The sequence below is a fragment of the Ammospiza nelsoni genome, chromosome 16, assembly GCF_027579445.1.
Source record: "Ammospiza nelsoni isolate bAmmNel1 chromosome 16, bAmmNel1.pri, whole genome shotgun sequence".
Taxonomy (NCBI): domain Eukaryota; kingdom Metazoa; phylum Chordata; class Aves; order Passeriformes; family Passerellidae; genus Ammospiza; species Ammospiza nelsoni.
This window is the reverse complement of record NC_080648.1, coordinates 4,470,258-4,609,371: the sequence shown is the minus strand read 5'-3', so window position 1 is coordinate 4,609,371 and position 139,114 is coordinate 4,470,258. Positions and strand designations below refer to the sequence as shown.

At 47.7% G+C, this 139,114-nt stretch overlaps 10 protein-coding genes across 10 annotated transcripts; 3 read left to right on the top strand and 7 right to left on the bottom strand.

The window, feature by feature from the left end:
• Positions 1-42,122: 42,122 nt before the first annotated feature.
• Positions 42,123-68,864, bottom strand: LCP2 (lymphocyte cytosolic protein 2). Its single transcript, XM_059483631.1, has 21 exons — positions 68,568-68,864; positions 66,043-66,105; positions 63,472-63,518; positions 57,967-58,032; positions 57,096-57,127; positions 56,042-56,076; positions 54,597-54,801; positions 53,801-53,901; positions 52,873-52,942; positions 52,522-52,605; positions 51,734-51,759; positions 51,630-51,649; positions 51,420-51,524; positions 50,242-50,272; positions 49,640-49,652; positions 48,522-48,642; positions 46,136-46,185; positions 45,107-45,204; positions 44,162-44,245; positions 43,033-43,188; positions 42,123-42,369 (listed from the first exon to the last, which is right to left on the bottom strand). The coding sequence occupies exons 1-21, from the start codon at positions 68,643-68,645 to the stop codon at positions 42,247-42,249; spliced, it is 1,608 nt and encodes a 535-aa protein (XP_059339614.1). The 5' UTR covers positions 68,646-68,864; the 3' UTR covers positions 42,123-42,246.
• Positions 68,865-76,124: 7,260 nt separating this feature from the next.
• On the top strand, positions 76,125-82,782 carry DND1 (DND microRNA-mediated repression inhibitor 1). The gene is made up of 5 exons (XM_059483793.1): positions 76,125-76,161; positions 79,848-79,965; positions 80,874-81,335; positions 81,875-82,272; positions 82,493-82,782. Exons 1-5 carry the CDS (start codon positions 76,150-76,152, stop codon positions 82,502-82,504), a joined length of 1,002 nt encoding a protein of 333 aa, XP_059339776.1. The 5' UTR covers positions 76,125-76,149; the 3' UTR covers positions 82,505-82,782.
• A 1,833-nt stretch (positions 82,783-84,615) lies between these two features.
• On the bottom strand, positions 84,616-86,763 carry WDR55 (WD repeat domain 55). The gene is made up of 8 exons (XM_059483728.1): positions 86,740-86,763; positions 86,520-86,671; positions 86,335-86,435; positions 86,180-86,267; positions 85,853-86,032; positions 85,661-85,760; positions 85,398-85,567; positions 84,616-85,077 (listed from the first exon to the last, which is right to left on the bottom strand). Exons 1-8 carry the CDS (start codon positions 86,758-86,760, stop codon positions 84,756-84,758), a joined length of 1,134 nt encoding a protein of 377 aa, XP_059339711.1. The 5' UTR covers positions 86,761-86,763; the 3' UTR covers positions 84,616-84,755.
• Positions 86,764-87,678: 915 nt separating this feature from the next.
• Positions 87,679-96,229, bottom strand: IK (IK cytokine). The gene is made up of 20 exons (XM_059483424.1): positions 96,147-96,229; positions 95,500-95,566; positions 95,207-95,299; positions 94,738-94,797; positions 93,895-94,062; positions 93,698-93,812; positions 93,435-93,505; positions 93,279-93,325; positions 92,891-93,054; positions 92,676-92,784; positions 92,223-92,262; positions 91,655-91,868; positions 91,328-91,346; positions 90,779-90,856; positions 90,454-90,535; positions 89,907-89,964; positions 89,446-89,534; positions 88,634-88,742; positions 88,048-88,082; positions 87,679-87,906 (listed from the first exon to the last, which is right to left on the bottom strand). The coding sequence occupies exons 1-20, from the start codon at positions 96,160-96,162 to the stop codon at positions 87,879-87,881; spliced, it is 1,662 nt and encodes a 553-aa protein (XP_059339407.1). The 5' UTR covers positions 96,163-96,229; the 3' UTR covers positions 87,679-87,878.
• Positions 96,230-96,358: 129 nt separating this feature from the next.
• NDUFA2 (NADH:ubiquinone oxidoreductase subunit A2) lies at positions 96,359-98,439 on the top strand. Its single transcript, XM_059483633.1, has 3 exons — positions 96,359-96,485; positions 96,592-96,698; positions 98,244-98,439. The coding sequence occupies exons 1-3, from the start codon at positions 96,382-96,384 to the stop codon at positions 98,333-98,335; spliced, it is 303 nt and encodes a 100-aa protein (XP_059339616.1). The 5' UTR covers positions 96,359-96,381; the 3' UTR covers positions 98,336-98,439.
• A 200-nt stretch (positions 98,440-98,639) lies between these two features.
• On the bottom strand, positions 98,640-105,499 carry TMCO6 (transmembrane and coiled-coil domains 6). The gene is made up of 12 exons (XM_059483632.1): positions 105,421-105,499; positions 104,327-104,451; positions 104,012-104,121; positions 103,738-103,921; positions 102,834-102,938; positions 102,214-102,299; positions 101,581-101,697; positions 100,817-100,928; positions 100,569-100,734; positions 100,393-100,487; positions 99,474-99,641; positions 98,640-98,859 (listed from the first exon to the last, which is right to left on the bottom strand). Exons 1-12 carry the CDS (start codon positions 105,497-105,499, stop codon positions 98,701-98,703), a joined length of 1,506 nt encoding a protein of 501 aa, XP_059339615.1. The 3' UTR covers positions 98,640-98,700.
• Positions 105,500-107,366: 1,867 nt separating this feature from the next.
• CD14 (CD14 molecule) lies at positions 107,367-110,616 on the top strand. Its single transcript, XM_059483751.1, has 2 exons — positions 107,367-107,674; positions 109,067-110,616. Exons 1-2 carry the CDS (start codon positions 107,662-107,664, stop codon positions 110,446-110,448), a joined length of 1,395 nt encoding a protein of 464 aa, XP_059339734.1. The 5' UTR covers positions 107,367-107,661; the 3' UTR covers positions 110,449-110,616.
• An 8,795-nt stretch (positions 110,617-119,411) lies between these two features.
• On the bottom strand, positions 119,412-121,221 carry LOC132080687 (probable UDP-sugar transporter protein SLC35A4). Its single transcript, XM_059483935.1, has one exon. It carries the CDS (start codon positions 121,172-121,174, stop codon positions 120,227-120,229), a length of 948 nt encoding a protein of 315 aa, XP_059339918.1. The 5' UTR covers positions 121,175-121,221; the 3' UTR covers positions 119,412-120,226.
• Positions 121,222-121,245: 24 nt separating this feature from the next.
• SLC35A4 (solute carrier family 35 member A4) lies at positions 121,246-122,287 on the bottom strand. The gene is made up of 3 exons (XM_059483936.1): positions 122,242-122,287; positions 122,033-122,131; positions 121,246-121,889 (listed from the first exon to the last, which is right to left on the bottom strand). Exons 1-3 carry the CDS (start codon positions 122,254-122,256, stop codon positions 121,692-121,694), a joined length of 312 nt encoding a protein of 103 aa, XP_059339919.1. The 5' UTR covers positions 122,257-122,287; the 3' UTR covers positions 121,246-121,691.
• A 4,956-nt stretch (positions 122,288-127,243) lies between these two features.
• On the bottom strand, positions 127,244-134,080 carry STING1 (stimulator of interferon response cGAMP interactor 1). Its single transcript, XM_059483749.1, has 6 exons — positions 133,842-134,080; positions 133,104-133,281; positions 131,777-131,885; positions 131,382-131,620; positions 129,033-129,219; positions 127,244-127,662 (listed from the first exon to the last, which is right to left on the bottom strand). Exons 1-6 carry the CDS (start codon positions 134,078-134,080, stop codon positions 127,469-127,471), a joined length of 1,146 nt encoding a protein of 381 aa, XP_059339732.1. The 3' UTR covers positions 127,244-127,468.
• Between the last annotated feature and the right edge of the window lie 5,034 nt (positions 134,081-139,114).

Genomic DNA, 139,114 nt, shown 5'->3' with positions numbered 1-139,114 from the left:
TTTCACTGTCACTGCCTTCTGGAAGTGTTTTGTTCTGGCTGCTGATTAACTTCTTCAGTGGTTATTTGAAAGTCAGCAAACAAGGATTGTTTTTGAAGCTGAAAACAATTATCAATAATATAGGACTGGAACATTTGAACAGCAGCTCCCATCTCCAAGAGCACACATTTAATCCTCCCCAATGTTTTTAACATTAGAAACATGGTGACTTTCCACAGTTTTGTTGATATTACCTGGATATAAATCTCCTTCCTAAACTCTGGATGTGTTTTGACAAAGTTTCTCTTTGGTAGGACAGACTCAAGTTTCACAGGAGAGAAAAGTAAGATCATAAGGAAACAGGATACAGCAGGGCAATAAATGAGTGGTTTGCCAAGAAAATATACATAAAGTTTTAAAGGCTGAAAATAGCACATTCTCCTTTTTCCCTCCCTGAGACCCTTGTGAAGGATCCTATTCATGATGCCATTTAGTCTGTGACTATTGGTGAAGTCTGTGCCATCATCACCAAGAATAACCAAGATGTTGGGCGAGTTTTAATTAAATCTATGTGGCAGATAATGAAGTATGGGATAATTGGGATGCTGTTTGTCAAGCAGAATTGGGTAAATCTGACAACACCCAACTAAGCTTTGTATAGGAATGTAAATCCTGTTGTCTGCATGGGATGGCGCTGTGATTTGTGGAAAGAGGAACCCTGGTACAAAAAGGGCATCTGGGTGGTGCCTTTACCATGAGCTCAGGAGGGGTTGGTTTTTCCAGCCTCCTGCAAAAGTCCCGTCTCTGCACCAATTTCAACTACTAGGTCTTTATTCAAAAATATTAGTGGAACAAATAATAGCTAAGTTCCACTCTTGAAGTCAAATCTGAGATGCTAAATATGTCTGTCAGAACCTTCCTGGAAGAATGGAAATTTACAGTAAATGCAAAACTGAAAGCAGAAGTATTATTCTCTATTACTGTTCTGCACAGCTCAGCAGATAAAGCAGATACTTTGTGCAAGCCTGGCAGCAGAGATAGACTGTCTCAGAGGCATTTTATTAATTTTTCAAGAGTATAAATCAAGACAATTTCATGTTGAATAAAGAATTAAATACTTTTTGCTCTCATTTCCGGACTCTCAGTAATCATTAAGGAGACAGTAAAAGGACTGCAAGGGAATTAGCTTTTTGACCCAGTATTCACCAACAGTAGATTCTGCTAACAGTGGGAATAGCCTTAATGAGAAGTTTGTAAGTGGAAGATTTATATACTTTCATTATAGGCAGATTTTGTGAGATTTTAAACTTTGTGGCCTGAATGGAAGCTTTGAGGCAATTACTAAGAAAATAGTAAGAGTGGCTATGGTGCATGAGAAGATATCCTGCCTTGGGAAAAAGGAGATGTGATTAACTTCCAGGTCCTGGTGCTGAGATTCTGCTGAATGGCAAACAGTTCTGCACTTCCATGCATTTCACAGGATCCCTTCTCCTCCTGTGAGGTCAGTGCAGAGGAGATAAGCAGCAGCCTTTCAGAGTAGAGACAGGAGGCAGATGGAAATGTAGGTTATCATATATATTCAACACATTCTAACTCCTCTTCATAGTTCCTCAGTTCCAGACTACTGAGTCTTCAGAGCACACATTTGCTGTACAATTGTTGGATTTGTTACCTTGCTGTGGGTACCAGCAGGAAATAATCTGTTTAGCTTGATCCCTGATCTGTCTTTGTGTGGGAAAAGTAGGAAGGTAAAATACTCTGCTGCTGTTCTGCAGTGTGCCTCTGGCAGGGGCCTAATCCCAAGGGTCAAAAGCTGAGAACATCAAGCTACTTTAAGCTAATAAAATAAATGCTTGGCAGTCCTTCTCCATCAGGAGCCAGAAGCCTCAAGATTTAACACATTGATGTGCCTCTTCTGCATAATCTTGTGTCATCCACCACTGAGTGAAAATGTCCCATTCTGGAAAAATTCTCTGTTCTGCTTCAGCAGGGGCTTCTCCTTGTCCTGGCTAGTGGGAGGAACAACTGGGTTTATTTGCTTGAGCAGGTGCCCATGGAGCCATCCCATGCCCCATATGCTGTGTTACCTCAGTGTTGATCATGTTTCCTATGGGACTATTCCTGTGAGATTTTGGTAAGGCCAGACATGTGCCACTTAGAAGTAGATAAATTGATCTTCAATAAGGGATTTTTTTTTAATCTACTAGAGTAATACTGGTTTGCAAAGGTAAAATATATTCTGTTGAAGAATCTTCAGCCTACTTCACTGAAATTCCAAGCTGTGTCCATTTTACAAAACCTACCTTATAGCAGTGCTTTCTTTATCAGGATACTCTGTTAACATTGCCAGCATGGGCTCAATAAGTTAATAGGAAATTAATTTCATTCAGATTAAAAAAGCCATGAAATCTAAAGGTGAGCTTTATAAAGGCCATGTTGCCATTGAGCCCTGGGAAGATGGCTGCATCTGCTTGACCTGATGGGAAATGGGAAATGTAGGAGTTTCTCCTGAGACTTAGCAAATTCCTGAATTTGAAGGATACTGCAAGAGAAAATGCAGGAAATGACAGGAGCCGAATCAAGGACATGACTAAATCACTTCACCAACATTCCTCTTTCATGTTAGAGCAAAACAATGTTGCAGCCTGACTTATAATAAATTGCTGCTTAATAAGGCCACAAGTAAGTCATCTCTTCTCAGCTAATTCCTGTTCAGCTTCCCCAGCTATAAAACCCTTATTAAAGAAGATTTAGCAGCTGTACTGTTCTCTGAGGCATGAAAAATCTTGATTAAAGCCACTATACTGGAGTCAATGAAGCTTAAACCTTGATATAGTGGGACACAGGGAGGGCCCAAGCCACCTTTATGCTCCCCAGTGTCCTGCTGGCCAATCCACAGTGGACTGCTTGTTTTTGAGTCTGCCCAGCACCTTGCCAGACCTCCTGCCTGTCAGATAAGCATCGTGTTATCTGTGCCTATCTGCAAGGTTAAGAGCAGCCAGCAGAAAGCCGTGGTCACCAAAGAAAAGATGTTTAAGCAGCTTGGAGGCTGAGCTACTGGCATTCCTGCTTTTGACAAAGTGGAGGGTTTGGGGGAAAAGATCATGGCTTTTACACTTCAGGTGTTGGGTTTGAGGAGTAAAATTGAACTGGTAGTGCAGTTTTCTTAATAGCTCTAAGGAAAGCTGTGCCTCACAGTGTTATTTAAATCACCACATGACTGTAACTTCATTAACAGTGTTAATGTATGGTGATTAGTGATTGATACAACTCAATTATGTTAATAAGTCAGGTTCTGCTCTGAATGATATCATGTGACTGCAAGGAATGAAACCTAGCTCAGAATTGGAATGGTGGCTACTGATACAATAGTACTGCAGTCACAGGATTAACATTGAATCAATCAGTTTTGATTCCTGCATTTTTAATATTTTTAATATTAATATTTTTTCAGTTTATTCTGGCTGTGATGTAAATTACTTTGAATTAGGTCTGAAAAGTAGAGAAACAGCTTTATGTAGAAATTGGTTTTTGGTTTTGTTCAGTTTTGGTTTTCAGTCCTTGCAACAAATGAAATATATTTATTTAGTTTTACATTTGTTTTCATTTTGTATTTGCCCCAGAGAATATTATAAGATATACTTCCCCAGGTAATGAACTGCTGAAATATTCTGATGGTAAGTATATAAAAGACATTTTGATTTCTTTATTAGTAAATGAAAAATTTTCTCATAAAGTTTAAAAAGCTCTAGAAACATCGAGATTGTACTGCAAGAGATTTCATCTGTAAACTAAGCTGGAACCTCCAACTCATCAGTTGCTATTGCAAAATATCTTAGCCAGAAAAGAAGGGATAGTAGCTGGACCAAGGCCACCCGAGCAAAACTCTGATTGGGACATTGCAGTTATAGAATCAAGAATCGTATAAAACCATTTTTTATGATTAATGAAGATTGGTTAACGAGTAACTGGCAAAGAACAGATCGCACCTCTCTATCTGGTTATTTAGGTGTCATTGGCTTTAGTGATATCACAGAGCTATTGTGTTCTATTTGGATAACCTTGTCTGATACACTAAAAATCACGGTTTTTACAAGTTTGTTTCTTTTTGAGTTAAAGCAGAAAGGCTGAGTCATTGCTCTTAACCCATCTGCACTCAGGCAGCCTCTGAAGTCCATGCTTGGGGAAAGGCTCAGGAAAAGTGAGAATGTATGGTTCTGTATGTGCAATGGCAGAAATTCAGGCCTTTGGTATCATCCTGTGCATAAAAAATAACTCTATCTATGTTCTAATTGCAAATTGAGAGATGTTTCAATTTGTTTTCTTGGGGTTATGGTACAGAAGGTTCAAGGTACTATTGCTTCTAAATATCACTCAGAAGTTGGGTGTTACTGCTGAGGCAACATCACAGAGTGATATTACAGAATTAAAGACTGAGGATAAATTCTGTTGGCTAGAATAGATTTATTTGTTCCCTCTGTGTAAAATATATCTTCTGTGCTCACAGGCTCACAAACGTGTCATGGTAGGTCATTAAATACATCGCAGATAATTTCATTTTCCTTTTTCCATTTCATCTTCTTTCTTTGTAGTCTGCTATTTCTTCTCTGTCAAGAGTTTGTATCTATTTAGGTGAGAAAAAAAAAGGTTATTGCTTCAAAAAATGTTATTCTTAATCCTTTTCTACTAGTATAGTTGAGTATTTTAGCTAACAATTTAGGCAAATAATGACAGATTTTTTGGTGATCTGATTTGAAGGAATTTCTTTAGTACAGTAAACCATGAACAGCTTGGTTTCTGTGGGAAATGAGACAAAATGAGTTTAACAATTGTTAAGAAAATGGTTTCTAGCTATTCTAACTATTTTCTTGTGCTAGAAACCAGAGGAACTAAAAAAAAGAGAATCAGTATTCTGTCAATATCAATCAGGGATATTTTCTTTGCAGTCAGACAAATCATAAAACACTCATGTCAAAAGGAGAAATAAAGCAAAATAATTCTTATTCTAAGGGCTTCAACTGTTACTATCTTTCATATTATAAATACAGTTCATAATAAACTTACACCTTTAGGGTGAACCTGCAGGACAGAGGAAAACTAAAAGATAAACTTGAAGGATAATGAACTTGGAGATTGCACACAAATTCAGGGAAACATCAAGCTGGATTAGTCTAGCTCTTACTAGGAAACACCAGTTTCATGCTGAAAAATGCAGTGTCTGCTGAAGAGATAATGACCAAGTACATAATTAACAAGCACTGCATTTTCCATCTGTCAGGAACTCTATTGCCAAGGTGTCCAAACTGAGGAACTGAAATCTGTGCAGGTACTGTAGGAAGTGCAATGTTCCCTCTGGCCCTGCTCTGTCCTGTGCTGCTCTGGGACAGCCCACTGCCCTTTTGCAGCCCAGGATATTCTCTGCTACTGTACTCAAGTGGGCAAAGACCAAATTGGGAATAAATGTGAATAAAACTGCTCCCAAGTAGGCCAGAGTAAAATTCATTTACCTGTTATAATTATAATTTGCACTAAATTCATTCCAGAGACTAATGAAGATGTGCAATCAAACTATTTCTCCTAGGACTGATTTAAGGGAGCAATTTGAAAGTGAGGCTTAGAGGGGCAAAAAAAAGTTATACATAATTCAAGAGACTAAAATATTCTGTATTATAGACACTTTGGTGGTACTTTGTTGTTTGCAGTCTAGTACATGCAAAGGACTGCCTTTCCCCTCTTTTGTTATGCTCAACTGTTAACAGTAATTGTCCATAATTCTGCAGCACATTTGATTTGGTCACCAAGCAGGTATATCCTTCTGTGTAAGCTGGAGTGTAAATAATAGAAATAAGAGGATGATTACAGTCATCATCAATGTCTCCACTGCACTTAATCGACCTCAGGGATTTTTTCCATCACAGGAGATAAAGTAACTATATGTGAATAGTGGGTTATTTGAACAGTGAAGTGGTTTTTAAATAGCCTGTACTTGATTACTCCCTCAGCCTTGGATTGGTGCCTCCACAGGTGCATGAACTGCATTTCTCTGATTTCCTCTTTGTGCTTGGAAACCTGGTCAAAGCCTTGAATGTGGGGATATGACAGTACAAATGTTGTGATTATCATCTGCAATAATGCAGCTTTGCTGTAGAGGATAGATGATTTATTAATGCTGGATTAAGACCCATTGCCTCACTGAAACAGGTCCATCCTCCCTTCTGGGGAGGTCCCCACAAGCAGAGTGCCATGTGCTGCATGGCACAAATTAGTACTGCAATGAAACTAAATTTCTGGAGCTTTCAGGTCCAGTATTGAGCTGTAAGCAGTTTCTCTCAGGGCAATGTGTGCAGGGTACCTTGTTTTCAAGGGAGAAAGTTGCCTCAAGAGAACCATTAGGAACAAAACCCATAAACTAGGGGTAAGGAGAAGAAAAGGCCTGTTTGAGAGCTAATTCTGTCTCTGGTAGGCTCTGCTCTTAGACCCCTCTCATGTTACCCTACAACAAAATGAAAAGTGACAGTGCTAGAGCCTATGAAGGGCATTTGTGGCATGAGGAATTCCCTGGTGCCTTACAGGCATTCAGCACACACTGGGAGTGCTGGAGGTAGCTGTAAATGACAGGAATCAGTTGTGTTGAGCTGATGTTTCTCTTTCTCTGTTCTGAGAAAATGAGCAGCTGCACCAGAATTGCATTCTTATTTCTCAAAAGCATCCAAGCACCAGGCACACAGTGTTTGTGCTTTTTGCCACAAGTGGAGTTCTGAATCAGGAGCCACGTGGATGTTTTCAGATCTTAATAGACTCCACAGCAGGCATCCAGGCTTAGAGCAGAAATCCACCACTGCAAAGAAACCAAATGCTTTAGGGGATCCTACATTGTGTACAGGGTTAACAGGGAAGCAGGAGGCCTTATTTATGTGGAGTACAGGAATTGCCAAAGCTGAAGAAATACTGTTTTCTTTCAATGATTAATATGCTCAGTAGAAGTGTAGCATTTGCTGCCAGCTTTCATTAGCAAATCAATGGAAAACAAACCCGTGTGGTAGGGAGTGTGTCAGGGAACAGCTTAAACAGGACTGAGCTGCTTTAGATTTCAGCTGTTTTCTTTAGCACAACAGTGTAGAGCACTTTCTTGTTTATAGGATAAACACAAGTTATTGAGGCGATCTGTGTAGCACGCAGGAGAGGTTGCCAACCCATAACATTCTGCAGAATGCAAAAATTCCATAGCTGCTCCCTTGGGAGTCATAGGCTGCAATCTTCTTGCATGCTGGTTTCAGTGTAAATAGCAGTTAAATCATCAGGACAGACAACCTGCCAGGAAAACTTTGAATAAAGTATTAGTTCATTTTCCTTCTTTCAAAACACAGGTTCAGCAGACTCAGAGCTCAGCCAGCTATTGGTTCAGAAGTGGCATTTCACACCAAATTAATATAAGTAATGCATAAAAGTGAGGCTGTAAATGTGTGCTTTTTTAGCTCACTCACAACAAAGAAGACTGAAATACAATAGATACCTTTATTTTTAATCTTATTTTCACTTGAGAGGGATCACACAAAGAGATCTCAGATTGGACATGAGTTTGATCTGTGACAAGAATTTCACTGAATCAGCCTCAGGATGGGCAGTGATTGGAGTATTACTTTCAGCATTTTCAGTTGCTTGAGGCTTTTTTTATTTTTTATGTAGAAATTAGAGTCTTTTAAACAAATGAGCAGAGACTATTCTAAGCACTAATGTGACTGTCCTTCAGACACATTGAAGCATAATGATCTTCAGAGCCATCTGTTTGAATATTTTTGCAAAATTATACATTCATGGTGAAAATACCTCACAGAGCGGCAAAAATATTTCAGGAGTAAAAATAATATATACAAGCTCATCAAATAATTCAGGAGTAAAACCAATAGATACAAAACATGAGGGAGGTAAGGCAGCCATCCCTGCAGTTACAGATTTAGGACAAGGATGGCTTTGGGAATCCAAGGTATTTGTTCTAAAGCCAAGTACTCTAAGCTGAATGACAGTACTGAGAAATAAGCTGTACCTTCAACTGTATCTGTGAGCTGTGCTGAAACCAGGGAAACCTTTCCTGTAAATGTAAGATAGGAGACCAGTCCACGTGCCCTGCTGTTTCCATAAAATCAGCCTCTCGCAATTATCTTCTCTGAAAAGTACAAAATCCCTCCAGACAGAAGAGAATAAGATAGATCCCAACAGCTTAGAATAGAATAAACCCAGATTTCACAAAGGCTAAGCTAACATGCATCAAAAAAAGGTTTCTATTTATCAAATAGATGCAATTAGATTTACAGTTTTCCTGCACAGGATTTTGGTGTTTAATTCAGACTTGGTGCTCATGTGGCTGACATGGTCATGCACTGAAGAGAACTTTATATTTCCAAGAACAGAACCTGGTCTTCAGTCACAACACACTGTAACTATTTTCAGCATGCAAATGTGATTATTTGCTAATGATCACACACATCCCTCTGTATGTAATTGCATCACACTTTTCAGATTTGTGCTCTCTCTATAGAGATTATGTTCTCTCTGTCTCCTGTGAGTCATCAGACTCCTCAGGTGTATCCAGAGTTGCTGTGCAGATTGATGCACTCAGCAGGTGTGGCAAAGGACAGGGCGGTTCAAGTAAAAGGAAATTGAAATGTATTTTCAAAGAGAATGTACAAATAGCTTAGTGTTTGATTTCCAGGGTGGTGATTAATTGCAAACTGTGAGATAAGAACATCCAGGACAAATAACAGTGATAGCAGTGTGTTGTATCATGAAGTAGATTCACCTCTGGTTTGAGCTTGCTTTTGGTGGTATGAACTAGAAAGCAGGGACTCTGGCAGGGTAAAGATAAGCAAAAGTGATTTCCCTCTCTGTGGTGAATTCTGGGGGCTGGAAAGCTGCACTCAGAGGACACTGACCCCATGGGCTGGGATTTTCTGGCACCCTGTGAGGACTCTTATCAGATATGATAGTGAAAATTAAAATATGGCCTGTCCACACAATCACACTGCTCATGCCCATGATGCCTTAAGTTTTAGATTCCATATTTTTCAGATTCTGTACTGCATTGGTATATAACTCGGAACTGTGAGAAGAACTTGCTAACATAAAGTGTTAGCAAGTTCTCCTCACAGTTCAGTCAGACAAAACAATCCTTTTCCAGCCCCAGGACCAAGGACACCGTTGCAGCTTCAGGCCCAAAAAGTGCAAACAACAGCAAACCTGAACAGAGCAATCTGGGAGGATGGGACTTCATAACCTGGAGCTGTAATTGGACAATTAACCCCAATATTTAAATGGACCAAAACTTATAAAAGTGGGAAAACTCATGACCCATCATCCATCTTGGGTGTAGTCACAGCCAGGCTCTTGTACTGCCCAAGGTGCATCCTTTGAAGGCCTTTTGATAAATCCCTACTTTATTCCTTTTGCACTGCCTATCCTCTGTTCCAGGGAGCCTCTCAAGGCATCACCCATGCTCAGGATGATCCCAGTCATTTATTTGTACTTGCTTGTGCTAGAAAGCTCATCTTGGCCTCCATATACATTCTGAGCTCAGAAAATATGCAGTGACTGTATTTAAACCCTGAACTCAGATAGCAGCAGTGTGATCTGCAGAGTCTGGAGGTGCAGTGTGTCATCATAATGTGTCCAGCTTATACTTGAGCTAGGTGAAGGAGCAAAAGGAATTTGGAGCTTTTATCTCTTTCCCTTGTATTTATAAAATCATTTTATGCTTTTGGTACAACTTGCAGTTCCAGCTAAAAGCTGTAAAAGTTGCTGTGTTCCAGATCATAAATTGGGGTGAGATGGCAGTGCTGTGTGATGAGGCTTGCACAATACCCATGCAGCTTATATCTGACTTAAGGCTTTGCTATTAATTCCTCACTTTCATGAACACAAAATTAACTTCCTGTTCTTTGTAGTCCTCTGAAGAACACATCCTGTTGCATGACACAAACAGGAATCTTTTTCTAGACAGAAGAAAGTTCCTCAAAGTTTAATTCAGTGAAGATCATCTCTGACATGGTTGTGCATTTCCCCATTACCCAGTGCCTCACACCACTGGAAAATGAAAATAGTCCTGGCCTGAACGTTCCTGCTGTTATCTAACTCCCACTGTACTTCATGTCAATTATTAACATCAGTGATGATAGAAATCTTAACACATGTTAAGAAACAGGACTCCTACAGAATTTTTGTTAATCTGTATTTTTTTTCCCCTATGATCTTTCTTTCAGAGCCTACTTTTCTCCATCTCCTTTTCCAATGTGCTCTCCCAATTGGAATATTTTGGGCTGACATATTCCTTTCAGTATTTGGAGGACAGAGTGCAAAAACCATTGATTATCTCTTTCACACTCCAGCCTGAGGTCTTTTTCATCATATAGAAACCTTCTGTTTTTATTTTATCCAATAATAATACCAGAAGACTTTAACAAAAGTCAGTAGGCACCACTAAACTACTTAGCTGAGCTCTCATATCAGAATATATATATATATAAAGGAAGTCATATCTGCTTTAAGTGTAGAAATTTTTTTTTTTTTTTTTTGCTGTTTGTTTCTGGCTTACTTAATGTTTTTCAATGAAGATCCTTTGACTTTTCTCAAGGTAATAAATAATGCAGTGTAAAACCTACTAACTGCCAGGGAAGATTCCAGTCATGTAGAACTTGGGGTTGGGAGCAGGATGGGGGCAGCTGGATGTAGAGTCCAGGCACTTGGATTGAAGCATGAAAACAAGGGGCTGGTCTGGCTTTGCTCAACCTCCAGTGCAGGTTTGGGGCAGCACATACTGAGGAGAAGGAGCTTTGTGTTCTGCAGCTGGGAAGGCTGAGAGTGTCTCCAGTCAGGAAATAGTGACCTCACTACAGCACATGTTTGGGGATGGAGGGAAAGATGACTGAGCCGTACCTTTCTGCCATTTCTTTCCAGAGGACACTGTTTTAAACTTTGCCACCTGGCAAGTGGCAAAACAAAAAATTGGCTCCACGCTGAATCTGACTCAGGAGGAGTTTGGGGAGTGAGGAGTGTAGGACTAAGCTCGTGGTGTGCAGCTTCTCAACAGGATAAATGATGACAGTGCCTGGTACTGAGTAATGCCACCCTCATGGTTTTTCATTGCCATAACCTAACTGCGCATATGCAAATGGCACAATTTTTACCTCCCTTGTGTAACTGAATAATGCTGTGTACAAGGGACAATGAAACACAGAGATCAGCTAAAACGAGAATCTTTTCCAGCTGAAATTTCCCCACCTGCACGGAGCCATATCAAAAGAACTGTTCTAGTGTTGCAGGTCAGAGTTAGGGATTTATTCTGAAGAGTCACAGTCTGTCACTTTTTCTCTTTTCGTTTCTCAAATAGATAAAAAAGCTGTGAGAACTAATCCATAGATGGGAGTGTGCTCATCCTTCCCTGGAAGGAAACTGATCTCTGAATCAGAATCTGAGAGGAGCCAGCTAAATGTCAACAAGGCTCTTGACATCTGCACAGTCCATACCTTACAAGAAGCAGGAGCATTAAACAGTACCAGAATGAATGAATGATCCAGGCATGTAGAAGGGCTACCTATAAATTCCCAGAATTGCAGAGCCCAGTTGTGTAGGTCAGTCATGAAAACATTGTTCCTTTTTTAAGTCAGGTGTCTTTTATCTTTTTTCAGCTCTAAAGTGATTCATTCTTAAAGCTTTTTAGTATTCGCTTTATTTCTCATCAAATCACTCATTAAATGTAGAAACCTTATAAAATAAAGAGTATCTAATTGGATTATTATTTGAAATGCAGAAGTTTTACAACAGCTTTCTGCAATAAACTTCAGGAGAGCAGGACAAATTCCTACTTAGAGAAGAAGTAATGATAGATTCTGAGATTAAATGATTCTGCAAACCGTCTGGTGAACAAGGAACAGGAGAAAGGAACTTGTTATTGCATTTTCCTTTGTGTTAACTATGTTAGCTGCTGAACTGCACCACATGCACAAAATAGAATGTCTTTCACCTTGAGTCCTTGCTCAAATTCTGTGTTTTCTCGAGCTCTCTGTGTGTCAAGATAGCTGGAATTGGTATCCAGCCTCACTGTGCTCCTGAGCCAAGGACCTGATGAAATGTTCCCTGTTTAGGCTGCTGTGCAATGCCAGATGCTGTGGATGTTGTGTTGTTTCACAGGGTGTTATTTCATGTTCTCAGGGAGAGGGAAAATTGATTGCTAGATGTGAGCACAAGACCAATGAGTGTGGAGTCAGCTCCTCTTCCCCTGTAGCACTGCTCATCTCCCCCAGACCACAAAAATGTTGTGTGTAGCAGGATTGAGGCTGGCAGGGCAGCAAGCCCAGCTCACCCCGGGCTGGGGATGCACACAGGAGCAGGCATTGCTCTCTGCGAGGGGTTTAGCCCCTGCCCAGGCACTGCAGGGGTTTGATGCCATCTCAATGTCCCCCATCTGGGGTGGCTTGGTCAGCCCACAGATAATCCCCTGCCTATAGATAATTCCCTGCTCACCATGCTGAGCACAAATAATCTGGGAAGATTTGATGCATTTGGGATGGGTGTCATGTATAATATCCTGACTATATGAAAAATGTTGCTGATTACTCCATTGTGCAATCACTGGGCACTTGACTGATGACAGGAGTAGTTCTTTGTGTTTTAGGTCAAATGCTTTTTCAGAAACTAACCCAAAAATAACAACAAAAAAAACACTGCAGAAAATCAGGAAGAAATTAATTTTTATTTTGCAATGCACTACATTTGGGTGGTAGAAGGGTGTTAAGTAGCAGTAGTTATAGAAATGCTGTTAGAAATTTCCTCCTTAGTACACAGGATTTATGATGAAATTAATCACACCAATTTAAGGAATATTCAAGTAAGGATTCTTCTGGAATGAGAGAAGTTTTGTTTTGGAAAATTCAATTGGGTAAAGAAATTCTCCTAATACATGACATGCTATGGGTTATATAGTGATATACGAGTATCAAAGCACTTAAGAAACAGGACTCCTACAGAATCTTTGTTAATAATCTGTATTATTAGAGATAATAATATGGGTTATATGATAATATGATAATAACTATGGGTTATATAGTGACACACCAGTATCAAAGCACTTATCTGACCTTGGACATTACTGAGGGAATTACAGCAGAGGCACTAATTTAGTGAGCTGAAAAGTATCCAGTTAAGATATATGGTATTATGTTTCTATATAATTTTATAGCTGTGGTACTAGTTAGTAATAGCATGGTAGATATTATCATCACTCCACATGAGGTATGGGAGATACAATCTTGTTTGTCTTGGCCTGTGATGGCAAAATCTGAGCCTGGACCTGCAGTTAATTCCCAAGTTTGTTCCTTCTCCAAGCCTTCCAAATACATGCAACCATTACCATCCCTAAGCCATCCATGCTCAAAAAAGCACATATGGTGACATGATGAATTTCCAATAGAAATACTTGAAGAAATATTAAGGACAGTGACAGGGATTGTTCAACTGGAATGCAGTTATTATCTTTGCTCAGGCAAGATTTACATGGGAACAGGCACAGAGAATTTTTACTAAAATGGTCAAGGAATTGGAAGATTTTTTCATAGTATGAATGGCAGAAACACATTTAATTAAACAAAACAGAAGCAGTGTAAGAGCTAACTGATAGTTGATGCAAGAATCAGACGATATAAATTGGTGAAGAATAGATCCACCCTGGAATTTTTATATAAGGAGAGAGGGGGAAAAGGTCTTCTGTGATGAAACAATGCTTTTATGGAAGGATAAAATGATGCAGTGCCATGAAACTCAACCATACTCAGTTACTCATGGGATCACCTTGTAGTCAACATTCCGTTAATCCTTAATTTCTCTGTACTGTTGGAAAACATGAACAGAGTTATTACCAGTCACAGACACAAATGTCATTATCACAGAGCTTGGCTGTTCCTTGCCCTGCACACAATGCCACCACAGCTTTGAACTGGCTGCTCACAGTTGGGATTGGTTAAGCAAGAACTGGCCTGGAAACTGCAGTGCTGCATCAGCTGCTGCTGTAATCCCTGTGGTGCTACATGAACAGCAGCAATGGACAGGTGAGCTAATGGCCCTGCCACAGACTTACCTTCTTTTTTGCCTAATTTTTCTATAATTAATGTTTATAACAACATTAATTTCATGCTCTCATTAAAGCCTGCTCTTATGCCAAGGCATTATTCCCTTTGTAAGGTGAATTTTCAAATACCATGCTGCCCTCTTTGAGGGTATGTAACATGCTTGGGGGGTTTATGCAGTTACTGGAGAGAAAATAACATTTTAATGAAAATTAATTTCTTATGGAAATAAACAGCTTAGACACGAGCATTTCAAAGCCATCTTCGTGTTTTGAATGTTCCAAAAGAAATTGGAACATCCTGCAAGTCCTTGCAAATGACTTAATTACTTAACCCTAACTTCACAAAAGATTTAGAGGATCATGTGCAGAAGAGCCAATGGCTGGGAGTAGAATAGAGTAGCTTACTTACAAACATTGTTCTGTTTAGATATGAGCAGAGCTTTGATTTTCAGAATGGGAAGAATCCTGTTTCCAGTTTTGCTCTGGTATTGACCAGCTGTCTTGCATGACACAGTCGTGGTCCTTCTGCTGCAGAGTGGTGAGTACACAGTGACTGAGCCAACCTGTACTGCAGAGCTCTGCCTGCCTCGTGATTTCTCCCATCTGCAGTGTCTCATTTGAAATGTTTGCTTTAAGAGAACTAAGTGTGTCTGTGTTGGCAAGGTAGGAATGCAGGTGGTTAGAACAAGTGCTGTGAAGGACATGCAAAGTATAAGCACAGAGGAGGGAGACAGTGACAGAAATTGCCTCTGATAGCTGGGGAGGGAGGTAACATCAAAAAGGAAAGTTACTGGAGTGGCTGTGTGCAAGAGTCCCTCTTAAATGGATTGTTTAGCATGAGACCAGATGGACAGTGGTGGGAATACAGCTAGGTGAAGTAGGTTGCCTAATTGCTCATTTTTTATTCATTGTTCTGGGAATCAGTTTAAAGTACAGTGTGTTCATCAGAGACAAATAGAGTGGAACAAAAGAAGAGGGAGCTGGTTAGGCCTCATGTGATGTTGTGCCACTGTAAGGCTCGGATTGACAGGATACGAGAAGACACTTTAGCCATCTGTCCTCTCTCCTTCTGTTCCCCATGCCTGTGCTATTCCAAGGGGATCCTAGAGAAGCAGAGATATGCTGGGAGTGATTTCTGGTGCTGGAAAGTTTAACAGAGCTTCTACTGCCTGCACCAGAGGCAAAGGTTTCCATTTTTTCATGTAGTTTTAGAATATTTGCTGCCTGTCCTCAAGGGTCTGTTTCAAGCCCCAGCTGTACAGTCAGGAGTGGCTCCAGAGCCAGTGGCTGGTGAAGCTTCTGTCCCACTGGTGCTGAGGCTGGCAGAGAGCTCCTGGCTGGCACTGAGGTGGGAGCCACTGGCACATGGCATAGCAAGGCCACAGTCAAGGCTCCCTTTGCAGGAGAACTTGAGGACTTCCATTCCAGCTGCTCCAACAGGAGTCATGGGCCCCTGAAGTGATCTCCAGTCTGCCTGCCTTAACTGGACACTGGGACTTGTACTGCACTGAGCTAATGTCCATGGAGTGGCTAATGCCAATGAACCTCCAAACCATCTCCATTGCAGGGAGTAGTGTTACTAAATACAGAAGAAAAATGTATTCTTAATATATATAAAAAGGAAACTGTGGCTGCAGCTCCCTTCACAGAGAGCAGCACGCACAGCCTCCCAAGGATATTTCCTGGGAAGGCAGTGAGAAGCACAGAGAGAAGAAGAGAAAAAATTCCTATCTCTATTCACTGCTCCTATTTTTGCACACGTGGAATGTGTTATAAAGATTGTTAACCAAAAGTAATTTGGTTAATTGGACACTGCTGAAAGTTGTTTTGAGTGATTAGGCAATCACTTAAAGCTGTGTCCTGGCTGTCTCAGACAGTCACAAGTTTTCTTTAGTGCAATATAGTATAGTATCTCTTTAGTATAGTTTTAATATAGTATTAGTGTAATATAGTTTTAATAAAACAATTGTTCAGCATTCTGAATCATGAAGTCAGAGCACATTATTCCCTGTATTGGGGACTCCCAGCATCAATAGAAAACCAATGTACCTTTCTGGTACCTTCTAAAATTCCTAAAAAATAGGCAATGGCCCATGTATTTATTTTTTTTCAAGAGTAGATACCTATACTCCTTGGCCTATCTTTTTGTATACAACATTTCCAGGCCCCCCCATATGGTACTTCTTTATACATATTTTGAAGTATTCTTGTGTTCCTTCTATAAAAATAGGCACATGGAATGAATAAACACCACTGAATATCAGCAAAAATCCAAGTAAAAAGGAACTAGAAGTGTCTATAACTGACTGTGAAAAACAACTCCCTTTTTCATTGATTTTCTGACAGAAAGCTGAACATTTACTTTACTTTTAAATTATGAAATGCTTGTTCCCTAGAGATCAACCTATACCTGATAAGGCCTTGAGCAAGAGAAAAGCCCCACCAAAAAAAAAAACCAAACCTAAAAGACCTCAAGAGCTTCACTGAGTTTGATTTCAAGTATAGAATAATTTATTTTAAATAGTTTTAAAAGCAGGTCTACTGGAACAAAAATCATAAGCTTCTTCTTGAAAATTAATTCTGTTTACTGACAATGTTATTTTTCACAAACTTTTTTTTTTTTGTGGCAAGAATTTAACTGAGTTCAACCTCTTTCCTTTCCCTAACGCAAAATAGCTTTGCCTTGCTCCTCAAGGCCATGTGACTCTTCAGCAGCTCTCCTGCCTTTCAGCTTTTGCTCACTAGATTGGAAAGACCTTTTCACTTGTGTTGTTTCAAACTTCTTAGAGACCTGCAAATTGAAAATATTGACATATGTCCTTGTACCTTAGGATATTGGTGCATAATTGTAGTAAAATAAATCCTGAATAGAGAATTGTGATCAGCTGCTGCCCATCTCTCCTGTGATGTTGCTCTCATTTATTCCCTCTTTAAAGGTCTGTTTACTAGAGAGAGGAGTAATAGATAAAAAGAGTCATAGAATACTTTATGTTGGAAAAGTCCTCCGAGTTCACTGAGTCCAGCAATTAACCCAGCACTGCCAAGGCCACCACTAAATCATGTTCCCAATTGCCACATCCATGTGTCTGTTACATCCCTCCATTAAAGGGATGCCAGCACTGCTTGGGGCAGCCTGTGCCAGGGCTCAACACCCCTTTCCATGAAGAAATCAGCAAAATTTCTGTGGGGACTCTCATAACATGATGACAGCTGGTAACAAACAGGCATTTTTACAAGTATCTGCTCTTTATTTTATATCTCAGGGGCAGCTCAGTTCTCCAGGGATTTCTTTGAGGCAATGTATACACAGACATTTTGATGTGTGACTTTGTAAGCCAAGCGTACTCTTGCTGGAATTTTTCCATAATCTGTGGAGCAGTGTAGAGCAGTGCTTTTCAGATTTTCTGTGGACACCAAGGAAAAACTTGCTCAGACACCTCATATGCAAAAGCTGTTGTAGAGGTGCTGTTGAGATCCACTTTTCATACGAGCTTTATTGGTTTTCAGAAATTCATACAAAGTTCTTGGTTTTCCTTTCTTGACAAATTAACATGAAATGGGAACATTGCTCATGCACACTGAATTTCAATATCTGCTGATACCCTGGTTAAACATGTCAGGCATGTTTCACCAGGATATCAGCAGATATTGCTCATATACATGAGTCTAAGCACAGATTTAGGAGGAGCTGTAGAGTATCTGTTTATTTGTGTGTTACATTTCAGCTCTTCTATTCAAACGTCCCCTGTTCTTATTTCCCCAAACCAGTGTCTTGCAGTCTTAAGACAGGAAAGCTCAAATTTTTGTGTGCAGCAGGACAATACATCTATTAACAAAAGCTGCAGCTGTGAATTCATATCTGCAAACTGAGCTGTTTTACTTATTATCATTCTTTTTAAACTGCAATTACACAAAACATCCAGCTTAATGACTTGGGCCATTCATTTTGTTTGAAGCCATATGACCCTGAACTCCAGCACTGTCTGATTTCAGGCTAAACAAGGTTGGTCTGGGTTGGTACCAAACTGTGAAGAAGCAGGAAATGACCTTCAGTAACAACACTCACTGCTGGTTCAGAGTGAGCACATGGACAATGTCAGGACACTCCTTTTCCTGAGCTAACACTGAATAGGACACCAGGCAAAATGTTATTGTCCAAAAAAGTTCTCACTAAAGTACAATTTAATCAAAAACGTGTAAATTCACACTTGGATGACAGAGTGAGGATCTAATATCTCTTTCTGTGCTTGCAGTTTTATACCTAAACTAGAGAAACCTATCAGAATAGCAATCAAATAATATGCAGTATTGATGCATTATTAACTAGTAACCAGTTGTTTCTGTCACAGAATATGATAAGAGTAAACAGAAAGAGATTTCATTTTAACAGAGCCAAATACGTTTTTGCAGAAATGTTATATAGTGATTTTGTAAAGGCAAAATTCTAGTTTTCAGTGCTAGCTCTGCAAAGATGTAAATTTGTGATGTGACTTGAGCAGATTATCTGGGCTTGTCACATATTTGGGTGATCTAATGGTAGAAATGTCTGTAGACATTGTAGGCTTGAAAGCAGCCAGTATTGCATTACTGAAATTTCTCATGCAACAGTTTCTATGGCTTTGTTTAAGATAAGATTTTTTTGCTGGTACAATAATCCTTAGATAAGCCTAATTAGCAATAGTAAGTTATACAATTTGTCATCTCAGTTTGTTTTTCTTGGCAATTAAGCATTTTGTTTACTTGTTCTTGTTCTCTTACTGCATATTCAGTGCTTCTGAAGTGGCGCAACTCTGACCCTTTCAGATATCAGACACAGAGCTAAGTTCTGTTTGTTTAGACATAGGCCTGGAACTCCAACTTTTGAAGTAGCTGAGGCAAAAATGAGAAATGACAGTGTACATAGCAAATAACAGGTGCTGGATGCTCTCCCTTAAGTTCTCATGGGCACCTTCCTAGTGGAAGTTCCTGAGGACCTTAATCACAGGCAAAAGGTAGGAAAAAACCAAAGACATTTGCACAATCCAAGAAAATCTGTCTTGGAAAGAACTTTATATCTATAGAGGTAATTAAAGTAGTTACTGAGATCTTGAAGACAGAACTTGCTCTATGACTTCCTATTCATCCCTGCTGCACTGAGGCATGAGAGCAGTAGTGAGCTTCCATATAATAAATATTCTATACATGTGTAATGCTGAGAAATTTGAAAGTGTTGCTTTATTCTGAAATTACTAAAAATTGTACTTCCCTGTCCATCAGATCTTGCTGATGTGCACATTCAGTTATAACTTCTTACTTGAGGTGAAGGAGGATTAAAGGAACATTGCTACAAATGATTCCCCCTGACACTGCTCAGCTAAGGACTGAGGAGCTGGGCTGATTTTCCATTGCAGCATTCCAGTCAGGTCCCAGATGGTGACACATGAGCAGAGACCCCCTTGTCAGTACAGAGGGGATGGAACCTCTGCAGCCTGGAGTGTCAGGATTACACTGAGTTCAGTTAAACTGAGAGGCTGCAAGCCTAGAAATTAATGTGTGTGACAGGATCATAGTCACAATTTAAGCACTGTAAAAATAGTTTGAAATGGAAAGTGTGTTGAGTGTAAAAAGAGTATTAACAAACCTTGACAAAAGAAGTTATTCAGGCTGCAGAGTTTTTTCTCTTTCCTTCTAATTTATACATAAAGTTTTTCCTCTGTGATTGTCAGCCTTAGGTCAAGTGTCCTGAAGGACATGTATTGATCCTTATGTTAACAAATATGGATGCTCATCTAACCATAATGTTAAGTAGACATTTGCAGTCGTATAGATAACCTATCATATGACTTGACATATTCATTATTTAGACAAAATGGATTTTACTTACAGATCAGATGATGAGCTAAAAGCTTTCTGCAGCATCAAGTTGTCCAAGCTTTATTATAAGTAAGATAAAAACTAAAATTTTAAATTCAGGGAGGTGTTTTAACAGCATTGGGAATTTCTCTTTAAAAATGTGTTTCAAACATTAATCATGACGAAACATCATCTTTATGTGACCTTCAGAAGGTTATGATGAAGAAAAGACTTTTAGGCTGTTTTGGTAACAAGAGTATCACCAGCAATGGCAAAACAGGACAGACTGAACTTATAAACATTACATCAGCCCTGTGCTAGAGATAACATGTTTACTAAACTTCTCAAAATGAGCTGAGACCACGAGTCATCTCATTGTGATCAGCACTACGACTGTTTCCTGCTAAGACTGGCTGACAGAGTGGTATATTACTGCTTGCCCAAAATATTAAATTTACAAAGGGAAGCTCTCTTTATTTTGTGTAAATAAGTACAAGTGTTCTCTCCTGTAAGGACAAAAGGGTTGCCAGCACATACAAGTACTGGAAAATACCAGCATGCTCATGATAAGGACATTTCAAGTTCATCTGTTTTTAAGGAAATCTTATTATCACATTGACATATGAAAAAATTATACCTTTTAGTTTTTCCAAACAGCTAGGTTTATGTTTTTAATTCAGCAAAACTGGTCTTTGATATTTAAATAGGTTCTCCTATGCCACAGGATGTTTAACTTTCAGAAGTTCAAAATGCACTTGACTTAATACTCTATGAAATGGGATAGAAATGTGCTCAGGTTTTGCTGTGCTCTTCATTGTCTTCTCAGAGATCAGTTTATGTTTTGGCATTTTCCAAGTCCACTGAATTGGGAGGGCTGGGATGAAAAAAAATAATGGAGAAATAAATGTGTAAAATTAGGTCAGAGCACTTGCCTGCATTTCCAGAAAGGAAAAGCATGAATTGTTTAATGGTATTTTTTGAAATATTTCTAAGTATTAAAATATTCCATAGATATTTAGGCTCATTTTCAGAGGACACCTCTGTGGTAACACAAGTGACATTTTGAATGTGCCTTTCCCTTGCTAAGCCTTCTTAGCAAAACCAAATGTCATTTGTTTTCTCAAAAGCTGAAGACATATTTCACATGCCAGATGTACAAAGATGCTACTGAACAAAATTACAGGCAAGACATTTAAATTCTGCTGCTGCTGGAATTTCTGTCATCTCTCTTTCTGATGCAGGGCACAGCAGCTCTCTGTGGTGACAGCAGAACTGGTTCCATTATGCTGCAAGGTAAATTAATACTTTGTATGAAGGCTCAGGTCAAAATAAAAATAGTTGATGGCTTGTTGTGTGCAGAAGTGACACTGCTGTGTGTGTGATTAGAAAGTACTGCAGCATATAAGTGGAAACCTGAACACATTATTTTCAAATTTCAATTGTGTCATTTTTGAAACTATTTCTTTTTAGGATCAGCATTATTAGCATTTCTTGGGTTACAAGAGACCCCCATCTACCCAAAGAGCAGATGATCTTTTCTAGTGGTGTATGCTGAATATGTTAAATATTATAATTAATTTCAAATAAAGAAATGGGTCATATTATTTATCTGCAACATTAAAATTTTTATGACTTTCAAAGAAAATCATGTCTAGTTTTGCATGACGTAATCCTTGACAGTTATCAGTATTTTATCTATCTTTGGGGCTGCAAATTTATCCAAAGTTTTTTTATCTAAATTTATCCAAAGTATTTCAAAGATAAATATCTTTGAAAGACAGATGAGCTAAAAGCAAGAGAGGTTGCCTTTATATCCCACAGCAGAACTCTTCAGCACTTTTGGAAATGTCACTGATATTTAGGAAGTTTTCAAATTAATTTAAAGTGTTGTGAGGAGAATCTTACCTTCCTCTGTGAGTCAGTTTTGATTTTGGTATCTATTTCTAATTGGGAAGAAGCATTAAAGAAAATACATTACTTAGAAGAAAGAGAAGCTAAATTCAAAGGTTTGGATTTGCACTTAAATCCAAGTATGTGGACGCCTCTCCTTGAGTTTAAATTAGAGGAGAGCAGTATTTAGTCATGGTCTGTTGTTATGGATTCTGGAAATGTTGAGCAATTATATTTTTGTCTCCAATTCTCCTGTGGCTGTGGTAAATGGAGGCAGGTGCTGCTTCTGTGCAATCCCAGCAACTCAAATCTGCCTGCGCTCACTTCCTTTGGATAGCAGTGAAACAAAGGGATTCACACAGAAGAAACATTTCCCTCCTGTTCCTTTACTTCCTAGTTGCTACAAATACTTCACTTAAGAAAAGTAAATGGTTTGAATTGTATAGCCTTATAAAATGCCTTTTAAAGCATTCTATTGCCAAAATCTTGTTCAGCAAATGTTGTCAAGTTTTCAAGAAAGTTGTTTGGCATAATGAAAATGGGACACTTGTTTCCTCAAGGGTACATTTTCTGTATCTATGGGATTTATTTACTTGCAATGAAAGGAAATCACAATGGTCTTCCATGTTTCTTAACACCAATTAATTATTTGAATTCCCCTGTGTATGTACAAAGTAGTATTTCTCACAAAAAGCAAACGAAACAAACAAAAAACCACAAACAACTAAACAAAACAAAAATCCCTTTCCCCATTAAAAGAATAGGAAAATAGCAACATCACCTTTTTCCCTGCAATTAAGAATCATTAACAAGCAGAAATGTAGGAATATTGCCCTGGGTTTGTAGCCCAACTCCTTTGTGTGTTACTCTGATCCACATTAGCACAAAGGACTCTACAGCCATAAAGCTTTACAATTGTTCCACATCAATATTGCAATTAAGATTGTTCTTATCTGGCTGCTGATATGATTTGAAATCTGTTCTTCTTCTGTTTTGAAGTTCAAAGAAATAATGCAATAGTCCTGTGGTAAATCTGTTCTGGAGAAAGACTTCACAATTTCAATCACAAAGTTAAATATTTGTGGCATCAAAACCAGCATTGCTGACTCTGAAAAAAGGACATCTCTCTTCTGCAGATGTTGATTATTTGTCCAAAATTAAGCAAAAAATATATGTTGTGTGTTGCTTCCAAAGGCACCAGTGTCTGATCTCCACACTGTTCTCACAGTGCACACGTTTAATCAGTCACAGATACAATGCTAGCTTGAATGGCAATCCTTACAATGTTCATTTATTTAATTAAATTTTATATTTAATGCAATATATTTATATTGAAAATCCTATCATACCACTAAATCCTTTTTTCTGCTGCTAGATTTGCATTTAATTCAGGATTTGAATCATGCTCAACCTCATTGTTCCAAGTAATGGAATTTATTAGAATGGATCCACACAATGCTGCACATAATGAAAACAGGGGAATCAGAAAGCTGAATTGCAAAGCCAAAAATGGAGGGAAATAATACTGGCAGTTTTGGATGACTCTATTTTGGAAGGCCAATGTGTTTCCAAGGCCTTCTTTTCAAAAATTGCCACTGACCTTTCCCACAGTGCTGAGCAGGTCTGTTGCAATTTCTAATTAATCAGAAAAAGTTAAAAAAAACCCATGCTCTGTACATTTACAGAACTGGTATCAAACTCCTTCAGTAATTGAAAAATAAATTAAAATCTTCCTTTCTCAGAACTGTTGTGGCTTCCTTTTCATATTTCCTACATTAAATGAGGCAAACTGTCCCAGAATTTACATTCAGTTACACTCAGTGCTTTCAAAAAACCCTCTCACATAATTACCACTCTAATAATCCTTCACCTGCCACCTCAGTTCCTTCATGTGAGAGATTTTTGCCATTTGATGTTACAAACAGCTTCATAAAGTAGGAAGAGGACGAAAAAAAATCTTTAAAAATCATCTAGAAATCGATTCTTTCACTTAGTGAAAAAAGAGACTAAAAAATGACTTGAATGATCTTTTAAGGTGTTCTTAAACCAAGAGGATGTAATTTAAGAACAAATTAAATAGCAAGCAGATATTTTCCTTTAACTAAAAATTACTTTCTTATTTCCAGGTACGTGATTTAAGGTTGAAGAGCATTTTCCAACTATTTGTCTTGTGCATTACTGAAACATAAATGTAAGTAAAAACAACTTAATTATATGTATTTTTTCATAGATTAGAAAATATCTATTCGATAGAACACAATATATGCATAACTTAAAAACAATGTTTACTAGTAATTCCTTATTCTACTCCCAAATGCCATAGTGGTCTTGTTATACCCCAGAATTTCAAGTACTGATAAAATTATTTTCTTTCTTCGCCTTCCCAACTTTCCCACAATAATCTAATAGTTTAATGTACGAATTGGACTAAAATATATGAAGATTATTTTGCATTATGAATATTCACCCTTGAAAATCATTAATATGAAATCATTCCATTTTAAAAGCCACCTAAAATTAACCTTCCTGACTTGTACTCCGAACTCCTACACAGGATTCTGGTTGAAATAAGGTCCCCACAGAGCCAACCAGCAACCCCCAGTGAAATCCCACCTGATCACCTGTGTCACTGCATGATGCTATCCCAAGAAACGAGGCTTTCTCAGTGAGCTTAGTGGGTCTTTGCTCTGGGATTTATAAAATGCAATAAAAAATGACAAAAAACACAAATGCAAATATATTTTAAAATATAATATTAGCATTGTCAACACCAAAGACTTTATTTACTGCACAGAGGAGAAAATATTCAGAATAGTGTAGTTTGTTTCGGGGAATGCATGAAAAAGTTTCAACAACTAACACACAGTGTTTCTTTGCAAAATAGCCCTGTGCATGATGCTGAAGTGAAATGGGTTTTGCTCATTCTCGTAAAAGAAGGTCATTACCTGTTATTGTGACTGCTCCTTTTGGATTACCTGTCTCTGTCTCAGCACAAGTCAAACAATAAATAAAGGTAGTCTGTTAATATAGATTAGAGGTTAAGCTGTTATTTATTGTCACCTTTTATGGAGAGATTCTATGAAGGTTGTTATTGACCTTCCCTGCCTACAGTCTGAGAGTCAGGTATTTATCCCAGGCTATCCATTTGCAATGAAAAAAAATTACAGTCTTCCTGAGGAGCACAGGTAGCAACTGAGCTGCAACGATAAATCCTGATGAGTGAGAGTTCCCCAACTGAAATACATCACAAATTCACATCAGGTTATGTCTCTGAGCATATGAGATGAAGAAATAGCTGAGAAACAACAGATACCCCCCTGCAATTTTTGAAGTCTTTCTTTAAACATCTTCTGGGGTTTGATAGAGTTGAGCATGAGAAAAGTATACAACACATTTTCATTCCTTTGAGCTTATGTAGTACTGAGAGTTATGAAGCAAACTACAGCAACAACAAAATTAGCATTCTCTTTCGTGTGTTCCTTGAAATTGAAATGGTGGAAGAAAAATCAATGTAACAGCCACCCACTTACTGTCCCTTAATCACATTACCAGCATTCCCTTAAACTGGTTTGTGATGGTACTTCTGCAGTGCACCCTGGATCAGAACACACCTCAGAAATCAGCCTGCAAAGGTTGCTGTAACCTTGGAGCCATGGAAAACTTCCTGAGTGCAGAGTATGGAAGGTTCCTTCTGCAGTGAATAGAAATTCCTTATGTGAACATCCCAAATTGTGAGAGTGTTCACATGGGAGGTTTATTCAGTGATCCAGAGTAAACCTCCCATATTGCTAAGAATAGAGAAGACAGAGAGAAAAAGATCTCGTATTTTCTTTTCTTTTATGAAGCAGCCACAGTCTTCTGCTTCCTCACCCAGTCTGTCTTACAGGCTGAGCCCTGTGAAATTGTGATTATTTGAAAAGATTTAAAAGCCCCTTCCTCCTGCAGTCCTCCAATTCTGCCTTGTTGTCACTTCACCTGTGACCACGCCACAAGGTTACAGCAGAAGGAAATGAACCATAATGACATTTGAAGAAGAAATTATATTCATCCAACACATGGCCATTTTTCCTATCCCAGCTTGTCAAAGTGTTGGCAGAGTAGGCAGCAAAGGAATCTTATGGAATCCAGCTGGCTAAATCCTGGTGATATTTCATCACCACAGCAAAGTCAGAGTGGGGAAGGGAGAACTCTGCAGCCAGGTGTGTTAGAGCTGTGGCAGAGGCTGTGGCAAAGAAACTCTCTGACACTGCTTCTGCATTGTCATTGCAAAGGGTCACACCACTGCCTGGTCCTAAACAATCTGCTCTGACTGACAGAGGCAAGAGCACAGTCGTTGAATTATTGCATCTTCCTTGTTTCAAAAGCAAAACAGTTAGAAAATTCCAATATTTTAAATGCTTGAAGAAGTAAGGTCATGATTCTTTTTCCAGCTGATGTCTGGGCAAATTGTCTCTGAATTCCGCTGTGTGTAACTACTGAAGTTCTGCTCTGGTTAGTTTAAAATATTCATTTATTCTTCAGAGCAAACCCCAAATTCTCAATTTCATTAAATAAGACAGAGAAGTCCTCGTCAAGTGCTTCCTTACAGAAACCATAGGAAAACTAGCCAGGAAGCATCATAAGGAAATGATGAAATTGTAGCAGAAAAATAAAATTACCACATTTTCCAGAAACTCCTGAAGTTTGAGGAATACATTTTTCCCTGAGAGGGTGGTGAGGCCCTGGCACAGGGTGCCCAGAGAAGCTCTGCTGTCCCTGGATCCCTGTCAGTGCCCAAGGCCAGGTTGGACAGGACTTGGAGCAGTCTGGGATGGTGGAAGGTGTCCCTGCCCATGGCAGGGGTGTGGAACAAGATGACCTTTAAGGTACCTTCCAACCCAAACCATTCTGTGTTTCACTCTAAGTTCTCAGGAGAGTGTTAATCTGGAAAAAATACAGTCAGTAGCCTAGGTCTGATTGTACTAGCCACAGTCCTGGAGATAATAAAAGGTGGGGGAAATGTGAGATAAGACTTCAGCTCCTCACAGCATTTTACTGGTATGTTCCTGCTAACAACCTCGCTCCACCTCAAAGTTACTGAAGGTCGATGGTGCTGCTCTCCTTGCAGCACACACTCCTATTTGTAAAAAATGTCCACGCATTGGTTTCAGTAGTCACCAATTTTTGAGACAAAGTGTTTTGTTTGCATATAGGTCGTTATGAAATGTGCCTTGTTCTAACTGCCTGTTTGGGAAATCTGTCATTTTAATGACCAAAACTTTTCTTTTTCACTTCCTAGTCTTGGAAAAGACCAAAATCTCATTGCTTGCACTGCTATCCTCATGAAAGTGTTGGAGTGAATGCAGTCCAGTGAGCACTTAAACAATCTGGTCCAAAGTGCTTCTATTTACTGGTGACACCATCAAGGCTCAGAGAAACCAATAGAAGCACTGGAACTGCTAATTGTTAATAATCAGATGTTACTGAGATTTGATTCCTTCTGAAAGCAATTGAATGGCTTGTTCCTAGGGCTATTAACCTGGTTGTCCTTCACATCATGAACTGTTTGCACTGTCCAAAAATTTTAACTATGTGACAGGTGTACAGAGCTCTATTTAAAGTGACTTTATGTCACTTCCCAGCTGCTGCATCCCATAGCCCCAGGGTTACCTGTGACAGACTCATTAATCGGGCAGCTTAAAAAACAAGGTGGGAATGCTCCAGTGACTCACAATTGAGCTTCACCTTAGACTGAAGTGCTTTAGTAGGTGGAAATTTAAATTTTTTTCTGCATCAGCTATAATATTTTACTTGCTCTTTTTCATGTTGCCTATTTGCAGCCAAGTAAAATCAAATTTAGGGAGCTTTTAAACCAAAATTTGAACTTATGTATTCAAAGACCTCTAGAGGTGTGCTACACAGAATATTAAAAATGCTTTGTTGCTGCCAATTCTGCTTCCCAGCAGCAAGGAAAGAGGGATTTAATCAAACAAGAGTGCCTGGGCTAAGTGGTAAATCATGCAACACTTTTGAAAAGTGAGCAAAGCCAGCATGGTTAGGCACAGCAGACTCTACACCCAAAGCATTTAAAATGTATTTTATTACACCAGCAGTTGCCAATAAATCCTTGCTAATGTGATCAGTGTTAATGAACAATGACATGAAAGTTGCTTCTGGCAGTTTTTTCAAAAAGTGACCGAGGCCAGGCTGCCCAGTAATGTTCAACAGCCTTTGTGTCAGAGAAACTGGTAAGAAAAAGGTAATAAAACAACTTTACATGAATCATTTTGGTCAAGAATTTTGACCTTCTTATTTTGGAATGACTGCATACATATATTTTTCAGTGGTACAGTAATCAAAACCAAACTTGTAACAGTTAAAAGAGTACCCAATCAAAAGTACCCAGTTAAAAGCTACCCAATGAGTAGCTTATAAATACTAAATATCAGAGAACTAATGAATTTTTGCTTCACCAAATGTTGATTTGCAAGAGAGGCTAGGATTTGTTACATTTGTTACATGTACCCAATGCATGCTCCCCTGATGAGATATGATGATTAAAGTCAGGATTTTACACTTCCAGACTCCTCTCTTTGTGATTCTTTAGCAACATTTCTTACATATTTCCACTGCAAGTTCTTGCTAGAGGAGAAAGCTATAAAAAACAGGCACTGAAGCAACATAACCTAGGTGTCATAAAAAGCTTGGGCAGTAAAATGTTATAATTTCTCCAGAAAATAAATTCTGTCATGACTTTCAATGGAGCCCCATTGCTTCCTTTAATGCTAAGGTGGGGTCAGGATGAGAACAGAGCAGCAACACCAAAATGATGCTAAAGTTCAGCGATCAGTTGTGGGTATCAACCAAGATACCGAAGACCCCAAGTTATGATCAGATGATAAGGTGTAAAAGCCATTTATGTAAATTACTGAGGGATATGTATCAGACCAAAGTCATTATTTAAGCAGAGCCCTTTCATTCTGTGATCTTATTCTCTCTATTTTCTTTCTTCCTTGATTTTAGAGCCACACACAGATTTTTACTGTTCAGTAGCTGAAATAACACTGTGCTTTAACCCTCCAAGGCCAAACTTCTGGCTGCATTCAGACCATCACTAAGAAAACTTTTGTACTTCTGACTGAATAACATTTTTGTGCTCTCATGGATTTAGTTCAGAGACTCCTTAGGATCCCTCTAGGTCTCTTTCTGAGGCACAGTAACCTCTGCATTTCTGTTACAAAAACCTGCAGTTTCATTACAGCCATGAACAAGGCACCTGACCAGCAGTGAACAGTTTCTTTTGCAGCTGCTCATTTTTCTTATCATCTCCATAGCAAGAGTGTAAATTCAAAGTAAATACTTCGAGGAATATTAACTCAAATGAAAATTACAGGAGTGATTTTGTGAATAAAATATTGAGACAAGTGCACTCAGAAAAGGTGAATATTTACACAGGTAAAGTTTTCAATTTCATAGATTTAGATTTCAATTTCTTTATTTAGAGCTATCTCTTACAATTGTCAGCAACAAAAAACCTGCACTGTTATGCATAAATTGGCAATTGATGTCAGAACATTTCCACTTTACTTAATTTTGGTATATCTCATTTAACTTTGGAAGGAAATTTATAGTGATTTACATGTCCCAGATATATTAGGCATGTCAAAAATATATTAAGCAGTATTAAGCTTTAAGAAATAATCCTGCTTTATTTCGTTCCTTCTGAGGGCTGTGCAGAGGAATAGTGGGAATGGATTAGGAAATTGGTGTAATACCTGTCAAGTAATGTTATCTGTGAATGTGCATGAATTCTCCAAAGTTAAACCAACTGTTCTATATCAAATTCCTCAGGTTCCTGAGTAAGGTAGGAACAAAAATAACCTATTAAATTAGCTTGTAAAGCTCTACTTTCAATGGGCCATTTTTATTTTCTTGGTGTGTTCAGAGCCTAATCTGGTGCTTTGTAAATGTGTTGTCTCTGGCTGACCCCACAGCTCTGTGCTGCAGGGATATTTCTGCACCTTCAGTAGGAGCCAAGCAGAAAAGGGGGTGACTTTGGCCAGGTAATTTCAGTCCTTGCAGCCACATCAGAGTGCCTCCATCTGCAAATATTTGGGGTGCACTGCTCCCCATCCACTGCTTTGGGATGTGCTCTCAGCAAAGCTGACTGCCCCTGTCAGGGAGTTCATGCCTGCTGCTGCTCAGGGTTGGAACTGAGTAAACTAATTTTGGGAAGCAAGTATTGCCTGGCTGCCAAATACAGCAAACAGAGCATCCTTTTATTTAAATATTTTGCCACACTTCCAGAAAGTACACCTGAGATGTCAGGGGAGAAAGCCTCACAGTGTAAGTTTATAAAAGTCCAGGAAATTATCTTGTCTGCTCTTGAGGGGCAAATAAAGCATCTGCTGGGCTGGAATAGGATATTTTGATTGCAAACACTTATATAATATGCAGTTCTGCCCAGGGTCCAGACAGTCTGGATTTTAGACTGTGATGAGGTTAGAAGGTACAGTGTGTAAATATTAATTAGCTCTAGATTTGAAACTGAAGAAAAATACTTTATTTAACCTCTTATTGATGTCAGCTGTGTAGTGCCTCCAGCAAAGGCACTGTGAGTTTGGTGGTGTCAGCACAGAGCTGTGATGGGCACAGAAAGCAGAGAGGCAGCTGGCATGGCAAACATGCCTTACCTTGTACCCAGTGATGTCTGGAGTTCATTTCTCACCCTGCTGGAGGGATCACAGGTCCATCATGTATAGTGAAACAGGGATGTGAGGACACTGAAAAGGTGCCTGGAATGATAAGGCAAATACAGTGTCAGCTGTTGTTAACTCTTGACAGCCACATTGCACTTCATGAAATTCACACCTGCTGCTGTTTCTTGTCCAGGCAGTTTGAAAATGTTAGGACTGAGTTCCTTCATTTACTACTAAATCCAGCTCCTGTGTTATTTGTGGAAAGGGGATGCACCTCCCATTTCTTTGTGCTGTGGTGCTGTTCCAGTGTGTCTGCAGCATCAGTCTGATAACCAAATCCTTCCCATGATTTATCTGGCTCCCAAACTTGTTGAAAAATGAGCACAATAAAATAGGGTTGTGAAATATTTCTCTGGTAAATGTCCTTGTTAATATATCAGAATGCACAGAAATGGGGATTATGTATAACTATAGACATTTTGCTGCATTTAAATGTGCCTAATTTGTCATAAAATTATTCCTCTGTGGTTCCAGAGAGATCTAGTAATGTCATAAGAGATTTCACCCATTTAGAGTTTACAAGAGAAATTATCAACTGTCAGACCTGTTCCTGGCACTGTCTTCCAAATTCTCATTTTTCTCTTTTTGAGGAGTTTTGGGTTACTTTTACTCATACAGTTTCATTGCACATTTAAAATTATTTTTATTAGATAAAAAATGAAAGCAATGGCATATATGTAAAATTTATCTGAGCAGGACAGACCCTGAAAAGAAGCATAATTTTGGCATTAATTTCTATTGAGTTTCTTAGCTATTAATCAAGTTTGGTGAAGCAACAGGGAGAAGGGCCTGATTCCCAATTTTGAAAACATAAAACCATAGAATTGTTAAGGAGGGAAAAATTTCTAAGACCATCAAGTCAAACCATTCCCCCAGCACTGCCAAAGCCATCACTAAACTGTGTCCCCAAGTGCTACATCTGTGTGTCTATTAAATCCCTCCAGGGACAGTGACAGGTCTTAGTCTTTGAGGCTAAGTAGCTGCCACAAAATGATCACAGCTAGTAACTATTAACTTCTGTCACAGCTATTTCAGAGCAGTCTTGCTCCTAGATGGAAAACTGTTAAATTCCAGTTGAAATAACTGATTTCACACATTCTCCCTGCCGCTAAAAGAATCTGAACATACTCCAGTATTGCAGTTTGCTTGTTTGATTTAGAACATAGAGTAACTTTTCCATGACTGCATGTGCAGCATGGCAGCTCATCCAGGTGCACACCTGGTGGGTTTTGTGCAGACACTGCCAGGACACGCAGACATGAGGTTTCCCACGAGATAAATGCACAGACAGGAATTGAAGACCGGTGAACTTCAGTAAGAGGAGGCTCAGCCCTCTCAGCTCTCTCTGTCATCAGCAGAAGGGAAGAGGCTTCCTTTGGAGCTGTTTGGAAATGCCTGAATCCCCCGCTGAGGGTGGCACTGCGAGGGACAATCACTGCCAGTACAGAATGGGAGTGCCTGGATTGCCTTCCCCTGCCACAGCTTCCCCAGGATCACAGCATCCCTGGCTGGGCAGCTGACACAATGTGCTTTCAAGGCAGTGGCATCAATTTTCTGCCATCTCTTAGGTATTTTTCATTCTCACATTTGGGCTGAATCACCAGCCTTTGAGGGCAAGCACATTCTGCTTTCTGCTTCCATTGCCAAACACGCTTTGATTGTGGGAACGAGGGCACCTAGTGGCTTCTCTCTTGCTGCTCTCCAGTTCCATCTTGCAGAGAGACTGCAATACTGTGTGTGTTAGGTGGAATTCGTGACACAGCTGTATTTGTAGAGTATGAACAGTGTTGCAAGAGTGATGTCTTTATTTATGAAATAATGCAAAAAATCCTCAGTTACTGGGAAATGCCCATTCAAACAGCCGAGACAGGAATTGCTTCAGGATGTTTTGTTGTGCCTCCTCCTGGCCATGTCATGAGTTAATCACAAAGAAATCTTCTGATAAAGCAACAAAAGTAATCAAACCTGTGATTTCAAAATGATAATACCATTTCCCTGAGCAGAATTAAATCCTTTTGTTCAGTTCTCATTTCTGTACCTCTAATGTTTAGACGGCATTTCATGTAGTAATGTATGCAAGCTGGCAAGTGAAAAATAGTGTGGACAATTACCATAGAAGCAGCTAATAGAAGCTTTAATATCTACATTGTGCCTCTGACCATTACATTGGATGCTATTAAATTCATTTAAATGAAGAAGGGCTAACTTGCAGTGTAGCAAATTATAAACTTGACTTACTGCCATTAGCACTCTCCTTTATTTCTCTCTGCTTTATTTCAGGCACTATGTTACTGCTGTAAAAATCTATGAGCAGTGGTGAAATATCTGTAAAAACAGAGCTGTTAAGCAATGACATCTCAGTCAAATGGGCTCAGCACTTTCCAACAGACAAACTAGATTCACTGCTTTCTTAGGATCTGGAGACAATTCCACAACTCTCTGCTTTATAAACTTACTTTCCCTGGGTGGATGAAAAAAAAAAAATCTTTTTAAAGGGCATCTGGTGAGAAAGGTTGTAGAGAAGCAGATGTGAAGGTCTCTGAGAACTAGAAGCAGAAACAGTTCTTTGGCTCTAGACAGCTGCTTTTAAACAGGTAAAGGTTCAGAATTGCTGTCAAGCCCTGTGTCATTTCAATGGTTTATGATGAGCTGGGAAAATATTTGATAGCATCAGAAATCACTTATCTTGTGAAATCCAGAAAGCATCAGAAATTCCTAGATGCTTCTTTAAATTCTTCCACTCAACTCATGAATGTATATGAATTTCACTTTAAAAAACACTGCAAGATCAGTTGTGCCTCCAAATTCCAGTGGCTCAGAGCTTGCATGCCAAGCCTTCACCAGTAGCTCTCCCTTTCCATGATATGTGGACTATGAAGAAAGCAAAAAAAAAATTTTGAATCTCCCCAAATTCCACTAAAAATAGAATTCATTATTAATTGTTCAAATTATCCCACCAGAACCTAATTGATATTTACTGTTCATCATTTAAGAAACTCCACACCTATTTACCTGCAGGAAATAGCTGCAGGAAATGTACCTTTATTTTTGTATAAAAGATATTTATACTAACTAAGCAGCTTCAGCACACAATTCTGTCTGTATTAGCATTAGATGTGCACTTGTCTTCAGTTACTGAATATTCCAATCTTTAACAGGCCATATAATTACCTTGAATATTACATTTCAGAACCACTTAAAAGCTATAGTTGAGAACCTATTACACATATTTTATATACATATTACCACACATAAAAAAACTTTCCAGATCACCAAGTGAACACCTTCCAGACTATCTACAAGGCATAAGCTTATGCTGTTTATTGTTAAAAAATAATTACATTTCTTCTGTGAAAGGCTGCAGTAGTTTTCATTCTGTAGGTGCAACTTTTTGGTTTAATATTTTCTTAATGCATTATTATTAAAACAGTCTCAGAAAATTGTATTGTGTGTTATATCATGTAACATTGTGTGCTACATAATTTCTTGAAGTTTTCTGGCTGAAAACTCAAGCAAACAGGTTTCACCTATTACAGTGTAACATTATACTTCATATATTCTATAACATTATACTTCACCTATTAACTATAGCAGGTTTCACCTATTATACTATGGCAAAAATATACTATACCACTATATTTATGGCATATAATATATGCCACATATATGTATTTTAAATCAAAATTTACTCTTCCTATTTCATGAGCATGTTTTTAGGCAAGGCCATTTGTTTAGCACTCTTTTCTTCCTACCACTTTTTGCCTCAAATACTTGGACTGTAACTTTTAAGATCAAAGTCTGGCTTTTTCTTGTACCATGATCTGGTCAGGCCTTTCTTGGTGTTCAACATTTAGCAGTTTTCATCACTTCAAATTTGCATCTGCTCCAGAGCCTATGAAATATATTATTGTATCAGAAATTACTGTCATTTGTCAAGGTTGCATTGTATTTTGTGTATGTTGGTTTGGTTTCTATTTGACTCTCCTTGCAATCTGGATTAAAAATTTTTATACCTAGGCAATGGTAAAAATCAGTTTCTCTTTTGTCAGAGCTTTTCATGTAAAAGTTTAATAGCATGCATTGAAACTTTAAACACTCGTCTTAGACCCACTAGGGAATTTTTTATGAAAGCTAAAGCCTTCACAGTAACAGCAAATGGTAATACTTTCAGTAAAAGTTTATCAGGCTCTTGGGGATATGGTTTAAGGATGATTATGGTGGTAGATGGCAGGATTAGATGAACCTGAAGGTCTCTTTCAACCTTGGTGACTGTGATGTCCTTATGTCTCATCTGTTACTGCAGTGGCAGAAATACGACTTCCTTAAAAGACAGACTCTCTAAATGTTTATTAAGCTGCTCACTAAAATATTATTTTGAAGTCAATACATTTATTTCTACTTCCCACTAGAACAATTTCTTTAAAACATCCATCTTTGTAACCATAAGATACAAGATCGTGGTTTCTCTCTAGAAAATAATTTTGTATATCCTTTGTTTTCAGACTCCCCTGTCCAGTGGTTATGTATTTAACTGCTTTATTTTGTCTGAAGTTATATTTAGGGTAATTTTACTGCAGAGGTGAGGAAGGCAGTGCTGTAGAGTGATCTCCCCGTTTTAGCTGCCTGCAGAGCTTGCTCATTCCCATCATAACCTTAATTCTGCATCCTGAAATCTATTTCTAGTCTTCCTGATCTTTTCCTCTCCTTAGAGAACTGGTTTGGTAGTAATTCTGTCTTTATCGGGGATTCATAAAAATGTCTGTACTGCCACAAGTGAATGTGTTCTCTGAAAGCCCCTGGGTCCAGAGGGGTTTTGTGTTTAAAGTACCACCCATGGTCAGACCAGCCCATGATTAAAGAGCTTCAGTTCTGGGAATCTTTGCACATAAACCTGTGGGTTTACTTCAGGCAAAGAGAAACTGCAGCTCATAAACTGAAACATAGATGTGAAACTGCCAGCAACACCTACGAGAATGCTCCTCACAGAGGTATAACTTAATAATTTAAAGCTCTAATTTCAGTGTTTCAGTTTGAAATATTGCCTTATAAAGAAAATCCAGAAAGTGTTTCCATTCCAAGTAAATTCAGGCGTAGAAATTAAATATCTCATACTCTCGTTTTCTAAAAAAATGCTACATACAGCCAGTCTCCTGCAATGTTGGTCACCTTGCTGGTTAACATCTCACATTGTTGAGGATTATTTTCAGAAAAGCCCTGCATTTAAGAATCACTCTATTTGGTTTGTCCAATTAGTTCTGGCAACTCAGTTTATTGTACATATTTTGAATCTAATTTTTCTGGTCATTACAATAACCTATTTTTCCTTATACAGAGAAATTTAAGTGCAATGGGAATGATTATTTATACAATGTCAAAAAAACATCCAAATGTAGAAAGTAAACTGACAGAAACAGGGTTTATCAGTTGAAGCATTCTGCTTTACAGGTTAGTGAAGGAAATAACTGCTCCTTCTACTGACTTGAATATTTTCAGGACCTTGCTAGGATACCATTGTGCTTTTTTGTATCTATATTTATATAAACTTTTGTTGGTTCTTTTGTATTTAGATAATACATAAAACTACCTTGTATTTTCTTTTGTACCTGCTCTATGTTGTATTCTACCAGCAAAATCAGCAGCTTCAGCTGGACTTTTTTCTTAGAGGCCACAGAAGGGGCACAGTTAACTTGTTTGCACTGGGGTGCTGGCAGGAGGTTGTAAACTGAAAGGCTGTAGTACAGGAATTAGTGCATGTGAGAAGGGTTTCCTGCTCTGCATTTCTCATCTCCAGAAAGCCCCACAATGTATGCAGCACACCATGTTTTCTCTTTGAATCACAGTTTAATTGTGCCATACCAGAAAATGCTGTTCTGAGTTCCAATTCAGTCATAAACCAATACATTTAGAGGGCTTTGTTTTAAAGAAGAAATAGCATGAAAGCACATCCCAAGCACACCCTGTCCATGTGTTCTCTACTGCACATCCAAGTAATTCCACTCTCCTCTGAGGTGCTGGTTATTCCTTCTCCACTGGTGCCAAAAAAACAAGTTCAAAATACAGATCAATGCTGAGCAGCAGGAAAAGTGGTTCCAGTAAATTAAAGAAAAGTGCTGACAGCCATTCCCCTGCTTGCTGTCCCTGGCTTTAAGTACTACAGCACAGACTGGGCAAGAAATGAGCGGCTCCCAAGCCCAGGTCATTAGTTAGTAGCTTTTGTTGATTCCAACTCAAGTCAGGTATGTGCTTCTGAGGGCAGTAGTCATTGCTAAATTAACACTGAGCATGGTCTAAATGGATAAATCTGTCTAGCAAAGTGCCTCTCCTGGCTTCCTTCAATTCAGGTTCACTATTAAACTTTGCTCAAATAGTACAACTTATTTACTCCATGTGAACTTGAATTGATGACCAAAAGGAACTGACTTGTATAAATTAGTTGTTGCACATGCAGTAAGCTCTCCACAGGCAGGGCCTCAAAGAAATTCTTTCCCTATCAGGAAATTCATTCCCCATCCACCACCCCCTGTTGACACCTCAGTCCTCTCCTCTCCATTTCTTCTTCAGCTCTTGCACATTTGCAATTACTTTTTACCACCCACTCTTAAAATTGTGAATCCTCCCGGGCACTTGCCTCCCACTGACCTCTGATGTGCTGGCAGAGGGACACACACGGGGCTTTCCTTGCTGAGAGAAGCCCTGGGGCTGCCCCTGGGGGCTCTGCAGGGAGAGAGCAGCCCAGCCTGGCTGTGCTAGCGGCCTGTGCTCACTGCTGGGGAAAGGGCTGTGCTCCTTCTCCCTGCAAGTGTCCCAGGCCAGCTTGGCCAGGGCTTGGAGCAACCTGGGCCACTGGAAGGTGTTCCTGCCATGGCAGGGAGCAGAACCACGTTACATCTATGGTGCCTTCCAACATAAACCAGATTTCAGCTCAATTTGGAGTTTTGGGGGACTGGCTCCTGTGCAGGGCAGTGACCCACAGGAGCCCGAAGGAGCAGTGCCCTCCCTGAGACCTTTTTGGAGGACACTCAAAGGGGACACGCTGCCCCAGAGCTGAGCACTCTCTGCCTCATGTCATTGCACCCCTTTTGAAAACACACCCCTCTGAGGGTGAAATAACTGTCCTCCCCTTTTTTCTCCCCCTTTTTTAGGGTTGAAGCAGCTCTCCAGTGACTGTCACACACTTCAGTTTGCCCAGAGGTGTCCTGACGTGTGAGGAAAGACGAGCAGGAGGAATGGGGGAAGAACAAACCCAGGGATCTGGTATTTAATCTCAGCTCTGTTACTGACCAGCAGACAGTGCCAAAAGAGTGTTTGAGTCTCTTAAAAAACCTCAGATCATAGTGTGGCTAGGGGAAGACACACCACCATAGACAGTCTACACTTTTTTGTGTTGGCTTTAGATTTTTCCTTCCATAAGTTGGTGTCAGAAACCAATTGCAATGCCTTTTTAGATCTCTCAGAAAGTTTTCAGTTTAAAAAGTACAGGAATATGTTGAAGGAACTCTTCATCACCATTACTCATACACTTACTCACTGTTAGTAATTCCACCTTGAACTCCTGAAAAAATTCTGAAACACTGCCCCTAAAAGAAAGTAAAATAAACAAAATTCAAGCTTTTGATTCTTCCTCAGAAGAATTAAAACCATTTGAGCTCTTAGGCTCTACTTTTAAACAACACTAATGAAACTAATATCTAGCTGTTATATTTTAAAATGTATTATATATTTTATGTGAGATATTTCCATTTATGTGTTTTATACTTCCTAATCATTTGTAGTTGTCTTTTTAGAAGCCTCAGCCATGACTGACGAACTCAACATAAAGCCACTGACTGAAGGGAAAAGAGACTCAGACAAAGAATCTATGTTAAATGTACGTTAATATTTTTGGTCATGCTTCTTAATGTGCTGAGATTTTCTACATGAGGAACATTATTTATTAATCACCCAGAGTTTTTTATGCACCCAAATGTTAGAATTTCTGAATGATAAGTAGTGAGCTTATAACTCGGCCAGAAATTGTGCTATGTACACTTATCTTTGAAATTTTTCATAAGGAAAAAATTCCTTAAGAGGAGTGTAGTACACATTTGAAATTTCAAATTATTCTTCATTTCAAATTGTTAATAGTCTTAATTGTGTCGAGATTTTGATTGGTTTCTAATTAAATGTTAAAAGCAGGGAATATTATTTCTAAAGTAGACAAGCAGATATTGATTATAAACTAATTACAAATGTTTCTGGGCATGTTTTGGCAGGCTCATTAACACTCAGTGTTAATAGTGACCAGTGAGTTGGTCACGTTATGTCACTGCAGCACCATCTTGTGGCTGAATGATTATTCTCGGTTAATTTTTGATTCTTTAGGAAAAGCTTGGTCAAAAACAAACATGAAAAATGATGAGGAGAGGAATTCATAAACATGATTAATTTCACTGTGGTTGTTTCTATAAGAAAAACGTGACAGGAAAAAAACCCCAGCCCTGAGTGTTTAGTTCTCACCTTCCATAGCTGTAATTTGCTATGTCTAAGTGGATACTTATAAACTGGGGGAAGTTTTAGTGAAATATTATTTAAGAAAATGAAACAAAGAATGTCATGAGTATTATGATTATCTGTATCAATGAGCTCATAATCATATATACCTTGCCAGTCATATTTTGTTCCTATTTCATACAGGTGATCAAAAATTCTGATGGGCAGTTTAACCTTGAGGCTGCAATTAAAAATGTTGACACAATGTCCGACGAGTTGAAGAAAATAAATGGTAATTCTGACTTCACCATCCAGTTAAACACAAAACTGTGTAAGACACTCTTAGAAGAGTCCGCAGTGGGAATGGCCTGGTTTTCTGTGTCAGACAACTGGGTTTTAATGGAATGAAGCAATAGCTTTGCTCTTGTGTTTTGAAAAATTAATGGAACAGCAGTTAGAGAGCAATAGAATCCTGTTAGTTAAGCATGGCAAACACCTGCTAGGTGATCAGTCATTCCTTTCTAGGAACACTGAGAGCCTTCTAATGCAAATATTGCTGACATGCTAACACCAACTGAATTTAACCATCTTGAGGCAAGTGAAACAGGCAACCCTGAGTGAGTTGATAGATGAACACTAAAACAGTGCTGTCTGTAGATTAGCACTCCCTGTCATTCAATAAATACCATGCTGATACACTGCCCTTTGTCTTTCAGTGGAAAGCCAGCTACTGCTTTGTGACCTGATTTTGAATTTCAACCATCCAATGAAGGCCAAAGATTTAAGAGAAGCTGAAGAAAAGACTTGGAGTTTAACTGATTAAGTAACATCCATTTTCATGTCTTGTCTTCTGTTAATACTGTGAAGTTGCTTCTTTCTTCTTCCTTCTTCCTTCTTTCTTTTCTTCTTTCTTCTCTCTTCTAATTAACTTTGAACTGTACAATGATAGCATGGTTTCTTGAAGGTAGACTATTTTTGTTTTAAGCTATACATGTGGAATGGAAAAAAAACTAGGTTATTGGTTCTGAGAGTGGTTTTTTCAACCCACATTTCCCAAATTAAGCCCACTAGGGCTGGAAAGACTGATGTAATGAATTAAAAAGGTCAGGAAACTGGGCATGAAGTTTCTCACGTGGTTTTCTCCTTTTAAACAAAAATGTGTTGGAACAGCAGCAAATATTTGAAATTTACTTCAAATCACTGTCTGTTGTCTCGTTTGTGCCTGGGGAAGCAGGATAAGAAACTGCCAGTGAAGGAGGAACTGCAGTTTGTGTTTTAAGCTTCCTTCCTCATCCTAAAAATGTTGCTGAGGATGAGGTCAAAAAGCAGATTGCTTCTGGAAAACCAAAAATGCTTTCCATTCCAGTTTCTGTAATGACACTCTAATGCAACTAGCTACAAGAATAGGAGGAGGAGGAGTTTGTGGTTTCAGTGCTCTATCCTGAAATCTTCTTAGCCCAACATTTTCACAGCTAATTTCATGTAGTTCATTACAATACATATTCAATCATACTTTACTTGTGGATGTGTTTGAATGTTGAGATGTAGCTTTATTCTTACACCAAATATATTTCTCTGAATAATCAAATAGAGATTTATTCTACTTTTTAAAAAATATGCAGTGTTAGAATTTGTCATGCTGGTTTATGTTTGATTTCTCTTTTGCTGGTGAGATGATTTAAAATCAATAAAACACAATTCCATAGGAGGTGTTTCTGGGTTGGCAGATTTTTCAAGGCAAGGCAATGGAATAGAATTACATTCACAAGAGTCGGTGGTGATATGGGGGAGGTTGTTCTTAAATTTAACAGTTTTTGAAAAAGACAGATTATAACTGACTTTTCTTTCACCAGATTAGTAATCCATTTTTAAAAATATTGGGTTAGAAGCAGCTTTTGTCAGCTAAAGAATTTTTTAATTTTATTTTCCACCTTTATTTTTGGACTCATAATTGCATGGAAATGAACTTTGTTAACTTTGAATTGCAGCTCTTACCAAAACATCTTAGAAAGGACAACTTACAAAACATATCTCTATAAGGAAAACTGTCTATGAAATCTGATTATGTTATCTGGGAAGCTTTACAGATTCTGTGAAGGTATTTTCTACCTTGAATTTTAGTTCCAGTGTTTTAACAGATATAGACACCATGGCTTTAAAGGAGAAAAAATGTGACAAAAGTCATAATTATCAGACCAAGATGTTGTCAGACCACAAGGGACATTGAAACCCAAGGCAAATTATTGGATAAATCCCGCTTAACAAAGGGGCCTCAGTGTTCCTCAGCTACAACTTCTATTTTTGAATTGTGAGTATTCCTTTTTTCTTTAAAATATACAGTAAAACAGAAAGCAGTTGTGCAAGAGGAACTAAGTTTGGCCTGTGTGTGCTTTCTAAGAGATCTGGGGGATTCTGCCATGCAAGGGTCACATGGTGATAATTTTGTTGATGTGTAAAAATGCAGTCCCTTGATTCAGCCAGAAAGACACAGCTGAAGAGAGATGTGTGTGGAGAAAATCTTCTTTCTGAGTGAGGTTAGGGAATTGTAGCAAATACAAAATTCCAGTTGAGGGCTGAGGCATGGGATCCCCAGTGCTGTGGCAGACAGGATGTGCTCTGTGGCTGTGGTGTTTTCCTGGAAAAGTGGGAACAAGCAGTTCACAGCTGAATAACCCATACACAGATCCTGACACGAATCTGCATTTCCAGGGCTGGAGGGTTTTTGGTGCCACTGAAACCTGTGTGTCTTTCAGATCTGAGTTATCTTTTCATATAAATGAGAAGAGTTAGATCTATTGAGGAAAAAATTGTTTTTTGTCTACTCCATAGCTTTGACAATGTTTGGGTCTACTCTGCATCACTCCAAATAACAAAATTGCTGCTGCAATTCTGATCCAAAAAAGGAGCTCCTATGAAAGTAGAGGCTTGTATGGATATTTATTTATGGTTCATCAAATTTGGTGTGGAAATAATTTCAAGAGGATATACATATCTTGGAAGTTAAGAAATTCTCATGTGCTGTATGATTAATGGACACTTTGTAGGAAAATTATATTTGTAGAGTACTGTATTTAAGGCATAATTTAAAAATAACATAGTCCTTTTTCTTTGAAACCGTGAATTTTAATGACTTCATTACTTTAGTTTGTTGAAAAGGAAAGTATCTTGAAGTTTATAAACTTCAGAAGGCTTCAGTACTATATGGGTTCTTCTCTAAAGTTTCATTTAAATATGTCCTGCAGCATATTTTAACATGCACTGGTTTCTTGAGCCTCTGTCTTTTCCATCAATCAGAAGAAGGGGTGTTCTTTGGAAGTGGTCAATGATATCTGCTACAGAAGAAAATTCCTGTGGGATGGAAAAAATGAGAAGACTAAGGCCAAAATGTCAGAATTATTAGTAACCAGTTGAAACAAAAGGTTTATTTAATAGTCTAAACATTTATCAATATTATAAATATATATAAGGTCCAGCTCAACTGTTCTCATTCCTGTCACAATCTGTAGCTCAGTAACTCTGTGTACAAACTGCTGCAATGTTTGATAATTAATTTACATACTCTTGGTCTGTTTAACACATGCTGTTGCCACTGTGCTTGATGTACTTGAGAGTTGAGAGGTGGCTGATGAGTTTAGGGTTCTGTCTGGATCAGAGCTGCCAGGAATGTGCTGAGCAAACCCACAGCCCTGCAGGCTGGGGCTGAGCCACCAGCCTGGGAGCAAAGCTGGAACTTGGCAGGTATGGATTAGCTATGAGCTCTGCATTTCCCTTATCTGCTATCTCAGTGGGAAACAAACATTCCCTAACCAGGCACGTGGATTTCTAATGGCTGTGTCCTAAGGCCACCCCTTCATTCCCTGAGTGCAAACAGCATAACCTGATTCTGCTTCCAGCAATAACAATATTCTCTGAGACAAGAAGCACAATTCCAGCCAGGAAAATGGTCACCTGGCACTGAGGAATGAGGCAGGAGATGCTTTGAAATGAAACAGTGTGAAAAACACAGATTACCTCTTTTCCTTTCAAGCCAGTTCCTAACAAGTACAAGTGCTCCTGCTCCTGGTAGCGGATCTGGATGTTGTACACTTTGTCTCTGTACAGCACCATCAGGACATAGGGGTGAGTCACTGTTTTCCTTGAGCTGTCTCTCACCAAAAATGTTCCATCCTGAAACAGGAAAAAATGAAAGATGACAAAGAGCAGACACTCCTGGGTTTGATCAGTGTAACACCTCTCACTAGAGCACTTGTGCTTCTAAGTGTTTCTTCTTTGTGAAGTCTTTGTCCTTTCTGATAAGGGACACTGCACCATTACAGCATTTAGGTCTTTGCACAAATGTGTTGTCTTTCAGTTTGCTACTTCAAACTTTCCTCTGTTACAAAAGCAGATTCTAAAGGGAGGCAGGAATGGTGTTATATGAGGGAGATATTCCATTAAAGGAGGAAGTGAAATATCAAAGACCAAACCTCATATCACTTTAACCAGAAGAGAAGCTCTTTTCCACTAAGTGCCAATCACATTTCCTACATGATGGATTTATAGACAGCTTAAAATAAGAGCAGTGTCTGTGTAATTTAGGTAGAGGCAGTGATGCTGTACCACTCTCTCTGCTTTTCCTAATTTCAGATGTATTTTGACAATTCTTCCATTGAAATCTCTTTCTTAAAGGCACTGAATGGGACCTCATAAATTGGGCTTTGGTACAAGTCACTGGAATGGTGCACATGCCATCTTCAGCTCATGCCAAGTGCTGTGAGGCAGCAGAGGGTAACCACAACTCCCACAGCAATAATTATTTTTATCTTTATGATATTAAAGAATATATATATATAATATTACACATTTAATATATGTAATATATTATTCTCTAATGTTTATTTATTATTTTAATAACATATTATTATCATAAATACATAATTAAACATTTATTTTTAAATTATTTATTTTAAAATTAAATTTATTTAAACTATAATAAATATTTATTATATTTTAAATGTACTCATTTCTATTTTATCTATTTAATATTAAATATTAAATTTTCTATATTTAATTTATTTCCACATGTACAGATGACCCTTGTTTGAAGCTGTAGTTCATTTTGTTGAGCTCAGTGGCCCAGACAGGGGTGGGGTTGCAGTACCTTGTTTATCCTGCGCAGCGCTGCCTCTGCCTCGGGCCGGCTGACAAAAGCCACGTACCACTCATCCTTCAGAGAGCCCTGGGGCTGGGACAGGACAAGGACAAGGACAAGGACAAGGACAAGGACAAGGACAAGGACAAGGACAAGGACAAGGACAAGGTCAGCTGCCAGGGAATGGCAACATGCAAATAAGTGCAGAGAAATTGCAGTGTGAGGGATGTGTGGGTCTGTGTGCAGAACCTCTGTGTGTCACAGATCATGCTGCTATTTATTGTGGTATGGAAAGTGCTGCTAAGTTGTTTTAAATTACCTGCTCACTTTGGTAAACTTGAAAATATTACAGTTATAGACATTATGCCCCTGCAATGTAGCTAAGGTAAGCTAAGAAAACAGGTATTTCCAAATACTTTCAGTAAAAGATTTCTTTTATGTTCTTTTTATGTTCTCTTTTGTCTACCTGGACACTAGGCACAAAGGCATCCTTTGCCTTCATCTGTTTGTTTTTTAGCTATCATCTGAAACAACTGTGCAGACTTCCTGTAAATGCACTCTTTATGATTGCCCACCAGTGTTACCACCATGAGTGGTTTGCTCTAAACTTGTTTTATTTAAGGAAATGTGAAGCAAAAATGCACTTAAAAGAGTGAGTCCTTTACTCATCAAAGTTTTATGGAAGGAGAACTGAAAGTTTGATACTACTTGAAGGCAGTTGTGCAAAACAAGTAATCCAGAAAACAAGTATTTTTCTTACTTTGCTCTTTTGGGGTTCAACTATTGTTGTTTTTCTTGCTGAGGACAAAATAAGGCACTACAGTTTGACACAGAAAAGGAAACTGAAAGCACTCAGTAGTGTCCTGACAGTGACTGGAAAAAAAACTTTGAAAGGTGTTGTCTTTCAAAACCAGAAAACTTGGTGTCTTTACAGTTATGGTTCATGTTTTGTACCTCATCTTGCTCTGTGTTTGCCTGGTGAACAGTCTGTCTGCTGGGAATTGGCAACGGAGGTCTCATGTCAGCTGGGCCTCTGGAAGGAGATCTGCTGCCTTCAGAGGTACAAAAGTAGAAAAAACAATGTTAAAACCAGGAAAATCATTTCATCTGAGCACCCAGGGTGTAGGATCTTGATTTTATGGAGCATAAAGTATTTGTATCACCCTGGTGTAAATAAAATAATGTGAACAGTGCAAATTACCAAATACCCAGTGCAAACAACTAAATAACTGTTTAGTGCAATCCAACACCCTGGTACTGAGACATCTAAAAATCATTTGAAATCAGATTTAGGCTTCTCTATGAGAACCAGGTTCTTTACATCATTCCATATTTCATGCAGAGGGAATTTAACTGAGCTCTTGTGGTTCAGATTTCCATAAAAATAAATGAACTTGAAATAGGGATGACATTTTATCAGTTTCTGTACCACAGTTACTCACTTGAGAGCATCTTGGTTTCTTTAGAGACAGAAGTAACATTGTCTCTTTGCAATCCTTGCCTTCTCAGCAATTAGAAAGTAAAAAATGTCACTGTAGGACAGCGTTACCATGTGCAAAAAAATGACTTGTAAAGCAATTGATGTCTCAGTTTTCTTTTTTTTTTTTTTTCCTTACAAGATAAATATGGAGTGTATTTCACATGAAAAGCATTTGCTAACCTTTTTAGGGAGTATTAGCGTACCACAGTGATTTGCATAGGTCAGCTCTCAGTACTGCACAGAAAAGGATGCTTTAATGAAGGTTTGACACTGGTTGAACTGGGCAGGAAGCCCAAATTTCATGGGGAAAAAAAGCCCAAAGTCTTTGATTCAGACTAAGTAAGATACACAAGATGCCTTTCAGGAACTTGATAGTTTTCTGTTCCCAGTCCAAGAAGAAACATCCATAGGAAAAAAAGCTTTTCTATTGACTTCACTGAAACTATCTTTCAACTTTCATGCACTTAAACAAGAAAAACAATGTAAGGATGTAGGATACAAACCTGGATGGAAGCGTGGTGGTAGAGAGCCAGTTGCAGACAGGTTTCTAGCACTGTTTAAAAAAAAAAAAAGAGTGGTCAGTATAAATACAACATTTCTGGGCTCTGATCACCTGATCTGTACTTTGTGCCTGTTTTACAGAATGTGAGAGCCCCTTGAGACCTATGCAGGGTGAGGAGAGTCTTTTCTTCTTTTTATTTTTCTTTCCTTCTTTTTGTGTAAGTGGATCCACCTTTAAGTTTACCTGGAGCTCAGTATGTGGCAATAAGGCAATCAGTAAAGGCCACAGAGACTTCTGCAGCAGGATCAAAGCAGGAGAGCATTGAGCTTGAGGAGTTTTCACAGGGAATGGTCTGTCCTTCCCCAGAGCAGCAAGCACAGGGAGCAGCTCTCCACCCCTTTCTCGCTGCGGGGTTCCACTTACAGAGTTATTATCCTTGCAGCTTCTGTAACATTGTTGATAAAAATGCAGCTTCACATTTATGTTGCAAGCTGGGAAGGGCCAGCAACACCAGGGACTGGGGCATCTCCCACATGAGGCAAGGCTAACAGAGCTGGAAGCTGAAAAAGCTCAGGAGAGATCTTTTAAAGCACATAAATATCTGAAGGAAGAGCCAGGATCTTTTCACTGGTGCCCAGTGACAAGACCAGAGGTTCCCTCTGAACATCAGGAAACCTTTTTTATTGTGAGGGCAAGCAAGCACAGGAGCAGGTTGCCAAGAGTGTTGTGGAATCTCTCTTTTTCCTTGGAGACATTCAGATGCTATCTGGATGTGGTACCAGGCAGCCTGTTCAAGGTGACCTTGCCTGGGTAGGGGGTTGGACCAGAAGACATCCAGAGATCTCTGCCAACCTCAACCAACATCCAAAACTGCTGAAAATGGAGTCCCACTCTTCAATTTCTGGGAGGTTTTTTGTTTCTTCACCTAATTGAGAACAAATTGCCTGCACTCCTTACCTTTACTCTTCATATTTCTCTTCTGCTTAAATGAGCTGTTAAAAAGGCTCTGAGATAAATATGCTAATTTTGTTTGCACAACAAAAACACCCTATCATGATTTGATTTATGGGAGAGAATCAGTCAGCCCGGGGGCCTCTGCTACAGCAAAATTTGGCAATGCTCTTTGAGTATAAGCAGAAATGTTCATCATAGGAATAGTTCAATTTGCATATGACCTTGCTATTGCTACTGCAGTGTTTGTTTTGGTGTCAGCAGTTCCAGAGAATGATGGTAAATGTGAGGAATTCATCAAAGAGCCATTAAAAAAATACAGATATTAGAAAATGTGCATCAGACATGGACTCAAAGAGCCCACTCTAAGTCTTATAAGTCTAAGTCTGTTGCATGGTACATCAGAAATCAAAATTTAATTAGGGGCTCTTCTGTCTAGCAATTGAAGCATAACAATCAAATATTTGTGAGTTGAAGTTGGGAAAAAATTGCAGCAAAGTTCACAATTTTAAATAGGAATTATCAAGCATTCCAGTAATGATTTAGTAAAAGGGACATGAAATTCTTTCTGATTCAACTCCAGACAATGGAGTTTATGGCGTTTTTTTAGTTTTGGAGTGTGAGGAGTTGCAGCTCTAACACTTGAGGGGTCCTAGAGTGTGCAGGACCCCTTTGTCCTGAATCCTGCCTTGTTCTGTAGGAAATGATCCCTTCCCAGAAGGACTGGTCATTCTTATGAACCCTGCAAGGAATGGGAGAGCAATGGGTGTCTCATGAACGGAAGCCTTGTACCATGTAGGGTCTTGATGCCTTTGAATTTAGCTTTTCTATTTTTGAGATCCTGCACTGCTTTGGTGTGTAGCTCTGAAACTCCATGGCCTGTCAGCTGCTGTTCTCCCATTTCACTGAGATAAAACAATTCCTCTTTAGTCCTGGAACTCAAGGACACCTCACTGTCTCAGGGCCCAGAGATGTAAACAACAGTGAAGTGGGAGGGAAAACTTGGAGTAAATGACTTCATTACCTGAAGCTGTAATTGGATAATTAACTCCTGATATGTAAATGAGAAAAACTTCAGATTGTCTGAAAAAATCATGACCATCTTTTATCCTGGGTGTGGCCCCTCAGAGGCTTCTGACTGCCCAAGGTGAACCTATTGAAGGCCTTCAATAAATACCTGCTTTTGTTCTCTTAAGTTTGTCTAGCCTCTGGTTTAGGTGGCCACTCCTGGGCATCAGTTTAAAAAACTTCCTTGCCATAAAACAGAGGGATTCATGGTTTTTTCTTGGTTGCCTGATACAGAGCTTCAATTCTATAGAAGATTCTCCTGGATAGTATGAACAGCACTAATTACCATTTTGTAGAGGCACAGGCTCAGTAATGAACTACCAAGAGACTGAGATTCAAAAGGAATGACCCATAATGGTGAAACAAACCTTTCTGCAGCAGGAATGCTGTTGGATCCTGGCTTAGGTGGAGGCTTGAGAGATTTGGGGGGGAATGCATTGGAGCTGTATGGGGGCAAAGACAGCTGTGGCACTGGTCTTTGTGGGGCAGCTGTGGAGAAGAAGAGAAGGAAACTTAAATCCTACATGAGATATTCTTAAATGAAGTAGAATAAAGAAATTCTGTCGCCTTACTGCTGTTTAATTAGATAAATAAAATGCAATAAAGAGTCCTTGATGTGTTAGTTACAGTCTGGAAACTTATATGGTCAGCGGAGAACTTAAAAGTAGGTATTGAAATTAAAAATAAACTGGAAGTGGCTTGAGCAACATTTACATTTTCTAGGTTCTGTTTTGGATAAACCACAACTCAGGTACCTTAACTGCAGAAGGTGGTACATGTTTTCTGTCACATTGCTTCTAAATAGCAGAGTTGATATCATCTTTTTGAGCTCATTCTGAGATTTCTCCCAGTATGAAATAAAACATTTTCCTTCTGCAGTGTCCTCAGACCTGAACTAGCAGGAGTGGAACAGGTGAACTGTGCTGTGCACAGCTTAAATAACCTTATTCTTTATGGAGGCTTAGGGCAGTAATAATTCACAGAGACTTGTCCAAATGTCCTGCTTCTGTTATGGAGTCACTTTACCAACTCAATTGCAGAAATCAGCATTCTGCAGTAGTTTATAAACACTGGTGGCACATGGAAGAATTTCTGCTTCTGTTCATAAAAGTGACTAACATTGCACAGAGCCAGCAGGGTCTGCTGAGGACTGGGAGACACCAGGTTTCTGTTTCCAGCTGTTTGGGGCTGTGTGCAGAACACAAATCTCTCTAATGTAATGTATTTCAAAATAAGAAATCCTGCTGGCTGGTAACTGGCTGTCTGAAGGAAGCTATTAGCTATTGATTTCCTGGGGTTTGTGGCTTTCATATGTCAATGTGCATCAGGCACTTTAAAATAATTGTACTGCCTATCAGGGTACCACCTGACTTCAGAAATGGCTCTAAGGAAACAACTGAAGTAATTTCCTTTTTTTTTTTTTTTTTTTTAAGAACTAAGACAAAGAAAGATTTCAAGTTTGAAAAATCCCTCTAGAAATACTTACTGTCTTCTTCATCCTGGGGAGCAAAAAAGAAAAAAAAAAATTAGCAACATATTATATCACAGTTCTTAGGAATGTTTTACAAAACAAAATCTGAACATTGGTGAATTTTGGGAGTTTTGTCTTTATGCAACACCAAATAATTTTTTAAGTTTTTAAAGCTTTAAAGTTTTAAATAAAGGTGTGTGGTAGATGTCCCATAATGCATATTGACATAAAATAGAAACTCTCAGGAGATGGAAAATTTCCTTAATCCTTCTTGTAAGTGTAGACTCTCAGAGTTATTTGAAAGTGAAACTTTTAGATCAGCTTAAGCTTAAAAAATCCCCAGAAGGCCAAATCTTTTTGAAGCAAAACCACTTCTCCCATGTCATAGAAGAAATTCTGGCTTTATTCTTCCTGTTATCCAAGACAAAGTTCTCAGGGAACAAACTGAGCTTGACAAAGAAGAACTGTTCAAAAACACCCCATGTGCCATGAAAGATCCATGAGTATTCCTTACAATTTATAGAAGAAACAAGTTTACCTTTCCAGCATTATTAGTTTGTACAGGTATTTAATTTTACTGTAACCCTTATACTTTTAAATATATGCTTTATACTTACTTCATTTTTCTTGTGTGGTGGCCAACTGTGCCTGAAATGAAAACAAAACATTCATCATAGGTGGAATAAAACTCATTCACTTCATGTGCATTTGGCCAAATTTTCACTAGAACATGAATTTATAGCAAGTTTTAAAGACCATTGGATGCAGAAACATTTTTTTTTTGTCATAAAAATATCTAAGGTTCTAATTTTCAGCCATAATCTAATGCATTATTCTAGTTCTTAGCCCATCTTGATTTTATCAACAAGGAAAATGTCTGATTAATTGATGTAAGATTAGAGCTTAAAACAAGCTTCTACAATGACAAAACATTAGTCTTCAAGTCTTGAACTCATTTATAATATTTGACAACACTGCTGGAGCACATAAGGATATCCGGCTTTCTTTGTTTCTCTGACCAATTATCCTGGCTGGTAAGCAGATCTCAATTATTTCTTCTCTTGTTTGAAGTACAGTCAGTGTTCAGCCCCCAGGTGGTCTAGAAAATGCTGGGGAATGGTGCAGCTCTGCTAGAAAATGCTGGGGAATGATGCAGCTCTGCTAGAAAATGCTGGGGAATGATCAGCTCTGCTAGAAAATGCTGGGGAATGATCAGCTCTGCTAGAAAATGCTGGGGAATGATCAGCTCTGCTAGAAAATGCTGGGGAATGGTGCAGCTCTGCTAGAAAATGCTGGGGAATGATCAGCTCTGCTAGAAAATGCTGGGGAATGATCAGCTCTGCTAGAAAATGCTGGGGAATGATCAGCTCTGCTAGAAAATGCTGCTGGCTGTTCAGAAGGAGTTTTGCAGGCTAATAAAATCAATGGGATGAAAGTACAGCTTTCCTTTTCTAACACCCAAAACAATAGCAATAGAACTCATGTAAAAATGTTCCCTAGAGCAAGAACTTGCTCTGCTGGAAAAAACATGGATCATCTGTATCTTTGTACAACTGGGGAGTGAGTCATGCCCCACGTAATGGCTCTTCCAGATATGACTGGAGAGAGTTTTTCTGCCTTCACACCTTTCTGCAGCTTCAAGCACATCCTGTGCATATTTATGAACCAAAGCTTTGGTAGCCACAGACCCCGCTGTCATGCAGTACCAGTAAATCAGACCATCCCGTGTTGCTTGTCCATATTTTTGTTAACTTTCATTTCTCCTTTATTGAATTTCAGTGAAATGAGCACTTACTTTCCAGGGCTTTGCTTCCTTAGGGGAGGTGGGTTGCCTCTTTCATATCTCTCACTTGATGGGACAGGAGGTTTTGGCATCATTGCTAACTGTTCTCCCAGGGATCTAAAGCAGGAGTGAGATGATGAAATGCAGGCAAAAAGCTGCTTATTAAGAAATAACTGGGGAATAATGGCAATGAGAGGATCATTTGCAGAGGACAAATCTTACCTTAGCTGTGAAACCAGAGGCTGCAAAACAACAAGGAATAGTTATAAGAATGTGTAAGTGTATCAAAACAGGCAAAAACTATCAATAAACACAAAAAAAATTACCTTCTCAGGAATGACTGGCTTCTTCCCTGAAAGAAGAAAAAGCTTACATTTAGAAAAAAATGGAAGTTAATTAATTAATCTTCCTATGAAATAATTGAGTTTTGAATAAAATTGAAAGTTAATCTTGCTGGTTGAAGAACTCATATCCTGAGATGTAAGCCAGAAAAATGTTTTGGCTTTGCAAGTGATGGTAAAATTCAATCTCTCTTATTGAAGGGAAATTTTCAATGTGGCACGTGTCACAATCACACTATCTAAGGTTCAGCTTTGAACTCCTGGATACTTTCTTGCCATTATATAACAGATAAGAGTTTAGATAATAAATAAAATTGTGGAGTCATATCTGTAGATGCTTTTTATAATGTGGTTTTCAGCTCTGAAGGAAATGCCATTTTTTTCTGTGTCTTATTAATTCTCAGCCTTCTTTTAAGTCTGTTGCCACATTACCTACAGCAGGGTATGCAGAGTTTCATTACCTTTGTATGCAAAGGTGATTTCCTCCTTTAACCTACTAAATATTTCCTTGTTCAATCACTTAGGTGTGCATCAAACCTTTATTGCACACACTTCTCACAATGTATTTCTGTTCACCTGTGTGACCCAGGGTTGCTGTTTTCTATATGAAATTTCTCTCCCACTTTGTAAGCTCTGCTCACACCGTTTATTCACAAACAGATTACTTTGATTACATTTGGTTGAGCCTTGTTCTTTTGCATTAATTATATACAAACTGATGATTTTCAGTAATTAAAGCAACCCCAGTGATATTAATGTGAGCAAATACTGACCTGATCCTGGGCTTTCTCTTTCATATGGGGGAGCAAGGCGATCCAGAGAGGGTTTGGTGCTTCTGTCTATAGAAGGAGCTGGGGCTAAACACAACAACTGTGTAAGATCATTTGCTGATATAAGTCAATATATCTTTATTTTGCATAGATTAGAACTGGTGTAACTTCTTAAAACAGCAATTCAGACTTGTATGAGTACAATTGTATCAGTACAGTTGTACAGACAGTTGTTCTTAAAACAACAATTCAGACTCCTGTATGAGCAGCAGAAGAGAGTGGAACTGAGGGAAAGGAGGAAGAGTGTTGTAGTCTGTGGGAAAGCTGTACAAACAGAACAGCAGCTGTACTCACGTTTCAAAGGCTTCATGTTTCTGTCTCTACTCAAGTCGTTGTTGCTTGGTGGAGGAGGGAAAGCTGGCAGCTAGAACAGATATTTCACAAGTGGTTAAAATGTGTCTTCACCTTTCTGTTTGGAGTGTATGAACCCCACCACACTCATCTGCCAGTCTTGTGTGGCACAGCACAAGGAGCAGGTCTCTGCTCACTGCAGGAAGGACAGGAGCCAGACACCCTCCTGGAGCATGACCAAAATAATTGCTTTCTGTAGATGCAGAATTGCCTCCATCTGCTGTGCCTCCCCACACTCCAGTGGGATGGATGTCTCCTCAGGAAGGGGAGGTGAATTGTCAAAGGAAAGGAACAGGAGCTCCAACAACCCTGCTGTGTCTCTGTGACACTGCATCAGTCCCTCCATCACATCCTAAACCTTTTCTTGTGGAAACATTGGTATGTTTAGTGTACATCTGTTCTGGCAAACACTGAACCTGCCAACAGCACAAGAGCTTTCAGTTTTGAAGTATTCACAGCAGGAAAAAAAAAGAATCAAATCTTGGTCGTCAACGTTCTGATTACCCAGTCTCTTACACTTTTATGTGGTCCTAATTCAATTGGGCAAGCGCTAGAAGTATTGCTTGGAAAAACATAACCTTGTTTTCAAAACAGAGGCATCCCTTAAAAATATTTCATTTATGTGGGAGAGGCATTCACAAGTAGGTGTATATCCCCAATGTAAGAATTAATGAAGGAATATAAAATAATTAAATATATTTCTCCCATGAAATTGAATTGTTCCTTGAACAATGGCCACCTTGTAACAGAGTTCAAATCTGTTTTGATGGCTTCCTCTTCATACACTAGGTGAATAAAAATGGCCCTACTCTTGGACTCCTAAGAAGGTCCTGGGATAGGAAATAGGTGAGATATGAAGACAGGAACATACAGTAGCACTTCTTCCCCCAAATGAGGCTGGACCAGGTCTCTGGGGCGGTACTGGAGGCTGATGTGGAGGCTGATGTGCTGATCTGGTTGTTGTAGGTCTGTCTAAAGAAAACAAAAATCCCAAATTAAACAACTCCCCAGAGCTTGGTTATTTAATACTCATTCAATCTTTATGACAAAGAACCCTTACAAGAACCTGGCTACTGAAGTTAATAAATCATCAAGACATTGCTGTAGGATTTGCCTGGCAGTTGCTTTAGGATCAGTGTGTTGTGTTGGGAGTTCCAGGCTGCTCTGTCCCTGTGGGGGTGACTCCCCTGCCAGGCTCTGAGCCACAGGATTGATTTCATTCCCTGCAGCACAGTGTGTGAAACACCAGCCAATCTGAATGGCAGCACTCCACACCTCCAGGCTGCTGAGAATTCAGACATAACACAGAAATGACAAGTAGGGAGAGCTGATTGTTCTTTTCCCAGCTTTCACTAGAGTTTTTTGCCATTGTTGTGACAACCTGCTCTGTCCAAGGTTGCACTGCTAAAGCCACTGCAGCATGTACATGTGTGTGATTTCATACAGGTTCAGATCAAAGGCCAAATAATGCACACATCACACAAAACTAATCTTTATTCCAGAAGAGCTTGTGCAAAGTAGAAAATGTAACCTTAAAAGTCACAACTTTAAATCTTGCTTATGAACTACACTGCTACCTTCAAGGAAAAACCTTCTATATTCCATTATCAGCCACCTAAAATGTGGTAGTAAAATCTTATTAATAGCACTTAATTTCTAGTAATTACCTATATAATCAGTGCTGCTTGGAAGTGATTTGGCAGGAAATATGACACTGTGATGTGCTTCTTCATTATTGGATGGAGGTGGCTCGTAGCCATCACTGTCATGTTCTGCTTCCTCAGGCTCCTCTGTTGGTGATTCATAGTCAGCCTCATCTTCCTTTTCCTGGTCTTCATCAGGGCTTTCATAATCATCATCATCATCGTCATCCTGGCAAATAAGCATAAAAAGTGGATGCTGGAAGAGAACACTAAACCCTGCAGAGCAGTTCCTGGTGGCCTTTCACTGTGGGATTTTTCACTCTGGAAAACACCAAACTTTTACAACCAGTTTGAGGGGGAAAAATCTGTTGAAATAATAGAGACAAAGGAAGGAACTTTCCACTAATGCATTAGTGGGGCTTAAGTAAGGAAACGAATATCATGTGATGAAAGTGAGCACAGTGGGAGGTCAAAATAAGGTGCAAGTTTGCTGAAATGCATGAAGTGTTTTAGGGAACAGCCAAGGCACCAGCAAACAAGTCAGTGTTCCCAGGAACACAGGAGCAGCAGTTGAGGCTGCTGATATTCATTCTTGCGTTCTAACATCTCCTCTACAGCATTCAACCCAGCTTGTGAAAATTATTCATAAAAACTGAGGTCTTTGATTTGGGTCTTGGTGTTGTCCTGACCCAAACCAGCCTCGTTTGCAGGACCTCATAAGGGGACAGTGTCAATATGGTCACTGCACATCTGTGCAATCTGCCAAGGCTTGAGAGAAAAAGAGCCCTCCACTTGTCACTGGTACCACAGCTGGAGTTTCCAGAGTCCTGTGCACTGGCCCGGAGCCCATGTGCTCTGTAGGTGGTTACTTTTATCTCCTGTGCTCCCGGAATAGCAGCCAATCTCCTGTGAACTTAGTAACAAGTGGCTTCTAAAAATGCCTCTCCCTCTTATTTTTGGAGAAAAGCCAAAGGCTAACCATTAGCACTGGTTAGCCTCAGAGATCTTCATAAGCTCAGGCTGTGCATCAGCAGCTGGGGTGGGTGTTTCGCCTAAACACCTTGTTGAGGCATTTCCTATGCCAAAAGGCAGAAGGAACTTCTGCAGGCTAAATGGCTTTTTAAAAATAATACTGTTCAACAGGTTGGCTCTAGAAAATAAAATGGCAAGAATTTGCCACTGAATAACACAGCAACCTCTAGGCACCTCTTTTAAGAGAATGAAACAGGCATGTAAAACTCAGCTGTGGTTCTGTGGGGAGCTGGTTGTAGGCTGGGAGCTACAGGAAGGCAGTAGTAAGGCAATACTGAATTTCTGGGGAGAGCCTTTTCTCAGTGAGGAAATCTGTGTGCAGCCACTCCCATCATTCCTGCTCCTGCTTTTCCTGCCCCAGCTGTGCTGCCCAAGCAGCCAGGGCAGGAGCAGAGAGCCCCCCTGAGCCAGGGGGGTTTCTTCACCCAAATACTCACAAAGGAAGACCAGCCACCATCATCCTGAGCATACCCTGCGGGAAGAAACACAATTCTGAGCATGGACACCTTTGTCAGAGATGTAACAACTTGACAGAAAGTGTGGGAAAGGTTTTACAGAGACTTCTGTGAGCCAGAGAGAAGTTTGATAAGAGAATAATAAGAATTTCCTACCAAGGTCACTGACACAGAAACCAAGAAAGAAAGAAGGATAAATAAGAGAAACCTGTCACTGCCTGTTCCAATGAGCACTTTGTCTCCTGACCAATGAGTAAAGTGTAAACTTAGGAGGTTTGTAAGAATGTATAAAAAGCATGCAGGCTATAATAAAAACAGGTCTGAAGCCTTCTGAAAATGGAGTGTTGATTTGTATTGTGACCATCAGAACTAGAACAAGAAAGAACCCAACAAATGCCAGGTGAGTTCTGGACCTCAGGGCTGTGCCACAGGCAGGAGCTGTTTTTTCAGAGGTAGGCTGGCACTGATGAGGGCACATCCTGATTAAAACCAAGACAAAGCTGCCCTGCTGTGACACAGTCTGGGTGCTGGCACTTCAAGTTTGTTCCACTTCCAATTTAAATTATATAATTTGAAATAAAATGCTTTCAGAATGAGCCCAGACTTATCTCCTTGTTTAAGGCTATTTTAGCTTTCATAAAAGAAGGATTTGCGTTTTTTTAAACCTCAGTTCCCTCTCTAATACAGTGCTGCTAGCAGGAAAGGCAGGGGTGAAGATGTTGGAACAGAAATATATAAACACTGATACAATTTATTGGGTTAAATAAAGACGTTTTGACTATTCTCAGGTAAAAGTCTCTGCTCTTGCCTTCCTTCACCATCTTTTCTCTTTTAAAACACTTTTTCTTACTAATTGTCCTGAATCTACGTCTTTAATTTTTGAAACTTCTTTATACTCCCATATTTTCATTTATTGTTTTGGGTTTTTGGTTCCTAACCCTGCTCCCCTCTGTTGACTCTGCTCTGCAAGTATTTATTTAAAATTTTAATATTTTTAAACACTTTTTGTTGTTAAGGTCTGCCAGTGTTCACTCACCTGTGTTTTCTGGAGATTTTTGTGTTTGGGCCCTGTAGCAAAGATACAAAAAATAAATTCTTTCTATTAAATGTTTGATGCTTCTATTGCAAATAAAGGCAATAGTTAACTGTCACAGTTGAAAGAAGTTTACATAGATGAGTTTAACTCTGCCCAAAATGCCAAATACATTAACTAATATTTACATAGAAAATCCTAATAAAATCTAATCTGTTTCAAGAGGAATTGAAGTGAGAGAAGTCAGGTTTGAAGCAAGGGGACCCAATAAATACATTTACCAGTCCTGAAAACAGAAACTTCAAAGTCCATAAATGGAAGGTCAAATAAGGTTTTTATGGTTTTCAGTTCTAGTTTTGGATTCTAGTGAATGAAAATGTGCAAAATCATGTTATCAGCTGATGCAAAACCATGTTTTGTAGAGTGGACTTGGTTTTCATTGGGTAGGATCATAAATTGTTCTTTTCTCATAGAATGTTCTTGCAATTTTTGCTCTTCTTCTATTGTGAAGGTTATATTCAGTGACAAATATTAAGAATTAAAGAGTATAATGATGTATAGATCTTTGGAATGCATTAATGATGATTTATTAATAATATATGTCTGGGCTTCATGGCCTTCTTAAGGGCTGTGTGCTCAGCTGGAAAATTGCAAGAAATGTGCAAATGTTACTTGGTTCTGGACATGGCAGAAGTGTCTGGGGTGTTTATGGGCTTAGCATTTGGTATTTGATATCAGATGGCATTAATGAAACAGAGCTTTATTTTACAGAATTTCCAGGCTGCACTTCTGCTCAGGCATTATTGATCAAATTCAAACCAGTCCAGGAAAGATCTGAAAGCTTTGAAGAAGAAAGCTGAGTTGTCTTACTCACCATTTTGGAAGGAAAGAGAGCCTCCCTTCATTTTTGTTTATTTCTTGGCTTAATTTACTTACAATTCTATTGCAAAAAAGAACAAAAATAGTTTTAAAAAAACCCTTGAAACCTATCACTTGTCAAAGCACAGAAATTATTTTCTTCACCATTATCCCTCAGAATTTGCCAAATTTGATCTGGTAACTCATGATTATTATTTACTATGTGATAAAAATGCTGAATTTACCATTGTATTGCTAAGTTGTGCTACAGCATATCCAGCTACAAACTAGACTGTTTTTCCCTTGGTAAAACCTCATGTTGTTGGATTGTGATTGAAAATAAACATTAAATCCAGCAAGCCTTAGGATCTTTGGGTGTTGAAGACATCACACTGCTTCAAATAATAGCCATGGCATTTGTATGATTTTGCATGGAAAAAGCAGATAATGCTTCAGGAAAACAGGGCTTATGGCTGCAAAACCAGGGTTTAAATGTTCGCTAAAACTCTTCTTTATTCTTTTTGTGTTCCTTCCTCTGCAGCCAAGCAATCCCTCCAGCAGAGAAGGGGAAAGGCTGATCTAATTCCATGTTTTAAGACATTTTCAGGGCATGGCAGAAATATTAATAGAATATCAAGAGGCTATAATTTTATGCCTGGAGAGATCTTTCCAAGTGGAGGACAGTCAGTACTGAGATTCACAGGGTTAATTCTACTGAGAGACCAGAATTTTGCTCTGCTACTAATGAAGTTTGCCTCTATGACTATTTTGTTTCAAAGAAAGCTTGGGATGAGCCAGGATCTGATTCTGAATTGTCATTATTTCTTATTGAGGAACATCCAGCTTCAATGTTGTTTCCTTTTGCTGCAGGGGACAAGGAAGTTGCTGTGTGAATAATAAATTCCATGTGAGACATCCGGAGATGTCCTGGCGTGAGCAGTGCCCTGCACACATCAGTGCTTTGGTCAAAAATGAGTTGTGGAATTTGTCTGTGGCTTCTTCCCTGCTGTAGAAGAGGCAGAGGATCTTTCAGAATATCTCAGGTTTTATTCAGCTAAAGAAGTAAAATGAAGTTCACTGTTTTTTGGACTTAATAGTTCTTAGAGTTCAGACTTCCCTTCCAAACAGTCAGGTCTCATTCCTGCTCACTCAGGAATGAGACCTGAGTGTTTTGAAGCTTTCTGGATTAAACCTGGGCTATGAGCATTTACACCAACTGGTTTTTGAGGAAAAACTGAAAGGAAGAAGTTGATCATCTTATCTTGCTGCCAAAAAAATTAATCATATCATGCTTAAAATACAGTGTCTAACCTTTACTTCTAGTTCATTTGAAATGCTTCAAACCATTGGCTCAGAGGGTTTATTAGAAGAAAGCAAATTCTAGGAAGGTCAGGCTTTACAAGCAACGTTCTCAGGGAAGATTGGTGCACTGAGCAGCTGAGCCTGTCACCCTGTGAGGAAGGAAGTACCAAAACCACACTGCTCTCTGAGCTGTGGGAGTGGATGATAGGAGAGGATAAGGCAACAGCACTTGCAGAAAATGTTACTCAGACTTCTCATTCTCTTTCTACCTCCTCCACCAGTTGCTAAACTTAAAACTGGCAGGAAGTTGAAATTTTTGAAAAAAACCCCACACAACCAGCCCCCAAAGCAGGACTCCAAAACTGGCTTTAGTTCACTCAGCAGCAGATACTGCTCACATGAGTAGAACCCACTCTACATGTATTGGGACAAAGGGCTTAAGATGGGTAAGAGAGGTGGAATACAAATCCTCTGGGGCCAGGAATTTGTTGACAGTTGCATATTGAGCACTGCCAAAAGCATAATTGGTGATCCAAGTCTTTGGTTTGGTTTTTGAGAAGACTCAGCTGGGCAGATGCAGTGCTGTGTTATTGACCTCAAAACAGACTGAGCACCAGTTCTGTTCTAAACCTTGCCACAGCCTTTACACCCCAGCTGAGAGCATGAGTGCACAGGTACTGACATCTTTTACCTTTTTAAGAGAGAAAGTGCAGATTTCTCCATTTTTATGTTTGCACTTTTACTCTTCTGAAAGTAGAATGACTTTCAGACTGTGCCATGTTTGCAGGCTCTGGCTGTGTCACACTGAGCTGGCAGAGGCCAGGAGTGCAACCATGAGCTTTCTGCTGCTGGAAATTTCTGGAGTGCTGTGGGGTATGCCTTAAGATTTTTCCACAAGCCTGGAAATTCCAGATCTCAGGTTTGCCACGAACCTGCCACTGCAGTAGCCAGAGGGATCAACAGCATCTTGAAAATTTGGAATCCTTTTTTCTCAAAATAGTAAAGAATAGGAGTGACAGACTAATTCCAGTGTTTATATCATTGTTGAGGTGTCAACCAACCACCAGTGTTGTTTTTAATGAAATCTTTGCTTTTTCTGTTTATGAGTTCTGACCACAATAAGTAAGGCACATTCTGTTGAATGTGCTTTAAAATATTTTGCAAGACTCAAATTTGTTCTCCACAAATATAAAACTTCATTAATTTCTCTGACTGGCAGTAGTGCTAAGGAACAATAGAAAAATTCTATTTTTCTTTTAAGCTGTAGATTGGCCTCTTATTTCACTAGATTTATTATCAAAATGTTAGCAACACCTTCATGATTAGGTTAGGACCGATTGTCAGTGTCTGCTCTGTGTAAAATCCACCAAATCCCTTCCCTGTCTCACCAGTGTTTCTCTTTCACGACTGCTGTTTGTGAGGATTCAGGTGTGTATATAAACATAGTGGCATTAATATTAATTTTTTTAGCAAAGTTTTCCAGAAAGAGTTCAGCCCTTTCAGTAGAGAGTGCTAAAGATTTTAAGAAGTTATTTTCATTTTCAAAATAGTGCTTAAATGTGTGGTTTTTTTGGTTTTTATAAAGAAGCCAGAAGTTTTCTGAAGACGTGCACTGGTAACAGGGCTGGTAGAGATGAAATTTCAAAATAATAATTCATTAGTAATAACAGAAGGTTGTAGAGTTTTACAATTAGATTCAGGAAATGACCTGTCATACCTTGTAATGACACCTGTGACCTACTTTTGATTCTTGAAAAGTCACAGAATCATCCCCAAGTAATGACACAGTTCTGTTCAAACCCTGAGCACCTTTAGCAAGCCCACACACCCAGCTCAGGAATTCTGTACACATGCAGTCTGGGCTTTGCAAACCTTGTGTGATTCCAGGTGCTGGCTCCACTTAGGTCAGAATATTCCTGCTAAATTTACTGAGGAACAATCTCTCTCGTTAATTTACCCTTTATTCATTTGGTCACTGGCCAGGGCTGTAACACCTGCTGTTTCTATTGAGCTTTTTGCAGGCTATGCTCAGGTTTTAGCACTGCTATTAAGTATCAGGTAGTGTAACTGTAATATGATACTGCCTCTTTCAGCTTGTAGAAGAACTCGTGCTACAGGCAGTTGAGGTTTGCATTATGATACAAAAGAAAAGTGTGAATGTGTTCTAGCAGAAGTCACCACTTTGTGTTGCAATGAGGGTGTGGAGGTTCTGAAGTAAAGAAATTAATGTTTAACAAAATGGCAGATTCTTCTGCCCTTTAATTCTATCCAGGAGGGTTGTTTTGGGGTTAAGTGGATTTTTGGTTTAATGTTGTTGTTGGGTGTTTTTTTGGTGGTTGGTGGGTTGATTGTTTTTAGTGAGAACTAGTTCTCTTCCCTAGTAAAGCCCTAAATTCTTGTTTTAAACAGTGCCATTACATGGAGGATCTTTCTGCATGTATAATCACCATATTCCAGTGAATATTTTGCTTGTTTGTAAGTATGAAAAAGTTCCAAAGCTTTCCTTCAGATTTAAATATCTACTTATTTATTCAATTCCTCAAGCTGTGCACCAAGCTTCACTCTTCTTTCAAAGCTCTTGATTTCTTTTTGAAATTCTTTTCTTGTTGAGAAATTCAAAAGCTCTGAGTGAAAAGATTGTTCAGTTTCTGCTGGGGTGTAACACACGAGAAACCCAAAATACCTGTCTGAAAAGGGCAGTTCACTTTTTCGGGAGTGGGAAAATCAAACTTTGAGGTACCAATGGGTTTGATGAGGAGGTAGGAGCACCTCCACATGGTTATAATTTCATTTTAGTGATTCACCTATGGCATCAATATTTCTGGTATGTCTGAGTTTCTTAGACCATCCACTGGCCCTACTTTTCTCTCACAAATTTAAAGGGAAATCACCAGAAGTTCTCAATTTTAAAAGCTCAGACAATGAGACCAAGAGGTAATTCTGCCAAAGGACTGCTAAGGTGGGACAAATTATCAGAGAATTACAAGTTCTACACTATGGTTAGATGAGTCTGTCACAATCTGGTCTGTCATCAACACTGTTAAATGTTTCTTTTAATGGAAAGTGAGTTCAGAAATTCTGAGACATCAGAATTTAAAGAGACATCTTCTTTAAATAATATCTGGACCTCCTTACTAACATATTGTACACCTCTAACCCCTATTATCAGGATATTTATTGTGTGAAAATAGAAATGTGATTTTAAGAAATATGACACATCCAAGGAAATTTCAAATTCAGTCCTTCATATCTGCTCTGAACAAGGGTGTCCTGCTGGGTTCAGCTCTTCCCACCAGCTCACCCATGAACACAAAATTTTTCAATATTCTCGTCTTCCCCAAAACACCTTCCACAAGCTCTGATACAGCTGAAAAAGCAAAGCAATTTGTATCTTGTGTAGCAAAATCAAGATATCCATGAAGGGAGGGAGTCTGGAACTGGGAAATGAGCAACAAAGACACAGCCATGCTGGAACAGCTCGAATTCCCTTTTTTTCCCCCCTCCTTTGATTGAAGAGCTCCATGTGAGCTCCAAGGTTAGAAACCTTCTAACTTCCAGCTTAAATAGGGAGCAGAGAACTCATAGCAAAATAAAATCCTTCATTTTTCACCATGAAATATTAGAAGAAGTAAATTTATCCTACTCAATATTGACTTAATGGGATTATTTTTCTTCATTAAGTAACTTCTATGAAATTATGCAAACTGTTGAGATGAATTGGAAACTTTTTCAAGGCCTAAATCCACAGAGGCTGAGAAAGCTACTGAACATTGAATCACATGGTCTAGACTGATTTCTCTTGAACACCCACCTAAAGCACATGAAAATAATTTCAAATTCTCAGCTGTTGTGGACATAACTGACTTTTTTCCCCCTTTAAGTTAAAGTCAACAGTTAAGCAGTGAACAGTTAAGTCATACTTCAAAGGTAATACTTGCACAAAAGTTTAACCTTTGTGGAGCTGCTGTCACTCAAAGGATTTATGCACAAGTTCTTTTGAACATCCCCCAGACAAACTCCTTGTATTGTATCGTTTTGCTTGAGCAGTCATGACAATATTCATTTTATTTTGGAATATTCTTCTTTTTCTCTCAGTGCACTCCAATAAACAAGTCTCTACCCAATAATTCACAAATCATTTGCCTGATATTTCCTATGAGACTTCAGTGCAAAACACCTTAAATAATTTTTAACAATAAAGCAGTTTGACTTTACTTACGGCACTCTGAGCTTTGGGAATTTCTGAATATCATTTTCAGACATGTTCTGGAAAGGAAACACAGGAGACATGTGACAAAACTGTCCGTGGAACACCCTGTGACTGATCCAAGTCAGTCATACACATATATTCAGAATGTGACATGAATTCATGTGGTATTGATGTGACTTCAGAAGCCAGGTACATTGAATTCCTTCCTGTCTGCACAGTGAAATTAGGCAAGGTTGTGCATGATTGCAAAATTTCAGGGGAGAACTGCAGATTTTAAAATACAGAACCTTTGGCTGGAGTGTTGTTCTAAGAACCTTATCTGAAACACAGTACATGAAAAATCAAATGTTCTAGGGGACGCTGAGCTAGAAAACTCCTTGGACTTAAAAACAGCCTTGGCAACCTAAAAAATCCTACCAGAAGGGATGGGGGAGGATGTTTGTTCCCCCTGACCATAACACAGCCCCTGGGCTGAGGCTCCCTGACTGAGATGTGCTCCCTGGAAACCTTTGTTTGTCTGGAAACCTTTCCTGATGCTCCTGCAGAACATCCCTTCTCTCCCTCCAGCATGTGCAAGCCCACAGTTAGGACAGATTCAGGCATTATGAAGAGTTTGGATTTTGCTGATTTAGTGTTTTGTTCAGTTAATCACAAGCTTAATTAATTATCTTTGGAATAGGGATGATCGTCTGGTTCTTTTTGTCTTTTTTACTGGTTACAATAATAGGTTTCTAAGTAGACATTGGTTCACAAAGCTGTCAGTGTCAAAGGACAGAACAAATCTTATCTGTGTTTTTCCACTCTATTTTGCCTCTGGGAGGAGTGAAACACAGGCTAAATGTGCTGCTTTTATGGAAATGTACTGCAGTACTTCCTGAAAAATCATATTTTTTCTAAAGGCTTTTTAAGCTTCTCTCTGGAGTTCTTTTCTGGTGATAAACCTGACAAATATTAGAGGTATAACCTCTTTTATATGGGCCACATTTCTGTTTTAAATAATAGAGAATTTTATTAGAATAAGTTACAGGGAACCCCTTTGGTTTTATTCCCACTGCATCTCAATAGGGTTTTCCTTGTGGTAGCCAGAAAGGTGACTCTGAAATCAGGGTGTTATTCTGATTAATTTTACAGCCACATTTTTACAGCAGGTTTATCAGGTAGATCTGACAACAGCTACAAACCCAGCAGACACTCAGCCTGAGAGCTGCTTCTGTGCAAATGTAATTTGGCATTTTCCAGCATAAAAGATGTTTCTTAGGAAAACCATTCATAGAGAGAAGCAATTTTTTTTTCAGATTGCTTTGTAGTCTGGAATATTTTACTGGACATCTTCCTCTGTTTAACAAGTGAACCTTTTCCTTTTTTTTCCATTATACAATTGCCAAGTAATTCAAAAGCTTTAAAAGAGTCTGAGCAGAGGTGAGCAGCTGCTTGGCTTGCTCAGTAGAAAACATCCTTCAAATCTGCTGGGATGCCTCTGAAGAGCTGCTGCACCCTGAGCTCATTCCAGAAACACTCTGGAAATGATAGAAAATCACAAAAATCCCTTAGAAATCACTGAGTTATTGCACTTTCTATTTGCACCTCACAAACTGCCAGAATGTCATTGTGCTTGCAGAGGCAGAAGTCCCACTCCAGCCACAGATCCTCAGTGCCTGAGCTGAGATCTCCTAGGGCTGGGAGGATAAATCCCATCTGAATAATGCTGATTGCACCCTCCAGCAGCAGAGAGGTGTCAAATCCTGTTCCTACAACAGGGCCTTGAAAAATTTCATGTTTTGTTTCAATGAAATGTCAAAAAACTGAATATTAGGACAAGTAAATGAAAAATAAAAAACTTTAGAAGAGGTATGCAGAGATCTCCCCACTATGACTAATTAAATGGAATAAAATTACTACTTCTGGGGAAATAGAATGGTGAATATTTGAAAATTAAAGCAAAAAGCAGTAATACTAAAAGCTCCTACACATCTTCATGGATGTGTATTTAAGACCTGGAAACAGCTGCTGTGTCAGTGGAAGTTATCAGCTTTTTTTTCTAAAATTAAGCCAAGCCTAGAGCAATGTTGATTTAAAGCCACTGAGACTTTGCTTACTAGTTTTGATGCTCTTAAATTTTACTGCTTTTTTGTATTGCTACAGTAGAAATCTATAGAAATCTATATCTAATTTTATCTATAGAGGAATGAAGGAGTTATTCCAATGAAAGGCCAGTCATTCTGAGCAGGGCTGTGTCTTTAGTATGAGAGGATAATAAATAAATGTGGGTTTTCTGTAGTTAATATTTCAAAACAAGAACTTTCTACATTCAAGAATTCAAGACAAGATTATTGGTTTATAGAACTTCCCTGTCAGTTTAAAAAATACTAAAAGTATTCATATTGAACAAGATGCTTGGGCTCCCAGCATTCCACATTTAAAGCAAGTTGTCTGACTGATTTTAGCAAAAGCATTTACCTCCCATATTTTTACCCCAGTAACCAGCTGGGAGGTGCCTCTGCATCTGCCAGTGCAAAATAAGGAGTCAGAAACATCACTTGGGTGGAATTTTACAGGAAGGGATTTTACAGCTCCACTTACCAAAAACCTCTGTCCATTTATGCTGTGCTTCCTCACGACTTTCTCACAGTCCTTGTACTTTAGCTGCCAATGAGAAGATGATTATTGCACCCTTAACTATAAGAATCAATTAAGACACTTAAACATATGTCTGGCTTTGAGCAGATGTTTTCAAGATACCTTTTTGTATGCTGTGGCCTGCCTAAATGGCTCATTTTGTCCCATAAACATGGATTTTTATGACAGAAATCCTTCAGTAAACTTAAAGGTTTTCATCCATTTAGGAACACATTTCTCACATTTACAAAGCACCTCGCAGTTGCCTGGCCCAAAGAAATATCTGAAAAAATGGATTATTGTGGTACTGCCTGGGATGAGCAGCTGCAGAAGTAGAGCAAAAACCCTGTTATCCAGGAATACTAAAACTGACTGATCCCAGGCACAGAATTCATTGTTGGGATCAACAAGCTTTCACTTCTGCATGGAAATCTCACTTGTTAATCCTGGAAATTGTCTACAATATTTGTAAAGCTTTCCCACAGTATTATGATTTCCAGTAGCATTTAGGACAAGGACATGAGCTCTTTAGAAGCTGCCACAAAGCAAGACATGACTTTTAAACATTTCCAACAGTTGCCCTAAGTTTGGTTTTGGGGTTTGTTTCTGGGTTTTTTGGGGTTTGGTTGTTTGGTTGTTTTTTGGATTTTTTTTGTTTGGTTTGGTTTTGTTTGTTTGTTTGTTTTAATTTAAGCAGTACTAGTATAATGTAAGAACACAATTCATATTTTTGGTCTATGTCAAGTTGGTCAGGTCCATATCAGAAGGATCCCAAAGAGCAGGCAGACAAAGTGACTTTTGGAGACTTCAAGACAAAAGAATGATTTTTATTCTGTCTGAAACTTCTGTCAGTGAAAATTCTGCAGACAAACGACTCTGTGCTGCTGAGATAGCTCCCCTAAAGCAGAAAAATTACAGAGATTTTTATGTCCTTTGCAGTCCTATCCCATTTTTCATGTTAAGGTGTAACATTGTAACTTGGTGTCCAGATCCTGGAAACAACCCAACAGCAGAGAGGAAAATTTCAGGAGCCACCTTCAGTTATTCATATGAAGAAACAGACCTAACTCTGGTAAATATTTTAGGATAGAGATTAAAACTTTTGTGCAGGCTGAGGATGACTCAAACCTGTAAACAATTTTCTTTTCTACAGTGAATGCTATTGTGATGTTACCAGCACAAGTCTGTATACAGAGGGAAGAAACACATCACTGTGATTGAGACCTAATCTCAATTTTGAAGTAGTTGATAAAAAATGCTGTTTAGTTACTAAAAATAAACCTTGGATTATCCCAAATATGAACATCTTTGCTTTTTCTAAACAAAAAGATCAGAAATTATTTGAAAACTTGGTTCATTCATTCTCTGAGTTTATCTCAGAGATAATATCTCTGAGTTTATATATAACTCTGAGTATACAATATTCTCTGAGTTTATCTCAGGGATAAGATCTGGTCACTTGTGACAGGTGCCCAGAGCTGGCTGACTTGGGCTGACATTCTTGTCTTACCCAGATATTTTAGATTACTTAAACAGCTTTTGCCCTGATTTAGCTCCCCAGGAGTGGAATGCCATTATCTCCATTCTGGAGAGTGTCTTGATCACTAGAAGGGAGGCACTACAGATAAATGTGCATTCAGTTATGGCAGAACTTACAGTTTTATCACTATTCAGAATATTATTATCAGATCTTTCAGAAAGTCGTTTTTTCCTTCCTAGTTTCTTGGAAATGATGGTCCAGCTTCCCTCTGCACCACTGTTGTGATGTTTTTTGTACTTGTCTGAAGTTACCTGTTGATAATGATCTCATCTGTTCCATCTCCAGTTTTTGGTTTCACTTTCCTGTGCCACCAACTCCCGCACCCTAAAATTAGGGGCTTGTAAGTAGTTGGCAGTTTCACTTCCCTGGAGATTTGGTAGACACAGATTCTGTGTTTGATCTGCTCATCTTTATTAAGTAGTTCTGCATTCTACTATCAAACTTGCCTCAACTCCCCAGATTAGACTCTGACAGAGTTATAAGGAAAAAAAATAAACTTCACATTATTTCAAAATTAGGCCCGAGGTGTGCCAAGTTTTACAGGTCTAGCCATGGATGTGATTAACGAAGACATTCAGAGGCTCATTTGTTACACCCAGCAATTTGGAAAAAATATCACTTCTGAAAATCATTGAAGATGAAACAGAAAACTTGTAATCTTCACACCTTAGTGCCCTCCACAGCTGTTAGTGTGTGTTACACCAACAAGCATTGTAGCAACCTGTTTATTTTCTCTAACTAAGCCACAAGTTTCTCTTATACCCAATTTAAAAACCCCTTTCAAGATTCATTTTCGCTGACCAGTTGAGCTCAGCTCCTCATTCGACAGCGGTTTTGCTTTTAGTTCTGCAGCGAGCTTTGCCTATTATAAAATACCTGAATTTAGCCCAACCAATGTTCCAGCAGTTTGCTCCTCCATCAGGCGAAGACAAAACAGAGCCAAACTCACCGTCCTGAAATATTCTGCTAAGTCATCTGGGTCCCAGGTGAGCACGTCGGAGCGGTAGGGGAGGTTCCGCAGGTCCATGGTTGATTTTCTCCCCAGAGCACCCAGGAGTGTTCACAGCCCTGCTGCCAATGACACAGCCATGGATTCCCTCTCTGTGGCCACTCCAAGGAATTCCTTACCCAACCTCCAGATTTCAATCTCCTTTCTGTCCAGGAACTGTTCTGGTCAATTGAAATTATGCTGCGAGTTGGTTCCAGAGAGACACAGCTTCCTCTGGTACAAAATGGTCTCTGCTCTGAGAGGTTTCAGCTAGTCAGCCTCACCACTTCCTTTCTCTGGGTATAAATAAGTAAACAAGGAAGCACAGCAGAGGCTTGAAAATGCTCTGCCTGCTACATAGAAGTAAACGCCTCTGGACCCTAATTGCTTTTAATTACATACATAAATATTTATGTAATTAATTATATTATACATGCATTAAAATTGTTCATATTATCTGCATAGGTGTGGGTTACTCTTCTGGTGAGTCTCCCCCCCAAAGAAGAAAACATTCACTTAAGAGAAACTGCTTTAATTTACCTCAGTACCTGAAATATCCTTCTTTGCACAATTAAAGGTTATTGTCAGAGCTGTACATAATGAGGAACTAATGAATTAATGATGAAATTACAGTCAGCATCCTTTCAAATAAAGAATCACTCAGTGAAACTTAAAAAAATGTACAAGTTTACACGAAAAATTATTATGTTGCCATTGTATCAATAGTTCATTTTTTGGCTACTTCTTATGAGGATTTTTGTATCTGAAAATGAATCCACAAAACCATATTATTACCACAGGGACATGATAGACTTTCATGTGTCCTCCACAGCCAATTCAGGCACCCTCCTATCAGTAGGTGCCTTTGCTGAGATTACATTGAGTAATTCTATGTGAGTCTGCTTTTTAACAGACACACTTTTTTTGTCCATTCTTCCTTTTCTTGTTGTGGAGCTTCTTCCAAAGCTGTTTTGCTGTGAATCCTTGGGCTCACTCCTCCATCAGACTGCACTAAAGGTGGCAATTCCTGAGCTTCCTGGGCTGGTAAGAATGGGGCCACAGTTCTGAAGCATGGGAAGGAAATTTCCTCTTCTTTTTATGGAGAAATGAAATGCATCCCTCTTGTCCCCAGTCACTGAGGGCCTCCTAACCTCGTGCCTGCAATCTGCAGGTGCTGCACACCAGTGCATATATTTGAGATCAAACCTACAAGTTTTCACAGTAAGAGCTTTCCTTTTGAAATTCAGAGTCTGATTTAGAGTGGCTTTGTTTTTTCTGGAGAAATTCTGGTCAATGATGGCAGCATGGTGTTTAAAACTCCCTGAAATTAAATTGCTGTCAGAGCTGTTCTAAACAGAGTAGCATTTATCAAATACATGCTACAGCTGTGTTTTCTGGGTTCTTATTTGAAATTACCTGTGTGAATCATCTGAGGCATGTCCTGACAATATCACAGAAATATTATCACCTCTAGGACCGGGGATGAAACAGGACTGAATGAACGGGTGCCAAAGAAAGGAAAAGTTGCTTTGCTGGTGTATTGTGAGCAGTGGTAAAGGGGAGGTTACAAAACTCCACCTCAGACATCCCATCACAGCCCCTGATTTCACAGGGAGACAGGAAGAAGCCTGTGTTAAATTTCTAATTGTTTATTCTAAAATGTGTTTCATTACCTTCTAATCTGGTTTCCATCCCGAACCCAGTGTAGCAGATCTAATTGCAATTGTGTAACTCCTTATTTGTACTAATATGAAACTAATTAGTCTGGTCAAAATTTATGCTGGTGGTGCAATAGGAGAATTCCAGCATTGTTTATCCTGATGCTGAGGAAGGAGGAAAGCTGTTACCTCTGAATCTCCCAGGCTCAGAGCAGCTAACACAGAAATTCTAACACATGACTTTATTATTATTTGCTTGCATCCTGTGTGTGGCACTGTGTATATCATAGCTATGTGCAGATTTCCTGCATTTCTTGCAAAACCCAGCTGCACACAAGCTTGAGCTCTGTCTTTCTCTACAACTCCTTTTGTAACATCATAAACACATCAGATGTGGTGCCCCAGTAAGGCTTGCTGAGGAAACACCACTTTGTATTTTCTATATTTGAATTTTCAGATATACTCCAGCAGTTGGCAATCTCATGAGATGGATTTTAAGCTCTTAGATTTTGGAAAGCTAAGGAACACTGACTTTACTGCTATTATCAGGTGCATATCTTTTTATTGAGACTTTTTTCCCTCTTTTTAAAGATCAAGGTGTTTCATAGGTATTTTATAGCCTGCAGTGACACAACTTTCACACAAAAAAGTGTCTCCTCAGTAACAGCTGCCAATGATAAGTTCTTTCTGATGCAGAGATGGTGTGGTGATTGATGTTTGAAAATGTGAGACTCAAACCATTTCAGGCAACAGAGGGGGGAAATTCACACTGCCAACATTCTGCTGCCTTCAAAGAGCTGCAACATTTTCCATTTTCTCTCCGTCTTCTGTCCCTGCTTTAAGTGGAGTTCGAACCACTTTCAGAAGGGTTTATTTTTCTAGAATAACTCAGGTTAGTTGTCCATATCCTTAGAGCGAAACAAAAAGAAGTTCAAACCTTGGAAGAATTTTGTCTTCATGTTCATCTCCCTCCCAAAGCAAAGTGGATCTTTATGAAGTGGTTTTCTTTTGTCCTGCCCAAATTTGTTTTTAAAATTTGGGGGTAGATTCTGCAGTAGATTCTTCCTTTTACCCTGGAAATGTTTACCCTGGACAGCCTAGAGCTGCCCTTTTAACATGGCATGCCCAATGCCAGGCTGAATTACCGACCTGTAACTGTGAGAGACTGCAAAGTCAGCATTCATTTGGTGCTTTGCTGAGGCCAGGCCAAAGGGAAGGAGAGGATTTGGATGTGTGGTGGACAAACCTCTGATCATAAGAACAGCCCTGGGGCCGAGGGAGTTCAGATATTTTCTGAAATTTCAGATATTTTATTATTTTATCCACCCACCTCGGGAGGATGAGCACAACAAACTGCCCTTTGCTTAGCTCTGGGTTCAGAGCAGATAAGAGAGATAAGAGAAGCAGACCCTGTGAGGTGGGATAATGGTTTTCACCACCTCAGTGTCCTCCCTTCCACACCTGGCTCAGGTGTGAGTTAAACTCTCCGTGGGGAAAATATCAGGATATTCACATTCACAATGAGGCCAATTTGAAAAAGCCATTTGTAGGAATGGAACTTTGAAGCTTCCTCCCCACACTGGTGACTGCCAGGGCAAGAGATGGACCCTGAATATGAGACTTTAATGGGAACAGCAGCTGAGGTAAATGCAACCAACCTACCTGCCTCTGCAAGGAGTGGCTTGAATAAAACTCTGTCTGAGACACTGGCTTCAAATCCAAGTTCACATGGAGCAAACAAAAAAAAAAAAAAGTGCTCTCTATAGGAACTCAATCCTCAGCAAAGATTTTTCTGGATGGAAAAAAATATGAATACTTGAAGAAGTCTTTTCCCTTGCCAGTGAATTGTGTTCCTCTGAGCAGGTGTCAAGCTGGAGTTTGGGCAATTCCAAAAGGCCTGAAATCCTAAAATACAGCCACTGCAGAGTGCAGCTGGACTCTATTCAGAAACCAAAGAGAATCAAATATCTACTAAAGTCCTGTAAAAAATAAGGCAAGTACTTAGAGATATTCTAGCAAGAGCAGTTTGCTCAGGAACATGTTTTATTCCTCTCTGTTTGAGTCATAAGTGACATAATGTGTCTCGTTTGTCCAGAAATGCTGCAAACAAATGCAGAGGACACTTAGGAGACTTCAACAGAGCTGTCTGCTCAGGAAAGACTGAAAAAAAAATGCTTGCTAAGCCTGAGAAAGGGAAGTTGGAGATGAGGGAAGGAAAAAAAGGAGATAAACTTTGTGACACTAGCAGCCAGTTTTTCTCATGAGCTGTGAAGGGCTCTGCTAACCAGAAAAGCTGCTGCAAGCTTGAGAAGGAGGAATTGGGGACTGAAGAACTCTCCTGCAGCACTTGGGCTGCTCAGGGCAGCTCAGTTCACAGGGTCAGCTGTCCTGGGACACAGAGGGGGCCAAAAGGACACCTGGAAATGTCCTGGTTTGGACATGACCCTCCTGAACTAACAGACCTTCAGGTACAGAGCTCTGCCAGGGAGCACACTGGGTTTGTACCTGAGCTCACCACTTTGATGGAGACATTGGAGCCTAAGGCAAAGATGAAGCACGTTAAAAACACACCCTTTTGTTACCATGATATTTTAAGAAAAATCTCTTCGCCAGGATTTCTTCTCCTGGGAAGATGAGAAGCCTCAGCTTCTCCATGTTTTGCTCCTCTGGAATGTGATTTGGAGAATTGTTTACCCAGCATGTGAAGTGGTTTTAATTAATGACTAAGCCCAGTCCAGCTGTGTCAGATTCTCTGAGACAGCTAAAGATATGATGATTATTGTAACTCAACCCATTTTGCTATTTCAATCAAATGAACTATTGACACCCATGAGCAGCTCTGATCCTGTTTCTAAGTGATCTCCTTTTATCCAGTCAGGCAGTTGTTTTATAACCTAAACAAAGCTACTTTGTAGCTTCAGTTCTATAGAAACTTGCAGAGTTTATACCGTAAACTGCTTGCCAGCCTTGGATTTTGGTCATTGTTGCAGTTTCAATGTTCCTGTCCATACACAAACTCAGAACTGGATTCCAATCCAATAGATTTCCAATTGTGTAAATATTTCAATAGCTTGCTGACAAGTAAGAAAAGCACTTGTGATTTTGCAATGCTGTGAAAAATAAAAAAAGTTTCTATAGCTTTTCCACTAACATATACTCATTTCAGACCTTCTCAGGAAAACATTTTGTCAGTACTGAAAGTTTTCAAGAGTGAATTTCACAGACCAGAAAATACACAGGTGACTGGGAGAAAAAAAAGCTGCTGCTAGCCAACATCATCTTGGGTATAGTTTTGGTTTTAATGTTAGTTTTGTTTTCAATCTTTATGTTCCTCTCTATGACTGGCTTAGAGTTTCCAAGGAGCTGAACTGTTGAACATCCTGTGCTGTTCAACTTTTCCTTGTTATGTTCAAAATAACATGAATAAGAGGCTTTTCTTTCTTATAAAGAAGCATTTTGCATATATTTTAAACTGTACACATGTATTGTACTATAAATGGATGTAAGACAATTATTTTTATCCTCTGGCTCGTTATGAAGGGGGGCCAGCACAGGCCAAAAGTCTTTGTCCATTGGAGAAGTCCTGCTCTGTCAGGGCTCTTCTCTGAGATGTAGATTAAAGTGGCAGCAGAGTAGGATCTCACCTTGATCACATAACACACCTTCCCATTCACATATTGAATACCTGCAACCACTGTTTTCCAGACAAATGGCAGAAGGTTAAAACGGATAAAAATATATTAATGTTCTTCTGTTTTATCTCCGTCCAATGAACAAAATCTGAGATTGTGTAGGAGAGAAGATTCAGTCTCACTTTGCCATCTAGTGGCAGCACCTTGGCTTGCTGAGATGTATCCCGGAAAAGCGAGCTGACGTTAGCTGGAGGTGGGAATGAGTTCCTAATTCTTTGGAAAAATCAGTCATTTTTCTACTCAAAATACTAAGAAGCCTAGTTACATTTTACAGCAGCACTGCACAAATAGCCACATTGCTAAAGTGAGTTTCCATTTGCAGGTACTTGGGTGAGCAGAGCCTATTTTAGCTGTGTTTCATCATTTTATGAACCTGGATCACTAGCAATTTTTTTTTTTCCTTGTGGATATGATTCATTAACTTCCCTTTCTACTTGCTCTTGGATTTTTACCAAGATAGTGGTATAGCCAAGCAGTTTATCTTCAGAAATATAAAGGACAACTCAAGGCAGACTGGCTGGACAAGCTACTTCTTCCTTCTTAAGGAGAAAACCCAAAAACTTTTAAACATTTTTAAAATCATTACAATTTTGTATTCAATTTATATTTCTTTGTGCATGTCTGTATTTCAAGGTTTATAGTATTTTTTTTTCCTTTTTCCACAATTTTGTGAGATATTGGTCATTATCTGGACCTGCAAGATCCTATTTGTGGCTTTATGGAATAAGTGAGTATAGCCTGGCAAGTGACAATGCTGTGGAGGGCTGGAATTGTTCTTTGGGGTCTGGAACAGTGGGGCTGCATCCCTGTGCCAGAAATGCTGAGCTGCCACAGCAGGAGGAACCAGAATTCTAGTTAATGGATCCACTGGGAAGCATTGGAGGTGAAATGACACTGGATGAGTGGTGTTTGTAGATAAAAATATGTAGGGTCTATTTTAGATCTGTTTAGAAGCAGTGGAAAGCAGAGATGTGGCCACTGTGGTTGTTATCTATAGTAAAGCAACAATATAAAAGCATAGGAATAACAGGTGAGAAAAAGTGTAAGAAAGAAAGTGGAGGGAAGGATAAGAGTGGAAAGATCTCATAACTGTGGATCAGTAACTAGACTTGACTGAAGGGACTTGATTGTTGCAATTTTGGCATCTGGTGGTCTGAGTGGCGCTCACAATCTTGATCCATCAGGGTGGGGGATAGGCCAAGGAACACCAGGGTCAGTGGGTAAATACAATTTAGGTTTAGATGGAACCTGTGGGTACCTGCCCTGGGGAGGGGAATTTTGCACTGAAGGGTCTTTGGTGGTTTATGACCCCTTTTAAGGTATGACCCTGCCTCTCACTTCAGCAAAGTTAAGCCAGTTATGTGACAGAAAGGACAAAAGCCTTCAGCCCCAAGTGGGTGAATGTTCCTCACTCTTCTTTGTGGCCAGGGGAGGACATTGGCACAAAAACAAACACCACGGTCTGTATGGCCTTCTCCCTAACCTGGCTCAACCCCCAGAGCCTCCGGTGCTGGGTGTGCACCCCTCTGGCTCGAGCAGATCAGGTTTCACCACCACGGCCCCAGAAGGTCTGGTCCTCACCCCGGAGCTGGTACAGCAGAGCACGGGGTGCCTCCAAAACGGAGCCAAGAACTAAGAACAGCTCAGACTCTCTCACACAGATGCACTTCGTAACACAGTGGAGATTTAGGCTAATGTACTCTCCGGGGCATCGTTTGAAGGATTTCTTTCAGTAGATGTTTCTGAACCCCCCAAAATTCGCCTTTGTGAGCAGGTATTGGAACAAGCAGCAAGAAGTACGAATAGGTTCAAACCCGGCCGTTGTTATCTGAGGTCTAATGACACTGAATGACACTGATGATTGGACTGGGTGGTCTTGAAGGTCTCTTCTAGCCCTGACGCTTCTGTTAGGAGAGTTTGGTGGTGCTGCTGCACCTCTTACAGCAGGAGAGTTTGGTGGTGCTGCTGCACCTCTTACAGCAACTCCTTGCCTTCCCTTGTGCACAAGTGAACAAGTACACGAGGGAAAGGCAAAACAGGGCAAGGCAGAGCAGGGCGCGACCCCCGCGGGTGCTGCCGGGGTCCATCCGGGGAGGGGCGGCGCGGTGCGGGGGCGGCGCTGCCTCCCTTCCTACCCCGGCCCGGACCGCAGGAGCGGCCAGAACGGCGGGAAAGCACGGGAGGAGCGGCGGGATGGACGAGAAGGTGAGCGCTGCCGGGGCGGCAGGGAGCGAGCTCGGCGGGGATCCGAGCCCCGGCCCCGGCCCCGGCTGGGAGCTGGTCCCGGCCCCGGCCCCGGCTGGGAGCGCAGGCAGGGCTGCTCCCGACCCCAGCCCCAGAGCGGAGCCGCCGCGCCCGGGGTCAGCCCCGTCAGCCCCGGGGCTGTGCCAGCAGAGCCCGTCCCGCCTCCCCACACAGCCCGGGCACCCTCGGGCCGGTTCCCTGAGCTGGGATCCGCCGCGGGACCGGGCCACGAGGCTCCGAGGACGGAACGCGGCTGGGTTTATCCCGCTCTGAGCACGTGTTCCCCCAGTGGGGATTCCCACCCGCGTCCGAAGTTGGTTTTTATTCTTCATAAAAGGTGAAATCCCTTGGAGGTGGAGAGGTGCCACCACCTCGTGGCATTCACTATTAGCTGGTGATCTTTTATCATTGTTTATCGCTATTTATCACTATTTGCTGGTGATCTTTTATCTCCATCCTTTCCCGTTGAGGTATCCGAAAAGGGCCAGTTCCTAATGCTGATAAGGAAGGTCGAAACGGATGTTTTCAATTCGTATAAATCACTTGTCACTGAGTTTATTTTGTTTGCTGGGACAGCCACGGTGCTCAATGCACCCAGCTCTGTCCCCACGACAGCTCCTACCCCGATGGGTTTGGAGGATCGGGATCCGGCCATGCCCCCGTGCCGACCACATGGCAGGTTTAATTGCAGAGATATTAACCTCCATTGATAATTCCGCTGCTTTGAGGACCATGAAGGATTAAATAGGACTTGTTTTGGCTGGTGTATTTGACGGCATAGCGCCCAATTTTAGAAATTTGTGGAGATCAGATTTCCCAGGAGCCTGGGAGGTGGTGGAATGCATTGTGAGGTTTAAATTCGTTTTTGTTGTGGCAGTATGCATTACTCACTTACAGCTGTGGATACATATCTCCACCAAAACTTCCCTTTCATATTTTGTGTCAGTATTGGAAGCTGAGTAAATAAATTTCTCCCTTTTTGGCTGAAAGTTGTGCTTCACATATTACGGTGTATTTCCCTCTGCCAAATTCATGTTATTCGGCTGAGCTCCTAAATTCGTACAATTATCAATGCTCATTGTACAAATTTAGGAGAATCATTAGAATTGCTAATTATTCATTAGCAATGATCATCGAAATGCATTCAGGCTTAGGCATGGTTACAGCCATTAGCACAGTGACCATTACAGATGGAGAAAGTGAAGGTTTCCATCCGGGGGCTCAGGTTTGGTGATTTGTGTGCTCAGTCTGGTTCATTCTGGTGCTGATTCCTTCTGTGAGGAGAATAAGCGTTCCTTCAATGGATAACTTGATTTTCAGTGGAGACATGCTGGCATCATTTCCAGTATCATTTTCTGAAAAAGTAAAATAATACAAGTCTCGTCGGGGTTTGCCCGGACAGGTTATTATCCCGTTAAAAACAGGGAAAAGCCACGGTGCACTAATTGTTTTGTACTTTTTGGAGACACTGCTATCCATAGATTCCCAAGTGAGTGTGCCCCGAGGTTTAGTTAGTCTCAGGCATTGTTCTGTGCTGCTTTTACCGTAACACTTTGTCCTGATCGATTGTAAAGCTGTCAGATTCCCCTTGAATGGAAGGTGGAGCACCTCATTAAGGTTTGCATAAAATGCACACTGAGGTCACAGCGATTATTTACCTTGAGTTTTTCCCTCAGCCTTGTGTGGCTTCAGGCTCTTTTCCAATAGGCCATTAACCCATTCTGTGCTTCCATTTGACTGGGGTAATATGGGCTATGAAAAACCCATTGAATTCTGCCTTTTTGGCCCATTGTACCACTCGGAAAATGTGAGCTCGTTTCACTGCTCAGACTAGAGATAAAAGTCCCTTTTCCCATTTAGAACATCTGTGTTCTGCCTCCTGAAATGCAGTCCAGCTAAGCAGTGAAGATGTTCAAGAACATGTAATCACAGAATGATTCTATGCAGGTGCTTTTATTGAAGAGCTCTGGGTGTCAGGGGCACAGACCCAAATCTGACTCCAATATGGGTTCGGGATGAACACGTTTTTATACCCTTATCGTTATATAGCTACATATTAATTATTACACTTATATTGTTCTATTGTATACATTGATTTCATCCAAGCGTGGATTTTGCAATTTCCATCAACCCCCCCAAACATCGTTTCTCATGATTCTTGTTATGATTAAGCAATAATTATATCCAATTACCAAACAATCATCGCATCTAACAATCATGCAATTTATCATAGTCATCAAATGATTATACAGGTGCAGCCTAACATTTTCCCAGGGCTTACCAGGCCTATCCCTCCTTTCCAACTCCCCTGAATATTCCATGATTTTGGAAACATTTTATCCCTATACTATCACAGGTACCCTTGGTCAGTGCCAGTTTGAAGCAAGTTACCTTTAGGTGCCATGCTGGGAAAAGCCCCATCCTGCTGTGACAGGATTGTGGGGTGTACTGCTCCTGTTGGAAATCATACAGCTTTTACATTTTCTTGCTAACTTTAGTCAGGAGTTTCTTTCACCTTTGCCCCAGGGGAGGATAATTGCAATTTTTGGAATTCTTGAAAATAACACTTTATTAGATAATTCTTTCCACCTCTGTTTTCTCAATGGACGAACTGTAATCCTAGTTCTTGGGAATGGTCAATTAGTCTGACATTACATTTAGAATTCTTGGTATCACCATGAAAATTACTCCATCCCACGTCTCACCCATATTACTGAGTTGTGGGATGGAGTGAATTTCGTGGTGATACCAGAAATGCATGCAGTTAGTGTTCCACAGGTGGGCATTTCCCTGTGTTATAAAATTTCAGTAGCACACCTGGATAATTGTTCATTAAAAGCTGTGTCTTTTGTAATTTCATCTCGTTTTGTAACAAGGCCAAGGATTTGGCCCATCTTCAGGAGATGCAGTTAATTTTCTAATCTAAATGCAATGTCAGGAGCACTTGGAGCCCGTGTAAGCATTAGCTAAACTTTTTCCTCCAACTTTTGTTTTCCTTTCTGTCCTCCTGTAACTGTCTCTGCAGCTGTTCTATTTTCAAGGACCGTAATAATAACTCAGCTGCATTCCAGTTCAGTGGTCAGTTCTTGTTTCTCTTTAATATTATATCTTCTGTGCTGGCAGGCAACCTTCCACCAGCCCAGGTTGCTCCAAGGCCCATCCAACCTGGCCTTGAACACTTCCAGGGATGGGGCAGCCACAGCTTCTCTGGGCATCCTGTGCCAGGGCCTCACCACCTTCACAGGGATGATTTTCTTCCCAATATTCAATGTAACCCAGTGTCTTTCCCTTTAAAGCTGTCATGATGGAGTGGGTCACCTTGGCTCTGTGCTCCAGCTCCCTCTTGCAGCACCAGGCAACTGGTCCCTGTGTTTTGGCTTTCCAAGCCCTTGCAGAGCTGTAGGAAACTCGTTTTTGGGCTCTAACAGAGTTGCTGGGCTTTGTGTCAGGTGGAGCAGGCTTGGACAGTCCTTGGGATGGGAGTGTTGGGAGGCTCCTCAGGTTCCCTGAGAGCAGAGGAGTTTGTTTGCCCCTCCAAGTGCTGGCCAGCACTGGATCTTGTGGTTCCCTCATGGGGTTTGGATGCTCCCACCTGGGAGGCTGAAAGCTCTTTGCTCACAAATCACCAGCACCATCTCTTCCTTCAGACATGGAAGAACAAAATCAACGAGGCCAACAAGATGGCCCTGCTGGCCTGGGAGAAGGAGACAGGCATCGAGCTGGTGCAGATCAATGGGCAGAGGCGCTACGGGGGCCCTCCCCCAGGTACGGCAGAGTGGGGCTGGGAGGGGACTCACCCTTGTTAAAAATAGGCTAGAAACTGCTGTAAAATAGTTGATAATTGTTAAGCATCTACTATAGTTTGGTTATGGTAAAAGGAGTTAAAGAGTAGTTATAAGAAAAACGGTACTCAAGATACCATAACACCCCTCAGTAAAGTGCATCACAAGCCAGCCTGGACACAACTGTAATGGCCAATCACGCACCTTAAACCTTCGTGCAAATGAAGGATCCCAATAGAAACCAATCCAAAGGGACAAAAAACAGGATTAAAAAGGGGCTTCTGACCCAGGGAAGGAGGGTGCTGCTGAATCTGTGTCACACACACACACATTTTATGAAAAATCCTTTCCTTAGGATTTTTCCTCCTGAGAAGCTGAGAAGCCTCAGAAACAAAATGTAAACAATGGTTATCTGCTGCTGTGGAATGCAACAGGTAAATCTGTAATTGGTGTCATGTGGTTGTTTCTAATTAATGGCCAATCACAGTCAGCTGGCTTGGACTCTCTGTCCAAGCCACAAGCCTTCGTTATCATTCCTTCTTTTCTATTCTTAGCCAGCCTTCTGATGAAATCCTTTCTTCTATTCTTTTAGTATATTTTCAATATTTTATATATATCATAAAATAATAGATCAAGCCTTCTGAAACATGGAGTCAGGATGAGGGAAGAGACAAGGATCTAAGACCCCTGTGAATACGATCACATACCTGAAACATCAGGGCCATTGCTGCCAGCACTGCAGCATCCTCAAGGGAATGCTCCTGCTTTACCCATGGGCCCCCACGCTTTAGGCCTTTACTTTTTATTATAATAAATGCTGAAATCACTGTAGTACTGGGAGCGTGGTCCCGTTTTTACAGCTACGGTCACAGTGTCCCCATGTCCCCGCAGGCTGGGTGGGCGGCCCGCCGCCGGCCGGCACCGAGGTGTACATCGCCAGGCTGCCGCAGGACATCTACGAGGACACGCTGCTGCCGCTGTTCGGGAGCGTGGGGCGGCTCTACGAGTTCCGCCTGATGATGACGTTCAGCGGGATGAACCGCGGCTTCGCCTACGCCCGCTACGCGTCCCGGCAGGACGCGCGCAGCGCCATCGCCACCTTCCACCGCTTCCAGCTGCGCCGCGGCTGCGCCATCGTCGTCTGCTGGAGCACGCAGAAGCGCGAGCTGCTCGTCAGCGGCCTGGGCGCCTCAGTGAGCCAGCGGGAGCTGGAGGCCACGCTGCAGAGGGTCACCGAGGGCATCTGTAGTGTCACCCTGCACGCCAGCCCCTCCCAGAAACAGGCCAAGCTCGCAGTGCTGAAGTACAGGTCGCACCAGGCTGCTGCCCTGGCCAAGAAAACTCTGATGGAAGGTGAGTGGTGCTCAGGGATGCTGGTTGGGCTGGGTTTCCCACTCCTAGATTTGGCTGCAAGGTGACTTCAGCCTTGACACACCCCGTGCTCTCTCCCTGTGTCCTGTGGGATGCCAGCTGCCCACGGTGCAGTTGATTTTCAGCAGTCCTGGTGGTGGGGTGAAGGGGCTGCTCAGAGCAGGAGCATCACCAGGTCAGGGCACCCAGAACATTAACCAAGTCATTAAACCTTTCCAGTGGAGCTGCCCAGCCCCTCAGTGTCCCTTAAACACTCCTGATAGAGCTGCTCAGTCCCTCTGAGCCCTGTCCCATGGCTGCAATGCCCTGATGGGACACACTTCCCAAACATCCAACCAGCACCTCCGAAGTCTTGGTTTGTACCCATTCCTGCCCCAGCTGAGGAGCATTTGGCTTTGAAAGCTGTTCACCTTGACTCTAAAATCAAGCTGCCCCTAAAATCCTGGAGAGGGATGGGATGGGATGGGACAGGATGGGACGGGATGATGCTGGAGGGTAGGTGAGCATCTCCTGTCTCCTAGGGACCCTGAGGCTTGGGAAAGCAAAGATGATGGTGGAATGGCTGAATCCCCAGCTGAAGCAGAAGCTGCAGCTCTGTGAGGAGGAGCCACCATCCAGCTGGGTGCAGGGAGGTGAGAGCCCAGCAGTGCCCCCGCCTCTGTCGCTGCAGAACGTGCTGGACTGCCTGAACACGCTGTGCTGGAAGCATCACCTGAGGACACCCCTGATCAGGACCAAGTGTGTCCAGGTGAACCCCAACGGGTGGCAGCGCTTCTGGTACCAGGTGGCCGTCCCAGGGTCCCACGTGCCCGTCAGTGGCTTCATGTGGATCTCACCAGACAGGCAGGGCCAGAGCGAGCATGAGAAGGCCGAGGTGGTGGCAGCCCTGCACCTTTTGCAGGTGTTGGCTGAGTCCTTGGTGAGTCCTTGCACGGCCTTTCCCAAAGTCCTGAAGGGTCCCCTGGGAGGGCGGAGGTGTGGCACTTCTGGGCAGGGTGGGATGGGGCAGGGAGGGACCCAGGCTGGCTGGCAGGGCTGAACACTGTCAGCTCTGAGCTGAGGATCTCTGGTTTAAGCACGGGATGCAAGAGGGGGTTTGGGGCTTAGGGCAGAGCCTGACCTTTCTCTCTCCCCTGCAGGGTGCCAGCTGAAGTAGCAGCTGCTCTACCACAGCCACGACTGAGCCCCAGCCCTGCTGGGCTCCTGGCCCTGTTCCAGCATTCCTTGGAGTTGTTTGCATCAGTTTTGAGAGCTGGCTCTGGAGGATAAGGGCTGCTGTCCTGTTCCACAGCAGCCACCACGTCCCCGGGCAGCCCTCGAGTTGGTTCTAGTTTTGGGTTGTTGGTTTTCCTGTTGCCAAGTTTGGTTCTGTTAAGCTGGTTGGTGTGGTGTTGGAGGGCAGGTCCTGGAGAAGCAGCAGCAGCTCTTGGAGGGGCTGTGCCAGGCCTGGATGCCAGTGTGATGGAGGGAATTCCTCCACTGGCATTCCTGAGGAGCAGCCTCAGGGGAGAACAAGGCCAGCACAGAGAGTGTCCCAGGGGTCACAGATGTTCTGTGAGCTGGTGGAGCTGCTGTGTGGGGAGAGGAGTGCCCTTAACCTGTTTGCATAGTGAGGAAGCAGCTGTGGAGTTGGCAGCTGTCCATGAATGATTCCTCAGCAGTGGCACATCTGGCCACGTGCTGTTCTTTTGGCATTAAAGAGTTCTGGAGAGCACCAGCTCAGTCATGTCATCTTTTCCTCCTGCAGCCTCAGCTCCCTGCCTGTCCACTGCATCTCAGTGCTCTCCCCACACCAGGAAAGGGACAGGGTGGGATCTGGAGCCTTCAGAGCCTGGTGGGCCCATTGTGTGGGAAGCAGCATTCCCTATCACCTTGATCTTTGTTGTCTTCGACTCACTGGGCTCTTTCTCACCAGCTTTTGATACTCCTCAGGCTCCTCCAAGTACCTCCTGATGTCCTCCATGTTGTTTTGTGGTCCTCTGGGATATCTGGGAGCACGTTGTTGGAGGTTTTTCCTTTTGTTTTTCTCTGTCTTAGGGAATTTCCCCCCGTTTTTGTTGCTAAGGAGTAATAACCATTCCAAGGGAGGTTCCTGCCTTCCTTAGCAGACACCTACCTTTCAAACCAGGACACCCCTCTATGCTCTCCAGGGACTTCGGGTTTCAGTTTTGTTGATTGCTCACCCCCAGCTCCAGGAATGAACCCCTGGGGGCTGCAGCTGGTGCTCCAAGGGCTCCCAGGCAGTGCTGGGAATCCACTGGAGGATGTGAGCCACAGCCAGGAGTAGAAATGCTGGAACTGCACCAGATCCTCCCCATTCCCCAGCAGGTGCAGGCCATGGCTGGCACTGTTCCAGGCCCTGCTGCCCACTCTGCCCATCCCAGGGAGGGATCCCTGTCCCTCTCCCTGTCCCTGCTCGTGGCACTCTGTGACCCACCAAGTCCCTTTGGCAGCACCCAAGTCCCATCCCTCTTCTTTTGGAGATCCCCAGGATCCTTCAAGAGCCTTGGGGTGCACTCTTTAGGTTATTCCTTGCACTCCCTGGAAGTCTGTCTGTCCCTCCTGGGCACACCAGGACTCCTTGCCTTATGAGGATGAACCACCAGCACAGGGAGCTGGGAAGTGAAAGGCACTGAGTTTATTTCTAACAGAGCTAAAGTCTTAATTAATTAATTAACAAAGGGTAATTGACCTGCTGGGACAGGGATCCTTCAGAGCCTGGTGGGCCCAAGCCTGGGAGGCTCTGGCCTCCCCCCCCATCCCAAAACAACCTAAAGGACCCCCAAACTCATCCACAAACCCCAGCATTACGCCCTCCCCTGCATCCCTCACCACAGACCCCAACCCTGTCCCCCCATAGCTCAGAGTCCCCCTCTCATCGACCAGAGCCCCCCAGCCTTGTTCCCCCATACCTGAGTGTCCCCCCCCCCCATCCACAGAGCCCGCCAGCCCTGTTCCCCACCTCAGGGCCCCTCCCCATCCCTCACGGACCCGTCACGGACCCTTCCCAGTCCCTCTGGCCCCAGCCGTGTGCCCCCACCCCCAAAGGCCTCCTCTGCTCCAGGACCCTCAGCCGCCCATCCCCATCCTGGGGCCAGCTTCGGCTCCTCCCGCGGGGCCCCCTGCCCCCCATAACCGCTGTCCCCTGCGAGACCCCCGCTGCCCCTTTAAGACCGCGCCTACAGCTCAGCTTGAGTGGCAGCCATAGGAGCCAATCAGAACGCCAGCGTCCTGCCCACCGACGGTGGCAGCAATCCGGCGAGGCCACGCCCCGTAGGCGGGCACTCCCAGGGGCTGCGGCTCTGATTGGCCGCGCCCCGCGAGAAGGACGGGCACAGCCCGCCTCCTAGCCAGGCGGGGCGGCAGCGCTGAGGGGGAGGCGCCCCGGCCCCGGGCGGCCGCTCAGTCGCTGTCGCTGTCGCTGCTGTCACCGCCCTCCGCCGCCTCCGGTTCGGCCTCGTCCCGCAGGTCAGCGAAGAAATCCTCCCCGCTGCCCAGCGCCTTGCTGCTGAGGGCGCGCAGCGGCCCGCCCTTCTTCTTCTTCCGCCGGTAATCATCGACCACCATGGAGCCGAGCGCCGACACGTCCCAGAACTTCACCTTCTGGTCGTGGCCGCTGCTGGCCAGGAGCTTCCCGTCCGCCGCCACGGCCAGCTGCTCGATGGGCTCGCCCAGGTGCTGCCCCACGCAGCCCAGCACGCGGTTCGGCAGCACGTTCACCGCCCTGGGCACGGCACGGGGCACTGAGGGCCCTGCAGCGCCCGGGGACGCCGCCTGCCCGCCTGTCCTGTGAGCTGGGCAAGGCTGATCCCGTCCGACACCCTCCTCCTTACACCCCAGCCCATCCCACACCTCTCCTTCCACATCCCCTCCCATCCCATCCTCCACAATTCCCTGTCACCCCATCTCCAGCCCATCTCCCCCTTCCTATCCCACCACCCTCCACTCTCTCTTCCATCTCACCCCCCACACTCCCTCCCGATCCCACGCCCTCTCCATTCCCCATCCCACAGCTCCCCATCCCTCCCCAGTTCTCCCCCTGACCTGATGACTCCGTCCAGGGACCCCACGCACACGATGCTGTCCGTGATGGGCACCATGCAGTCAATGGTCTCTGCCCTGAGCGCAAAGCGGTCGCTGGCAGCCCCGAAGCCGTCCCAGTTGAAGAGGTAGATGGTGCCTTCGCTGGAGCCACACGCCACCTTCCTCCCCCTCTAGGCAAAAGGGAGGGCAGTGAGGCAGAGGCAGAACAACAGCGAGGACAGGGAGCTGTGGGATGCTGCTCCATGCTGGGGAGCAGTGCCAACCTTCATCAGCACCACAGAGGTCAGGTCACCGTTCTGAGGCTCCGAGAGCAGCTCAAAGCGCCGTCTCTTCACGTTGAAGACACCCAAGGTGCCATCACCACTGTGGGACGTGGAAAGGACACGCTGTGAGCACAGGACATGGCACAGGGCACTCCTGCCATGGAGCCCGACCCCACTAAGCCCCTCCGGTACCTGGCTGTCAGCAGGATCTTCCCGTTGCCATCCACAGCCATGGCACTGATGTACTCCTCCTGCTGCCGTGCCTCCAGGATGGCGCTGCCCCTGCGCAGGTCCCACACCTTCACTGCCCCGCCGTCGTCACCCGTGGCGAAGATGTGGTTGTCGATGGGCAGCACGCAGTTGAGAGCTGCTCTGCAGAGACCCCGGCCCACGGTCACGGCTCCCGGGGCAGCGCTGCGGGCTCTCCCTACGGCCCGGGGCTGCGTGGCCGTGCCGCGGGACGGAAGGGGACTATGGGACAATGCCCCACCGTTGTGCCCGGACTGAGCACGGACTTACTCGTGGGCCTTGGGGAAGCGCGTTTCCAGCCGTCCCTCCTCCGTTGTCAGAATGTGGATGGACTTATCCTTGGACACAGTGAAAAGCTCTGGAGAGCCGCGTTAGTGCCCCCCGCCCGGCGGCCCCCGGTGCCGCCCCACAGTCCCCGCACTCACTCTGCCCGTCCTGGGAGAACACCGCGTCCCGGCACGACTTGAGGTGATGTCCCGAGGACCAGAGCTGCCGGTTCTCCCCCTCGGTGCAGGAGTACGAGTACCTGCCGGCACGGGAGTGCTCGCCGGGACCCGCGGCAGCCGGGGAGCCCCGCTCAGCGTGTCCCAGCCCCGGCCCCTGCACTCACAGGTACACATCGCCGTCCACGTCCCCCGCGGCCAGCAGCGGCCGCTCCGGGTGCAGCGCGATGGCGTTGGCCGTGGCCTCCAGACAGATGTCCTCGGGCGTGTCCCGCACCCGCGGCTCCCGCGCCGCCGGCTCCGGGGACTCCTGGGGCTCCTGGGGACAGCGGGGCCGTGGGACCGGGCCCGGGGCCTCCGGGCTCCCGCAGCCCCACGCGTGCTCACCTCCTCCATGGCGGCCGCCATAGCGCCCTGCTCATTTGCATGGGCACGCCTTTCCTCATTTACATATACCCGCCCCTTGTTTACATGGCACCGCCCGCCCGCGCCTCTCAGCGCTGCGGGACCGGCCCGGCTGTGGGATGGCCCCGCCTCGGGGCTCCACCGCCTCGGGGCTCCACCGCCTCGGGGCTCCACCGCCTCGGGGCTCCACCGCCTCGGGGCTCCACCGCCTCGGGGCTCCACCGCCTCGGGGCTCTGGCTCCTTGGGGCTCCAGGATCTCGGCGCTCCGGCGCCTCGGGGCTCCGGCTTACCGGCGCCCCCGGCCCCATTTCACCAGGTCCCTCCCCGCCCGCCTCACGTGTTCCTGTTCTTTAGCGCTTCACCATTGGGAGCTCCACAGGCTCCTTAATTCGCACAATCATCTCCTCTCTCTGACCCCAGGGGAGGGGGCGGCCCGGGACCAGGTGCCACTTCGGCCCCTTGCAGGGTCTGGGGCTGTAGGGCCCCCCCTAGAGATCCCAGCCCAGCCAGGGACCACCAGCAGCGCCCCTGCCCGAGAGGCCATCCCAGCTCCCTGCTGGCCCTGCCCTGAGGGAACGAGCTTTGCCTGGTGCTAGCCCCATCCTACCCTTTGCCAGCGCTTAGAGCAGCTTGCACATCCTTCTGCTCAGGGTCCCATTTCTTCCTCCCACCCTGAGGCACATAATGCTCAGCTGGGCTTATTGCCCTCAAATTTGTTAGTTTTATCCAGGGATGCTGCCCCAGCCCAAAAGGCTCCCACAATAAATACACTGAGCAACGGTTTGCCCTGTCAGCCCCAACAGTGCCTGGTAAGTAGAAGAGTCCTGGCACCACTGCTGCTCCAAAGGAGGCCAGAATGTGGAGGCCCTCCTCCCCTCCTACGCCCCTTCTCTCTGCACACACAAACAGATGCTCACACACAAATTTAATGAGGTTTTATTAAGGCTACAACATTTACACAGCACAGGCTCTACAGCAAAGAACAGACGGAGGGAAGAGCCCCCAGCCCTGAGCAGAGAGTGGAGGTGTGTGGAGCAAGGACAGCACACCAGCAGGCTCTAGGAAGGCAGCTCCCAGTGGACCAGGATTCCAGGAGAGGGAGGAAGAAAGGCAGGAGAAATCAGTACTTGGGACGTTTCACCTCAACCCTGGAACAGAGAGAGGGGCAGGAGAGTGGTGAGGATGCAGGGCAGGCAGCTCCACCCCCTCCACATCCAGAGCTCAGCACTGACATCCACACTTTCATATCACAGAAGGTGGGGGGGGGCCCAGCAGGGACCTCTACTTACCCATCAGCCTCCAACTTCTTCCTTTTCTCGATGATCTGCAGAGACAGCACAAAGTCCTGTCACCCTCAGGGGATCTGGCTGCTCACAGCTAGCAGAGGGGCTGGAGGGTGCCAGATACACCTGGGGAGAGCTGCAGCCAGGCCAGAGTGAGCTGAGCTGAGCTACAGCTGGAGAAGCTTGGCCTGTTTGTCCTTTGCTCCTTTCTGGCCACCACAGACCATTTGTTCTCACCTTCCCCAGCGTGTCCCATACTGCTCACCCTGCCAGGACAACCCCCAGCTCTGCCAGCTGGCAAACAGGGAGCCACAAAGCATGTCCTGTCCCCTACAATCTCCTATGCATGGCTCCAAACTAATGGTTTTGGGCACATCCATCATCAGAGCAGAAAGCCCCAGCCTGTGGCTGCTCCCAGGACAGGGCTCCCAAACAGAGCTCCAGCCACCTCTGCAATACTGAAACCTCAAATATTTGGCTGATGTTCTTTCAAGGAGCAGCTGGCAGAGAGCCAGCCCTGGTGCTCACACAGCCACTGGCCATGGCAGGGCAGCAAGGCCAGGGCAGGGTGGCAGCCAGGCCGGGCACTCACCGCGCTGATCTTCTTCCACTGGCGGTCCAGCTCCGCCTTGTCGTTGGTCTCCTTGAAGCGGCGCGTCTTGCGCCCCTCAGACATCTTGATGCCGTACTGGAACGCTGCCCTGGAGAGGGAGCAGGACGTGGCTCAGCACTCGCAGGGGATGCACAGCCTGCCACAGGAAGGGACAGTCTCCCCAGCCACAAGCACGTGCTCCAGAGCTGGCCTGAGCCCCCAAAGCAGCGCCTGGGTCAGAGTCTGCCACAGACACATTTTATGAAAAATCATTTCCTTAGGATTTTTCCTCCTGAGAAGCTGTGAGGCCTCAGGAACAAAATGTAAACAATGGTTATCTGCTGCTGTGGAAGGCAACAGGTGCATCTGTGATTGGTCTCATGTAGTTGTTTCTAATTAATGGCCAATCACAGTCAGCTGGCTCAGTTCTCTGTCCGAAACACGAGCTTTTGTTCTCATTTCATTCCTTTTCTATTCCTAGCTAGCCTTCTGATGAAATCCTTTCTTCTATTCTTTTAGTATAGTTTTAATATAATATATATCATAAAATAATGAATCAAGCCTTCTGAAACATGGAGTCAATATTCTCATCTCTTCCCTCATCCTAAGACCCCTGCGAGCACCATCACATGAGTCCTCAAGAGTGACACTAAAAGCAAACACAAACCACCAGGCCCAGGACCCACAGCTCCTCCTCAGGTTCTCACAAGGGAGCCCCCAGCTTGCTTTAAGCTGCCCCAGCACCCAGGCTTGGCCAGCATGGCCATCCCACCCAGAACCCTCGCCTGACCCTTCCTGAGGGCTGCACTCACTTGGGCAGAGCCTCTTTGTTGTTCATGTACTCGCTGTACTCCTCCTGTGTGTCAAAGTCCCAGCGGCCCAGAGGCCCCTTCTTGTTACCCTGCAGGGAGAGAACGACTCAGAGCAGCTCCTCAGTTGCTGGGAGGGCTTCTCACACAGCCCTGCACACCCAGCCACAAGGCTCCATCTCCCACCAGCCCCAGATCAAGGGCCTTGGCTCCAGATCCCCTCCCCAAGAAGTTCCAGACAGATTTTGTGGAAGAGGAAGTCAGAATGAGTAGCATGCCTGTCAATACCTCTGGGTCAAGTGCCAGTGACACCTGTTTGCACCCTGACACAACAGGGAGCAGATCAGCAAACCCCAAAGCTCACTCAGCACCCAGCTCCAGTGCTGCTTCTTTCCCATGGCATCCTCTCAGTTGGCAATGGTGCCAACTTTGCTGGCTGCTCCTCAAGGCTGGTGCCAACATACCTGATCCATTTTGCTGTAGTCCACCTCCTCATCACTGTCCACAGCCATATCATCCATTCTGGGGAGAAAAAAGCAAGGAAAGGGGTCAGAGTGGGTCCATGAGATGGATCAGGACCTTGGAGCAGGTGGGAGTCATGTCTCATGGTCTCAGACCAAACACAGTTCCTGGGCCAGAGGGAAATGGTCCTAGCTGCAAGCCCTGCAGGTGATGCACAGGGCATCCGAGGTTGGAAACGCTTCCAGGATGACTCTGCAGGCTGAAAGATCTTCCTCTCCCCCTGAGGGAGGCCACAGCTTCACAACCACATGGATTAACTGGGAATGCAGCAGATTCCCAGCCTCCCCCTGGCTCTGAGGGGCAGCAGGCTCCAGGCAGCCACCCACAGCAGAGAGCAGCTAAGAAGAGCCTGAAGCAAAGGCTTGGGATGGTTTTCCCAGACAAGGCCAGGCCTGCTCCCCAACAAGCAGTGGGGCTGATGTTCAAGTCCTTGGTGCCAGAGAACAGCAGCCCCTCAGCACAGCCTGCTCCCACCCCACAGCTCCTTACGTGGCAGGGTAGCACTCAGCATAGCTGTTGGACATGCCAAAGAAGTCTCCCAGCTGCTTCTTGTCTTCTGGCTTCTTCAAAGTGGCAGCAGTTAAGGAAAGCACCACAAGAGCTGAGCCTTAGAGCTGCAGGCTGGGCACAGCCAGCTGAAAACCCCCTCCTGCCCCAACACAACCAAACTGGGGGGTGCAGAGCTTTTGTTTGGTGTGAGAGAAGCATTTCCCTGATACCAAGTGAGGCAGGACAGCCCCCCAGATGTGCTTGTGCCTGCAAGGGCTGCCCAGCCCCACAGCCAGGCAGGCTGGCACAGACAGTAAAGGATATGCCTCTGTCCCCTCCCAGCCAGCAGCTCCAGCAAACTTCTCATTGATGGACTTGATGAGCTCCTTGGCTGAGCCAGGTCCTGGGGTAGAGAAAGCAGCAGGTTACATCTGGGGGGAGAACAGCTCACTGCAGAACACTGGGGCTGGGCAGACCCCTTTGGGACACAGTAACAGGCAGGATAAGCTGCCTCACATTAGGTACAAGAGGAGCAAACCAGTTTGGCACTGATGGGATGGACTGATCCCAGGAGACCTGGAATCTTTACAAGAGTTTGTGTTGGAAGGGATCTTGAAGCCCATCTTGTTCCAACTCCCTGCCATGGTCAGGGACACCTTCCACTATCCCAGGGTGCTCCAAGCCCTGTCCAACCTGGCCTTTAACACTTGCAGGGATGGAGCAGCCACAGCTTCTCTGGGCAACCTCTGCCAGGGCCTGCCCACCCTCACAGGGAAGAATTCCTTCTAATATCTAATCTACATCTCTCCTCTTTTAGCTTAAATCCATTCCCCCTTGTCCCACCCCTCTCAGGTACCCACCACACTTGACTCACCTTTGTCGATGTCCGTGGGCTGCAAAGAAGAGGGAGAGACAGTGTCAATGACACAGAGCTGAAGCACAAACCCAGCAGGCTGGTGCCAGGGCTGCTCACTTGCTGAGGGACAGGACAAGCACTCAGCCACCCAGCAAGCTCTGGGGACAGGCAGAGCTCAGCAGGAGCTGGCACTGGCACGTGCAGGGGCACAACCAGAGATACCCAAACCCCACAGTCCTCATGAAGGACTGTCCCACCTGAGATCTGCCCTTTGTGGGAAATCTCAGGCGGGACAGCCCCACAAAGGGCAGATCTCAGGTGGGACAGTCCTTCATGAGCACTCACCTCATCGTCAGCCTTGGGCTTCTCAAAGTAGCTGTGCCTCTTCTTCTCCTCCTCGCGCTCCCGGTCCCGCTCCCTGTCCCTCTCCCGGTCCCGCTCTCGCTCCCGATCTCGCTCCCGGTCCCGGTCCCGCTCTCTCTCCCGGTACCGCTCCCGTTCCTTGTCCCGGGGCATCTTGGCAGTGGAGGGCACATAATCCCCAATGTCCTCAAAGATGCTACAAGTGGAAAAGAGCCTGGAGTTACATGTGCTGCAGGAAGAGGCCATAACCTCCTCCTTGTCACCTGGAGCACACAGGACCAGCACCAAGAGCTAAGGACACCAGATATGGAAATGGTTTCCACCTCTGCTACCTTCTGCTGCAGGACCTGAGTTGTGTGGTCCAGGGCAACAGTGAGCCCTCACCTGCCTCAAGCCTGAAATCCAAACCAGAGCTTGCCTCCAGCCTTGTCCTATAAACTGCAGGTCCAGCAGCTCCAAATTCAGCCCTCTCTAAATGTGGTGGGCCAAAAAGCCATTCCCCAAGGGACAGAGCTGTGACCCCACAGCCAGAGAGCAGGGAGGCACTTACTTCATATCAGCTTCAGGAGGCTTCTTCTCATCCAGCTTCCCTGCAAGGACACAACAGCAGTGAGAGGCACATCATCCACTCTGCCCCGCTGTGCTGCCCCTCTGTCCCTGTCGGTTCCAAGCTGCAGGAGTGGCAAGCCTGGAGGACGTCACATCATACCCAGCCCCCCCAGGATGCCATTGTGTCCCTCCCCAGGAGGGGGCATTTCCCCAAGGAACTGGGCCTTCATCAGGAAGAGCAGAGCACCACGAGGTACCCTCCCTCACAGCTCTCATTTCCCAGCAGCCTGTCCAGTGTGCTCCGGCCTTCAGGACTCAGCACTCAGGAAATCACTGTTCTCCAAGCCCACTGTCTTATGGCACAGGGGAATACCACAAACCAAAACACATCCCATTCCCTTGGGATATGCTCCAAGCACTAAAATCCTATTACTTGGTTCCTTTCACCTCCTACCTTTGTCCTTCTTCTTGAGCTTCTTGTTGCGGGTGCCTTGCCTGAGATAGGAGAGGATCTGCGTGAGCTTGCTGATGACGATGTCGTTGGTGGTCAGCGTGGTCTGGGCCTGAAAGGGAAATCCACAAGGAAGCATCCTGGGAACCCCTCCCAGAACAACCTGCTGTGGCCAGCTCAGAGCAGTGAGGGGGAGCAGGAGCAGGCCAGCTGGGTACCTCCATGGTGGGGCAGTCAGCCTTGCTGCGGATCAGCGTGGTGGGGATGTCGGTGTCGGCGTACTCATCGTCCAGATCCACCACGTAGGCCATCCTGCCCGGCAGGAACAGCTCGTTCCGCTCGTAGGTCTTGTTCTTGAACAGGATGCGGTAAATGTTGCGGCCTGGCCAGAAGGAAAAGTGTGGGAAAGCAGAGGATAAGCCCACAGTGAACCATCTTTAGTTTATCAGCAATATGAGATCACATCCTAAGTACACACTTCCTTCAGTTCTCAAATTCAGGCATATCCCCCTCCAATGGTTTCCAATCCTAGATTCACCCTCCAGAATTTCTCCCACATTCACAGCACAGACAAGGTGGGGAACAGCCACATCAACACAGTCTTACCCAGCCGGGTCTTAAATTCAATTTTGTTCTCAGGGTCTTCATCTTTCCTAAACGGAAACAGAAACCAGAAGTATTAGAGCCAAGTGAATGGCTCCTCTGCATCCTCCTCTCTGGCAAGCAGCTGCACTCAGGAATGCCAAATACTCAATCACTCACTTAGTTTCTTTCTGGGGCTTCTCCATCATTTCCTCCTCTTCCTTCTCCTTGCTGGCAATCTCAGCTCGTACCTGGATGCAGAGTAAATCCACACATTACAGCCCAACCCATGCCACTGCTGCCCATCTGTGAGCCCCAACAGATCCCCAGCCCTGCAATAATCCTCCCCAGGAAGGGAAATCCACGCTGCCAGGACCAACACACAGCCTGTGTGTCTGAGAGAGAGGACAGGCCAAGAGCAGCACTGTGGTATCTGCACTCACCTTCTGCAACAGGGCAAAGTCCAGACCCTTCACCAAGTGAGTGTGCTCCATGTCACCACCCAAGAACTTGGACTCCTGGATCAACTGTCTCCTCTTCTCTGCAGCAGATTTATCCCTGTGCAATGAGAGCAGAGGCAGGTGAGGGCCAGCCCCCCAGCCCAGCCTGGCCAGCCCAGCCCCCAGCACAGCCCACGTACGCCTCGGCCGTGGGCCCCACAGCCCTGTAGTTGGCCGTGGTGCTGATCAGCTCTGTCTCCTCGTAGTCCTTGTTCACTCCATCCCTCCTCTCCTTGGCTCGGTCCCGGTACTTCTCGGCCAGCTCCCTCTCGCGCTCGATCTCCTGCTGCCGCAGCTTGGCATAGTAACTGTGGGTGGGACACAGCTCGGGGTTAACAGGGACCTGCTCATGGTTTTGGAGTCAGCTTGGGGTTAACAGTGACCTGCTCGTGTCTTTGGGGTCAGCTCAGGGTTAACAGTGACCTGCTCGTGTCTTTGGGGTCAGCTTGGGGTTAACAGTGACCTGCTCGGGTTTTTGGGGTCAGCTCAGGGTTAACAGTGACCCGCTCATGGTTTTGGGGTCACCTAACAGCCCCTGAGGCCTCTCACACACCCACTCTGCTCCCAATCCCTTCCCAGAAATGCACTACAGCACCATGGGACACAACAGGCCTGGAGCAAACTGCTGAACTGAGGAGCTCCATCCTCCCTTCCCAAGGGAAGGGCTCCAGTGCAGTCCTGCTGTGCAGACATGTCCCAAAGCACACAGGGATCACTGCAAGGTCCCACCACTGCCCTGCTCTCCCAGACACCCACAGGGCCTCTCCTGCTTCTTCTGCAGGTGAAGCTTCAGCCCCATCCTACTGCTGCCCTCCCACAGCTGTTCCCACAAGCAGTGACAGTTCCTCAGCCTGAGCTCTTCTCCAAAGCTCTTGAATAATCCACTCGAGGCCCTCTTTGGGAGCACAAGAGATGAGAACTGCTTCCACTAGCAGGACATGATGTATAATGACAAGTCCTGCTGCATCTCTTTCCCCACTTACCTTTTCTTCTTCCTCCTGCGAGCAGCTGGATCTTCATCCTCATTGTACTCCCGGGGCATCCTGGAAAAGGGTGAAAAAACACATGTACAGTCTGAGAGCCATGTGGGTGACAGGTGAACAGAACAGTCCCTCACACACAGCAGAGCACTGAGGTGCTCAGAGATGGAACAGAACAGGCTCTCACCCTTAATTTCCCCCTAATTCTACACTGTCAACAGGGACAGGAAAATACTGATTTTCACTGAACCAAATCTGCCTCCTGCACACAGCGTCTTAACAGCCACAAAGCCTCACTCTTCTTTACAGCAGCCCTGACCCACCTGCTTCCCCTCTTCCCACACTCACTGGTAAAAGCCCCTGTAGATATTTCCCTGCAGAGTACAGAGGAGAGGGCCAGCTGGGCCCAGAGCCCCAGAGGGAAAGGGGGCACGGATTGTCCCATGGAGCTGTGAAACAGAGCCCTACTCACTCATGGTGGCGAGATTTGGAGGGTGGCGCAGATGTTGGCGCAGCCCGCGGGGTCATGAGAAGCTTCCTGAAGTCTTCATTGGTCAGCTTGGATCTGCAAGGCAGGGAAGGAACAGCAACCATCACTCCCACAGAGCTCTGGAGGAGGAGCAGGTCCAGTGTGACCGAGAAGGGCACCAGGTACCCGTGGAGGGAGCCCAAAGGCTGCAGTGCGCCAGTGACTTCCATGGGAATCAGCCTGGGGTCCCTCAGCGCTGCTCCAGCCCCAGCCCAGGGCCCCAGGGCTGTACTCACTGGTGGAAGGAGTGCGAGTCGTCCACATCGTGGCCCTCGGGGGCCAGGGGGTTGGAGAACGGTTCATCTGGGGGACAGGAGAGAGAGAGAGAGCTCAGGCACTGCTTGCACAGCTTCACATCCTCCCAGCAGCCACAGAGGGAGCAGTGTCCGCCTGTGGCTCCGAGCTGGATCCCAGCCCGAGCTCACCCGGGCCGGCCTGCGCAGGACACTGCCACTGCCAGACCCCAAGCCCGGCGGCTCTGCGCCTTCTAGGGGGTGTCCCGTCCCCTGCACCCTGGGACTGTCCCCGCATCCTCTCCAGCGCCCCAAACACCCACGGCCCCACTCCCGGGGCGCGCCCGGTGCCAATCCCCGCGCGGAGGCCCAGCCCCGCCGCACCCCGCCTGGCTCCTCACCCTGAGCTGCCCAAGGCTCCCATGGGGTCCCTGCCCGGCCCCGCGGGCTGTGGCCGCAGCCCGTCCCCCTCAGAGCCGCCCCTCGCACCGGCCCGGCGAGCCCGGGGGCACCCTGGGCCTACACCGCCCCCCACGGGGCCGCTGCCGCCCGCCCCGCCACAAGCGCCGCGACAGCTCCGCGCAGGCCAAATGCCACGGCCCCAGGGATGTGCCCCACGGCCCGGGAGTGCCCCCTGTCCCCGAACTCACTGTCGCGGTCCGGCATCGCTGCGCTCCCAGCTCCGCTGTGCGACCCTTCCGCTCTGCGCGGCCCTCCCAGCGCACCCCGCGGCCGCCGCTCCCATTGGTGGGTGTGATCACAGCGAGCGCGCCCATTGGCGGATGCTGTCACGGCCGGCGCTCCCATTGGTGGAAGGGCCACAGCGGGCGCTGCGATTGGCGGAGGCGCCGCAGTCCCACCCCCGCTGTTGTCCGGGCAGGGAAGATGGCGGCGGTCTCTGTGAAGAGCATCGGGGGCAGGCTGGGCCTGGCGCTGAGGGAGCTCCGCATCCACCTGTGCCAGCGCTCCCCCAGCAGCCGCGGCGTCAGGTCAGCGCGGGGATGGGCCGGGCCGGGGCCGGGGGTGCTCCTCCAGGGGAGCGAGCCACCCCCGGGCTGAGCCAGAGGGACCCGCCGCTCCTCCTTCCCTCCGCAGGGAATTCATCGAGCAGCACTACGTGACCCTGAAGAAGGCGAATCCCGATTTCCCCATCCTGATCCGCGAGTGCTCCGGTATCCAGCCCAAGCTGTGGGCGCGGTACGGTGAGTAGGGGGTACCCGTCGGGAAACAGCACGGAATTATCCGGGCATGGTTGGGGTTGGACAGGGAGCTCTGGGAAGGATCGAGGGAGGTACGTGGGGAAAGGACAGGCACGGGAGGACGGGGATGGGACAATCACAGAGTGATTGGGTTAGAAGCGATTTTAAAGCTTCTCCATGGGCACCTCCTGCCATGGGCAAGGACACCTTCCACCGACCCGGCTGCTGCCAGCCCTGTCCGGCCTGGGCACTGCGGGGCGGGGGCATCCACAGCCGCTCGGGGCATCCACAGCCGCTCGGGGCATCCACAGCCGCTCCGGGCATCCACAGCCGCTCCGGGCATCCACAGCTGCTCCAGGCATCCACAGCCGCTCGGGGCATCCACAGCCGCTCGGGGCATCCACAGCCGCTCCGTGCCAGCCCTGCCACCCTCAGGCAGGCAGTGCCGCTGCAGCACGGCAGCGCAGGGGTTACAGAGGGAGGGTGGTGGGGAGGCAGCAGCTGCCCTCAGCACAGGCTCTGGGGTCATTGCAGGGAATTGACCCGGGGAAAGCACAGCAGGGAGGGCTCAGTGCTCAGCAGGGCCTTCCCAGCCTCTGGGTCTGGCTCATCTCCTACCCTCACCCCAGTCACTACATGTCACAAACATCTTTTATGGAAAATCCTTTCCTTAGGATTTTTTTCTCCTGAGAAGCTGAGAGGCCTCAGGAACAAAATGTAAACAATGGTTATCTGCTGCTGTGGAATGCAACAGGTGCATCTGTGGTTGTTTCTAATTAATGGCCAATCACAGTCAGCTGGCTCGGACTCTCTGAGACACAAGCCTTTGTTATCATTTCATGCCTTTTCTATTCTTAGCTAGCCTTCTGATTAAATCCTTTCTTTTAGTATAGTTTTAATATAATAAATATCATAAAATAATAAATCAAGCCTTCTGAAACATGGAGTCAGATCCTCATCTCTTCCCTCATCCTCAGATCCCTGTGAACACTGTCACTACACAAACGTGTGGCTGTTCCTCCTTTATTTTCACTGCCTTTTCAGTGAAACAGCAAGAAGAAAGCAGAAAAGCCCCTTTGGAAATGATTTGTTTTCCTCAAAGGTCATCCAGGCTGGAAAAACTAATTTAGGACCTGTTGAAAAGATGCAGTGACTCTTTGAGCACAGAGCAGGGGAGTCTCGTGTGTCTGGGTGGGACTGGCAGGGAAATTGAGCCCGGGGTCAGCCCAGGTTGGGGCAGCTGTAGGAACAGTTTTCAGGCTGCTTTCCTGAGGGGAACACCTTGCTGGGATGAGGCTGAAGGGCACAGGGTTGCTCTTGGATGTGTCTCTGCCCAGGCAGAGCTAACAAAAGGAGACTGGGAAAGGTGTTGAGCTGCTCTGAGTTCTTTCCAAGGGAAAGGAGGAGAATAGGAAATTGGAAATGTTAACTTGGGCACATGGAGGAACACTGGGATGTGGTGATGGGAGCCTGGGCTGTGACATCAGTGCCTTGCAGCAGGAAAGGACCCCACACCTGCCCCCTCTCACCCTGACTGTTTTCCCACAGAGTTTGGGAAAGAGAAGAGCATCCCACTGAGCAACCTGAGCGTGGATGAAGTGGCCAAGGCCCTGGAGAGCGTTGTGAAAAGCCATGCATGACAACAGACAGAAGTACACACCTGCTGGATACCTGACTGATTATCTTTAATGTCAAAGATGTATCTTTAATTTATCAGTTCATAAACACAATGTGCTTACCTTGAGTTTGGTGGTGGCTCAGAGCCCAAGGAATAGCTGAGGCAGCCATTCAGCCCTCCCTGGCACAGGAGAGTCTGCCTGGGCTGCAGCTCAGCTCTGCCCCTGCTCCAGGCTCTGGGGGCACTGGGTGGTGACAAGGACCAGCCCCCCATGCAGCCAGCACTGGGCACATCCGAGCCCTGAGCAGCCCTTGGGAAGCTGGGCACTGGGGTGAGGAGTTTATTCCTCCCCTGGCAGTTCAGGAGAGGGAAGGGAGAGGGTGAGGCCTAGGAGGAGGCAGCCAGTGTGGCCTGGCAGGCACTGGGGGCTCCTGGGGGCTGCCTGACCATGTCCAGCAGTGCCTGTGCCCGCTCCTGCAGCTCTGGAGTGCCCTGGTGCTGCTCCAGGGCCCGGTGCCCACCTTGCCTGGTGAACTCAGCAGCAGCCTGTGTGAGAGGAGAGGGTGAGAGCTGGATGGATGCTGCAGCTGATCATGTCTGCCCAAGCCACCACATCCCAGGGAACAGGGCTGAAGGAATTCCCCAGAGCTGCATTCCCAATCCAGGTAAACCTCACCATGCTGGTGCTTGGCTGGGAAGGACTTTAAAGTCCCTCTCATTCCCACCTCCTGCCATGGCAGGGACACCTTCCACCAGGTGCTCCAGGCCTCCTCCAGCCTGGCCTTGGACATCCAGGGATGGGGCAGCCACAGCTGCTCTGGGCACCCTGTGCCAGGGCCTGCCCACCTCACAGAATTCATTCCTGTGAGCTGCAGCAAGCAGAGCAACCTCAGCAGGAGCAAAAGAAAACTTGGGGTAGAAACAACCTGTCCCAACACCAGTCCTTGCCAATAAGAAAGGAACTCTGCAGGAACAAGGGCTTCCACCCACCCTGTGGACCACAGTGTCCCTTTGGGCAGGGGCCTGGCTGCTGGGGGGTGGAGGGTGGTGTGGCAGTCACTGTGACTCAGATTATGACAATTATCCCCCTCCACAACAACAACAACCCCCACAGTAATGATTCCCCATCCCCTCTACAATCCTGCCCCCTGAGCTCTCACCTCTGGGCAGTGCAGGAAGAGGAGGTGCAGCAGCTCCAGGCACTGCCCCACAGCCTCAGGGTCGGGCAGTGTGAGCAGGGGCAGGAGCTGGGCCAGGAGGGGCTGCCGGAGTAGCTGCTGGCACTGGAACTGTCCCTTCTCTGCCACGTTGCACAGCACAGTCAGGACCTGTGGGAGGGACAGGAGGGAGCAGTGAATGCTCCATGGGCACATTCCTGACAGGCTTGGGAGGGCTCCCAACCACTGCCCATGCCATGGAGCTGTGCAATGGTTTGGGTTAGAAGGGACCTTAAAGCTCACCCAGCCCAACCCTGCCATGGCCAGGAACACCTTCCACTATCCCAGGCTGCTCCAAGCCCCATCCCCTCTCTGGGCAGCCTGTGCCAGGGCCTCACCATCTAACAGGAAAGAGTTCTTCCCAATATTCCATCTAACCTTGCCCTCTCAGGGTGAAACCATTCCCTGTTGTTTTGTCACTGGTGCCCTTGCCCAAAGTCCCTCTCCGCCTTTTTTCTTGTCCTCCCAGGTGCTTGCCCACAGCCAAGTGCCCACCAAACCACTGGATTTGGGAAGCCTTCTCCACGTTCATCCCTGTGCCAGGCAGGCCCAGCCTTGCCACCCACTCCTGGCAGAGCCCCAATCTCCTAAAGCTTTGGGGCATTCCAAAGCAAAGGCAGGAGCCTTCCCAGGCCTGCTCTGAGGTGGGCCCAAGCTAACACCTCCCTTGGGACCACCCTTATGCTGGGACAAGGCACACACAGCTGGGGTGGCTCCAGGGGAGGTGGCTGGTGGCTGCCACCACAGGACACCTATTGCCAAGCTGTCACTGCTGCCCCATCCACCCCCAACTCCAGCACTGCCAGTGTGGGATTCATGTTCCTGAAACTCCAGTGCCCCCAATGCCTGGGGCAGGGTTTACCAGCACTGTGCCCATCTGGGAACACGTCAGGAGCTGCAGCAGGGCTGGCAGCAGGTCCAGGGAGAGCAGAGCAGAGCAGCAGGAGGGATCATCCGCTGGGTGGGCACAGAAGGAACAGGTGAACAAAACCAGGGCAACGCCAGCTGTGCCCAGCTGCGCCAGCAGCTGACACTGACCTGTGAGGTTGTTGAGCAGCCACAGGCACTCGTGGATGAGGAAGGGGTGCTGCTGCAGGAAGCACTGCAGGATGAGGAACAGGGCGATGAGCAGCCGTGTGTCCGGGCCCTGGCTGGCTGGCTGTGCCAGCAGGTTACTGAGACACCGCAGCACGGGGCACACCAGCTGTGACACGGGGACAGGGCTGTGGCTGAGCAGTGTCCCCACAGGCAGCCTGAGACCAGCCAGTCCCCTGCCCACCTCTCACCAGCTCCAGGCCCTCGGGAGTCTCCGGGGGGATTTGGGCAGCCAGGTCGAGCAGCAGCGAAGTGAGCGCAGGCACGGCCCCCAGGGCCAGCAGCAGCTCGTTGTCCTTGTGCCTGCACAGGGAGGGACAGGGCAGTGCCTTTGGAGCTTGGAGAGGGGAAACTGCCACATCCCCTCACCAAACAGGGCCTGGGAATGCAGAGTGCTCTCCTGAACCACCACAGGGCTTGTTTCATGTTGGAGCAGTGACTTGTTTCACATTGGAATAGCAGGTTTTTTCCTGAGTTTATGGGGAAATTTAAAAGCCCATGAAGAACAGATTCACTGGAATTGTCTGTGTGGGTCTGGGAACAACAGCCCTGACCCTTGAATATCCACTCATTCCCTGGCTCCAGTGGCAGGCAGGGATTGCTGGCACAGCCTACATGGGGGGCCCTGGGCCAGCCCCACAAGTGTGAGGATTCAGGGACCTCACCTTGGGAAGGATGGGGGACAACTCCAGGCATGGGGAAGCAATGTGAGGGCATTTCAGAGGACTAGAAACAGCCTCCTCAGGTTCATCCCCCTTTACCACTCTGTAAAAGAGCTCAGTGATCCTGCAAATAGCACATGTTCTCACACAGGAGAGCTGGGACACACAGGCTGGCTGGGGAATTCTTTCCCAAGGGAAAAGGGGAGGCAATCCAGATCCCCTCACAGGACCATGAGCCTTCATGCCTCTGGCTGCCCCCAGGGAACTCAAAATGAGGAGAAAATTGCATTTACCTACAAATGATGTAGTGGAGACACCAGGCAAACTCCACAGCTGCTCCCATGGCAGCCTTGAGGCCGGAGCAGACCAACTGGAGCATGTGCTGGGGCAGAGCTGAGTCCAGGACCAGCCTGGGGACAGAGAGCAGTTACTGAAGGCACAGGCAGGACACCAACAGGGAGACACAGACCCTGAGCAGGGAGCTGCTGTACCCATCCTGGGGGCACAGGGTGCAAACACACACCTGGAAGGGACCCTGAGCCAAGGGCTGCAGCTTTGAGCCCTCCCTGTCCATGGCAGGGCCTGGGGACACTCAGGACACTCTGACCGGGGTCACATTTTTGGCACTGGGGGCTGTCAAGTTGATCTTTTCCCTTGCAAGAGGAACAGAGCCAGAATTCCCTGCAAGCCTTCCCTGCTCCATGCTGGCCTTTATGAAATACCAGAGCTGTCTGCTCAGATGAGGCTGAGGGAAAGGAGCCAAGCTCTGCTCCCTGATCTGCATCAAAACCTGCACAGTTCTGGCAGGATGGTGCCCTGAACTATGAATGTCACTGGGATGGGGAAGGCCTCGTGTCCCCAGCACACAAATACCACTGGAGGCCCCAGGGCCCGTCCTGGTGCAGGGTTCAGAGGCTCAGACTCACGGGATGATCTCTGTGGGTGCTTCCTTGGCTTGGAGGAGCTGTGAGAGGACATAGCCCACACCTTCCAGCACTGCCTCGTGAGGGGACTGCAACAGAGAGAAGAGAGCTGATCCCTCCTGGCAGAGCTGAATCCCCCTGGCAGAGCCAGGGCCCCAGGGTGCCAGCCAAACGCAGCTCAGTGGCACAGCCCCACTGTGCTTGGAGAAGAGGGGACACACAGGGGACCAGGAGGGACACAGGAACCTGTGGCCACACCAGAGCTGAGCTGTTCCCCTCCCCACATTCACTGGGCTTGGCCCAAATGCAGCAGAAGTTCTGCTTTGAGCATTTGGACCTGCAAAGCACAGCCCTGCTGGACCCAGGCCAGGCAGAGGGGACAGCTGTGCTACAGACTGTCCCAGGCAGCCACTGGAGCTCCAGCTCTTCAGCTGGAGAAGAGCACAAAGTGCTGAGCTGAGCCCTGAGAATGAGCACAGGGAGCCCACAAGTGACCCTCAGGTTCATGGGAACAGCTCCCTGGAGTTTCCCCACAGCTGGAAGGAGGGCTGGTGACTCAGGGCCGTCAGCCAGAAAAGCCTCTCCAGGGCACAGCAGAAATGTGGCTGAGCTGTTTCACCCACCTGGATGCAGGATGCCAGCACTGGAATAATGCCCTGAGGCAGCAGCTGCTTCCTCACAGCCTCACTTTCTACCACGAGGTTCCCCAGTGTGTACAAACACAGCTCCTGCAAGGACACAGCAGAGCAGGAGGTGACTCTGGGCAGCCAGCACAGCCCCAGGCCCCACACAGTTTGTTCTTCTCCTGTCTGGCTGAAGCCGGGATCTGATCACTCCCACTGTGAAGGTTTTTCAGGGTGACATTTCCCTGAGCCCCCTCTGGCTCTCCTGGAGCCTGCCTGTGTGCTGCACTCAAATGGGATCAGCAGTGGAGTCACTCCCCACCTCCCTCCTCAGCTCTGAGCCTGTCTGCTTCCCCATGGAGCAGCTGGAAACACCTGGCCATCCCAGAGCTACTGCAGCTGTTTGCTCCTTCCCAGATCAAGCTGCAGTGTGGAACCACAGCCACTCTATCTACTCTTATCCTTTCTTTCTTTTCCTTATATATTTTCTTAAGTGACATCTTTGTACTTTTATATTGTGCCATTTCTACAGATAACAACCAAAATGATTCCTTTCTATTGCATATTGTTCTAAAATAAATCTACCATAGATATAGATATATATATACATATACACACACACACACATATATATATATGTACATAAACATGGGTCACTCAGTGTGGTTCCACTCTACTCCAACCCAAGGGATCTGTGACTAACAAGAACTCAGTTACCCCAGCTCAGGGCAGGCTGTAACACCTGGGCACTGGGAACAATCCTGCTCCAGGGGCAAGGCTGTGATGCCAAAAGATTTTTGCTTCCAGAGGGCCCCTCCTGAGCAGCTCCCACGTGAGCCACGTGTGACCAGCAGAGATCAACACCCAGCACCCCAAAGGGTTCCCAGGTGGGAATGGATCTCACCGTGAGCTCCAGGCTGTGTCCTGACAGGTAGGTGAGCAGGTAGGAGGTGACAGGCAGGCAGGCCTCGGCCACAGCAGGGACACTGGAGTGGGACAGCTCGTGCAGACAGCGGGCAGCCTCCAGCTGCAGCTCAGCCAGGCTGCTGGTGAAGAGCCCGGTGAGCGTTCGGATGCTGCCGTCCAACCTGGGGACCAAAGGCTGCTGTCACCTCCCAGCTCAGCCACGGGGCCCTGGGGACAAGGCCCTGGTAAGAGGCACAGCAGGCCTGGCTGACCTGACAAACTTCTGCTGAGTGTCCTCGTTCTGCAGAGCCCAGCGGAGGCGGCCGAGCCGTCGCCTCCTGTCCTCCGAACCCCTCTGCACACCCCTGAGCAGCTCCAGAACCTGCCCAGGGAATTCAGAGGTGGCTGAGCTGCCAGCACTGCCAGCACTAAGACTGCACCCCATTAATCCTTGAGGCAAAGGAGCCTTGAATGTGCCTGGCAGTGACCCAGAACCATTCCCAAACCCGGCCCTGCCTCCTTCACATGCTGAGTCTGGGGAAGACCCCCAGGACCCCCACTGCCATGGAGAACGTCAGGTTCTTCACCTCATCCTCTGAGAGCGGGTCTGGCACGATGTCTGCTCCATCCTGTGTCCCCTCCTGGGCGGCGCTGTCCTCCCGCAGGAGCCGCTTGCTGACCAGCTGCTGCTGCCGCCGGGCCCTGCGCAGAGCTGCAGGGCAGGGCACAGTCACAGCTGCCCGGCACGGCCACACCTGCCCGGGCAGGACGCTCCTCCAGCCCCCCCTAGGGCATCACTCCTCCCTTATTCCAGGGAGGAACTCCCTGTGCAAGCCTGGAAGGGATGCACGGGCAGGGCTGTGCGTGGAGTAGGGCTGAGGGTTGGGCACACAAAGTGTGAAACCACTGCTGGGATAAGGGGACAGGTGGAGGGACATGAGGCTGGATTTCACACAGGATCAGAAAATCATTAAAGATGGAAAATACGTACAGGATCATCAACTCCAGCCTTCAACTGAACACCACCACGGCCACTAAGCCATGCCCCAAGTGCCCCATCTACTTCTTTGGAAAACACCTCCAGAAAAGGTGACTCCACCTGTTCCAATGCCTGACCACCTTCTGATGAAGAAATTTTCCTTAATATCCAACCTAAACCTCCCCTGAGGTCGTTCCTCTCCTCCTGTCCCTATTCCCTGGGAGCAGGACCGACCCCCCCGGCTGTCCCCATCTGTCAGGAGCTGTGCAGAGCCACAAGGTCCCCCCTGAGCCTCCTCTGCTCCAGGCTAAGACCTTGGAAAACCCAAACAGTGGGGGGATGTGGAAAAAATCATGGCAGAAACGGGGGATTCATGGCAGGAACGGGGAATTCACGGCAGGAACGGGGAATTCACGGCAGGAACGAGGAATTCACGGCAGGAACGGGGAATTCACGGCACGAACGGGGGATTCACGGCACGAACGGGGGATTCACGGCACGAACGGGGGATTCACGGCAGGAACCCCAAGGGTTAAAGCCCGAAGCTGTCAAACGCTTCCCCAGGCGGGCAGCGGCGCCGCTCACCCCGCGCATCCCGCGGGGCAGGGCGGGGATGGGGATGGCAAGGGCTGATCTGCGGGGTCCCTCCCACCCATGGGGACCCCGCACACCCCCGGCTGTGCCCGCAGTGCCCGGCCGGACCTGCCTCTCGCTCCCGCCGCCGCACCCGCAGCTCCTCCGCGCTGCGCCCGCCGCGCCGGGCCCGCCGCCGGGCCCACATGGCGGAGCCGGGGGAGGAGAAAAAGGAGGAGGAGGAGGAAAAGGCCGAGGAAAAGGCCGTCCTGGGCGGTCCCGGGGCGGGGAAAACAAGATCCCGGCCCCTTTTCGTATCCGGAGCGTCCAACCCGCTCCGAGTTTGGGCGGCTGTGCCCCGCAGGGATGGGATGCGGTGGGATGGGCGCTGGTTGTGCTGAGGGCAAGAAAAGCTCCCAAAGGTTCGCCAGAAATGCAGAACAAGGCGGGTCCCTGCCCAGGGACCGAGGGCAGAGCAGTTCCCCAGCGAGTGTTTGGGGAATTTGCGGCTGAGGGCAGAAATTGAGGTGCCAGCCCGGGCAGAGCTGGGGGCTCGTCAGAAGGGGCCGGGAGGAAAGCTCAGAGGGCGGCTGGGGCTGCCATCGTCACTCAGCAGCAGTTTCAGGGAATTCCAGACCCTTTTGGATAGAAGAGACCTTAAAGCTCATCCAGTTCTGGGTACCAGGTGTGACAGTCCTGTCCCCTTCTGCATTGCCTGCAGGGTGCCCAGCACCGCGGGAGCCCTGAGGTGTCGCAGACATCTTTTATGAAAAATCCTTTTGCTAGGATCTTTTCTCCTGAGAAGCTGAGATGCCTCAGAAACGAAATGTAAACAATAATTATCTGCTGCTGTGGAATGCAACAGGTGGATCTGTGATTGGTCTCATGTGGTTGTTTCTAATTAATGGCCAATCACAGTCCAGCTGTCTTGGACTCTCGGGTCAGTCACAAGATTTTGTTATCATTCCATTCCACTTCTTTCCTTTCAAGCCTTCTGATGAAATCCTTTCTTCTATTCTTTAGCGTAGTTTTAATATATAATTTCCTTCTAATATAATGTCTATCATAAAATAATAAATCAACCTTCTGAAACACGGAGTCAAGATTCTCATCTCTTCCCTCATCCTGGGACTCCTGCGACCACCACCACGCTGAGGCACGGCAACACCAGAGCCTCTGGAAGGGCGGGTCCCGAAGATGCATTTGGGGAACCTTGGCCAGGCTCTGTTCCTTCTCCCTTCCTAGGAAAGGCAGCTGCGCTGGCGCTCCGGCCGCAGGGAAGCCAAGCAGAAGCGGCCGGGGTGGCTCCGTCCTCTCAGGAAGCCACTGCGGGAGCGAGGGCGGTGCCCGAGGGGTCTGCTAGCCCACACAGCTGGAGCACAGCTGGACATAGCTGGAGCACAGCTGGAGCACAGCCGAACACACCTGAACACAGCTGAGCACACCTGGGCACAGCTGGAGCGCATCTGGAGCAGCGAGGGCTCCCCCGGCGGGCCCGGGCAGCAGCAGCGGTGCCGGACGGGGCTGAGCCGAGCTGTGCTGAGCCGAGCCGAGCTGTGCTGTGCTGAGCCGAGCCGAGCTGTGCTGTGCTGAGCCGAGCCGAGCTGCGCTGAGCCGAGCTGTGCTGAGCCGAGCCGAGCCGAGCCGAGCTGCGCTGAGCCGAGCTGTGCTGAGCCGAGCCGAGCTGTGCTGTGCTGAGCCGAGCCGAGCTGTGCTGAGCCGAGCCGAGCTGTGCTGTGCTGAGCCGAGCCGAGCTGTGCTGTGCTGAGCCGAGCCGAGCTGCGCTGAGCCGAGCTGTGCTGAGCCGAGCCGAGCTGCGCTGAGCCGAGCCGAGCTGTGCTGTGCTGTGCTGAGCCGAGCTGTGCTGTGCTGAGCCGAGCCGAGCTGTGCTGTGCTAAGCCGAGCCGAGCTGCGCTGAGCCGAGCTGTGCTGAGCCGAGCCGAGCCGAGCCGAGCCGAGCCGAGCTGCGCTGAGCCGAGCTGTGCTAAGCCGAGCCGAGCTGTGCTGAGCCGAGCCGAGCTGTGCTGTGCTAAGCCGAGCCGAGCTGCGCTGAGCCGAGCTGTGCTGAGCCGAGCCGAGCCGAGCCGAGCCGAGCCGAGCCGAGCTGCGCTGAGCCGAGCTGTGCTAAGCCGAGCCGAGCCGAGCTGTGCTGAGCTGAGCTGAGCCGAGCCGAGCGCTCGGAGCCTTTGGCAGCTCCCGCGGGGTTTGGCAGCGGCTGGAGGAAGGAGCGGAGGAAGGAGGCGTTGGGGTGTGAGCCGGCCGTGAGTCACCGCACAGACACACGGACACACAGACACACGGACACACGGACACACAAACGCAGCCCGAGGGGCGCTGCTGCAGGTGCGGGGCAGGGCGGTGCGGCCCGGGATGGCACGGACAGGTAAGGACAGCTCCGGCCTGGGGGGCTCTGGGATGTGGCCGAGGAAAGCTGTGCCTGCTCAGGGCTGGTGGTGCCAGCCACAGAACTGCTCGGGGCAGGAGGCTGCGCTGGGGACTCCCAAAACCCCCTCTGAGCTGAGTCAGCACATGGTCAGGAGTCTTTAATATGTGCTTGCTGCTTCTTTTGCAAATCTGGCGATCAGAGATCAGACTGTGTCGGCTGACCAGCGTCTGGTGCTGGCAGGGATGTGTTCACACCTTTAGGGCTCATTTTCTAGCGCCCCTCTGGGGGCTAGGGATGAATCAAATCGCTGGGTGAGGAAGGAGAAAACACGAAGCCGCCTGTTGCAATTTCCTGCCCCAGATTAGAGAGGAACAAACAGAGTTGGGGCTCTCCCGGTCACACTGATACATCTGGCTTCACTGTCTGCAACTCCGCGTTTCTAGTTCCTGCAGGCATTTCCTGCTCGGTCAGGAGCTGTGGCACGGGTGGTACAGGGGGCACAGGGTGGCATGGGTGGCACAGGTGCATTCCTGGTGTTTGGCTGCTGGCCCGAGCGCTGTCCCAGCCGTGGCTCAGCAGCCAGGCAGGTGCAGGAGGGACAAAGGCAGTGCCCTGTCCCCAAGGGATGGCTCTGCGGGGCTCAGCCTGCCCCAGCCACCCCTCCAGTCTGGGTCTGTAAGAGCTGAAACGAGGGATGAGGGGCTCTCCAAAATGCAGTTTATTCAAGAGGTCACAGCAGCCCAGGGTGGTGGGTGACAGAGCTGTGCCCACAGCTGTCAGCTCCAGCTGCAGGCAGGCCTGGAGACCCTTTGGTTTTGGTTACAATGCATTATAGACTTCTCTTTTTGTTACAATGCATTATAGACTTTTGTTTGCTGAGCATCTCAATACAGCAGAACCAATCTATACCTTAACTGTTACCTATAGCCTATCATAACTACTGTAATTACCATATTCATGTTACTGTTCACCAATCACTAAAAGTCAGTACATTACAGTTTAAGCTAGAAGCTGTTTTTCAGTTTTCTTGCAGGGGAAAATTCTGAGACCTTTTTCCTACTTGCAACTTTGCTGTCTTGTTTGCCTGTGCTGTCTTCCTCCTTGGTAAAAACATCTTCCTGTCTGAGGTGGGTTTATCCTTTGCTCTAAGCCATAAAAACCCCTTCTAACTAACACACCCTTTGCCTCCTTGGTTGTCCAGTAAGACTGGCTCAGCAATTCTTTTCTTTTATATCAAAACTTGCTTCTATCTCTATTTGTTCATCAGACTCTACATTTAAAAATCTTTTTGCTAAGCACACATCTGTGAGACTTTCTTGCCAAACTTCCATCCTTCCCAGCATGGGTCACAGTGCTCCCCTCAGCTGCCATTCCCTGTTTCTCCTCCAGTTTTCAGGTTGCTCTCCATGAGTGTGGCTGTGCTGCTGCTCCTGCTGCTGGTTCTAGGGCTGCAGGAGGCTGCAGAGCGCAGGAGGAACAGGAACAGATGTTTCTTCAACCGCACCCAGGAGTTCTGTATGTGCTACAACCTGTCTGAGGAGACGGCTGGGAGCATCATCCAGTGCCTGGCAGCTACTGTGGTGGAGTTTTGGGGTGGAGATCTGGAGAAATACACAGACATCCCCATCAGGGACCTGGACGACTCCACCATTGACACTCTGGGCTCCCTTATCGTCCAGAAAGTCATCATTGGAAATGTGCTGGTGCCTGAGGTGCTCCTGGCCCGTGTGCTGAGGTTCTTCTCCTACACCCACGTGCAGGAGCTGGCCTTTGACAGCTGCATTTTCCAGGGCACGGGGGACTGGAGTGACATGGACGGGCAGAGCTTGCCCATCCTGTCCCTGAGCTTCCACAACGTGAGCTGTGCCCCTCTGACGGGCCACGAGCCGGCCTTCTCCAGCCTGGGCACGTGGCTGGGGACGCTGCAGGAGCTGGCTGTCACCGGCTCCCGTGTCACCAGCCTGCCCTGTGCCATCGGGAGGCTGCTCAGAGCCCTGCACTCCCTGAGCCTGGCACACAACAGCCTCGGGGATGGCAGCCTGGCCCCTGCCTTCTGCCAGGGAGCTTTCCCTCAGCTCCAGCAGCTGAGCCTGCAGCACAACAACCTGAGCTCCTACCGTGGTGTGTGTGAGGGCGTGGGGCTGCTGCCACAGCTCCAGCACCTGGATCTCAGCCACAACGAGCTCAGGGCAGAGCCATCCTCCTCCTGCCAGTGGCCACCATCCCTCCAGCACTTCAACTTGTCCTACACTGGCTTGGCTGAAGTGCCAGCCCCGCTGCCTCCCCACCTCCAGGTGCTGGACATGAGCCACAACCACCTCCACGCTGTCGACATCTCCCTCAGCTCCATGAGGAAACTCTTCCTGAACCAAAACCTGCTGCAGGCCGTGCCCTCCATCAGGAATTGCCCCGTGCTGGACACCCTCCACCTGGACAACAACTCCATTTCAGAGCTGCCCAGGGCTGAGGTGAAGCTCCTGGGGCGCCTGCAGGACGTGGCTGTGGCTGGGAACCCCTTCAGCTGCTCCTGCTCCGGGGCCGGGGGCCTGCAGGCCTTGGCGGCCATGGGGCACCTGGGGCTGGGCTGGCCTGGGGACTACAGGTGCCACTCCCCAGAGCAGTACCAGGGCTGGCAGGTGGCACAGGTGCCCGTGTCCGTGATGCACTGTGACCCTGCTGCGGTGGTGGCCCCGCTCTGCGTGGCCCTGGCCCTGATGGCCGGGGCTGGGGCCATGTACGTGGCCAGGACAAGGCCCTGCCGCAGAGCCTGAGGGGCACCGGGACCCTGCCCGGCAGTGCTGTGCCCACAGGGGCTCCTGGGCACCCCACAGCTCCTGTTCTGCCCTTACTGTGCCCACAGGGGCTCCTGGGCACCCCACAGCTCCTGTTCTGCCCTTACTGTGCCCACAGGGGCTCCTGGGCACCCCACAGCTCCTGTTCTGTCCTTGCTGCCCCCACAGGGGCTCCTGGGCACCCCACAGCTCCTGTTCTGCCCTTACTGTGCCCACAGGGGCTCCTGGGCACCCCACAGCTCCTGTTCTGTCCTTGCTGCCCCCACAGGGGCTCCTGGGCACCCCACAGCTCCTGTTCTGTCCTTGCTGTGCCCACAGGGGCTCCTGGTGGAGCAGAGCTGTCCACAGGGTTTTCCTGCTGTGACTCTGTCATAGCAGAGAGCCCCTGAATAATGGGGAATAATGAGCATTGACTCCATGATTGCAGAAGGCTGATCAATCACTTTATTCTACTGTATTAAACTATACTAATAAGAAAAACCCCATTGCCCTTGCAGATAGTCTGATACAGCTTTGGTTAATTAATCCAAACACCATCAGTGGTCAATTAAGGGTTGGTAAACAATTTGTTGTTTACCAGTTTGTTTGTTTACCAAACTATTAAGGATTGGTAAACAATCTCTGTAACACATTCCACATGTGCACAACAACAGGTGCAGCAAGTGGAGACAAGGATTGTTTCTCATTCTTTTCTCTGAGCTTTCTCAAAGCTCCCCAGGAACATCCTGAGAGCTGTGTGTGTCTCTGTTCAGAGGATGTGTGATCAGCACATGCCTGTGCCCAGGTCCTGGGGCACTCCTCCCGCCAGCCCTGTGCCATCTCCCACTGGGGATGTCCCTGTGGCCAGGTGCAGCTCCCCAAGCCCTGCTGTCCCTGTCCTGGACAAGCTCAGCTCCATCAGGTCCCACTGGCAGCACTCAGGTGTCCCCAGCCTTGCTGGGCTCTGCTGGTGCCCCCCCAGAGCCCCCCACTCCTTTCAGCCCCTTCAGTCCAGGCATCCTTGGAGCCTCCTGTGCTGATCCTCCCTCTCCTCACCCTGGATGTCAGGTTGGGCAGGATGCTGCTTGAGAGAAAAACCAAAAACCCATGAAAAACAGGAAAATTACTAAATTAAACACCCTGCACACAAATGCTGATGGGCTGGAGCAGCTCCTTACACCTCAGCCTGAGGCTCTGGAGGATGATGGGTCCAAGTGGGACCTTGAGGAGGTGCAACCACAAACTTTTTAAGTGATTAAAAAGAAAACTAATTTGTTCTGGGTTATTCAGAGAATCTCTCACTGTAAGGAGGAAATGGATTATTGGGATGCAGGACTGGGGAATGTTCAAAGGGAAGGGGTGGGTGGGGAAGGGACAGGCTTGGGAAAATGGGGCTGGGGGAGAATCACAGAGTCACAGGGCAGTCTCAGCTGAAAGGTACCTAAAGCTCATCTCATTTCACCCCTGCCATGGCAGGGACACCTCCCACCATCCCAGGGTGCTCCCAGCCCTGTCCAGCCTGGCCTTGGGCACTGTCAGGATCCAGGGGCAGCCACAGCTGCTCTGGGCACCCTGCCCACCCTCCCAGGGAGGAATTCCTCCCCAGTATCCCATCCAGCCCTGCCTCTGGCAGTGTGAAGCCATCCCCCTGTCCTGTCACTCTGTGTCCTGGGGCTGGTGGCAGGCACTGCTCACCTGGCCAGCCCTGCTCCTCTCCCCAGGGCCTGTCCTGTCCCCCACATTAAACTCTGTGCCTGGGTGTTCCCTGTGTCCCTCCCTGTCTCTGTTTGGGCACGGGCACACCTGACCTGAGGGCAAACACAGCCTGGGGCTGGGGGAAGCACCAAGGCTGGAGCTGGGGAGCTGCTGAACAGGGCAGGGGGTCCAGGAGTGGGTCGGGAGGGACTCAGGGTGTGCCCTGCCCGGGTGGAGGGGCTGTGGGGCTGTGCCAGCAGCCCTGGGCAGCCCCGGGGAGGCTGGACAGTGCCCTGGGCTGTGGCAGTGCCCTGGGCTGTGGGAGGCTGGGCAGTGCCCTGGGCTGTGGCAGTGCCCTGGGCTGTGGGAGGAGGGCTCAGGGAGCTGGGGAAGGCTCTGCTGGTGTTAACCAGGGTGCACAACAGGGTGTTGCTGCACCTGGGGAATGTTGGGCTGGCTGGACACGGAGCAGGGAGCAGCAGCTGTTGATGATGGATGAGGAAAGAGAAATCAATCCCTTTCCTGTGGCTTTGCTGTGCCTTGGGAGCACCCACACGGGGCCAGGCCCTGCCCCAGAGCAGGAGGGGGTGTGAGACCCTTCCCACCAGTGCTGGGGACACTCACAGGACCCCCAAGGGCTCTTGGAGTCCCCAGCCTGGGCTCCCCTCTGGAGCAGGGCTCTCCCCCAGCATCATCCCACTGTGGCTGTGCCCAGCCAAGGGCGGGGGAGCCCCTCACAACCCTGTGCCCTGCTCTGTCCCAAGGCTCCACCCTACCAAGGGCTTTCCTTCTGGCCTCCTGCAATTCCCCAGGGCCCAGCACGTCCCTGGTGTCCCTGCCATGTCCCTGGTGTCCCTGCCATGTCCCTGGTGTCCCTGCCATGTGAGCTGCCTGCTGCTGATGGAGTCCCCAGTGCTGCTCCACCTGTGCCCAACTGGCATCAGGCTCACACCTGGGCACACCTGAGGGATTTTGGGGGACAGGGACATTGGTCTTGTGGGTAGAGGGACTCGTGTGCATCTGCTCCTCCTGGGCCTGCCCACAGCAGGGCAGGGGCTGCCCTGGGCCCTCTCTCCTGGTGCCCACCTGTGGCTGTGGTCACAGGAGTCTGAGGATGAGGGGAAGAGATGAGGACCTGACTCCATGTTTCAGAAGGCTTGATTTGTTATTTTACGATATATATTATATTAAAACTATACTAAAAGAATAGAAGAAAGGATTTAATCAGAAGGCTAGCTGAGAATAGATATTAAAACTATACTAAAAGAATAGAAGAAAGGATTTAATCAGAAGGCTAGCTGAGAATAGAATAAGAAAAGCTTGTGGCTCAGCACAGCCAGCTGACTGTGATTGGCCATTAATTAGAAGCAACCACATGAGACCAATCACAGATGCACCTGTTGCATTCCACAGCAGCAGATAACCATTGTTTACATTTTGTTCCTGAGGCCTCACAGCTTCTCAGGAGGAAAAATCCTAAGGAAAGGATTTTTCATAAAAGATGTCTGTGACATCTTGGAGCTGGGAGCACCCCAGGGGTGTGATGGCCCCAGGCACCCCCTGCTCTCTGTGGCCCCACTGATCCTTGCCCATCAGGCTCAGCCCTGCAGCAGGGTGCCTCCAGGCTGCTCTGGCTCTGCCCACATCCATCAATAATGCAGGAGAACCAGATCCCCAGGTAACCCCATCCCTGCCACTCTGCTGCCACTCTGCCCATGGAGCAGGTGAGTGCTGTGCTGGGGGACAGCCCAGCTTGGCTTGCAGGGACCTGCCAGGGGTCTCCTCCAGCTCCTGCTGCTGCTCAGTGTGTGGCTCCTTCCCGTCTGTGCCTGCAGGCTGAGCAGGATGTCAGCGTGAGAGCAGCCCTGGGACTGCAGCAGGCAGCAGGTAGAGCTCAGGGCACCCCAGAGCCCTCACCTGGACACCAGGGAACAGGGGACAGGCTGGCACCATGGCTGTGGTGGCACTGGGACACCAGGGAGCAATTGACAGGTTGCGGTGGCATCATGGCTGTGGTGGCACTGGCACCATTGGTGTGGGCAGTGCTGACAGGACAGGGTGTCATCCCCATCCTGGTGGCTCTGAGCCATACCAGAAGGGCTCAGGAATGAGGTGAAGCCCTGGGATGTGGGAGGTGAAGGAAGCTCTGGGATGTGGCAGGTGAAGCTCTGGGATGTGGGAGCTGAAGCCCTGGGATATGGGAGGTGAAGGAAGCCCTTGGATATTTGAGGTGAAGCTCTGGGATGTGGCAGGGGAAGCTCTGGGATGTGGCTCCAGGTGCAGGGGAGGCAGGACAGGGCTGGGACAGGGGTGTGACCCCCACACCACCCCACACTCGGCGTTTGCAGGGCCAGCAGAAGGCTGCCTGCATGGCAGCAAGGACCCCCTACAGCTGCTGCTGGCTGGGAAGGAGCCCCAGGTGAGAGCTGCAGGCAGGGACAGCCGGGGTCTGAGGGTCCCTGGGGCACCAGGAGGGAGCAGGGCTCTGTGACACCCCTGGGACACCCCTGATGGGAGCAGGGGCCCTGGGCTGACCCTGCCCTACCCCCCTATGGGCCCCTCCCAGGGAAAGGGGGTCTCTCCTCAGCCCTGCCCATGCCAGGCCCTCTGTGCCACCCCTGCCATCTCCATCCCAGCATGCCCAGTCCCCCCTCTGCCCTGCCCTGTCGTGCTGGGATGGGGGAAAGCTGAACATCATCCCTCTCCCTGCACCAGCAGAGCTCCCTGACTGTCGATGGGGTGTTCCACATGGATGCAGGACAGGTACCTGAGCCCCAAGTCCTTCCCTGTGCCCCAACCCCAGCCACATGGGCCAGGGACATCTGCGCCATGCTGGCTGTGCCAGTCTGTGCCAGTCTGTGCCATGGCTGTGCCACACTGGCTGTGCCATGGCTGTGCCATGCTGTGCCATGGGTGTGCCATGCTGGCTGTGCTATGCTGTGCCAGTCCGTGCCATGCTGTGCCATGGCTGTACCATGCTGTGCTGTGGCTGTGCCATGGTGTGCCAGTCCGTGCCATGCTGTGCCATGGCTGTACCATGCTGTGCTGTGGCTGTGCCATGGTGTGCCAGTCCGTGCCATGCTGTGCCATGGCTGTACCATGCTGTGCTGTGGCTGTGCCATGGTGTGCCAGTCCGTGCCATGCTGTGCCATGCTGGATGTGCCTCTCCTACAGGAGAAGGTCCTGGAGCTGGCCAGGCCCCAGCTGGCCCTGGTTCCCCTTGGCTACAGCGTGTCCCTGCTGCTGTGGGACCCCCGTGGCCCTGGGACACAGCTGCCCTTCCAGAGTGTCATCTGGCAGGTGAGGGCACAGGGACAGCTGGCAGGGACAGGGGACAGCACGACTGTGCAGTGCTGGGCTCCTGGGTCACCCAGCAGAGCCCAGTCCCACCGGGGCAGGGCTGGGATCCAGCCATGGGTCTGGGAACCGCAGCTCCCAGCTTGTCCACAGGTGATTGACACCGTCTTCCAGGAGCTGGAGGCCTTGGGGGACGACACTCAGAGCCTGCAGATGGTCAGCCTGGTGCAGGTAGGGCAGGAGCAGGGCAGGATGGCCTGGCAGGAGGGTCCCATTCCCTCTGTGCCACTGCCCAGCCCCTGCTGTGCCATGAGCACATCTTGCCCTGTGCTGGCATGCAGTGCCCTCATCCGGACCAAGGACTGGGGACCTTTGCCTCCCAGGTGTTCTCACCTCTTTCCAGGACTTCCCACAAAGCAGCTCCTGGGCTCCAGCAGCATGGTGGGACCAGGATCACCCTCTAACCCCTTCCTGCTCCCCCCACAGCTGGGCTCTCTGGGCCAGTCACTGCTCCAGTGTGGCCTTGAGTGGCACAGCAGTGATGCCAGCTCCTGGCCCTGGGCTGGCTCCTGCCCTTTGGCTCTGGGATGCTGCCAGGGCCTGATAAGCTCCACAGAGGGCTCGGGCGTTCCCAGGGCTCTGCCCTTCCCTGGTGCCAGGGGAAGCTGGGAGTTACCCCAAAATGAGCTTTCTCAACCCTCACCTGGGCATGGCCACAAGCACTCCGGGCCCCTGGTGAGTGTGGGGTGCCAGCAGCCCCTTTTCCTGCCCCTGCCTGATGCAGCCCCCTCATTCCAGGTCAGCAGCCAGGACAAAGCCTGGGACCTGCTCCATCCTGACGGCAGAGCCCTGCAGGTGCTGGATGTGGCACCCCTGGGCCTGTAGGTACCAGGGCTGGGCATGACTCTTGGGGGCTGGGCAGGGAGCATGGTGCCAGCCTCAGCATGGCAGGGGTGTTCCTCAGAGAGTGCAGGGTGTGGGTGTGACCCTCCCTGCTTGGTCCTGTCTCCCTCTGCTTCCAGGATGGTGGAGGAGGTGACAGAAGTGGTTGTGCCCGATGCCCAGGCTGCCATCAGTGCCTATGCCAGGGGGCTGGGTGCCCTGCCAGCCCTGTTCCAGGGGTGTGCTCAGCATTCCCCCACAGATGGGCACTCAGCTGTGCAGGGGTGAGGATTTGGGGCAGATCCCACGGGCTGGGAAGGGCTGGGCCATGGGGTGCTGGGCTGGCTCTGCTGCAGCCCCAGTCCCACCCCTCACACAGCCCCAGTCCCACCCCTCACACAGCCCCAGTCCCACCCCTCACACAGCCCCAGTCCCACCCCTCACACAGCCGCTCTCCCCAGGGCTGGCAGCCTCTTCACTCTCACCGTGGAGCGGGAGCTGGGGGGTGGCAGGCGCCAGCGCTCGGCCCTCAGGATCCTGCTGTCCCCAGGGGCCAGCGGGCCCTGCCCCAGGCCGTACGTACAGGGCTGAGCTCTGCTCCCCCTCCAGCACTCCCTGTGCCTGCTGAGGGCCAGGGAATTCCATCCCTGCAGGTGAAGCAGGGGGACACCCCAGTGGGAGCCATGGCTGGGGCTGCCAAGGGGGTGTCACTGCTCCTTGGGGATATGTGGGGCCAACCCATCCCTGGGTCCCTGTCTGGCCTGGTAAGAGCAGCCCTCTCCTGGGGTGTCTCCCCATGTGCAGGGAACCTGGAGCTGTCTGCCTGCCCTGGATCGTGGAGCGGCTGCTGGAGGGGAACAGCCTGACCTTCCTGCTGCTGTGTGTGTCACTGCCAGGTACCCCTGGGATTGGGACACTCTCTGGGTGCCCCCTCCCTGAGGATTCCCCCATCCTGCCCCACACTGGCACTCAGTCCCTGCTGCCTGGGACACCTGCAGTCACTGGAAGCTGACACAGCTCCACTCCTCTCCATGGCACCCCCTGTGCTGGGGGTCCCCATGGCCCCTGCCCAGGGCTCGCTGTTCTCCCAGACACCTCCAGAGAGGAGATCCTGGGAGCTCTGGGACTGGCTCAGAGGGTGAAGGGGCTGGCCAAGACCATCTCTGCCACGCTCTGGGCCCCTGAGGAGGAGATTGCGGCACGCCGGAGGGAGATCAGAGCACTGCGCGTGGAGCTGCTGGCTGGGCCTGGCCACCCCGAGCACAGAGCAGCTGTGGCCCAGCTGAGGAGAGCCCTGAGGGAGCTGCAGGTGGGGAATGCCCCTGGATCCACAGGACTGGCATGGCACTCGTTCCCTGGGCTGGGTAAGGTGCAGGCTCCTGACCCATCCTGGGGTCAAGGCCCTTGTCCAGCACTGAGGGCAGGGCTGAGGGTGAGATGCATCCCTGGAGCCACACCAGGCCTGGAGCTCTGACACATCACAATGAGTTCCCCTTTTCCAGGTGCTGAAGAGTCAGAGGTGGGAGAAAAAGATGGCCAAGGTGCTTGGGACAAGTGAGATGCACCAGCCCAGCGCAGAGGTGGGCAGGGGTCAGGCCAGGCCCCCTCAGCCAGGGGCAGTCTGGGAAAGCCCTGATTCAGGGAAAGCTCTGAATCCCAGCTGTGTCCCTGGAACATCTCCTTCTCTGCCAGGAGCAGGTCTCTGCAGGGAATGCAGCTCCAGGCCAGCAGCCTGGGAGCCAGACACCCCTGGAGCCAGCAGAGCCGGAGCGTGGGGCCAGGCACGCATCCCGCAGATGGGTGGAGGACATGTGGGCACAGAGCATGGCTGGACACGGTGGGAAAGGCCTCACTGTCCATCTGAACGTCCTTCATCAGCTTCCCGTGTCACACTCATCCTCCTCCCCTGTCCCCACACTGCAGGATGGGCTGACAGCAGAAGCCAGGGAGGGGACAGCCGAGCTCTGGCCAGCACAGGGCTGCTGGAGGAGCCATCCCAGAGCAAAGTGTCACAGCCACACCCCGGGTGTGACAGCGTGAGTGGGAGCCCGCAGGGTCCCTGCACAGGGCCAGCTCTGCTGCCAGCACTGGTGCCACCGAGCCCCTCTGCTCTCCTGCAGGTAGGGAGGCGGTGCCAGCCGTGCCCACCCCCGGAGGTGCAGCGGGCCCTGGCCAGGGCACGGCGGCAGCGGCTGCGGGCTCAGCACTGCCGGCAGCGCCAGCGGGAGCTCGGGGACAGCTCTGTGCCAGCCCGGGAGCACAGCGGGGAGGTGAGCACAGGCAGAGCCCAGCGCTGCGAGCTCCTAGTGCAGCCCAAGGGAGCAGGGACACCCCGGAGCTGCCCTGACCGTGTCCCTGTCCCCGCAGCGGGACACAGAGCGCTGGCAGCGGGAGGTGACCGCGCTGGGCCTGAGCCTGGAGGCAGCGCTGCGGGAGCGGGAGGCGGCCGAGTGGGAGCTGGAGGCTCTGCTGCTCAACCACCACCGGGAGATGCAGGGCTGCAGACAGCACCTGCTGCAGGTGGGCAGGCCGGGCTGGGGACACCTCTCCCGGCTGTGCAGGGCTGTGCCAGACCGCCCCGGGCACCCCCAGGTGCTCCGGGACCAGCAGCGCCTGGCGGAGGAGCAGCGGGCGGGCCTGGAGCGCCGGTACCGGGAGCGGCTGCAGGAGGCGCTGCGGGAACTCGCCGAGCACAAGCAGCGACTGAGGGACACCCCACGGGACATCCCACCCCATGGCACCTCACAGAGACCCTGAGGCACGGCCGGGCGTGGGGACAGCTGGCCTGGCACGACTGGGTCCCTGCAGCGAGCCAGCAGCCATGCCAGGATACCGGGCAGCCCCAGGCACAGGAGTTATCCCAGACCTCTGGCTGTGCTCCCGAGGGAAAGCCTGCTCTGTGCTGGGAACCCGCCTGTGGGAGCACAGCTCAGCCTGCTGGGAGGCAGGCTTTATTCTCCACACTGAATAAAGTGGGTGCTCCTCAGCTGTGAGTGTTGTCAGGCTCAGACACACCCTGGTCCCCAAACCTGTCCCAGGGGCACAGCCACCATCCCTCAGGGCGGGCAGACACAGGACAGACACACGGACACTGTTGAACCGCAGCTTTAATACCCTGGGTGGCCTCTGCCTGCCAGGAACTTGGTACAAATTTGGGGGGGGTGTCCCCCTTTTGGGGAGCAGGTGAAGGTTCCCACGGTCCCTGGCTGTTGTGCAGACACTGTGCCAGGAAGGGGAAATGGGGCCCGAGAACAGCAGGGCTCCAGGCAGGGCCAGCCTGGAAAACCGTGGAGGTGGGAGAGACCCAGGGAAGCAGCACCAGGAATGGCAGGGATCGAGCAGCATCCATGGGAGCTGAAACAGCACCAGTGCCAAGCTGGGCTGGCAGGAGGCACTGCCAGGGCATTCCCAGGCCACTGTGGTGTGGGGAAGCAGCTTGAGGACAAGGGACACAGAGTCCCAGAATCATTTATGTGGGAAAAGACCTCTGGGATCATGGAGTCAAACCTGTAACCCAACATCACCCTGTCACCTGGACCATGGCATTGAGTGCCATGTCCTGTCCCTAAACACCTCCAGTGGTGGTGACTGCACCACCTCACTGGGCAGCCCCTGCCAGTATTTAATAACTCCTTCTGTGAAGAAATCATTCCTAAGGTCCAACCTGAACCTCCCCTGGCACAAGGGGTTCAGGACCCTCCTAAAGCTGGGCATGCCTGATGCCATGGGAGCCCCATGGCACAGAGCCTGGCTGGATTGGAGCAGGGCAGTTTCCCTGTGGAAACAGGAGCAGGGTGCTCTCCCCCTCAGCACTCCTTGGGGGATCCTTGGAGCTGTGCACCAGGAATGATTCCAGCCCTGAGGAAGGTCTGGGGCTGCCCAGACACGGGGGAGGAGGCAGTGACTATGTGACTCCATAGTACAGGTGCACAGCCAGGCCAATGCACGCCACAGCCACGAAGAAGAGGAGGGTGAGCTGCAGGTTGAAGAGGGCAACAGAGAGGAGAGCATTGACCAGGATGGAGCAGGAGATGATGAAGAGCCTGGTGATGTTGCTGCTGTGCTTCATCACCACGGACATGATGAGGCCATTCAGAGCCTGGCTGAACACAACCAGCAGCACCCACGGGGAGAAGCCCTCCAGGAACCCACCCTCCATGCCAGTCCACAGGGATCCCATCAGGTTGAGCAGCACCCCAAAGAAGTACAGGAAGATGTTCTGCAGGGCGAGGGGCAGCGCCTGGCTCTTCAGGATGGCTTCAGTGTAGACAGCAGAGAGGCCCGAGATGAGGCAGTACACGGAGAGCAGCAGCAGCCCCACGGGGGTGACGTGCAGGCGCGTCCCTGCGGTGTCCCCGTGTCCCCGCAGCCCCCCGCAGCTGTAGGTGACACCGGCGGCCAGCAGCAGCAGCAGGGCCAGCCAGCGGCGCGGGCCCAGGCGCCGCCGCAAGAGGAGGCTGTAGAGCAGCGCCGTGCTGACGATCTTCAGGTTACTGAGCACCTGGAAGGTGCTGGGGTCCATGAAGAGCTGCATGTGCACCACCAGGTTGTTGTTGGCGGCGTAGAGCAGGGCGGAGAGGGCGAAGGGCGCGGCGTGGCGCCAGGACAGCGCCGCCGGCAGCGGCTCCCGCGCCCCCGGCAGCAGCGACAGCACCGACAGCAACAGCTTGGTCAGCTCCACCAGCACCACCACGGACGTGGAGCTGAAGGGGATGGCCCCATCCACCTTGCACAGGGTCAGCAGGGGGGCGTGGGAGCCGTAGATGGCCACAGAGAGTAGCAGCAGCAGAGCCCACAGCCCCCTGTGGAGCAGCCCGTCGGCAGAGCCAGCAGCGTTCCCAAACACCCCCATGTCGGGTGGGAAGCAGGGAGTGAGCTGCTGCCAGCAGAGAGGCCACACAGACTCTCACCCTGCAACATGGAACAGATCAAATACCGAGAATTTAATGAGCCTGATTCAAGCAGGATGTTCCCTGCAACACTGGTGATGCAGCAGGTGAGCAGGGTGCTGTCTCTGGTTAGGAGGAAAACTACAGGCCTTCCTGAGAAGCCACACAAAGCACAGGGCACACGGGTGACCAGGCACAGCAGCCCCTCAGTCCACAGGGAAAGGTAAGGGGAAAAGGCAGCTGGCAGCCCCTCAGTGCTCTCAAGCTGCTGTGGGTTAGTGCAGTGATCACTGCTGCCATGGTGCCCAACAAACACCCATCACCAGCCCCCTGATGTGTGGCAGTGGTGTGGTGCAAAACGCTTTTCCAGGGAAAAGAAGGGTGCAGGTTCTGTGCCTCCCAGAGCCCTAGGGGTGCTCTGTGCCTGCTACCTAAGGAGCACGGTTCCTGCAGTCCCTGCTGCCTCCGGGCTCCTCCTCGCTAGTCCCGACCTTTTTTCAGTGAATTCACATAGTCCCGAATCGTCTTCTCAACGTTGGGCACGGCATAGTTCTGGGCGGCGTAAATCCCGGTGCAGGTGCCGGCCACGAAGCCCAGGACGGCGGAGAAGCGGAGCTTGGCCACCAGGTATCCCGCCAGGAAACCTTTGAGCAAGGGCGACGCCAGCAGCGATCCGTCCTGAAGGGAGAGCGCAGTGAGGCACCGGGGAAGGGGCGACACAGGACATACCCCAGGGATGAGTTTTTACCCTGGGATTTGTTTTTCCCCCCACCAGTCCCTCTCAGAGGGCGCGGCGCGCCCGCCCTCACCCCGCACGTTACCTGCCCCACGCCGGCCTGCACCTCGTCCTCCACCCTGCGCTGCAGGCTCTCCAGCTGCCCCTTCAGGAAGGCGAGGTCCTTCAGCTTAGGCAGCGAGTCCTGCGGGAGACACGGAGGTGATTCCCGCCCCCCGTCCCGCGGGAGGAACCGGCGCGGCCTCCCCGCAGCCCCGGCGGCCCCTCAGCCCCGGCCCGGCCCGGCCCGCTCACCTTATCGTCCGCCATCTTGGCGCCGCCGCCGCCCGCCGCTGATTGGCTGGCGGGGAGGCACGTGACACCTCCGCCGCTGATTGGTTGTCATGGGGGCAGTGACTCCTCCCGCGCGTCCCTTCCCGCCACGGAGGCGGAACCCGGCGCTGATTGGCTGGAGCGGAGTCACGTGACGCCCCCCGCTCCCTCACACCGCTCGGCCGGCGCCATCTTGGGGGGGCGGTGGTGGGTCTTGAGGCGCTGCCTGGGTTCAGCTCGGTACCGGCCCCGCCGGGCACCCGCACCTCCGGGCCAGGCTGACAGAGCTCATGGCCGCCCCTAACTCCGTCAGGGCTTCCAGGACCCAGCCACCGTGTCGCCCCTGGGGGCAGCATGGATGGAGGTCCCAAGTTCTGCAGTTTCCCTGGGCTGTTCCTCCGTGAGGAGTCTGGTCCAGTCCCGCGCTTGGCCAGTGGTTTATGTCTGAAGCTGTGCAACTGAGCCTTTATATGGCTTTGTCCTTCAGGATTAAGAATGGCAACTCAAAAATATTTCTATAAATAAAATAATGTTTGAAAGGATTATGCTAAAAGATCTTATTCTGGATTCTTTACCACACAGTGTAGGTAGCTCTAGCTACTAGAGCAGTGCAATACATCTGAAGCAATACTAATAGTAAAGGGTATTAAAAGTAGTAAAGTGATTACTGAACAGACATTGATGCTTTTCACCAATCTCAGTGCCTGTGGGAGTCCCTCTGATGGGCACTCCTCAGCTCCTGGGCAGAATTTTCACATACCCTCCTAGAAATAAAAGAATAAGGAAAGAACAAGAATTACTTCAGAGTTCTTTTCCAACGCAGATGATTCTGTGATCATCCAATCCACCCAACAACATAGCCCTGCCAATCCAAAAAAGTATTAAAAAGCTGGCAGCTCCCACAAGCCACACCCAGATGTGTTTGGAACATTTCAGGGATGGTGACTCCAGCGTGGCCTGGGCACCCTGGCACAGTGCTCGACCCTTTCAGTGAAGAACTCCTCAGTATCCAGTCCCTGGCACCCTGGCACAGTGTTTGCCCACCCTCTCAGTGAAGAACTTCTCAATATCCAGTCACTGGCACAGTACTCGACTGTCACTATAGGACATGAAACAGCACGAGAGCACACACTGCTGCTCTCAAGTTGAAGAAAAGGGAAGTTTATTTTGTGACTCTAACATTTATAGTTTTCCAAAAGTGACAATGGATTGGAGGGTGAAAGTGCCACCTCTTCAATGACACTGGACAAACCAACAGTCCATCAAATTTCTCCTCCTCCATAAAAGAATGCAATACAATAAGTTATTTACAGAAAGTGTGTGAGAAAGTTCATTACAAGAATGTAAACATCAGAAAGCTTAGAAAATCTTAAAAAATCAGGGTGACACTCGACCCTTTCAGTGAAGAACTTCTCCTCCATACCCAGTCCCTGGCACAACCTGGGGCTGTTGCACCTCTGGTGAGAGCCCAGAGCCCCTTGGAGCTGTGCTGGGGCCACGCTCCAGCTGACACAGCTGCTGAAGGTTCCAGTGAAACCCTGACTGCAGCACTTCCAGCTTGGAAAACAGGCCCTGCAGAACTGCAGGCACAGCTGAGCAACTGTGGGGAATGTTGGTTTCAGAGGCTTGGCACAGTTTGATTAAAGCCTGTGGTGCTGGGGGTTATGTGTGTGATACTCTCGAGGCAGCTCCGTGAAGCCTTCTGGGCTGTGGGGCTGCTGCTCTCCAAGTTAATTTCGATACATTCCCAGTGTATGTTACACTGCTCCCCCTGAGCACTGGGAAAAGGAAAAAAAGGGACTCGGAGGCAATGCCAGGTGCAGCCCAAAGAAGCAGCATTAATATTGTTATTAATATTAATAGCCAGTTTAAATCCAACCATTGCTGAAGGCTGAGCTGCTGTTTCCTTGCTTTGCAGGATTCCAAACTTTACCCAGAGGCAGGTGTGCATTTAGTGACATTTTCCTCAGCCACCTCAAACCAGCTGCTTTTCAAGCAGGGTTTTTACTTCATGAAAGGATGAAATGAAATGAAATCATAAAATAAAATAAAATAAAAATAAAGTGGTGTGAGTGAGGGCAAGGGCCTTTCTTGCAACACAATCACAGCACTTGAAAAGTGCCACTTAGTGCAAGGCTGACTTGGAAAATGTGGGTGTTGGTAAAAAACATGTGAGGGCAGCAGAGCCCTGTGATCAGTCACTGCTGTCACCTCCAGAGAGGTCATACCATGGCCAGCCTCACCAGCTGTAATACAACATGGTTGTATTACAGAGAGGAGGTTTATATTGGCTGCTGAGAAGGAATTGCTCCCTGTGAGGGTGGGCAGGCCCTGGCACAGGGTGCCCAGAGCAGCTGTGGCTGCCCCATCCCTGGCAGTGCCCAAGGCCGGGCTGGACAGGGCTTGGAGCAGCCTGGGATGGTGGAAGGTGTCCCAGCCATGGCAGGGGTGGAATGAAATGAGCTTTAAGGTCCCTTCCACCCCAACCCATTCTGGGATCCCTTGAAGATGAGTTTTTCTAGGTCAGGGTGGGGACTGAGCCCCTGCCCTCGGAGGGTCAGTGAGGGAGCTCAGCCCTCAGGTCACACACCAAGGCTCAGTGCTGTGTGGGGCAGCATGGATGGGTCACTGCTGCTGGTTCCTGGGATTTCTGGTGGGAAACAGCTAGGATGTGAGGGAGGGCTGGGAGAAGCTCTGTCCTTGCTGTGTCTAAGCTGAGCCAGGCCCCAGCCCTGGCTGGAGAGAGGATGCAGCCATTCTGTGCCTTGCTCAGCAGGATCCTGGCTGTGAACCTCCCTCCCTGCTGCACCTGGGACCTGCTGGGTTGTGGTGGGCCCTGGACCTGCTCAGAACCCCTTGCTGAGGCATTGCTCCTCCCCATGGACCAGGATGGGTCTGCCTCCAACCTGAGAGCCCTGAGTCAGAGTCAGACCTGCTGTGGGATGCTGTGATTAGCACTAAAACTGAGCTGTTGGTGCTGTTGGAGAGCTCAAGGGGAAGCTGGTTAGCCTGTGTTGGCCAGCTTAGCAGCAAGCTGCCACTTCTGAGGTTTGATTTTCCTGCCTGTGATCCAGCCCTGCCTCCAGTTCCTGCTGCCAGCAAAGGCTTTCACCTTGGCCCTGGCTGTGCCCTTGAGCTGAGCCTTTGGCTGGCAGCACGGCTGCTGCTGGAACGAGGTTGTGCTGGCAGATTTCCTCTGGGCTTGTGCCTGCCTTTCAACCTGTCCCCTTCTAGTATGGCCTGAGCTTATCAGCATCTCCAGCCCAGCCTGGCTGCAGTGATGGACGAGATAAGAAGTTTCCACGTGAGGAGGGAGCAGGGCATCAAGGAGGGCACAGAGCTGTGCCCCACAGGGAAGGGTTTGAAGGTGTGAGCCCTGGGGGGCTGCAGTGGCTTTGCTGCTCACACAGCTGCTCCTGGCTGTTCCTGTATTGCTGAGCTCGACCCTGACACGTTTCCTTTGCATCTCAGCAGGTGCCCACAGCATTTGCTCTGTGCCCTTGGGAACGCTGCTCAGGTGACCAGGACCCACGTCCTGCCCACACCCCAGGGCCAGACCCCCACTCAGCTCCCTGCTCTCTACCAGGTCCCTCACCTGCTGTCTTCCTCTCCAGTCAGTCCAGCACCAGAACTTGGCACATCCTGGAGGGCTCAGCAATGATTTCTCATTCCTCTGCAAACCAGCTGCCTCTGTGCAGTGGCCTTTGCTGTCCCAACCCTCCCTTCACAGCCCTTTCATCTGTCATTTTTGCCATTTTTGCACAGATGCAGTACCCAGAGATTAGGCTGCAGATTAAGGTTTTACTGCATCCTGAAATGGGTTCCAATTCCCAGTCCCAGCAGGACCAACATGCAGCCAAATCTCTCCTGAAAGCTCACTGAGAGATCTCCCACCATGTTCTCCCATGTGCATGACAGGTGGAGTCCTATATATACAGCCCAGGGGAGGCACCTGGAATTCTGTGTCCAGTTCTGGTCCCTCTTGACAAGAATGACATTGAGGGGCTGCAGCATGTCCAGAAAATTGAGCTGGGGAAAGATCTGGGGCACAAGATGAGGAGCAGCTGAGAGGGGACTCAGCCTGGAGAAAAGGAGAATCAGGCAGCACCATCTCCCTCTCTACAACTCCTTAACAGCCAGGTGGGGCTCTGCTCGCAGAGAACAAGGCACAGCACCAGAGGAAAAGGCCTCAAACTGCCCCAGGGGAGGTTCAGTTTGCACATCAGGAAGAATTTATTCACTGAAAACGTGATCAGGTGTTGGAATGGGCTGTGCAGGACAGTCACTGTCCCCTGGAAATACTAAAAACCACATGGATGTGGCACCTGGGGACACAGGTTAGTGGTGGCCTTGGCAGTGCTGGGTTAATGGCTGGATTTGATGACCTTAGAGGGCCTTGCCAGCCTTAGTGAATCCAGGGTTCTGTGATTCTGAAAGGAGCTGGGCAGCCCAGGGCAGGAGCAAGGCTGTTGTGTCAGCTCCAGCCTGTGCCTGCCCAGCATCTCCCCATCCTGGGTGAGCCTGCTCTGCCACCAACACTTCTGGTCAGGCTGGAGCTCCCCTGCAAGTCCTGCCCAGGCTCCCTGTGCCTGCAGAACTGCCCCATCACTCTGGCCACTGGGGCTGGGTGTGTTTGTGCCAGCACACACAGGCACACTTGTGGCTGGCATTTCCAAAGCCCCATCCAACACCACAACATATCACAGAATCATGGAATATCCTGGGCTACATCATATCCTACATCATCCAGGCCATGTCCTGGCCCTGCAGACACCCCACAATCCCACCCTGTCCCTGATAGCATCACCCAAGTGCTCCTGGAGCTCTGCTCTGGCAGCCTTAGGGCCATGACCATTCCCTGTTCAGTGCCCAACCACCCTCTGAAGGAAAAACCTTTTCCCATCCCACATGGGGCTGCACATTGTGTCCAAAATTTAAGATACTGCAACTTGTCCCAGAGAGAAAAGTGCTTTATATGGCACAAATTAAAACAGATAAAAAAACAATACACCCACAGAAGAACATCAGAGCTGTACATAACAAAGAAAATGGGAAGCATGTCACAGGGCTGTGGGCTGAGTCAGCTGCTCCCGTAACCGTGGTGCACAGGAGGTTGGAATGGGAGCTGGGGCTTGCAGCCATGGGTAGCTCCAGGAGGAAGGGGGCTGGGGAAGGCTGAGCCAGGCCCCAGGGGCACTGAGGGGCTGTGTCAGAAGCCATCAGTGCGCAGGGGCTGGGGCAGGTCTGACACACTGATCTGCAGGTTGAGCTCTGCCGAGTCCAGGGCCGTGGATGGGCTGGGTGGGTGGCTCTGCTCCTGCACGGAGATCTCCTCGTGGTGCTCCTGCCGCAGGTGCCACACGATCTCTCTGGACAAAAAGTGGGACTCTGCTTCTTCTGGCTCTGGAACAGAAGAAAGACAAACCTTCCTTCACTGCTTGTCCTCAGGCAGAGCTCTGGGCAGGGAGCAAAGTCTCTATGAGATGCCCCCAAATGTGCACTATTTCCTGCACAATCAAAATACAGCTTTTACTTCCCACTTTCTGCCTGGCAGAGGGGAAAAGTTCAAACACAAAGTGAGGGGAGGAGTGTAAAATTACAGGCACTATGTGCTGCATTCCCGGTAGTGCTTGTGATGGGAACTGCATCGCTGCATGGAAATGCTTCTCCCCATCAGGGAGAGTTTCCTCTGAAAAAAACGACATTCATTAAAGCAAGATGCTGATTTCATCTGCTGGAGGTGAGGAGATGGGAGATGAAAAGATGATGGGAATGAGGGAGAGCCTCACTCCCTCCCATCCCCTGTCAGCAGGAATGGCACAGAGCCAGCACACACTCATCCCTCTGCTGGGGAGGGCGTGACAGCCCCAGCAACTTCCAGGAACATCAACAGTGAGGGAGCGGCTGCCCTGGAGCCTCTGTTACACTGTTATATCCGGGATCCTCTGTTACACTCAATGCTGGCGGCACACAGCTTGTCCCAGGTCCCCTTGGGGGCTTCAGCTGGGACAACCAGTGCTGCCACCACCTCCCCTGCTCCTCAGACCCACAGCAAGAAGTCCTTAGAATTATGGAATCATGGAATACCCTGAGCTGGAAGAGATCCACAAGGATCATCCAGTCCAGCTCCTGGCCCTGCACAGACACCGTGTCCCAGAGCTTTGTCCAAAGCCCCCTGGAGCTCTGGCAGCCCTGGGGCTGGGCCCATTCTCTGGGGAGCCTGGGCAGTGCCTGACCACCTGCTGGGGCTAGAACCTTTTCCTGATACCCACACTAAATCCCCTGTTACAGCTCCACTTGTTCCCTCGGGTCCTGTCCCTGGTCCCAGGGAGAAGAGATTGGAGCTGTCCCTCAGCAGGAGCTGCAGCCTCCAGTGAGGTCTGACCTCAGTGTCAGAGCAGCTCAGCAGTTCCTCGGCAGCTCCTCTGGGCCCTTCATCATCCCCGTGTCCATCTTTTGGACACTCCCTAACAGCTTTAGATCTTTCTCATATTGTGGTGCCCAGACCTGCCCCAGGGCTCCAGGTGAGGCTGCCCCAGCCCAGAACACAGTGTGACAATGCCCTCCCTCACCCAGCCAGGGATGCCAGGCTCAGTGACATTCCTATTTCATGGGGGAATGCAGCCCCTCCCTTCCTCCCATGGCAGCAGAGGCCACCATGGCCCCTGGCTGGGGACATCAGCTGAGCCCTGCTCAGACACTGATCCGTCCGCTCAGGGCTGCAAGAGCACAGCCACTGTCCTGGGCACCCCAGCCCCTTTGCCCTCACTCACCCTCGTAGGCAATGAGCCTGTATGTGTCTGCACACTCCTTGGAGCCTCTCAGGATCTCCTCCAGGGTCCTGTAGAACAGCTTGGCCTGCTCCAGGCGCTCCTCCCGGCTGAAGGCAGCACACTCATCCTGGGACATGGCGTACAGGGTCTGCAGGGGGGTGGCATATTCCACAGCACAGTGCCAGAGCTGCAGGGGTGGGAGGACAAGATATGGGGACAGGAGGACTGGCAAAGGACTGCTGGGAGACCCTGGCACTGGGCACAGCACTCAGGACCTCTCAGCTCCTTGGCCTGCCTTGCACTGGGAACACTGGGACAGTGTTCTGCCTCATGCAGAGCAGAAAAAGAGTAGCTGGCCTGACAGGTCCAGGTGTCCCCTCTGCCAGGTGGGCTCAGGGAGCTGCCTTTGCCCATGGGGGGCAGCCACAGTGCTCCCAAGAGCAGCCTGGAGGGTGATCTTCCCCATGGAATTTGGTCCCTAGGGAGACATCCCTTCCCTGTGATCACACCTTCTTGTGGCTTTCTGCTATACACAGGAAAGTGGAGGGACAGCAATCTTTGCTCTGTGTGACCAGTGACCAATCTTTGCTCTCTGTGACCAGTGACAGGACCCAGGGAAGGGCTGGAGCTGTGTCAGGGCAGGGTTAGGTTGGATTTCAGGACAAGGTTCTTCCCCCAGAGGGTGCTGGGGGCACTGAACAGGGAATGGTCACAGCCCCCAGGCTGCCAGAGCTCCAGGAGCTCTTGGACAATGCTCCCAGGCACGGGGGGGGATTGTTGGGGTGTCTGTGCAGGCCCAGGCATTGGACTTGATAATCTTTGTGGGTCCCTTCCAACCCAGCATATTTTGTGATTCCATTATTCTAAGTCTGAGCATCCTAACAGAGAGATGGAGGGCACAGCACAAACATTGGAAAGGTGCAGGCACAGCTGGAAGGAGGCTGAGCAAAGAAACCCAGAGAAATCTGATAAAGCCATAAACATGCCAAGGAGGAGTGGTGTTACCAGTGAGTCTTACACTGGGTAAACTGGAAAGTTGAATGGAGTGAATTAGAAGGAAGAGGGATGTGATCCCAGGTGAATGCAGAGGAGCAGGAAGTTCCCAGCCTTGGCAGGCAGTTCCTGACCTGGGGCAGGTGCCTTCCATGGGCCCTGCTCACTGTGAGGGACTGGGCAGGAAGCTGAGGGGCAAATATTACTGGAAGGCCAGGTGCAGGCTCAGAGCTGCTGGAGCTCCCAGGGAGCAGAGTGACTCAGCAGCAGCCTGGCAGAAGGAACACAGCATCAGTGTGTGCAGCACAGCAGGAAAAACCCTGGCTGACTGTGCTTCCCCCAGAGCAGGACACAGAAGCTCAGGGTCCCTGCAGGCTGGGCTTTAAAAACTGCAGCTCAGAGCTCAGCCACTGCCAAAGGGCAAAGCAGGGCACCCAGGTGAGGAGCAGAGCTCTGCCAATGTCTCCGTGCACAGCACCAGGGTGTTCCCTCCTCCTGGGGGAAGGGACAGGGGCCAGTCTGCCCAGAGGTGTGGGAGGAGATGAATGCACTGTGAGCTGGAGAGATTTAGGGCTCACCAGCCTAGAAAAGGGTGACTGGGGAAAGGAGGGAGTCAAATAATCACACACACAGATATCTTGGAGCACCCCTTCACAACACAAGGAAATATCCATCCTATGGGAAGTGATGCTCTGTAGCCCACATCTGCTTTTCCCTGCTCAGTTTTCTGCTGTTTTCTGGGCTTCACTCAGCTCCAGGAGGGGCTAAGCCTGCTCACCATCCCTGCAGCTGAGCCTGGGGGAGGCAGCCAGCAGGAAGGGCTACAGGAATGGGATCTCTCCATCTCATGGAAGCCTGGTGAAAGCTGGGAGTTTCTAACAGGAGAGGTGACAGTCTCCTGGGTTGCAGACATCTTTTTGTGAAAGATTTAGGATTTTCCTGCTGAAGCTGAGAAGTTTCAGCAACAAATGTAAACAATGATTATCTGCTGCTGTGGAATGCAACAGGTCCACCTGTGATTGGCCTCTCTTGGGTGTTTATAATTAATGGCAAATAAAGAGCTATCTCAGACAGAGTCCGAGAGAGCTGCCTTTGTTATTTATTCTTTTCTATTCTATTTTTGGCTTAGCTAGCCTTCTGAAGAAATCTTTTCCTTCTATTTCTTTTTAGTGTAGTTATAATGTAATATATATATCATAAAATAATAAATCAAGCCTTCTGAATATGGAGTCAACATTCTTGTCTCTTGCCTCATCCAAAAACCCCTGTGAACACAGTCACACTCCTGTCCTTAGGGCCACTTCTGGGGCCAGCAAAGCTTTTGGGATGATGCTCCCAATGCTGCTCTCAGCATACCTGGTTTTCTTCATCTGTGATTGCATAGAGGCTGTGTTTGTAGACCCTCTTTTTGATGCCAGCCCGGGCCAGGGTGGTTTCAGTGAGCTCTGTCACATACTGGATATTGCTGTCAGCTTTCTCCAGGTCATCATAGATATCACAGCTCAGAGGGATCAAGATGTGGAGCTTCCAGGTCTTCTTGCATGCTGGCAGGTTGGGATTGGCTCTGCTGAATTCCTCCATGGACTTTTTCACCCCTGGTGGAAGAGAGCATCAGGCAGAGGTGCCTGGTGTGAGTACAGCTGCATTCTGCCTTGCTCCCCATTCCCTGCTAACACTGTAAAAGTGGGAGGATTGTTATTAGCAGCTATTTCTATCTGTAGGCATGGGAATGCAGGGAAACAGCTACGTACGTGGCAGGACTATTTTTAGGTACCCAACATAAAAGGACCAGGCAAGCCCATGAGCAACGTTCTGCTTGGACCTCTCGGACATCTCAGACATCTCCACTGCTGAGGGCTTCTGTGGAGGGAAGGACAGACAGACCAGGGATGACAGCTGCCACCTGGGCCCTTCTGCCACAGTCAGTTCTCCACAGGATTGGAGAACTCCAAAGAGATCTGGAGAGTGAACAGCCCCACCAGCCCTTTCCCCCACCGTGCAGGGCAGAGCCCCCACACAGCCCCCACAGAGGAGGGAAGTGGGGCTGGAGTGAGCCAGGCATTTCCCTGGCTGCACCTTCCCCTGGGATCCTGTGTCCCAGTGCAACTTGTGCATCTGCCTTGTGTCACAGACATCTTTTCTTAAAAATCCTTTCTTTAGGATTTTTCCCCTTACTGAGAAGCAAAATGTAAGCAATGGTTATCTGCTGCTGTGGAATGCAACAGGTGCATCTGTGATTGGTTGTGTGGATGTTTGGATTTACTGACCACTCACGGCAGAGCTGGTCTCGCTTTCTGCTGAGACACAGACCTTTGTTATTCACTCCTTTTCTATTCTTAGCTTAGCTAGCCTTCTGAGAACTTTTCCTTTTATTTCTTTTAGTATAGTTGTAATGTAATATATATCATAAAATAATAAATCAAGCCTTCTGAACATGAGGTCAACATTATCGCCTCTCTCTTCACCCTGAAAACCCCTGTGACCACTGTGACAGCCCTGTGCTTCCAGCATGGGAGAGGAGACACCCCAGGGCCTGGTGGTGGGGTTCCCAATGGCCTCTGCCAGCTCTGTCTGTGCATTTGGGTGGAGATGGGTGTCCTGTCCCACAGGCGCCTGACAGAAGCACCCTCTGCACCCTGTGTGACCCTTCCAGCACCGCTGGGGCACAGCAGAGCCCTCCCACTGCTGCAGAGGCACCTGGGGCTTGGCTCTGCTCCCACACCACACTGAGAATTGAGAACACACAGGCTCTGCTTTTCCCTCAAGCACCAGTTTGACTGGGAGATTTAAAATATCCCGGTTTTTTGTGTCAGGGGGGCCATGCCATTCCCTGGAATGGTTGTGCTCATTAGGAGACAGCCTTGCCCTCCTAATGCCAACACTCCTGGCAGCACAGGGCCAGGGAGATAGCTCTGCAGGGCTGGGCTGAGAGGCTGGACATGCAGAGGCCATATAGAGCTGGCTGTGTGCCCCCATGGCTGCTCAGGGCTGAAGGGTTCCCCAGGCAGCCAGGGGAATGGTTCCCAGGGCAGGCTGGGGAAGGGTTCCCAGGGCAGGCTGAGGGTGTGGGAGCCTTACCCGGATCCCCAGGGCGAGGATGAGGAGCTGGCACAGACTGGCCAGGGTGAAGTGGAGGCCAAGTTGCTGCCCATCACCAAAGAGTGCCACGTAGGCTGAGCCACAGACGAGCAGCATGGGCCCATGCCAGTGTGGGGGGAAGCAGGAGCTCAGGGCCCTCCAGAAGCTGCCGTGGTGCCTGGGGAGGACAGGGAGACAGGAGTCAGGCTGCGGCCACCTACCCACCCTCAGCAGCCGTGGCTGGGGCTGTTCACATCTCCTGGGGGCCACCAACCTTCCAGAGCACTACAGAGCTGTGTGGGACCCTGCTCAGCACACCCCAGTGCCCCCAGGCAGGAGAGAGCTTGGGTGTCCTGGAGCACCCGTGGGACTCAGAGGGAGCAGATGGATGGAATGTCACCTGGGCAGCAAAGGGAGACAAGAGCCCCTGCCCTCCAGCACTGGGTGGTGGGGAAAGGCTGGAGGACAAGATCTGTTCCACAGGGAAAGGGCACAAGGAGAGGAGACATCCATGGACAACTGGGAGAACTGGGCAGGTGGGACAGGGAGCAGGAGATGAGAGGGACAGGAGGGTGACAGAGGGCAGCATGTGCTGCCGGGCACAGCACATCATTGCCGCAGAGGGCACGTGTGGGCACAGAGACAGGAGCAAACCCCAGCACATCCCCAGGGTGCAATGCCCTTGTCCAGGGCGGTCCCAGGAGCGCCGCAGGCGGGCAGCCAGCCCCGCTGCCTCACCTGGAGTCCAGGTGGAAGATCTCCTCGGCCAGGTAGCAGGCGCCCTTGAGCAGCTCGCCGGCCTGCAGGGTGGCGAAGTGGAGGGCGAGGCTGCGGGCGGTGGGCACGAGGGGCTGCCCGGCCAGGAGCAGAGCCCCGGCACAGAGCGCCAGCAGCACGAGCACGGCGCGCTGCGCCCGCCCGGCCCGGGCCCGCGGGATCAGCGGGGCACAGCGCGGCCGCCGCGGCTCCCGGGACATCTGCGGGGCTCAGCGGGGTCAGCAGCGGCCTGTCCCCGGTGCCCAGAGCTGCAGCTCGTCCTCAGCGCCCGCGGCAGCACTGTGGGAGCGGATAAGAGCACATCAGGGATGCGTGCGCCCGGCGCTCACTGAACATCCCAAAGCCACAACTCTTCGGGGAGGCTCCCCTGCGCTTCCCGCCTTCGGGCTGTCCCCTGTGCCCACAGGGGCTCGGCAGGACACAGCCTGGCTGTCACCCCGCTCCCGGACGGTGCCAGCCCGCCCTGCTCCGCAGCCACTCTCTGGCCGCACTCACCGGAGCAGTTTCCAGCCGCCAGCCCCGGGATTCCTGCGCTGCGGCTCCCGGGCTCTGCGCTCCCGCCGGGGGCTCCTCCAGAGGCTGCTGCGGACACACAGCCGGAATCTCTGCCACGGACGGGCTTCTGGAGCGCGGGTGGAGCTGCCCACAAAAGCGCGCAGAAAAGTGAAAATGAAAGGAGCTCTGGCAGCAGCGGGCAGCCTGCAGAGTGCCAGAGCTCTCCCACGCAGGGCATCCATGAGATCTCCCAGCCCACAGGAAATCCAGGCACTGGTGGCGGTACCGGGTTTCGATATCCATGAGCTTGCACATCCTGGAAAGCCCCAAGGCTGCCAGGACATGGTCTGAGAGGAACTGGAATGAGGAAGGAAACCAGAATTTATTGAGATCTCCTCTTCAAGGGCAGATTTCAAAGATTGCATTGATTCAGCTCAGCAGATTGCCAGAGGCAAAACAGACTCAAGTTCTGTCTAGCAGAAGGTGACTCACAGTGCCCTGGATGCTCCACCCCACACATTTCCAGGAGATGCCAGGCTGGGAAGCAGTGCCCAGGAGTGCTGGCAACACAGCAGGGGCTTCCTTGGTGGCCAGGGAGGCCCTCAAGACTCCTGGTTCCTTGTTCCAAGCAGTGGAGAGGTGTTTCCATCCTGGAAGAACATGGATTAGGGGACACATACACAAGCCCATAGGAGCAGGTGGGATGCACTCAAGGATGCTGAGGGAGATGGATGATGCCCTGGCAAGGTTCCTCTCTGGTGTCTTTGGAATGTTGTAGCAATCAGGAGGTTCCTGGAGAGTGGGACAAGGAAATCTCACACCCAGCTTTGAGGAGGTGAACTACAGCCTGCTCAATGTCACCTCTGACCCTGGGAAAGCGATGGAACAAATCTTCCCAGCAATCTCTAACAAATGCCTGAAGGATGGGACAGGAACAGCCATCAGGGATTTCACACCACATCTGATGGACCCAACTACCTGGAATGTCAAGAAAACTGTCTGTAGGGATGAGAGGAGAACCTCCACTTCAGCCAAGCCCTCAGCATGGTCACCCATGGCCTCTGTGGAGCCAAACTAGGTGGATACAGCTGGGAAAGCGAGTGAGTGTCCAGAACACACTCAGGGTCCCATTGCTTTCTGTCCAGGAATGCCCCTGGGTTCCAGGAGACCCTGACAGTTCCCACAGACCCACATTGCCAGGGTCTCTGGAGCCTGTCACAGGCTTACAGCACAAGGACCTTGATTCAGACATGCCCATGGTTCACATTCAATTAAAATCATAGAATTAAATAATTATTTTGGTTGGAAGAGACCCTTGAGACCACCAAGTCCAACTTTTTCCCCAGAACTGCCAAGTCCACCACTAACCCATGTCCCCAAGTCTTTTAAATCCCTCCAAGGATGGAGACTCCACCACTGCCCTGGACAGCCTGGGGCCAGTACTTGACAGCCCTTTTGGGTGAAGAAATTTTCCCTAATATCCAGCATAAATTCCTCTAGTAGTGCTGGCTTGAGGCCATTTCTCTTGGTCCTGTCCTCTGTTCCCTGGGAGCAGAGCCCACCTGTCAGGGAGCTGTGCAGAGAGAAGGTCCCCCCGAGTCCCCTTTCCTCCAGGCTGAGGCCCCCAAGCTCCCTGAGCTGCTCCTCCTCAGACCTGTGCTCTGCTGCCCTTCTGGGGACACAGCCCCAGCATCCTGAAACCCAGATAGGGGAGGTGTAAGGTTTTCTGTGCTGTTTAGGTGGCCTGGAAAGGCCCAGGGATGGCCTTGAAGAGCCCGGCGCTTCAAAGGACGAGGAGAGACTTATGATCTTGTCTCGGTCTTGGTGTTTATTAATTGTTTATCTAAAAGATTTTCTTTCAGCCCGACAGAGGTCTGCACAGCAAGTCAGCCATGGGCACACTCCCGAAGCCCCCGGGCGGTCACTTATCTTTATACCCAAAGTTACGTGTACAATATTTATCATTTTTCTCCAATACCTTCTACCCTTATTAACCGGTGCACTTTTAGTAATAACCAATCCCAAAGTGCCACCACCACCACAGAAGATGGAGGCCAAGAAGAAGAAGAAGAAGGACAGGACATGCCCCAATTCCTCCATCTTACTTCTTTAGACCCCCCTGTACAGAAATCCTAAACCCTGTGTTTTACACTCTAACTAACTTATCCCTTCACAATTCACCCAGTGAAACCTTCCCAGTCCTCATACAGGCGTCGTCTCCTGTGTAGGATCAAAGTCCAGCCACCAGACACTTCTGGCAACATTCCAGGACTCCCGAGCCCCCCAAGGGTGGTCTCAGCCTCTCTGCACCTCCATCCTGAGGTGCTGAGATCCCACAGGGAGGAAGGGCTGGCAGGGAGCTGCTTGTTTGGGTGGTGCCTTAGAAACCCCAGCAAACCATTTGGCCAGAGTCCCAGCCCTGGGAGGGCCTGTGGGTACAGCCAACATGGTGTTTGCTCCATCAACACAAAAGCTGGCTAAAACATCAAGTGAATCTCTTCCTTCTCCAGTGCTGGGATAGAGCTTGTCCCTTTCCAGCCAGGCTTCACTGACCTTGGCTCTTCAGTGTGGTGGAGGGGCTGCCTGGCTCCACAGACATCTTCCTGCAGGTCCCCCAGCAGCTGGTGGCTCTCCTGCCCTCAAAGCCTGGCCTGGCTTTCAGTTCTACCCTTAGCACACCAACACCTGCAGTATTTCTGTCTCACTTCTGTTCAGAGCAGAGCTGTGATACCGGTCCAAGAAGTGAGTCTAAACTCCAGGAATGAGCTTTCAGAGAATTTTGGAACCATGCAATGGTTGGGGTGGAAATGGACCTTAAAGTTCATCTCATTCCCAACACATGCTGTGGGCAGGGACAATTTTCCATAGACCAGGTTGCTCCAAGCCCCATCCAACCTGGCCTTGAGCATTTCCAGGGATGGGGCAGGCACAGCTTCTCTGGGCATCCTGTGCCAGGGCCTCCCCACCCTCACAGGGAAGAATCTCTTCCCAATATCCCATCCAAGAGTGATCTCTGGCAGTAGGAAGTCATTTCCCCTTGTCCTGTCATTCCAGGCCCTTGTCCAAAGTCTCCTCCTGCACCAAGCAGGGGCTCTGAGGTCTCCCCTGAGCCTTCTCTTTTCCAGGCTGAGCACTCCCAGCTCTCCCAGCCTGGCTCCAGAGCAGAGGGGCCCCAGCCCTCAAAACATCTCAGTGGCCTCCTGTGGACACCAGGAACATCTGAGCTTGCCTGGGAACAGAGAGCCCAGAGCTGCCCAGTGCCACCCAGTGCCTCTGCACAGCCAACAAGAAGTGGCAGGATTGAAACTGCCCCCATTGTCCTGCCTGGCCTTCCTCTGGCCAACAATTTGCTTTTCCACATCGTGTCTGGATTGACATTCTCTCTGTCCCTGTTTGCTGTTATTCTCTCAAGCAGAGGGAACAAGAAGTCACACATGATGCTGGAAGATTTTAGATGCATAAAAACCCCACAAGGTACCTCTGTGGAGCAGCACCATGGCACCTCCAACCAGGCTGCTGCTGACACCTGTGTGAGACTGAGTGGGGCACAGAAATCAACTCTGTCCACAGCAACCCACACACACTGCAGGCCTTGCTGAGATCAGGAGAACCAAGGAGTCCTGGAATATCCTGGGCTGGAAGGGACCCACAAGGATCATCCAGTCCAACTCCTGGCCCTGCACAGACACCCCAACAATCCCATCCCATCCCTGAGAGCGTTGTCCAAACACTCCTGCAACTCTGGCAGCTTTGGGGTGGGGACCATTCCCTGGGGAGCCTGGGCAGTGTCCCACCACCCTTTTCCTGATATCCACACTAAATCCCCCTAACACAGCTCCAGCCATTCCTTTGGGTCCTGTCCCTGGTCCCAGGGAGCAGAGATGAGAGCTGCAGCCCCTGGGGAGGTCTGACCTCAGTGTCCTGTGCTCCAGCTGGGCAGGCCAAGTGCCCTCAGCTGCTCCTGGGGGCCCTTCACCACCTCGTGTCCCTCTTTGGATGCTGTTTCTCACACTGTGGTGCCCAGCTAGAGGCTGGATACACGTGGCATGTCCCCTGCCAAAAGGCAGGCCAGGAGCAGGGTGTTCTCCCTGGCACCCCTGGGTGAAGGGCTGTGAGCAGGCAGCAGCAGCAGTGTGACAGAGCTGGCTCTGCTGCAGGATGGGCACAGCAGCAGCACTTCCTTCCTTTAATTCCCTTGTTTTCCATTGCCTGGGAAGCAGGTAGAGCTGCTGGCTTCGTGCTGAGGGCAGGCTGCCCAGTGACAGCTTGCACTGGGGATACCTGCAGGGATGGGGCTCCAGTGCCAGGCTGGTGTCAAAAGTGGCTTTGGTGCCTTGACTAAAAGTGCTGCAGTCGGTGCTTTTAGTGCTGCAGTTGCACCAGCAGTGTCCCTCAGAGGTCCTGTGTGACAGGGCTGCTGTAGTGACACAAAATAGCAAAAATAAAGTGCTCTGCAATATTCTGTGTGGCCTTGGGCTGCGTGAACCAGGCCAGGCTCTGGTGCAGTGAGGAGCCACCGTGTGCTGCAGGAGATCTGGTGGCAGCAGAAGAAGCTTCTGAAGCTTCCTGGAGCTCCTAAGCACCCATTGTTTCTCAGTCACTGAGCCAAGCACTTCCACAGAATCATGGAATGTCCTGAGTTGGAAGGCACCCACAAAGATGATCAAGCCCAGCTCCAAGAATCTCACACAGTGCCTGAGAGCATTGTCCAAATGCTCCTTGGACAACCTTCTTATCCC

Coding starts and splice junctions, on each gene's coding strand:
- IK (XM_059483424.1), bottom strand. Junction 93,813..93,894: donor GTGGGGCCCACGGCCGAGGC/GTACGTGGGCTG, acceptor CTCATTGCACAG/GGATAAATCTGCTGCAGAGA. Junction 89,965..90,453: donor GCTGAGTGCTACCCTGCCAC/GTAAGGAGCTGT, acceptor TTTTCTCCCCAG/AATGGATGATATGGCTGTGG.
- DND1 (XM_059483793.1), top strand. Junction 79,966..80,873: donor CTACGGGGGCCCTCCCCCAG/GTACGGCAGAGT, acceptor ATGTCCCCGCAG/GCTGGGTGGGCGGCCCGCCG. Junction 81,336..81,874: donor CAAGAAAACTCTGATGGAAG/GTGAGTGGTGCT, acceptor CCTGTCTCCTAG/GGACCCTGAGGCTTGGGAAA.
- TMCO6 (XM_059483632.1), bottom strand. CDS start 105,499: ATGTGGGCCCGGCGGCGGGCCCGGCGCGGCGGGCGCAGCGCGGAGGAG. Junction 101,698..102,213: donor GCACCCACAGAGATCATCCC/GTGAGTCTGAGC, acceptor CTCTGTCCCCAG/GCTGGTCCTGGACTCAGCTC. Junction 100,735..100,816: donor CTCCCGAGGGCCTGGAGCTG/GTGAGAGGTGGG, acceptor CCCGTGTCACAG/CTGGTGTGCCCCGTGCTGCG.
- LOC132080687 (XM_059483935.1), bottom strand. CDS start 121,174: ATGGGGGTGTTTGGGAACGCTGCTGGCTCTGCCGACGGGCTGCTCCAC.
- NDUFA2 (XM_059483633.1), top strand. CDS start 96,382: ATGGCGGCGGTCTCTGTGAAGAGCATCGGGGGCAGGCTGGGCCTGGCG. Junction 96,486..96,591: donor CCCAGCAGCCGCGGCGTCAG/GTCAGCGCGGGG, acceptor TTCCCTCCGCAG/GGAATTCATCGAGCAGCACT. Junction 96,699..98,243: donor CAAGCTGTGGGCGCGGTACG/GTGAGTAGGGGG, acceptor GTTTTCCCACAG/AGTTTGGGAAAGAGAAGAGC.
- WDR55 (XM_059483728.1), bottom strand. CDS start 86,760: ATGGCGGCCGCCATGGAGGAG. Junction 86,672..86,739: donor TGGCGGCCGCCATGGAGGAG/GTGAGCACGCGT, acceptor CGCTGTCCCCAG/GAGCCCCAGGAGTCCCCGGA. Junction 85,568..85,660: donor CCTCTGTGGTGCTGATGAAG/GTTGGCACTGCT, acceptor CCTTTTGCCTAG/AGGGGGAGGAAGGTGGCGTG.
- LCP2 (XM_059483631.1), bottom strand. CDS start 68,645: ATGGACCTGCGGAACCTCCCCTACCGCTCCGACGTGCTCACCTGGGAC. Junction 54,802..56,041: donor ATGGTGGCTGGTCTTCCTTT/GTGAGTATTTGG, acceptor CTTATTTGCCAG/GATGACGATGATGATGATGA. Junction 52,606..52,872: donor AAACATGAAGCCTTTGAAAC/GTGAGTACAGCT, acceptor TGTTGTGTTTAG/CCCCAGCTCCTTCTATAGAC.
- STING1 (XM_059483749.1), bottom strand. CDS start 134,080: ATGTCCCGGGAGCCGCGGCGGCCGCGCTGTGCCCCGCTGATCCCGCGG. Junction 133,282..133,841: donor ATCTTCCACCTGGACTCCAG/GTGAGGCAGCGG, acceptor TGTCCTCCCCAG/GCACCACGGCAGCTTCTGGA. Junction 131,621..131,776: donor CCTAAAAATAGTCCTGCCAC/GTACGTAGCTGT, acceptor CTCTTCCACCAG/GGGTGAAAAAGTCCATGGAG.
- SLC35A4 (XM_059483936.1), bottom strand. Junction 121,890..122,032: donor TGCAGGCCGGCGTGGGGCAG/GTAACGTGCGGG, acceptor CTCTCCCTTCAG/GACGGATCGCTGCTGGCGTC.